The following is a 141,795-nucleotide window of genomic DNA, read 5'->3' as shown; positions in this document are numbered from 1 at the left end:
CGAGCTGAACGAGGACGACACCACCTTGCTGCTGGTGACGGAGCTGCTCAGCGAGGAGGAGGACAGCAACGATGACGCCAGTGCACCGCCGTCCGAAACCGACTCGGTAACGCTGCGCTCCGACGCGAAGGCCGATTCGGACTTTTCGTGCTTCTTGGTGATCGAGTTGGCCGACTCCTCCACCATGGACTTTTCGCTCGCCGAACCGTAGCTCTTCGACTGGGTGATGTTCTTCTCCGACAGGCCGTCGGCCGTCGTCCGCTCGGTGATCACCTCCTTCGAGATGACGGGCGTAGATGTTTCCGTCAGCGTCATTTCCGTCTTGGTGGTGTTCTCGGCAAGGGCCATCGTTGCGTATACTGTGGAGGGGAAACAAAACCAAAGCAGACGTGTGAGGTTTGAGGTTAAGGAAGACGAAGATGTCTCTAGACCTAATTCTGTCAAAACACTCGAAATCGATTGAGGTTAGAAGTTAGGGTGAGCTCGATTGGGTTTGCAGTTTTAGCCACACAACACTCCTGTTCTATTCTTCCAACAAACAGACACTTCGAGCAAACGGGTGACTAAGTGTGTGCTAGCGAGCGAGCACGAGTTTGAGCTGGGAAAATCCGGGAAAATGCGTGTGAACCGTGTTGGCCGTCTACCACGAGGGCGTTATTTTTAAACCATCTTCTTCTGCTTGGGGCACTTCATTTTCACGTCTTTCGTGAGTAGAGACCCCTCGTTTGTTGAAGCCGGGTCGCTCCGTTGCCCTTTTTGTGTCGTCTTCGAGACCTGATCAGGTATCGGTCCATTTTTCAACAAGAAAGGGGTTTGATTACCGTCGAATCTTCCCCATCGTGTGTGTGTCCCAATCGAACCGTACCGAACCCCTGATGAAGATGATGAGAAATGATGTTTTCCTCCTTTTCGTTTTGCTTTCGATTTCCCCCAACTATGCTCGTTTGGGTGTGAGTGTGTGTTTTACCGATACATTGTTTATTTACTTTCCTCTCAAATGATCGGCTTTGGGGCGTTCTTTAACGCAAGAATCGGATCAGCGGGGAGAACGATCGCGCCCAAGGACTTGACCAAAGAGTGATGCTGTTTTAAGGGGTTTGTTTTTGCTGCTTTGCTTTTAAGAGCCTGCCCGGTATTAGTCATACCATCACACTAGGGATGTTTGTGTTTAATTTGAATTAATTGGGTCCAATTACGTGCCCAAATGGGGGCGCATTAATTACAAGCGGTTGTTTGTTGTTTCGGGACAGAAGCTAAAGAATGGTACAAGTTTGCAACAACAGCAGAAAAGCATCAAATGGGGATGAGATAATGAAAAAAATACATCAAGCAGGATTTTTTGTTAAAGCAAAGTCAACCACTGCACTTCTTCTGAGCCGTTGGGCAAAGCGCATTTCTTTTTTCAATAGGAAGCGATAAGCGATGGAATGCAAAAAAAGGAGATGATTTATGCATGGAGATACCGAAGGCAAAGAAAAGGCTGATAAGCGTGTTGAAAACGACTGTACCAACGCATCGTAGCCCTTAACTGGTGTGCCTACACACACACACACACACACTCACAAAAAATAACTTACTTCCACCTCGAGGGCAAAAGGGACCACGATAGACAAGAAAAGGTCAGCCAGAATTGCATTTCCCTGATGATGGAAGGCATGCAGTAGATGGGAGAGTAGATGGGAATTAAATTAAACTGAATGCATCCGGTGCTTGAGCAAATCAGAGGTCTGGCAAAAAGCTGTAACGGCTCTACTGTACCTGTTGCTAAGAGCCCGAAAGGGATGGTAATTAGTAGATCGTTAAGGTGCAGAGTGTAAAAGACAAACTTTTGAGAGACTTTTTTTATTAAATTTTAAGGTATTTCTTATACTAAATTTTACCCTCGTTCAGGGAGAATTAAGGATCATTTGAAGTCTACATAAAGCTTAAATTTCAACAATCAATCTTTTCATCCTAACCCTAATACAACATTCCACTTTGTTAACGTTAAGCCGACAACAACAACAGTCGCATTCCTCCGTAATAATTAGAGCTAATTCGGCTGCTTTTCCACACTCCCTAACCAAATGCTTATTCTTCAAACCATATTCAAAGGAAAAATAAACGCCCAACCACTCGACACAGGTAGGACGAACGAGGCATAATTGTGTGGACAAGAACATTCCTGCCGATCTTGCACTGCAGCCGGACGGGACGGCCCGCGAAACATGTGTCGTTCGTTTAGCATTCCTTCTCGGGTAGTTGCTTGACCACACAGCACCACGGCACCACTACTCTTAACGCCGCAACACCACAAGAATAATATGCGTGGTTTTTCACGCTCCTACTCCTGACACACGGGTCCCATTATAAATTGTACACGGCCTGTGTGTAGGTTTCCTCTGTGCTGCCATGTGTGTGAGTTGCGAGCGGAAAGATGGAGCACAATCCGTGACACCGGTGTCCGAGCAGACATTAAAATTGTTGGGTGAATATGAATTTAGAACAAAACGTGCCCCCGCCCCCCCCCCCCCCTCCCTCTATGGCCATGGTTTGTGAGGCGGAGAATGGTGTAAAAATCGCACACACATTAGCCAAAAAGCAACATATTTCTTTCGCGCGCGCTCGCGTATTTAATGAACTCTTTCGCCGAGAAGCTTTTGCTTTATGAAATCCTTGGCTGTGGTCACATTTGTGCGACAAATGTCACCAATTACAATCAAAATTCTGGGACTATTTGAAAAAAAAAACAAGAACAACATGTGTATAAGATGATGCAAGAGCGACAAAAGTTATGAAAAATTGTGAAATATAAAAGCATTGATCACACATCCTTTTGTGCCACTCGCTTTGCTTTGTGTATTAAAATTCGTTCACTGAGAGGTGTAGACAATATGAGAAATTGCCTCTCCGTTTTTCATGGCCATCGTAAAAAAAGGAAAACCCCCGTATGTTATATGATTTATTTACCAGAAGAGATAGCACATCGTGATGAAATAAAAGAAAAACTCTCCTTTCAACTTTGTGCGCATAGAAATGGCAAAAATCCAGCGGAAAAAGCGTGATGAAAACAGGGAGGCAATAAAACACGTAAAAGCTGAACTCTAATTGTTGAATGTGAAAACCGTGGAAAAGGGATTAAAAAGAGGGAATGATTTTTAGTGCAGTCGTTGCGCGTTGTTTCATTTGTTTGACAAAAGAGGATTTGATTTTTTCCTTTTTTCGGATGGAGTTTAGTTAGAGAAGGGCTGGAACACGTATCATGAATTTAATGTGAGATTATTCAACAGTTTTATATCCAACGGCAATTGAAGTAATTTAAGCGATATGCGAAAAGACAAATATTGTATCTGTCATTACCAAGCTCCATTCAAGGTCGCGAAATTGCAATTTAATGTCCCTATTTACATCCCATAAGCAATTAGCATCAAAACTTTACCAAACACCTAATAATAATTATCGTAGAAGTAACAACAGCAACAGCTGGCAGGTCCTAGGTTCCATTAACACTGACCACCTGGCGCCATAAATTCGATTCCATCTGTTTCGCATTCGGACGCTTTTCTTCCTACGCACTGACACGCACAATCTCCTGCTGCGGGGGATTACGAAAAAGGTGCAGAAATGATAAATCCCAATGAATCAGCAACAACCGTCAGCAATGCAACCAACTGCCGCTGATACCCGAGGGGAAGGGAATACACTTCGCCAACATAATACTGCTGCCGTTGGCGTACTAGCACCAAACTAGCGTAGGTATTTAATGCAATAAAACAGTCACACATTCACACATTTGTTTCGATTGCCCGGCCAAGGTTGGTTCGTGCTGGCACACCCCGTATCTGTTTCGCGGAAGCTGTACGAGCACCACCGGTCTCCATGGCAATGGGCGATGGGATTTTGAGCAGCAGTCACGCGCGTTGATCGTATCGTTACGATGTCGCTGCATCGGCGGGAACCATTGGTAACATGAATCATCTTGTTTTATTTGAAACAGACTCATAAACTGCCCTCCTTCCTCAAGAGGACCAGCATGCATGCACCGGAAACGGACGAGACGTGATTCAGCTGGCGCGACACACCGAAAAACCCACCCAAGAGTCTCGCGAAGGCATTCCGCGAAGGCCCTTCACTGTCGGCCCACGATGCAGACGATATTTGAGCCGCAGCATCCACGCAGCAAAAGGCTGCAAATGCTCTCGTTCGTTGTGCTCTGCGAACCATCATCAGCTGCTTAATGTACGCTTAATTAATATGTAATTCAGAGTGATCGTTGCGGGATGGTTTCGGTGTGGAGGGTTGTACAGCAGCAGCAGCAAGTTGTTTTTTTATTATTTTTAACTCCACACGCTTCGCAAGCGCAAGTGCAATTTGCATTCGGTGGGTGTTGTTATAATTTATTGTCCTCTACCAACCCCCCCCCCCCACCATACCCCCACATGTGCACGAGAGTACATTAATTTTGATCACCAGACATTAGCCAGACGCGTACGAAGGGAGTATGGAAATGGCTCATGCTTCGTTGTGTGGTTTCAATGTTTGCCAATTTCTTGTTCATTCATTGAGTTGCGGGGTTTACGGTTGCAACACTTCAAAATCGCATTCATTGTGTATCGGTAATCTTTTTCATGCACTTAATCGCAAAGAAGTGTTGATAAGATTCGATGTCTTTGAATTGAGTTTTTTTCTGCTGGTGTCCAATCAGAATTCAAGGTGACTCACTGTTCCGATAAGGCTTGTTGCAAATACAGGTCACTTATCATTATTGGTTTGAGGCACGGTGCATTTATTGTAGCTGAGATTTCATTTTTGGTATGAAAAACAGTAACGTTGCTTTAACAAAATGCACCGAGTGCTCATATAAAAATATATTAACTAAAGGCAGCATACAATAAGCCTTATTAAATGGCTTAAAGTTGCACTCTAAAATAGCCTTCAAATACAGGCTTGAAAATAAAATTCCTTTTTTCCAGTTTTTGGTCTTCAAGATCACACAAAAACTGATCAAAACATGATCGTTTGCCACATTAAAACACACAGTAAAAGCAAGGTTAAGAGCCCCATTAGTGTCAAAAAGCATTTAAAATTTCTAGAAACTACGACTATTACTGCGATATGAATCACATTGCTTATTCAATTTTATGTCCAAAGAGGTTAATCGTTTGCACGCCGTTTTTATCTCTCGCTTCCTTCTTCTGCGTCACTTTGCATTCAAATTGAATAAAAATACCAAACGCTAATTGCTTTCACCTTCACCGAGCTCATCACTAAATCCGCCTCATAAAGTCCAACACAATCACTTCACAATTGGCTTCAATTTACCCCAAATCCTTGAATCAACTTACCTTCAGGCTAGGCTTCACAAAAAATAACCCACGAATCACACTTTAAAGTTGCTGCTTTTGCTGCTGCTGCTGCAGAGTTGTTCCTTTCCCGTGCACGGCTTCACTCGGACTGGTTCGCGACCGGCAGTTGACTAGCACGTTTAGCACGTCGTTGTTCGCTTGCCGGCGTTAAATTGTCTTCGAAACCCGCGTGTGCGTCTCACAATACAATCGCAACGCACAAAAATAGCCTTCGCGGTGCTTCTATGTCCCTCTCACTCTCTCACACACTTTGATAACTTCGCTCTAACGGTAGCTGTGTAGCGTTTGTTTAAGCCGGACACGATCGTAACGATCTTTTAAAGGCAGATCGCTCCCTACGAACCGGCAACAGACTGTCGATCGATGCTCTCACACCAATACAAAAGCCGGTTTGGAATGCGCGTTGTTGTTGTTGTTGATGATGATGATTAAGACGATGCTGATGTGACAACCCTGCCCCTATATCAGCGAAATCAAAATGTTGCTTGTTTTGGGGTTTCGCTGCCGAGGCGAATAACCGTGCACTGACTCATCGTGGTTATGTTTAGGAGCTTCGTGTGTCATCTCGGTTCATTGACAAGCTGAACAAAACATAGCTTCGAGAAGAAAACCTCGAACCTGAACCTCAATTAGCGGGTGCAAAAAGGCAAGGATGTGTTCGGTCGTCCGTGTTGCTTAATGTTTATGTAGGGAGATTATACGTTTCAGCGTGCTTTACTGCTTTTGTGCAAAAGCAGCGCAAATAAATGGTTTTGCAGTGCAGTCAGCGCAGAGTTGCAGAGGTTTGTTTGTGCAGTGCGCGTGGTGAACCGTCAACCCGATACCGGGAGCAGTAAATCAAAACGGTGGATTCATTCCACACGCGGGAAAATCATTTGTCACGCTGCCGGTGTCGGTGTGATGTGTTGTGCTGGGTGGGCCGAAGCGATGACTGTGTTGGATTGATGTTTTGTGTATCGGTTTTTGTGAGATTGTGTCGAGTTGAGTCAGTACTTTTTAATAGCGCTTCATTTTTGTGATGAAAGCAACGAGCAATTAGTCAAAGAATGGGGTTATTTTGTAATCGATTTTCGCCCCCAATTAAACATTTTGTTGCAATCAACATGGGACCAGGGGATCTTTGTTTAAATGCAGCTTCAAAGATCAAATTAAGCACATTTTCTTGTTGTGTGATGGTTGTTTGTCTGTTGAACAGAACAGGAGAGCATGTTGCTCGTGTTCACTGGGAAGCACTTTGCTAACTGGAGTGGCACTGCTTCACCTGGTGTGAGATAGCCAAACTACGACGTATGATATATTTATTAGAAAGTTTAAGCATTTTAAAATGTCATCATTAAGTATGATCATCGAATTCACATAATAAGAAATATTAAAAATTGCTACAACTCAAGATTTGTCTTAGTTTCAAACTCAATGGAGACGCCAAGTTATTTATATTTCTTTCGCTCAAAATTAACTCGACCAACAATTGCCTTTCAATCAGTTTTATTTAAACACAATGATGGTATTTATGTTTCTCTTTCTCTTCTAACATGCAGCGCTTTCAGTGGTGTAGTTTTGTTAAGTAATCATCATACCATTACTCTTTAAAAAACAACAATAAATGCCATAATTGCTTTCGAATCGTTTCCAGCATACTTGCACAACTTTTATCGTTACTTTCTGAAAACAACGAACAGAGCGAGAGGTGATGAAACTTTTTCCACATTGCTGGATTGAACCAATTGCTCTATTCAAGCGCTCGAGGGCACCATTTAAACTTCTCGTGCAAAAGTTTCACCCAGACGGAAGTGGGAAAGTGTTTTCTTATCATTTAATTACATTTGTTACGGGGTGCGCTTTACTTACCATCTAAGGAGTAACGAACGATCATTATAGAGTGCCGTGCGATGGTTTGCTTTATAGGATGTAGACAAAGCCAACATTTCGACGCACGATGCACCGATGCACGTTAGGGCCGATGTATCAAAACGGGTAACAATTCATCATAAATCATGCAGAACCGGAATGTACACGTTACGCATGGCCGTGAGTGCGAAGGTCATACATGGCGCCTGGAGGGGGGGAAACATATTTTCGCCTAGATAAGACTTCTCGACCAGTGACACATAGCTGGTTTAGCTTAATGGTCACTCTACCCGCCAGTCCAGAACAGTGAAGCCAAAGCCGAGCAAAGATCAAATACAAGTCAACCGGGAAACGCGATACCTCATCTTCATTGTGTCTTGTATCCTGGCTCCGAGGACAAAAGGGGAACAGCTGACAATGGGTGAAGTGATGACGGCGTCCGCCCGTAAGGACACTTACTCACCGCTCACACTTCACTGACCGTGTAAGAGGAAACATCCGTTCTGAAGAGCGACGTACAAAGAGCGTTAGCAAAAGCACAATGAGCCAGAAGCATGTGGCTGTGTGTAGCATGCGATCATAAGGTCTAAGGAGTTTCGGCAGAACCTTTTGCATAAGATTTATTGCCAGTGAAAAGACAAGAAGCTTCAAGTGCCCTAACACACTCAAAAACGCTCACTCCCGCAAAACGTACTTCCTGAAGCTGAAGTGAACTACTTCCAATCGACAGGCGACGAGCTTTTCGGATGAATACAGAAACATAACGCTCGGTGGCGGTATTATGTTAAGGAATTGATAAATTGTTACGATGACGATGACTTTATTTTAGCACAGACACAATACACGCACACACTGTAAGTTGTTTGGCTTTTTTTTTGGTTTGTTTTGGATAGTAAAATAGACATATTGCGTTTCTAAACAGGGAAGGAGCGGGAAATTATAGCCTGTAGCTTCTAGCGATGCTCTTTGCTGGTCTCTGTTTTCTGTTTTTCTTGTTATTTTTTCTGCTGTTTTTCGTGTTTCTGTCTAACAATGAGTGTGTGTGTGTGTGTTGTTGTTGTTTTGATGGCGAGATTTAATATTAAAGAGTTCAGTGTTCGTTTAGCTTATTAGCCTAGTTTAGACTTCTACCAAGAGTTTAGCTTTAGTTCCAACATGAAGTGAAGATATCGTTAGATGCTTTTTTTCGTACAATTGTAGTATTAAACTTGTTAGACTTTTTGCCTGCTTTCTTTTCATGCTCAATCGCTCTTTTTTTCTATTTCAAAGCCAATTAGTCATTTATAACCATCTTATCGAAAAATGTCCTTCGTAATACTGCCATTAGGATCGTTCACAACGCGTCATCTTGCTTTCGTTTACTGGTTTCCTTTATTTATTGTCTTACTTTCTGCCGTTATTTTTGTTCTAGTCTACTGTTTTCAAATGTTTTTAACGTCTTTTTTGTTTCTGTTTATTTTGTTGAAAAGTAAACAATTAACCATTTGCCAATGTGTTTTTTCTTCTCTTATTCACTTACGCTTTACCTACTCGATATAAAACTAGTAACACGTCGATTAAATATAGTTTTGTGGCTGTTTTGTGTATTGTTTATGTTTATTCCTGTTTTTTTCTACACTAAATGTTAAACATTATTATAATTATACTTTCATTTTGGCACCTAGCACAACGCAATCGTCCCCGCAATTAGCGCTTGTCTTTGGATTTGGATAATGGTTGCTTACCGGCTTTACAATCCATAACCATCCGGTACAAAATACTTTCGGAACGTCAATAGGGAGGGAACGACCCATCCAGCGCCATTTGACGTTCTCAGTTTGCCGCCTTTTACTGTCACGTTTTGCTTTTTTCATTCCATAACAAGTGCAAGTTTTGTCTTAAAAACACACGTATAAATACTCTTACTAAATATGCTATCATGCTTGTCTTGTTTTTGTTTTTTTTTTGTCATTTTGTGTTTGTGGCATTTTATTATCTTGTTCGCTCGAATAGTCTCTCTAGCGGCTAAACATTGTTTTTTGTAAGCATTCAACAACTCGTTTCTATTTAGCTAAATATTTTCGTCCCGCTGTTCTCTGCACAAATACGCTACGCTAGTTTAAAATCTGTGGGTGTCTTGCACGTTTAGGTATTTGGTGTGTATTGTCATTGGGTATGGTTTGGGTTGGGTTTGTGCGTGTGTATGTTTGTATATAGTGCAGTTTTCTTGTTGTGTGTTATTGTTTCTGTAGTTGGTTTCGTGGAATTATCTTCTCTAAGGGGGGTTGAATTCCATCGACACACTGAACATTAAAGTGTTACGGGATGCGGAGGAATGCAGCTAGTGAACAGTCAGACTACACACTCTTTAATTGCTAAACATTTCCATCCCATTGTTGGTTTATTATCATGCAATTCTAGTCTTTCTGGTTTGTTGTGTTGTTTTTTCCTCTCCAAAGCTTTTAAATCTAATCTACTGTAAATATAACATGCATACATTACGGCGCTTCCCTTTTACCTCATTCACTCTCTCTCTCTCTCTCTATACACGGGAACCAATTGAGCGGAAAAAACGATTGTAAATCGCTTCCACCGTCAAACATACCGCCACTCCTGTAATAAATTTATTGTCCACAGTTCTACTGGTAATGTCTTTTGTGTTTACTATCCTCCAACTCTACTGCTAAGTCTCGTTTTTTATATGCTTTTTTGTTTTGTTTTTTGTTTTTTTTTCGGCCATCAACATTCAGCTCAACAGGTTGTAGCTATTTTAATATTATATGTTTGTGGGTGTTTGTAGTTTTTTTTTTGTTGTTGTTGGTTATCACAGCTAATACTACCGTTTTACATCGCGCGAGTATAAATACGCATCTGTGGATGGGTTACTTTTCCTCTACGGTTCATGGTTTTGTGCTTGTTAGCTATTGATTTGTTACCTTTTTCCATATAATTGCCTCCAACAAATGGCAGCAATTAATTTAGAAATTTACCATCATTTGATCACTAAGCTAAGATACATTTCCTCATTTTTTTCTAAATCAACAACACGCCCTTCCGAACGACAATGCTATTGTAGGCTGCAGGTCTCTACACACTCATCGCTAGTTTGTGCTGTTATACGAAATACACTCTACCGATGGGGTTCTCATAATGTGTGCGGACTGCAGCTAGTATTTGGCTTAACAATACCCCGTGCGAAATGAAGTCCAATATGAAATTCTTCCTTTTATAACGCAACATGCTTCTTTGCGCTTGGTTGAATGGGCTATACTTCTAAAATCACTTCGCTTCAATTCTGTTGCTACAGAACAACATCGTCTTCGGGTGCATTCAAACAAACCCCATCGCACTGAGCTCCACTTGAACTAAAGAGCACGAAAGCAAATGGTAAGGAAAATTAATTACACTCCACACTTTCCCAATCACTTGACACTTTGCTATGGTCGACTGTATTGCGTTTTGATTGCACCTAGTTCTGGATAAAACAGAAACTTGTAGCAATGTGTCCATTCGAATTCGAAGCCATCGTGTGGGAGAGAGAGCGAGTGTGTTCGAATTGACTTGTTAATTATAGTTTTCCTAGATGTGTGTCACTGAGCTAAGGATAAGCCTAGCTCCATGTAGCAGGGCCAAAAGGGTTACATGGCTGTACGCAACGAACCGGGCAGGCCTGTAGGCCGTGGTTGGAAGCAATTCAATTTGTGTCACACTTACCGCCCGCTGTGGCAGTGGCTATCGAACGGGAGGTTCTGCTTTCATGCACCCTGATGATATTAAATCCTATTGCCATAGGGTGGGATTTTCGTACAGACCGAAGATCAGGAGAGAGAAAGGCATTCATCGATTTCTGGGTGTGCGTTGATGTAGTTGAGCTGGCGTTGGGTATGAAATGCTACAGAAACTCACAGCAAGGATTGAAGAAAGAAGTCTTGTATGTGCCTATTCTTAAAACGAATGAAAATGGAATCGAAGTTCAACGTTGGGGTAATGAAGGAAACTATGTTGCATTCCAATCCGATTTCTAGGAAACAAATGAATGTTTCCATTTGTGCAAGTGCCTAATTGTTCCTTTTGATTCAGTGTAGGTTAGCAAACAAATTGAAATTGAAACGTAAACTGTTTCTCTTAAACTAAACTTGCTCCGAGTAAAATGGAACACGAGGAGTTATTAAATGGGAAAATTTCAGAATGAATATAAAGCTCATTAATCAAACATTCCGTATTGTCCATTACCAAAGGTTGATAGATAAAGCACGTAGAGCTTAATTACTCTTTTTTGTGTGAAAGAGAATGGAGTGATAAAATGAATGGCAAGGATATCCTTTCTCCCGAGCCCAATATTGTGATAAAATGATTAATTGACTGAATGTTTAGAAAAATGGTTCTATTCAGTGCCCGAAACAAAATCATGTGACTTTAAATTTAAATTCTTCTCAATTTGTTATCTTTGCCAATGTCAACAACACTGGAGTTTCAGCTTTCTGTTTTCTCAGATAAAACTCCCTAAAACTCATGTATCACCAGCCAAGTGAAGCCGATTGCTATGAAATGATTTCCCATTTTGCAAAGGATTTTCTTTTCCGTCTTGCTCTCTAGTCTATTTCGAGACAACAAATCGAACGATCCTGTAAAAATAAAATAAACAGGAGCAGAAGGGAGGAATGTTGTTAGAACCCTAATGTTCCCAATGAATCCTCAATCTCGTTAATAAAACACCCAAAAAAAGCGTAAAGCACAGCGGAAAATAAAACCAAACAGCTGCTGGTGGTTACACGAGCGCGAAGGACACACTTAAATCTTGGTCACCCTCCCCGAAAAGTGCGCCCCAAAATATCGCACAACAGTGAAAAGGCAGAGAGAGAAAAAAGTAGAGATCTGCCATCCCATCCGTAAAGGAAAAAGCCCATTACAAACCCTTCAGAAAAGGGGTAAAACTGTAATGACCGGGAACGTCCGTTTTATGTGTAGTGCGAGCAAAAATAAGCAGAAATGCTTGCGAAGAGTTTGTGGTATTTCTCGGGGTCAATGCCGGATTCCCAACGTTTCCCGGAAGAGTATCGGAACAAAAAAAAAACGCAGGAAATGAAACGATCCAAATTCAACAGCGAAATGTGGAGAGCCAAAATATTAAAAATCGAAAGCAAAAAAAAACACACACACCCACACTGACCTTCCAATTTACGCTTGGCACAATAGAGGAGAAGAGAATGCTTCAAGTTGTTCGGAAAATTAGCCACACTTTGCTACCAAGCAAGCGCGTCAATGAGTAGCTTTTCTTTCACGTTCCTTGTGTTGCTTGGTTCGCTTTGTCTTGCGCTTGTACCTTTAGAAAATAGGATAGAATCACTTGCCGGCAGAGGGTGGGATTGATTTCCATCATCGAAATAATCTGGATCGGTTTTTAACGACCAGAAAATGGAGAGGCAACTTAAAGCGAAGCCGAAACTTTTTCTTATCGCGATGGATTAGCGAACGAAGAATGGTTCCCTTTTATGGTTGCTGATGTGGCTTTTACTTTTGGAAAGTTTTCCAACTCCAGTTGTTCGACAAATGTTACTTTTCCGGTTAAGCTTTTCCTTTGTTTTAGATAAACTCACAGCTTTGCTGGCTGAGTTTCTAGACAAATGAAATGTTTTAAATATAATAGAGAAATATTGCACGCATTCTTGTTCCGTTAAATGTTAAATAAAAACAGTTTCGCTTGAAATGTTCCTAAATAAATGAAATTATCTAAAAACAAATATAAAAATGCCAACATTTTACGCCCCAGGCGAGACACAAACCAGAAAAAGAAGACATCATCACGATCGTCTTCTTCCTTCCATCCCCTCGAAAAACCTTAAACCACTAAAATGCTAAAACATTTCACTTATCTTAACCGTTGGGTTGCGGGAGGCAGGTCGCCTTACGGGTTTGGGTTCTGGGCGGCCTGGCGCCTCAGATCGGACCGTATGACGGCGGTTACGACGGAACCGACCAGCAGCATCACAGCCATCGTTACGTTCGCCACGATGTCACCGTTCGTGTTGAGCAGCTCCGAGTAGAGCATGGTGAAGGTGATACCGAACACCTGGGCCGCCGCGTTCAGCAGCCCGGTCGAGGTGCCTTCCGGTTCCGGGTACGTCAGCTCGGCTGCAAACTCGAACCCAACCGGTAGGTAACCGGTCATGAAGAAGCTAGTTTTTGTAGAGAAAGAGGGAACATACGAACATAGCGGATAGTTGAGTTAAAGCCACACCTTGCTGCTTGTCATATGCAGTGACAAGGAGGGGGGAGAAGAGTTGCTTACCCCAACAGGGCGGAGGTGACGTACACCACAGCAATGTGACCGACCGAAAGGGTGAAGGTGTAGATCCACATACCGATCATGGTGAAAATGTACACGGCAAGTGTAGTTTCTCTGTTGAAAGAGACGAACCCGGGGGAGAAAAACAACAAACGTGTTAAATGTTTTTACTGTTTTGCTACACTTTCGAAATGGCACTCACTTAAATCGATGCGTCTTATCGAGCACGATACCGCAGGCGACCGATCCGAGCATGCCGGCGAACACGATACACACGCCAATGCGGCCCGCATCCACCTCATGACCGGGATAGTGCGTCAGGACGATCTGTTGAGACACAAGAACGAGAGGAAAAGAGGGCTTAATAACGGTCACGCTACAAGTGCCTTGAGGGGATATATGATGAAAAGGACCTCCGGGAGTTAAGTGAATGTCATCAGTGACAAGCGTTGAGAGAGTTCATTCCCTTTAAATAAACCTAACCGTCTATCATTAAAGAGGGATCAGGGTGTGTGCGAGACACTGGCTATCGGTGACAGAAAAAGTTATTTAATTAATGATGGTAAAAGCTCATTTCTGTCGTCCCGAAAATGATGATGAAAAGTCGGATGGGACATTAATCCTGTACGTGGGTGGTTTCCTGAAGAGCAGGACTTCGGGATGAAAAGCTGTCAAGTGCGCCTGGTGTATAGGCTACCCGCAAAGCATGAGGCTGAATGTAGCAGCGCCATCTGTTGCTTGGTAAAGTGTACTACACGGAGCGAGGTAAAACCATTGGAGAACATTTTGGAAAAGTGAAACTTTGATGTTACTATTTCATATGGTAGATCTGTTCGTGATAATATAAATTTGGACATCTCCGACATATTGCCCACTATTTTCGTTGTCAGTTTCTGGTATAATCTATTATGCTTTCCCCTTCACCTCGCACCCACACATACCTGATTCAGCAGCGTGGAGATGGCATAGAACACTCCCACGTTCATGCCGTACGAGATGAGCAGCAGCACGTAGTTCCGGTTGAGCATGAGGCGCTTGATCGAGTGCAGGAACGGTGACGACTGCAGCGGATTGGGCGTTTTCGTCGCCTCCTGTGCAGCGGACGGTGGTGTCGGCGGTGCCGCCTTGAAGACTGCGGAAGAGAGGGCGGGGGAAGCAAGCGAACAAAACAGGAAGAAGTTTTTAATTAACCGCGTACACAGTCCGTTCCGGTGCGGCAGATTGGGATGACGAATCACACGGTCGCACTACTGTAGTGCCTATTTTTCCGAGTGCTGCTTTTAATTACACCTCTAGCGCTCCACCATCAACGCCCACCGCGCCACCGTGGGACCAAACTGTAGGACGACCAAGGATTACTTACAGAACAGCACCAGCACGACCAGCACGGACGTGAAGCCAGCCACAATGTAAAACATCAGCCGTAGGTCATCACCGATGAGGTTGATGTCGTCATGGTTTTCCACCAGCATCGGTGGCACAAGAAACCCGACCGCTATGCCAAGCTGAAAAGGAAAGCAAAAAGCAAGATGTAAAAAGTGGAAAAGGATAGTTTTTCATCTGCGCTCCCGGTGCGGAGTCCCAAACCAGGCCCAACCAGGCTACCAAAAAGGAGGCGACGGACTTTTTGGTGGCGCGTTGAATGCTTTAAATTAAATCGAATAAATTTCCTGTGCCATACCACGGCTTTTGGGTTGGTGAACCTTTTTCTCCATGGTTTTGGAGGTTTTCCACAAGAAAGCTTTTTCTCGAATTTTCACAAAATGCCTGCTCTATCGGTTAAATATATCTGATAGTCCAGGGAGGATTTTTACTAAAGCGCTTCTTGAAGTTTTCATTTTGGCTTTTTCCTTAAAACTTAGGGATGTGAGCAAAACTATATCAAATTCACAATTTTCCAGCGTGCACGCGTGTATTCAAGGCTGTAGAACGTGACGTGTGTTCGTGTTTACGTAGCGGGCGGTTATGTGTAAAATGAGATTGATTTACAGCTAGGACCGTGACACAGCCATGCTAGCATGTTGCTCCAGAGAACAGGATGAGTACCCGAACACCCTGGGATGGTGCTACGATGTGCCTGGGTGTGCAGTGGATCATGATTCGCAAGTTAATAAATTATTTGCAGCAGCCCTTTCTCTCTCTCCCCCCATTGCCCACACAAATTTCCCATTAGATCGCAGACTCCCATTAGTAAGTGCAAAGTAACGATCGTTTATGGGCGATGTGATAAGAGGCTTTCGGTGTGCCGAGCGGATTGGAGGGAGCGAGAATGTTAAAGGGCGGCGTTTAATTAAACATATTTTAAATTATTCATACATTGTGGCGGGCGTGTAAAGAAGGCGGTAAACTGTTTGATGAATGTGTGTATCGTGACAGCTTTGAGGCACACAGGCACATACACAATCCCGTTCACATCCGTTACGTAAGGTTGGTCATTTGTGTGACCCCGTTGGTAGCTTAATGACGGCCAAAACGGATGCAATCGATTTTAAGCATCTGTGTTGATGTGTGATATTGTACGTGCTTGATGTAGGGATTGTTTTTTTTTATTGTTATAAACGACATTGCTTGTTTTCGATGTGTAATCAATCTTATCGGCTTTGTAATTTGTAATAATTAATATGAGGTAATGGACAACTTCAGGTCTAATTGATAAAAGAATAGAAATATTTTCTTTTTGCATTACCATTCTTATAAGTATTCATCTAGGAATTGTTTAAAAAGTTAACATTCATTTGCCAAGCTCATTGAATTGTACATGGTTTCTCATTGAAAGCAATTGTTTAACTCCCGAACGAGTCTATCCGACTGTTATGAGTATTGAGTTAAATAATTAATGATCAAATTCATCAGCACCATTCCATTCCATCATTATGCATGTTAATTACTCTCATTTTAATATTAAAAAAACACAACAGAATTAAAATCCTGTATGTATCCTCCACATTATAGTAAAAACTTCTGCCACCTTCTATCTGATTCCTCTCTCCCTTAAAAATGACATGCTGGGAGTTCAAATCTGCACAAACCTTGCTACGTGATGCATACTTAATTTTGCACCATTTTCCGCCCAGTAATCACACAATTTAATGCTTTCGCACTAACAAAAAACACAGAAGAAGAAATGCACATTATCCAACATTGCAAAGCAAAACAAACAAGCAACGAACCGCCCATATTGAGAATTTATGAATTCACACGTTTATGTGAAAGCTCGCGTTGACATAAATCTGCCCAACCAAACAATCCAACTGCTGCTGCTGCCGTTGCTGCAGCACCCAAAACGCACCCACTGGGTATTTCGTTTTGTTTTGAGGTTTTGTTAAATTGGGGAAAAGTTTCAGTGCCACCACCGAATGGCAGAGTGCCGCCACGTACAAGCATCTGATTGCACTATCCCGGACTGCACCGTTTTCTCCCGAACACCCTGATCCTCACCAGGCTGTGATCTTGAAAAGTGAATTCACAACAGTTCATGAATATTTATTGAGATAAGTTTCGGCTGCTTGCAGCAGAAACAATTGCAGCACGTGACTGTGGTGCGGAAAAACAATCTTTGTTGTGTGTTTTTTTCTTCTTCTTCTTCTGGAGAATGAGTTCAGTTTTCTGCTGGAAAATGGAATAAATTGAAGTAGGTCTTTGGAAGAGGAGAGAAAAAGAGATGGAGGAAAAATAAATATCAACCAAAGAGTGAACAAGTTTTTGCAAACGATACATCGCTACAAGCTGCGTTACATTGGCGTCTGTGTACGTTTGACAGACAATAAATCAAATCGATTTTCGAACCGTGAGCTGGGAACAGGAGACAAGGAGCATAGAATACGAAGTCAGTTACCGGTCAGCAACGATATCACGTTTTTACGAGGCGAGCTGCTTCTGACTTCTTTTTTTGCTGTTTGTTTCCAGTCCAGACACAATAAGGACAGCTCAGCGCCGTTACGAAGGAATTGAAAAACGATTTTCGCCTCCTCCAACCACGTGCCCGACGTTACTTTACATCATAACCCATTTGGAATTCGGGCTGTTTTTCAACACATGATCAATAAATAATACTATTAACGATCGACGCGAGTTGAAACGCTTTCATCGCAACAGACTTGTGCCTTTACTGTTCAACAAATTTCGATCCCAACCGGACGTTCTAAGAACCCTTGCTCTCCTAAGGTACAAAACATGCGTAGGTTTCTGTTACACTGGAAGGCATCACTTAAATCTTGCTTCTCATGGTCACGGTCGAGGGAGAAAAGGAAACGAACGTCAAAAAACATTTGCAAGAAATCCCCCAAAAGGTCGATACTTTCAATTTCCTTCCACTTACCGGTCGAGGTGGTTTCCGGTTTCCAACCTATTGCCTCCCCCCACCACGCAAAACCATCCTCAGTTCCGGTCGGTTTAGGAAAAAGATTCTACAGTAACATGAATCAAGTGTTACGTCGACAGTGAAGGTCCCTCAATTACTGGGCGCCTTTTAGGCCTTTTTTGCCTTTAGGCTTCCAACCACTGGTACAGTGTGAAGAGAGACAGAGTGAGAATTACTTCGCTTGCATCTTGTTTCCTGTTTCCAGCGGGTCTTTCCGCAAGGTCCGTCCCGTTGGCTGATGGCTGTTCCGGTTGTGATAAAGCGCAGACCCATTGCTCAAACCGAGCTGGAGCGTTCGTTTCTATTTGAGTGAAAAACAAGTCTGCTCTGCACTGGGGAAATCCTTTTATCGCACCGCCGGTGACGGTTCTAGTGCGTGAGACTGTTTGGACGGGTGAAACGAGCGTCATAAGTTCATTTTTTAACTCACCGCCACTGTCAGCGTCAGGATGGGAACGGTGTTTTATGAGAGTGTGAAGAGTGAACAGAACATCGCCACAGATCGTCTTTGTTGCAGGGTACAATACCGAGCAGAGCAATTGCAGACAGTAACACTAAACAATTGTCCGGTATTGTCCAGTTTCCGGTGATGGGGAATTGTGCGATAAGCAGTAAAGCGTCTACCTTTTTGTTCGAACTAGTATATATAGTTCGTAGTATATGGTTAAAGCGGTGAAAGGGAATTGTGACCTTAAAAGAGATGATTTATGGTCGGTAAGTTTTTAATTCCGATGAAAATCTATGCGTATCGAGGAATATCGGACTTTAAGGTCTGAATTTCTTTCTAGGAAGTTATGGTAACTTCATTTTCTTCCAAATCAGATTGAAAATTCATAAAAAAAAGAGTAAAACTCTACTGAAGATCTTTGTAAAGAGAACGATTGCTGTGCCAAACAACATAAACGCTTTAATGTGGCACTCACTTTCGTTGCGACTCCCTACAAAGAACAAAGTTCCGATAACTTCATGTGCGAGCGACATAGAGAGCTAGACAAAAACGGCAAACGTTTGCCAAAAAGTTTCCCCACAGCTTACACATTAATCGTTTCGATTACGTTGAGGTTTGTTAGTAAAAGCAAAAAGGATCCGTGCTCTACTTCACCGTGCTTGTCTGCTTAGGGGAGTGTTTTTTTTGGGTAAAGCTTTGTCCAGCTTCGTGCTCATATTTGTCCCAGTTGGGTAATTTGGTCTAGAGTAGTAAAAAAAACTGCAATGTCCCCCATAATGACTAACTTTTCCCCCGACTGCTTCGTTGCAGACGGATGAAACCTTTTGCTGCGAGCATCTGCACACAAACATGTCCGGAGAGAAAATGAAACTAAATTTACTGTCCATGCAGGATCCATTTTGTTGCAAATGTGCGTTCGCTGGAGATGCACGAAACGACGGCGAGAAGCGGTACCATTGCATTAGCTAAATGGCTTTCCTTCGGTTGGTCAATTTGATGAATAATGTGCTTTCATGCAGAATCTCTTTACAGGTGAAGGTGAAAGGATCGGTTTTCTGAAAGAGAAACCTGACAGCCAGAGCGCTTCAACGTGTGTGGTTGTGGTTTTATTTAGGAGGTTGGAGTCTTCTGTAGATCCAGAAGGTAGGATGGAGCTCTTTCTTTTGTACGTTTTTTTTTTGTTACGAAGAAAACAAGACATAACGTACTCCATAGAAGACCTGTCTGTCTACACTTAATCGGCTTTCGGTGGAAGTCAACCGTTTGGATTGAAAGTGCAATTCCAAATACCTTTGTCTGTCACTCCGTTGCTGAGAACGTAACCCAAAGGATGGACCATTTTCTTGGAGCGCCAAAATGAAAGAAGAATACGCCTTTTCCATCAAACGAATTAAACTCAATTTCCACCAGCTCAATAGAACAGCGCAACCCCATTCATCATTCGATTGAAAAGCTTGCCGGTAAAACTGTTGCGCACGTGCCGCAAGTGACAATGATTCGCAAAGAGTGGTTGTACGACGCGCAATCTGCGAGATAACTATCGCCAAAAACACCTTCGGACGGTCTACTGCTCCATAGAACACAGGTGAGTGCACAGTGCACAGAATGCGTCAATTGAAAGTGGATTGAAGCAACGGGGAGTAAAAAATGTGCTCCATTTAATGTCATTTCTTCTCGGGGAGAATCCTTTTGATGCGTTCGAACGTAACGAAAGTAGTTTCAATTGCGATGAATTGAATTTTGCCCCCGCTTGGATCGAGGGATGGATGGTATGGGCGTGTATTTACGATGTGTAATAAAATTGAATTTTCGGACCAACATCGTCCTCCCCGAAGCATCAGTTTGGTGCGTTTGAATTGGCTTCTTTTTTTTGCTTTTTTTGTGAGCAAATTTTGCTGCGTTAGAAGGTTTAGTGATTTTTTGTTTGCTGTTTTCCCAATCATGTGCCTGCACTGACCAGATTTAACGCACACTCCAAAAAAAGATCCTCCCTCAATAGCGTAGAACCCATCAATGCAATGAAGCGATTTTCGTTTGACGAAACGAAAGCTCTCTGATAGCATGGGGATTGAAAATGGCAGTGAAATGAAAACAGTCCCCCATGGGAAAATGCGAAAGAGGTTGCGAACGATAAATGGTCACATAAAAATTTAACCATGTCAGCCAATTCATGGTGAATGACAGGCGGGAGGGACAGTAACTCAATTGGATTAAAGCTTAAATGATTTAAATGAAAAGTGATCGATCAGCATCAGGTTTGTTGGTGAGCTGAATGAATTTGTTATGAATTCTTTGCCATGAAGTTTTATTTATTTCACCGTCAACAATATTAAACATAATGCTTGCATTATAATACAACGTGACTATAGCAATATAAAAAAGGACAAGTTTAGCTTTTTTATTTACTTTTTCAAGCTGACATAACACACCGTTTATAGACGGTGCACGATAGAGACAAAATTGACCAAACAAAAGGTCACGCTGAACGTTTACACAAACACAAACAGTCAGCCCCAGTCGGATGTTTATATTGGAGACGAACCGATGCTGATCCATTTGTTGACAAATGTCCTACTATCAACAAACGCTTGTAGCTAAACGTATGGTGGTGTAACTAATGGTATTCTTCTCTAGTTCATCATTGTCATCACCATTAGCATCATCATCATCATCATCATCATCATCATCGCTGTAGATGGCAAGCAATTGCACGCAGCCATATCTCTGAATGGTCGATGTCAACGTTTTCCGCCTCTTTGCTGCACCACAGTACCCATGATCCGAATGGGAGAGCTCTCGCCCACTTATATCGATAATCTGCTTAAGTGGGTTTCCATTTTCCGACAGCACGTTTACCTACGCACAAGGACGAGCAGCACTTATGATCGCCCAGGGGCACGGAACCCAAACGCAACCGACCCAGCACCGATCCAGCATTTGTAAGCATGTAGGCAATTTTTACGCTCGACAGGTTTCTGACGCTACTACTACTGCCGTTGTACTGTACAATGATTAGCCACGTGGAAAGCCACGCAGCCTTCAACGATCGTTGGGATGGGTGCTGCACACGAAGAAAAAGGAAAATAATCTCCCATTATTGGAGTATCGCAAAGTCGCACCGTGCTGGATGGAAAGTCCTTTCTGGCTAGCGAGCAGTACGCGATGAGAGTGGCTCTAGGCTGTTCAACACACGCAACCCAGTACCGGTGGAAATGGTTTTCTTTCGGATTGTTTGATTCCGCTACATTTATCAAAAACAAACGAAGGTAACGGTAGTTACAGGAATGGGAGAGCAAAAAAAACGAGGATTATTTATGGTTCGGCCTTATCGGAAAGCGTTTCTGGTTGAGCAAAGCGACGATGCGTCACTGCTAAGGACGATGATATATTTGCATGTTTTTTTGTTGTTGTGCAATGACATGGTGATGGATGTTCAAATTACACTCAAAAATCTGATATCCATCTAGCATTGTGGAAGAATTGTCAAATAAATTGTATTCTTTTACGCAGGACAACACTTCAAACCTGCAATATAAATCAAATGCATAGTAATTGTGATAGTGGTTCTCCAAATGTAATTGCTTAAATTTCCGGTAGATGGCATCAGTTGGAAGTCTGCTTGCAACACCTTATTCAACTAATACTAAATAGCTTAAGCTTATTGTTCTACACTTTATCACTGTTTTTAAGAGGATTTTAGAAATTTCACATCCTCAATATGGCACCCAACGTCTGCTCCGCCTTTCTTTTCTTAAATCCACATGTTGAACAACCGTTTCAACTGTGATCAAAAGTGATAAATTTCTCATCACTTCTCAAGCTTTCATCCTTTTACAGCCTCATATCTATTGATACGGCCGTGATTGGCAATCCGTGGTCTAAAAATGGATCCTATAAGCTGACTCTGGCCCTCCTTACGCTCCCTCGATGAGCTATTTGTTGCACACGCACAAGCCCCAACGCTTTCCAGCAATTCGCCAGCAATGCCATCGGCACGCATAATCATCCACCATCCGTAGCAACGCGGTACAATCACGCGTACGCAGCGATAAATCAGCTTTCGCCTCATCCGCTCACATTATCCCGCTCATAATATCCTTATTGAATCGGAACCGATGGTGCTTCAAAGCCGGCAAGCTACCAGACAGGCCTGCTCTTGTGCTTATTATGCTGCAGCGTACACACAGACACATATGGCGGCTGGTTTGGTGATATGAATGGCGTGAACAAGCATCACGATTTCGACTCATCCGCCGGGTGTGCCTGAAGATGACGCTGATTGGTTTCGGGCGGGCGAAAGAACAAAAAACGGGGCCAACACCGACCGTGGTGCCGTTGCTGTGGTGTAATCCGGTGGCTTGGCGTATCTTGGGCGGTGTCAAGCCCCGAAAAAGCAGAATTCACTCGTCAGGGGAGCATAATTAGTGTGATGCGCATGGGATGAGAGTGAGTGATTTGCTGGAAGATGGTGCTTTGTGCTTTATTATGCGCACAGTTTATGGTGTGTATGACTAAGGGGGGAGTAAATTAAAGGTTGGTTCATAATGGAACACATCGAATAATTCTTATGAGTAAAAGACTCTTATTCTTATGAATAAAGAACGACGAATTATAAAAAAAAAATATTCTTAACTTAAATACAGCCTTTTTAATTACTCCATAGGAATAATGAGGCAATTTATAATCAACTCCATCAAACGCAAGACATCGGTAAATATTTCTTCAACGGCAATTTCACGATCAAAGAAAACCATTTAAAACATGATTCTATTCCGAAGGACACAGCGTAAATCTGCGCCTCTTCTGTGTCTTCAGATTTATTCAGCTTTATTTTCGTACCGAACGCTTAAAACACATGCCACCGCAAGCAGGGCAGAAAATCAATTTTCTATCGCCTCTGGCACGTGCAAATGAAATTCAATTTTCCGCTGCAAATCGATTACCGTGCTTGGGGCTTTCGCCCTGAAAAACCCGCCACTTTCTCGGGAAAACATGTGCGAAACCCGTGCGGATTTGGTGTGAATCTTCGCGGGCTCATTTTTTTGTCCTTCTTCGAGAAGCATTTCTCCGAATCTAGCTCACCGCGAACCAGCCCCACCAAGGCGGAAGGCCCCTTGAATGGATGGACGAGAATTGTAGGATCATCAAATTAGCATAAAAGCCGCTTCCGCAGCATGATTATACGTTCTTCGCTGTTACGTGCAATCACACCACGTACGCGCTCTGGTTTCGGTGCTGCTCACCGTTAGTGACAGTCATAATTTTGCCACTGGGTCACCAGCACGAGTGTTCGCGAAAATGCGGGTAAAATGATGTTTGCACCCATCTCTTCAGTGTGTCTCTTAAGGATTCCGTAGCCCGTTTTCTCACGCTCAGTGAAAGTAACGCCCTCACTATCGTGATCGAAGAAGATTACGACCAAGTGGATGTGTATGTGTGTGTTTGTGTGTTGTGGCGCTAACAGTTCGGCGAATTGGTGGCTTTAATGAAGTTTTCTGTGGTTTTGTCTTGATAGAAGAGGAGGCGTGGGCGTTTTATTAGCGAGCAGGATATTGCCTTTTAGCTGACTTAATCACACGCCGACACACATCCGGTAGAGTGCTTCGGGGGTTTCAAGTTTTGGTAAAGTGACAGACGGAAAGCGAAAAACACACTCCGAGGTGGATTAATCCGACAAAGAGTAGGTAACGCAAGATAGTGGCTTTATGCTTTTGGTTAAGACTACAACCACATGGTAAAGTTGCGTAAAATAGCTCAATAAATCTTTCATTAATAAAATAGGACGATCTGGTTCAAAGTTTATTTGCTGAAGGAGCCAAAATAAACACATTAATTTATCTTCTGAAAAGCTTAAGCAATTCTTATATTTATTCATAAATTCATAATAATCTACTATTCATAATATACTACTAGTTGATAGTATAAAGGTAGTTTTTTCCATAAAAGCGCATAGATTTCTGCAATATGATGTGTTAAAATGCTTTTTTATGTTAAACAGGCAGCTTGCATACTTTTAGGCTCTTAATAAGCATAAATGGGTTCAATCCCCAAATAGACCGCGCCACCATACGTAGGACTGACTATCCTCCTATTGGGGGGAAACAATTAGTCACTGAAAGTCAAGCCCACAAGTGGGTACAGGCAGGCCTTGACCGACATCGGTTGTTGAGCCAAAGAAGAAGAAGAAAAAGAATAAGCAGAAAATGTAGCATAAATATACACAAAATCGTTTCAAACGATATCCAAAACAAGCTTTCAATGAATGGTCTTATTTTAAAATAAACCATCTTCCATTTATATACTCATCAACAACATCAACTTTCGACCCGCGCCGAAATCAAACAAAAAGCAGCCCGATAATCATCACGCCTCCACGCCGCCTAATGATGGTTGATTTACATCTTTTCCGTGTTGTCATGAGCCAAAGGGAAAAACAAGCATCAATTCTTGAGCTATGAAGAGCTACCATAGACCCAGTTTTCTGATGTGCTCTCATTATACGTCCAATTTGTCGAATTATGCTCACCGTTCAACGTTGGGCGGGAACGAATCCCACTGCATATGAACGCCGTTCTGTTTTTTCTAGCTCTCTTTTTATTCATTCACACTTCTCAACTCGTTCTTTCGCTGAGAGGTTGAAGGAAAAGTTGAACGATTAAAGGGATCCCTTCATTATTGCACGCAAACATTAGCTGTTGTAGTGCTTCTGGGAACAGTACTTGTGTACATCGCTCCTCAGATCGGAAACTAAATCAGAGCTTCTCCATCGCATAGTATGCGACTTTCCGCCCTTTTTTTGTTCTAGCTCTAGTAAAGCAGTAGATAATGAAAATGAAGCATCACTTCTGTTCAAACTTCTTCTACGATCAACAACTTTCCCTTGGCTGCTGGGGGTGCCTCACTTTTTGTGTGTTATATTTTTATCTCTACCATCCACCAGCAACAGCAATCACCCATCGTGGTCGAGGGTTGGGTCAGAGGGCGGCCAGAATGCCTTCCCATTTTCTGCACCCATCTCATCCCGTGAGACTGATTGGCTTTGGCAGACGAAACTGATGACTGCTCGCTTCCGAGCCGAGCCGGATCGAGTGAAGGAACCTCGCACACAAGCCATCGATGATAGACTACGTAAAGAATGGAAGTTTATGCTCGGACGGAATGCTGTCGGACGGAACACAAGGACAAGGAGAAAGAAAAGGAATTTTCCTGCAGCGTAATTTTCCTTTCAATCCCCGTTCGGGCCGACCTCAGCGAGATAGCATTTTCACTCGATTGAACAACCGATTTTTCATCGTTTACTAGCACATCGAAGGAAATGGGATTTTCTAGGATGTGAGGAAATGGGATAGGAAGGGCGTATTTGTGGAAACGAAAATGATGACGATCATAATGACGATTGGGGACAGGAGTGGTGGTTGAAAAATTGTAGAAAAAATCAGCAAAATGAGGGCAAAAGAAATCAGGACAGTGAATAAAAAATAATTAGTAGCAAAGCAAATTGATCTCATTCGTCCGGCGTGACTTGCACCATCTGGATAGGGCGAACGGGACGAACGGATAATTTATTTATTGCGTCAATAATAATATAATGCATCGTTTTCTGTTGCTGTACGCAATGTATCTTACCGAAACGAAACAAAGCACAATGGATACGCGAATGGTTAAGGGAACAAAAAAAAAAGCGATTCAGTTTTGAATATCTAATGAAACGGGTCCATCACGGAAACGGGTCCATGGCACAATCGATGCAAAAGTATGGAGAAAGCCAGTGGAGTGCATTAAAATCAATGCTAATTACGTTACAATATCGTTTTACACAGGCCTGCATTGTTATAATGAACAGAGCAGCTAAAAGAAAAGGAAACTTTGGCCAAAGAGTGCACTAAAAGCTTTTTAATTGCCACAATGCTTGGCTGTTCCCAAAGCTGTTTTGTTCGTTTTCATTGGCGTTTCAATGAAATCCAATTAAAAGTGCAATTTGAGTGCATTTTGGGGGAAATATAATACACTTGTAGTTGCTTTCATTGTTGTGTTCGCTTCATTATTTTGTTGCATAAGCTTGAAGCGCAGCAAAAACTGACTGTCAGCGGAATATTTGGTTTCCAATTGGTTTCATAGTGTTAAATATTGCATACTTTTAGGGGTTTATTACGAGTAGGCCTAACGAAACATATAATTATTCCAATTTTTTAGTGACAAGAAAAGCCAACCAAACCCCTCACACCATCTTTTAAAAGACACTCAGTGCTGCACACCACAAAACAACGCGCCACAGCTGCATTTAATTGTCTTTCAAATATATATATATATTGTCTGTGTCACCATTTGCTACCCTCGTTCGCCAATTTTCACATATGCTCTGTGTTCGTTTTTTCCCCTTCTTTTCACAGTGCTTTCCGTTTCTATTGTGCTGTGTTATTTTTATTTTCATTTAAAATTGCGTTCCACAAAACTTTTTTTCTTATTATTATTTATCCTTTGCTAAAAAAAACTCTCCCATTTCTATCCGTACGTTTCGGTTGGAACAGCGCTCGTCTAAGGCTCACCCAACGATACAAGAAGTTTATGCAAGCTTTTCACAAAACGTGCATATATCTGTGCTGGATCGGCTTTTGTGTTGCGCGTCCTTACCATCTCCCTTTTTTGCACGCCGCACTCCTAACGATAGGATCTAAGAGGCGGATAATTGCTTTTCACACCCACCAAACAGGACTCGGGGTAAGATCGTACGCGCCCGTACGAGACGCCTTCGACAGCTTCATCGAAACCACCGAACGACACCACTGAAAATGCGGCACCACCGGAAGCGAACTGAAAAGAGGTCCATTTTCCAGAAGTGGAGACACTTTGCAGCGCTCTTGAACACAACGCGGCTAAGCCGTGCGTTTTGGAGCTGGAAAGTTTCGAAACGTCCCTTTTCCCACGTCCACCACGGGTCGGTTCGGCGCGGGTCCCAAAGTGCCAAAGACTATGCCTTCAGTCTTTTGGAAATGATTTATCTTACGTGCTCTCCGCGTGTCGGTTGTGGTTTGGGCTTTCGCGCGCAACACAGATTATCGTTTTATCAACTTTGTGTGCCCCAAAGTTAAGCGCTTCGGAGTAGCGTGATGTGGCTTATTTCCACTATGCAAGACACATTTTAATGGTTGATGGTTTCTAATAAAATAAGAAGCTTGAGGATTCGTGCTCAGGCGAGCAATAACGAAAAAAAAGAAAAAAAAAAGGATACGATACGCGTGCAGTCAGTTGCATCGGTGTGTGACCAAATGGAGAAAGTTTTTCGACAAATTTTCGGGGAAAACTGGGAAGGAAGGATTTAGCTGAAAGCTTACGAGGAAAAAGCTTGCTTGTAAATATGGGTGCCTCCGAGGCAGTTGGACGCTACCAAAAGTTCATTAGCTTGGGCAGACTGTTGTGGTTTAGACTGTTGCAATAATCCTCCTTGAAAGCACTGCTGAATGCCCACCACTTACCTGATTACCAAACACGCCGATGCTGCAGGCCGACGACACCTGATCCGGTCCGAACCAGACGGCCGCTACCTTGGCCGGCAGCGACAGGATAAACACCTGCGAGGCAGCCACTATCGACTGGCCGACGAAGCCCACCCAGAACAGGTCCGGGCTGACGGAGAAACACTTGACCCAGGCACCGATACACGTACCGAGCACACCGCTGATGGCAGCAATTCGTAGTCCCTGGAAAAGAAAGGAAAAACTCCGGTGAAATGAAATGCTTCAACTGAACTAGCAGCAGCAACAGCAATTGGTGCCGACGTGGACGTTTGTCTTTTCGATTCGGTAGGCAAATTTTCCTTACTCCTATTAGTTAGAACTGCGGAAATGGAAAGGATTTACATAGTTACAGCTGTAATAATTCCCGTTACGTCGGCACAATTGTGGCACTGCGGTATGTTGCGTTACGAAAAAGACAGATGTGAATAATTATCATTTTAATAAGAATTCGTTGTAAAAGTACATTGAATGTAACCTTCTGTTGAATTGAAAAAGCTTGTACAATCTCGTCTAATGCTGCGTATAGGAAATAATTAAGAAAAACTTGTCGAGGACATTCTTTGGAATCTATAATTTATGTATAATTCTACACAAAAAGGACCTTATATATTTTCATTTCACAATAATTCACCCACTGTGCACACAAATTCATATTCCGACCACAGCTGCAATGAAAAATGCTTGCCGGCGTGGATTTTTTCCTTCTCCGGCATACAACAGCTCTGCGGTAAGCAGAACATTGTACCCTGCAAAAACGTCGCTTTCCCTCATGTGGCCTCGTGGAGCTCGAGTACGTAGAATAAAAAGTCCAACCTGTTCCGCTCGGTCCATTCAGCATGATTTCAATAGTAACCGCACTTGTCTGAAACTTCTGGGGCTTGCACTGAAATGTAAAAACTACACAAAACCGGCACGGGCAAGCGAGGTTTAAACAAATAACTCTACCATCGAACAGAGGAAGAATGGCCCACGCAGACACACTGTCCTGCTCACTCACTGGGAGACAGATGTTATCTCATTAAAATAAATGAGGAAACAGTTCCTCCAGGACAGTGCAAGTGGCGGCTGTCAGCCAGTCGCAACGCAAACGGGTGTAAGTGTGAGTGTCTAGGTTTAGTTTCTAGATATGCTAGGTAGCTTTGGGTGGGGTGGTGTTACTGGTTGTAAAGCAAAGTGTTTGCAGCACACGGTATGCATTTATTTGCATTCGACATTTCGACCGGCAGATAAGCAGCGTGAGGGACACTGTGCGGAAAGCATTCAGTGCTGCCGAATGGTAGTGATATTGATACGAGATACAGGAAGGACCGCGTTGTCCGACAATGTAGGCAGAAGATAAGTTTCCTTTCGACAATTCCGGCGGAAATGGGAACATTGCGTGGAATGCGGACTACAGACATATTTTAGCTGATGCTGTTTGACTGTTTTGGATTGCAATTTGGAACTCTGTTAGCTTTAAAATTTGAGAAATATTATAATCTAGTATTTTGATTTAACTCTACGTACTGATTATCTATAATAAAGCCTTTTGAAGGGTTTGAATGTTAATATAAAATCATTGAAATGAAGCTTTTGAATGTTTTTGTCCAAAACAAAACACAATTTTCCATTTAAATAATCTCATAAAAAGCATCCTAACCGCTCCGATTGCTCGAATTTAATTAACGCGCCAACCTCAACGCAACCTCATCCATACGGTTTCGTAAAAGTTCTAATTGAAAATGCATGTTATGGTGCTTTCAACCCCGAAAAATTCAAACCTCATCAGCTACCATCATCAGCATCATCGCTGCAGCGGTAACGTGTAACAGGAAAACAAATTTTCTCCTTCATTGGTTGGTGCATGCAGCATGTTCACGAGAATGCTGCTCCATAATTGATTTCGCGGAATTGTAACGCACAGGCGTAGGGAGCAGTGGGAACGATGGAACGGTTTCAATATAAAACTATTCCACCCAATACCCGAATAACGAAGCGGAGCCGCATTACCCCGGCTCTCCATTAAGCTATTTGCATGCCTAATAAAAGTGTAATAAAATTTAAACCACTCTCGGCTGTTTGGGCACATCAAATGTACCGTGCCGCCAGTGCAGAATGGTGGATGATTTGATGCTGGAGTGGGTGCAACAACAACTTACCAATTTATCCAGAATCCAGCTGGCCGGAAAGATGAGCGGAATGTACAGGATCATGAATATCATCGACGTCCAGTCGACCCAGGTGCTGGTGATGTTGTAGTATCTGTTTCGGAGGGCGTTCCATTGCATTTCCAGGTTTTGCAAGGTGCAGGTGACAAATGTGTCCAAAGTTTCGTGTCCAAGATTTGCGTGCGGTGGTCCACATTCCGTTGCGGTTACACGTCAGCCATCAGGTGGGCGCAAATGAAACGGACAAAGCCGACATTAGTAATTACATTTGCATGGTTTGCTGTGGGTATATATGTGGATGTTATGGTTTTTCGTTCACCGTTCACCGGCAGGATTATAGAGTTTTAATTAAAAACCGCACGTCTGTGGCTGGAATGCGTGCAAAGGTCATCTAGAGGAGAATGCCATTATTTCCCGTTTACCATTAGCTCCAGTAATACATCGTGCTCTGCGGGAAGTCAACTCTCCACCGTCCCTTAATCTGATTTATAAAGCGGGTCACAGGGAATGACAATCCAGTTAACTGAAGTAGTCATGGCAATGTTAAATGGGCATCGATTGAGAGGGGCCGGTTCGATTGGTACTGATCCGGTGGAAAATTGCTTCATAAATCGAGTTTCATCGAACCAACCGTCGTGCTGTCCGGGGTGGAATGCTACGCAACCCGGTAAACAAAAACCCAAGCTCATATATTTATTATTATTATTTATTAATCTTATTTACCCCGTATCCCGTCGACGACTCCCGTTCCGATGATAACCCCGGCTTCCGTTTAAAACGACCGGTAGGGTCGTTTGATGTGTGCGATAGTGACCTTAAAATTGGTTTTGCCTGTGCGTGTCCAACCAACTGAAGGGAAGGGACTGAACCGAACGCCATGCAATCAGTGTTTGCGCGAAAGTTATTGCCCGACCAGCCCGATGACCTTTCCGGTATCCGGCTAACGGAAATAGAACCGTCTAAACCCGTTTTCTACTATCGTGTGCAGCTGTGGGAGGGCTTAGAGTCGATGGGCTAATTAGAGAGCTGCTCATAAAGACGATTAAATTTGCTCTATCGGTGAATTACATGAATTGATTAAATGGCATAATCGTTTTTATTAAGTTTTCATTCGAAACTGGGTTTCACGCAATTTAAAGACCATCTTAATCGAAATCGGGAGCCGATGCAATAATCATTTAATAGATTTAAATTGATTAACCAATAACTTATCTTTTATTACTGGATTATTTTGATCATTATACTAAAAAAACCCTTTAATCGATTAACACTTTGACCGCCAGCCTGACGTCACAGTTTTTGAGTGAGCACGTAGCGCATGGCAAGAGAGCGATGAGAGCGACAGTTTCTCGGGCCATTGTTATCACTCTTTTGTTTCATTGCGATAAGCGGCGTAGCACATGTCGTTCTCGTTCTCTCTTTCCTACCTCATTCGTTCTCAAGAGAATCACTGAGCGTCAGATACAAAGCTGAGTGGTGTGCAAAGCCGTCATACGAAATCATATGACGCGGCGCTTAAAGTGTTAACAAAGTCCCAAAAGGATAAACACAATGTATACCACTCTTGCTTTCATTACATCCTTGCATACATTTAGGCGCATGCAAATAGACGCAAATTGTTTGAAATTCCGTCTCTGCGATTTGAATAAACATATTTTCAGCAAACTTTAACATCAAATAGGATCATCGTTAAACAGTTAACCTTAAACAGAAATGGCAAACAATTCTGTACCGGCAAAACGGTATGATAAACGACGCTCATCCCTTTTCTCATCCTTTGCCTTTGTGCCTTATGGTGTTTGTCGTTTCAAAGCAAATCTATTAAACTGGAATGTGAATTATTCTCACCGTTTGCTTGTGTGTTCGCAAACCATGACCCTCCTCATACCTAGAACCAACCCGATTGTTGTTGTTCCCTTTTCCAATCCGCTTCCGGCAACACGTGCAAGCTATTTGCGCTCCACCCACCAATTCTTCGGCTGCTCCATTCCTAATTCGTGTGTAAATGTTATTCTGCTTGGCACGATCCGATAGATCGAAGCATAAAAAACACATTTTTCCTTTCGAAAATTTTGAAATAAAAAAAAGAAAAGAGAACCGATTGTGACCCTACACCCTACGTGAGCAGGGATAGTTCAGTGCGGAGATACAACAAGGGTCCAATACCAAGACCGGTCGGCTGAAGCTGAAAGGTGAATTTTCACAGCACACTTTTCACCTCGGAAAAGAAACGCCAATTTCGTTGGTGTCGCACACCGGTGTGAAGCTTTTATTTAAAATTCCTTCTCACGTTCGAAAGCTTATCTTTTAACGCGACCAAACACCCTGTTCTGTATACGTTTTTTATTCTTTTTCTTGCTTATTTTTCATCCTCTTTTGGAAGTGCGAAACCACTCACCCAAGCGCGTCTTAAGATAGCACCGGCAGATGTGTCGCTTGATCATTGCAATCGAAACCCATCATGGGTGACGGTCCCGTTCCCGGAGGACACCTTTGCCATTTCCCATAGATACTATCAAGGTTTGAAGTAGCTTTTTCTATTTGGTTTGGATGTTTGCTGTGTTTGTTGTTTGCCTTTTTCCCCAAAACCAGTTTTCCTATTCCACGCGGAACAGAACGCGATCGAGGTGCTTTTCCGTCAGCTTCAACTTGGGAAAAGCATCCCAAAGGGGAGTATGTGTTGGTATTTGGAAAAGGGCAATCTTGAGGTTTTTTTTGTAAAGCGAAAAGGTAAACATTATATGGTTTCCGACTCCTCGTTCACTCGTTGACATAGTAAGACGATGCTCAAGCAAACTTCCACGCGAGGGTCAACCATTCACCGATGGGAACGCCTGGTACTTTGTACTTGTTCTGCTCGATGGCTGGGAAGAATATCTTCGCTCCTCCGGTGGATGAGGTGGATAAATCTCAAGCGTCTTCAGGCGCGCTGGAATTGCGAGTGAATAACCCACACAAACGAACCAACAAAACTAAAAGAACTATCTGCTTCTTTACACAGGAGTCCACATTGTCGAAAAGGGAAGTGGCTCCCCGAACAAGGCTAACGAAGCTGAGGCAGGGAAATATCTTTTTAAAGGTCAGCTTCGAAACGGGAACGGTCGATATTGCTTGCTTTGCTTCACTTACCGCTGCACGATATTTGCGATGATACTGTACTGGATCCACTGCAGCGCATTCGAGGCGGAATACATCACGAAGATGGCCAGCACCAGCCAGCGCCGGCTGTACATCCGGAACTCACCTGCGAAGGGGCAGTTAAACGGGGGAAGTGGAAGCATTACTTTAACGACCTTCTGACATCTGGCGTTGACTTTGGTTTGTAGTATGTGTGCATGGGCATGTGTGTGACTTATGGAATGAACGTGATAATGCTGCAAACGATGAATGGTCCGCCAATGTTAGTTTATATTCGTTCGGTTTGTTATCCTTTTTGATCGCGTATTTCCACAAACTCACTTACGGATGTGTTTGGATGCTGCAATGTGCAAGAACAATAAAATATTCTCATATCCACCACGAGGGACCTGTAGTGTCTTTCGGGAGTATTGAATTCAAATTGATGGTAGCAATAAGCAATGAAAACACTTCGCGTGATTCCCCAAATGGAACTGATTGAAGGTATGAAAATAACAATGATTTGGCGACAAATAAGTAAAAGCATACAGCTATTTATGTGGATTGATTTGCTTGCTTTACCATATTCAATTTAGACCTTTTACACTGACTGATTTTACAACCACTCCCAAGACGAGCTCACCGTGTAACATCTCTACTTTCAGAAACTGCATCAAATAAATCGTAAAATATCAGAGCTAAGAGAAAACCAAAACATACCCGCTGGTAGGGCCGGTTTGTCGAGTGTCGCATTCGATCCATTAGTTGCCGGCGGTTTGATCAGATCCGACGACTTGCTGCCCGGCATGTACGCGTCAGCGACGACCGTCACTTCCGGCACGTTGGAATGCTTCAGATCCATTGCGAAATGCGGCGAAAAGGGAAGGCTTCCCGACGATGATGATGATGACTTCTTACTTATCAAAACTTTTGCCCCCGATTTGTCTCTTACTCTCTCTTTCTCTCTCTTGATCTCTTAACACTATGGCTTTTTATTTTATTTTTTTTCGGTGGATAAGTTTAGCCTTACGCCATACGTTGTTCTGTTCGTTGAGCTTCAGTTTTATAAACTGCCAACTCGTGACCTCTCTCTTTTGTATCGATATCCGTTCGTAGCGGCTCTGGTGTGCGGTAGACAGGTTTTGCAAGAGCAATATTAAAAGTAGTAGTAAGGTACTGGATTTATTGTCATGTTACATTTCGTTATAAAAACGTTTTCTTCGCGCCTTTCTTCACCACTCCTCTTACACACTCCCAGTTTGAGCACCAGTTTCCGCAACGGAATGTGTCTTTTATTGTGCGATGCTTAATACATCTTTTTCGTGCGAATTAAATCGAACCACGTTTCCGCATTTGCTGCTCTTCGTACTCATTGGCACACGTATCCGTTTTCCGCAATCAATATCTTCTTCAGCCTTATCGATCCATCCCACGGCTGGGCGTTGGGAATAATATTCACGCCTCGCCGCGCTATATGGGCCGCGCAATTTACACCGTTGCAACCCCGGAGCCGGCTTATTAATAATGAAACAAATCTATTGATTTGTATCCCTCGTTGCGCCGGTTCTGCAGGCACCTCGTTAGGTGGGCTGTTTGTACGTCGAGCGTCTCGAAGTACGGTAGAGCATGCTCGCGTGCAAGAGTTTGCCGGTGCTAATCCTCGTAATGCGCCGGTACCACGGGTAGAGCCGGGATTCTATTTTTGGAAGCTGCAGTCTGAGTGACGAGGTGATGTTTTCAATTCGGTGGAAAGTGCTCGCTGCATTTAGCCTGCAAAATGAACTCCCTGAGGGTGGGATTTGGAAGAGGAGTGCTGCAGGTCTGCTAATGGATTTGCCTCTCGGTGGTGCAAAGAGGTGATGCTGGTTTACAGGATGCAAAGTAGATTACTCAACGTCTGTAAAGGAAGAGAGTACACAAAGCAATTGCTTGTTAGAGACTGATTTTGGGACAACAGGATGTGAGGTTGAGTTGGGAAGATCAGGGCAAAAATGATGAAAAAAATGTTTATTTTTATAAATTACACAATACCCTCTAAAGTTTTCCAAATAAAAATTCATGATTATCTTTTTGTAATAATTGTCATAAATTTTATATCCTGGTCACGGCACCAAATGTGTAAAACATCTGAAGCATATTTTAGTAAACAAATAGGTATATTTTTCACAAATTGTTATAATGTTAATAAAACCGTTTCATACAAAGACAAGAATACACAGCATCACTGTTTCATTCGGAAGCTTATCACAAAATCAGTTTTCAAGCGCCATGATCACGATTAAGCCTTGGACTGCCATTTCTTCACCCAAAGTACGAAGTAATAAATCCTTTTCGCTTGCTTAAACTGCAGCCAACAATTGCGAACATCGTAACATAATCCTTACGAAACAGCGCGGAAAAACTGCAATACCCAAAGTAACTAAACCCCGGAAAACTTCATGCTATCCTACGTTCGAGCAACGGTCGCGATATTCCCCCGGTGAAGACTACTTCCGTTATCACCGATGCCCGGTCTCACGTAAACAGATATTTTATACTTTTCTAGATTGTCCCTTTACAATGACTGTTGAGCAATTTGTGTTCTTCCTTCCTGTCAGGGAAAAAACACCTTTCGTAATAAGGCTCCTTTTTCGACACATATAAAAAAGAACAGCCCAAAAAGTGTAATGTTGCACGCTTCACAACGCCGCTGCCGTTGCTGCTACCCGACCATTAGTGTCGCTGTAATTTGAGCAATCGCGTGGCACGTGTCCCACCATTCGCAAGTGCAATTGCTTTCACGTGATCCGTTTGCGAAAGAAGCCCAATGGTAAACGTTTTAAGGGTTTGTGCTTGCCTTGTGCACCGTAACTCGATTACACACACACAAGCAGTACGCGAGCCAATTTCCCGTGCAGCACCGTGCCATAATTACAACGAACGATAGTGCATTTTTTAACGATGATAAGTATTTTTGGGGGCACCCCAAATTCTAGCTGTACGCGCGACGTGCGGGCTACTTTTTTTGTGATAAACTCTCTCCCACCATGGTGCAACCGCTCTGCATGGTGTGAAGGAAAAATCTAATGAAATTGTCATCACGTCTTGGCTGTTTTAGTGCCGTGCGCTGTCAACAGCTGTGTCGTTGAAGGATATTTGTCTTCGGTTGAGCATCTAGAGCGCAACTTCTTACACAAGACCACGACTCGTTGCAACTATTAGTAGAAGACATTGCTGCCCTGGCCCTTCCCGGTGTGACCAGAGAAGTGAAAGTTTTTCAATTTTAAATCAAATAAGAACTTTGGCTTTTCTTTGTACAAAAAAAAAAACCGTAGCTACTGTTAGTCTGTCGAAAAATGTCTAGAGGGTGCCCTCCTATTTTTGGGTGCAACTTTTGGATGAGGAGCAAACAAACCGCGCCTTCACGACTTGCTAGCGTGATTCCAGTCGGTCACTTGGTATGGTTTAGAGTCAACAATGCTCAACAATGCTTAGATTTAGCTTCTTGGCAAAGAACAAGAGCAAACAGAAGTAAAGAACGTTAAAGTATGAATCAGCTTTTTGGGAAACGAAAGTTATTGTCCCACTTAGCACTTTGTAACTTTAGCGATAGACACCGATCATCTGGCTCCTATGAATGCAAAGATATAAGTGCGATAAGAGTAACAAATATTAAATCTCCCCTTTAAGATAAAAGTAAAATATGGTACGATACAGAGCGTACTACGTGCCAGTGTCGCTTTCAAGTCTCCCGATAGCGGTATATAATATCAATTAAACGTTTATGGGAGACCAGCGCTTCAATCCGCCACAAGGTAACGAAAGTGATAAGGGGAATCGCGCGTTTCTATCTCCAAAGTGAAACACAGCAATTGTAGGAGTGAGAATGTAACATTACGTTGGAATTTTTAGAATCAAATGGTTGAAGATCAGCACAAACGATGTACTATAGATGCAAGTTTATGTTTGCTATGAAATTCCACACCAAAGGGCTCCCAGTTTCTATTGCTACACCGTGACAAAATCATTGTGTGCGTGGCTTAGCGGGGTTGAAGTGATAAGATGTGAAGGTTTATGATGTGCAACGGTTGCACTAGCGTTAAAATATGCTTCACGAAGGGTTTGTAAAAATGAATTTTGGAGAAGGTTTTGGGGAGTAAAAAATTGTTATAAAATGCAAAATAAATGAATTTTACTTCAGATATCCCTCGCTCACTGACATTTCAAGTGAGCGTAAAAATGAATAGGGAAATTTTGCTTTTTTGACAACAAATATTCAACTTTTGAAACTCAATTAGCACAAGTGGTCTCTAATCCAACGCATAATTTAAACAGTCTAGCTATTATGCTAAAGAAATCGTTGAACATGTTGTCAAAGCGACAGCAAACATTCTTAACCCACACAGCATCTCTGGTCTCTCACCGAAAATTCACGAAAATCCTCAAAAACATCACTTTCAGGCCCGGCAAAATAATGTTATTTTCAAATTAGCTCACCATTCTCCCTGCTACACTCAGCCATCGGCTTTCCTCGCCCATACTTTCTTGAGAAACTTTGTTTTCTTCCTCGCTAGAGTGCCTTTTTGCACTATTTATCACCGCACCGGTAACGACGACGATCGTTGGTATCAAGCACCGCATTTAAATTGCAATCGCCACAGCACACAACAAGTAAGAAAACGCATGAATTTGTTTTCGACTCATTCCTGTTAAATATTCCACCCGATGAAGATGATTCCCAAGACACAACTATCCATCACACAGGAAATAATACTTCCCAAAGAGTACGACGCTTTCTAAATCAAACCAATTCTATTCAAAGTATCACAAACATTGGGAAGATTAATCGTGGATGGTTTGTGGGAGTGATTTGTGTTTCTGTTATTGTTCACTTCCGCATCGAAATCGTATTCATCCACACACACACACACTCACACACACAAAGTCCTTCTTGCCTTAGTTAGCAAGCGCTTCTTGACGCGCCCCTGCGGCGTCCCCACTGTTCAGGAGCACATTTTCGGCTGCAGCTGGCAACTTTAAGGCAACGGAGCAAGTGTGCTTCAACGATGCGAGTGAGCTTCGCCACCACATTTCCTTGGCATAGTTTATTGGAAAGTTGAAACGCGAGCAGGACGTTCTAACCGCAAGAGCCCGCTCTTCTTCTTTGTGGTTGGATAAAGAGGAGAAAAAAAACACAAACCGCCAACCAAACGTCCTCGTCCCCCACTTGGCAGGCACTGTTGAATAGCTACTTTTCATTCTGTTTTTTTTTCTATCTCTCCTACCACTTTTCACAAATAAGGCTTGTTTGTGGGTATACTTTTGCGTGGCAAAAATCCTTCACGAAGATTGCTTTTGATCTTGCGTTGCTTCGTCCAGCTTTTCTTCAGACGCTATCCAAGCGTCTCCACTGAGGATGATCGAAGGATGGTTTCGGCCATGGTTGGCAGCTTCCCGCAGCTAGCAGCGTATCATCTTTTGTGTGGAGATAATCTTCACACTAACTATGCTGTTTAAAAATGCAAAAATGATTTTTTTTAGAACGGATGCTACCCTGTTTTGCTTAAACATTCTTTCCTGGGACGAAACGAGATTGTACATTCTATTTGATACGAGCGTATTCTAGACAAGTTCTGCCAGGAATGCAAATTTTCTTTCTTTTTTCGAGCAAAAGAAAAAGTAAACTGATTCGTCTATTTCCTAGCAAAACCAAATTAACACCATTGTTCACGCTCCATTCTTAATTATGATCCGTTTTAAATCAAATCGCCTCCATGGTATAATATTTATTTCCCAATGGATAGCTGCCTTGCTCTCGTACTCTTCGTCGGCCCAACCGACCAACACACACACAGAGCGCATGAGAAATGATCGACAAATACGGCAGAAAGCAAGTGGAAAGCTCTTGCACAAAGCAATCAGCTCGCACAGAAACAAGTTTTCCACTTGTGTCCCACAGGAAAGACAGAACGAATTACATTTCATTTTTCATCCCGCAAGATCTCAGCTCCGCACGGGCTACGGTTAACGTTTCCGCTTGGTTCACTGTGCTCCAACGATCGATGGCAGTGGCACGGGAGGCCTTTCCGTAGCAAGATTTATTTACTGTTCGTAACCTTTCCCTTGTGCGAGGAAGATAGGAAAAAGTTTTGTGTTTTGTCCTTGAGACTTCTACCATTCGTTGCTCCTTGTCGTTGTACTAAATATAGCGTTGAAAAATTGTTCTTTGTAATGTAATTTTAATGATGATTAAATAAACGACGGCTGAAATGGCTGAGCTGCTCTGAACTATCTTCAGATGTTGACTGATTTTCCATGTAACTTGATTGAGTTTGATTGATTCATGCTCACCGAGTAACAATGTCACAAACTCATAAAATTTGTTTTCCTTTCAACCATTCATGCCGGTTTTCTCTTTCTCTCCTTTGTACTACTCTTTTGCGAAGAAGCTCTCCTTTTATCGCTTGATTTATTCACGGTCATGCTTTTGAACGCTGTGCAACGTGGAACCCGAAAAATAATGGTCACAGTTTCGCGGTATTTATGCGAAGTAGGGGCACCAAACTTGTGCGATGGTTTCAAAATATTAGCATAACAAGCTGTAACCAGACCACTTCAAACGTTTGCTGACGTCAATGAGAGCAGTTCGAACACTCTCTGCTTCTTTTCACTCATCCCCTGAGTGTATTGTTCTGAATAAACACAGGAAAAGCGATTTAATGTTGTAAACTCGCTGTCCCTGTAGGCACGGCGCCGATGCAAAACGGCCGGAAGAGTATTACAGAAAAGCCAAATTGCTATCCATGCTGTCTGTAAAAAAAAAACAAACAAACATTCTCTCGCTTTTCATTATTGCATTGCAGACTGTACAATCCCGGCCTTTGACATGCCTTTGTATGCAATCGTTTTAATTAAGTTGATTTACGTAGAATTACGCTGTAGTGAAAGGATTTCAACACATTTCAAAGGATTTTAAGATAAATAAGGGGACATAATACACAAACAGAGCTTTATCTCCAATTCTTGGAAGCTGCCATTAAGCTTGTGATGATAATGACATTCGCTTAATTCGCCAATGCAGCCTGCTTTATTGAAAGATAAATAGTAGAATCGCATTTAAATTAAAATCCTTAAAATTCAATTTATACGCCTGAAGTTATGCAATTAATTATACAGCTTGAGTTCAATTCCAGGACTTTAATTGGATATTAAGCAAATCAGACACATCAGGCACATCAGATTGAAAAAAATGTGTGAAAGAACATTATGAGTGATGAAAATTATGATAAATTTAAATTTCCACCTACCAGCTGTAGCTGTATTCAGAAATAATTAAAAATATTAGAAGAGCTCTAGCGAAACTCAATTATGTTCACAGCCCCTACCTACCAAACAGACCTACCTCAACCTAAATTCAATTTATTATGATTCTTCTGCAAAAGCATACCTTCGCACGGGTCTACATAAAGTTTCACGATTTGAATGACAGTGATTATGGTTGTGTCAAACTTGCAAACTCTATCGTCTCTAAACGGGCAAACGATATTGCTACAACATTTAAACAACAAACGCAAATCGGTGTCATTTCCCTTTCGATTAAAATTCCTAAAGAGACGGACAGACAGGAGTATAGCTTATTGTACCGTACCGATCCACCTTAAGGCTCACTGTTGTCATTGTGCACTGTCTTCCCCAGTGTGAGGGTTTGTTTTGGGGCGAAACTTCTGAAACTGACAGTCCCAACAGTCGCACACGGTCTCGCGGCAAATGATGATGCCAATGGCAAAGCGGGTCTGTCATAAAAATGCCAACACTGAAGCGATCGTTTCGCGAACCGTTTCCGCTGTGCAGTGGAAATGGAGCGAAAATTAATAATACTCTTGCCCTTGCTGGTTCACGGCTGGCTGCGGGATTTGTGAACGTCCCGGGCTAGTTGATGCCCAGCCTAGCAGCCTCTGCTTACATTTTATGCCTCTCAGCACGAACGACTGGTGATCGATGGTGAAGCCCGGTTTGTGTGTTTGACTCTCAGTTGTTTTACTGCTTTTTTGCCAATTTGTTTTGTCAAAAATTTAGATCAACCTTCCGCTGACGCGGTGCAAATATCCTGTCAAAGCACCAATATCCTGAAAACGACCACCCTGGGGTCCGTGGCTTTCTTCTTGGTGACAACAATCACTTGGCGATGGCGGTGTAAATATAATCCAAAAAATAATGGCCCCATCCACGAGCCAACGGAGAAAACCGCTGGACGAAGAACAATTTGCAATTTGTAATTTATCACCGTTTTACGTTCTGCAAACACCTTCCACGGGAAAATACGTCCTTACCTTGATGGACCCAGGCAGCGCACGCCAAAGCTGGCTAAATTATTGATTTAGGCTATTTTTCATTACATTCCCGTTGCGATAGCGCGGAAGAAAAATTCATTTTATCGGATTGTTATTCTTGAGTGATAAATGAATGTTTTGTGCTGTAGGTGATCGGCCTCCGGCGAGGTTGCAGGTTGGTGGAAAAGTTCATGCGGAATTTTGTTTGTTTTCTTTTCCTTTAAAATTTAACGTCCCGTTGTCGTGTTAACGTCCCGCTTGGTGAGTAATTACTTTTCCGCCTGTTTGCTATCCCATATAATCACGTGCGTGTGTGTGTGTATGTGCCTGTAACGAGCCTTGCAAAAAGATAAATTGTGCCAAATTTTGTTGTAATCGTAAATTAAACAGTCGGGCAATAAAGCCAACGAGCGCACTTTATAGGATGATTTAAAGTTTTTTTTTGCTCTGTCTTGCCCTCCCCACAGCATCACAATTGTGGCTATAAAATGCCATTGCTATGCTTCCTGTGTAATGGAAATTGTACCGAAAGTTTGCGGAAGGTGTTGGCGATTGACATTCCTGGACTGGAAATGGAAGCAAGTGCAGAGTGGAGGGCGTAAGTTTCGAAATTATTTCACCTAGACCTTGAATGGTTCTGTATGTATGTCTGAGTGTGTGTGCGAGGGGTGCTATGCTGCCCTTGTGATTTGTTCTCTTCCCTCCCCCTTCCCCTTGGGAAAGTCGTAATCGGAGAGCGCACCATAAAATGGTCTGATTACGGTACGCCCGATTATCTGTGCGGGGTAATCCAACGAATTGAAACCAATTGGTCGTGGTCGTGTTTGTTGGTACAGTCTACCGTACGGTAAGGGGTGAGAGTAAAGCGTACTGATATGAACGTGAACAAAGGGGTGAATCGAGGGAAGCCGGTATGATTCAAGCACTGTGGGAAGTGGAAGCAATGCCAGAGATTATACACCAAGCAGCAGCAGAAATCGGCTAGGATTTGCCCGTTTTATATATCCTACAGCTCTTAAACAATGGTTTTATCTCAATTCTCGTTTCAATGTTTTCCCTGTGCTGGTGGATTAGGGCTTAGAAGCTAAAGCAGTCTCGTATTAAATTAATGTCACCCGTTTAAGGTGAATAACGCTGGCAAACAGAGGCAACGAGCTTTCAAACGACTCAATTGCAATTCATTTGCTACTATTTCTTTATATAATGCTGTCGCAGCTGATATCAATATGCATAAGCTAACCAGCAGCTGTCATCAATGATTGACACTGCACGCGAATGCACATTTGCATGCAACAAAGTGGCAATGATGGTCTCTCTAATTGAAAAGCGAATGCTGATGACAATGTCATGTGCTCAGTTGCTTTTAATGTGCCAATAATGACAAACATTACATATAATTTCGCCTAAAAGCTTCCAGCATACTTGCGTGTTTGAATTGATGTATGCCGCTAGTCATAGAGAATCGTTTTTTATGCCTTAAAACCAACAGAGAATGCTGTCAGAAAAACAGCAGAGTGAAATTGAGATTTATTTTTAGCCTTTCCCAAAACAAATCGATTCCACCCGGCTCGGAGGACATGCTGCTGCTGTTGCTGCTGCTGCTGCTGCTCGGCCGCCGATCAAGACCGCAATGTCACGTACATTGTCACGGTTAAAGATCGATTACGGCTAGCGAACACCCCAATACCAAATGGATGATTGGTAAATGCATCTTGTGTTGAAGCTTTTTCTCATTGCTCTGTAACCACAATGTACAGCGTGGGGATTGATGGGGATAACTGGGTGGTTGGGATAAAATCAGATACAAAACAGTCACGCGCGTGCACTTGTGCCGACGGGTGCATTGGTATTAATTAAACCGACCAGGACGATCTGTTTATGGTATAATTGAAAACATGTGTTTGAAAATAACGCTGTTGGTTGAATTTTACAGCAGAAGACTTATCTTTCTGCTTGTGCAAATCTTCTTACGCTAGCAAGCGACATCACTTTAGCTTGTAAAATACCGGTGCTTTAATCTTTTCCTCAAACAGAGCAACCTGCCTTACCCATAATTTGAAAATTGTTCCTAATGCGATACACAAACGGTCGCAAGATGGCCTCGGCTAGCCATCCCATTACTTATTAAATCATTGCTGTTACGGTCACAGCTTCTTGTGCCTCCTACGTCTCCTACGCAGTGTCCATCAGTGGAAGTGATTCATGACCCGTTCATGATCAGCATGATTTGACTAGAAGAAGCCGACGATGAAAACAAAACGCACACACAGGGGAAGCTTTGTCTGTGACACAGAGCTCGTGATAGCTGCTGCAAATGGTATTCACACCGCAACGGTCTAGTGGTGCTGTTAGATTGTGAATCTAAATTGTTTTCATGCCGTGATTGCATTTCGCTAGGGGCAATTTGAAGGTATCCGGTAGTTGTGCAGCGGGTTTGTGAGAGTTTAAGTGAATCTTGTTAGTACTATTTTCCAATTGGAAGTTTGGAAATAAATCGTAATTTTCTAGTTCCATTAAAAAGCGAAGACTTTGGCAATGAAATAACAATAAATCATCATCATCAATAACACGTTAAGCTTTCTCATCCACTAGTAAACTGCCTATATCTGTGAAAGTACTAGAATAAGTGAAACATACGAGGAGTTCCCAGCATGTGTCCGTTAGAATATAAACAACACGGCTTTTGTGATTTACACAATACACCATTACGTTGCGGAAAATCCCCTTTCCTTTATTCAATAACGAATGCCTACAGTGAGGAACACCAATTACACTAACAAAACGCTTTCAAAGACACACAGATTACATGAATTTTATGTAATACCATACTTTAGGTTATTAAATTCGAAACTTTGCTAATAATCTTTCAAAATTCTTGACAGAAATATTTATCTTTTTTGTAGTTCAAGAGTTTAGACAATTTAGACATAACTTGGCTTATTTTTAGTATCCAAATTGGATTTTCAGTAATCCAATGTTTTAATAAAATATATTCCTTTGTGTAAAGTATCTTTAGTAATTATTTATAAATTACTATTTTCGTTTCTATTCCGCCATGAGAAGATTTAGGAAATTATGTACTCGATATACAAATACAAAATACAATTAATAAACTTGTACATTGCTAAGCTCATAGTGTGATCTAACGATTCTGTGTAAGCTTACAAATACAAATACAACCCTCTTCTACAAACAACACCAGCCATAAACCTGTACAAACTCCCATTACCAACAATCCCCTTGTCTAATGGCTTGCTAGAACTACTTTTGTTTTCATTACTCAAAACTTACATCGAAACGGTACGCCGTCACACACATACGCCTTGCACGAAAGCCAAAACCCAAAAACCGCAAAGCTCTTCCACGGCGGCAGACAGGTGAGAGATGCAGGGACCACACTACACGTTCGGGTGGGATTCACCCAGGTGAACCGGTTCACCCTGTTCCAACGGCAGTCCGACCGGCTAGCTTCTGTGTGCGCGGGTTTGTTTTTGTTTTGTGTTTTTCGGTGCGTGCCTTTAGCCCGCTCGTAGCACGCAACTGAACCGCGTGGCTGAACCGCACACACACACACACACGCACGCTTAAACACAGCTACTCAATATCAAACAAATACACTATTGCACAGCCAGGGTTATTCACTTCCGCACGCTTTTGTTGCACGATCACGCGTACTTGAAGGGCCGACAGCACACTTTAACCCTCCGCGGAGCGGCACTAGAGCAATAGCCCTAATCAGTATCAGCAGCGCCGACTTGGCGAGGGATAGAGCCGGGGGAAGATAGGAGGGAGCGGTCTACTCCACAGCTGATGGTAATTGTTGCGGAATCATTCGATTCCGATATTGCGCTTATCAGCGTTACCACAGCCCGACGGCCCGCTGATGTGCGGCTGTCGCGATGGGCTTAGTTGATGAGTGCGTAAATGAAGTAATCGGTGGCGATTGGCCCCGTATTAAACGCCGTCGCACATCCACCAAGCACTGTTAACGCCGACGGGAAAGGTCACGTCAAAGTTTCGCTAAGCTGAATGAGCAACTTATTCAAATTCAAACACACAAACACCGTGCTTAGAAATCACTGTAAAGAATTGTAGAACAGATCACAATGCACTTGGCACCTCTGCGGTTCTGTTGTGGAACTGAAACGACAAAACACTTCACTATCTGTCACATCGAGTACTGGAGTGTGTGCTTTCGCTTTTCAAAGCTTAACCGTTTACATTACCTGCCTCGATTGTGTGTGTGTTTGTGTTACAAGGTGCTTTAGCCCGTCCTACACACAACAACCACACGCAGCAGGTGCAATTTTATTGCAACAAATTTTCAATCGTCAAACCGCTGACACACACGCAATTAGAAGAAGAAGACAAAAAAAAAACACTTTTAATAGCGCACAAACAGACTGATACACCCGGCCCGGTGGACACGTTTTGCTTGTAGCAGAGTAGGGGAAGATATAAAACACCGCGCGGACCAATACAAATGCTCAAGCACGTGCGCACCGGTTGACCGTTCGAAGGCGACTGAGTCGTTCGCCGCTGGATTTCCAATTTCCAAACACGCTGATGGCACAACAACCGGTGGTAACCCTTTTTCGGAACGGACGGACGGAAATCCCTCAACCGAGCCGGGGAAGTACACTGGCTACACACCCTCCGGTATTCGAACGGCCTTGCTGCTTTGGCTGCTAAACCGAACTGAACGAAGGCAAACAGTCGAATGCTGGGCCCGTTCGGTGTACGGTTCGTTCTTATCACACGCCGAGAGTCGATACCCGAGAGTTGTTCTAAAACCGGGGGTACGGCACACCGTGGATTCACTTGCTCATCTCACGCCTCACTCCCCATCTGTTGAAGGCTGAGCGACCGCTTTGTGAGTGTAATCAACAGGACTCGAGGAAATCTCTCTTAAATAAATATACAAAAAATATAGACACAAGCGGAAGAAAGGCTTCTCCTCTTTAGGAGCTTTGTTTCGTCACAGCATCACTTGAAACACTCATTTTCTACTCACTACAGTGAGCAAGCCGTGCAGACGGACTGCCGTCTGCTAACCGGTTCACAACAAAACCGCCCGCAGGGTATGCAATCTGCGTAACAGCACGCTCACGTTTCACTTTGGGTGCGTAGGAAAAATCAAATTAAAACCCGTTTTTCACCAAATTAAAGCCACTCTAAAACGTGCATCTTGATGCACACTGCACCGAACACGGAAGCTGGTATCAAAAGTGACTGAGATTATGTGTACGAAACCGCTTCATGCTGCGTACGGACCATGCGCAGCTCTCGATGCAGCGCTCTCGTCGGGCCATCGACCATGGTGGCGAATTTGTGGCGTATCTTTGTCGTCTGACTCACCGTTCGAGCCGCTCGACCTGTCACGTGTTTATTCGGGAACAGCAAATTCTCTCTTTCTCTCCACTTCAACAAAAATACAGACACACACGCACACACGCGGAAGTTCTGCGCCAAGGGAAAGCATGTACAGAAAACTCTTCCTTTTTTTCTTTTGAATCTGCTCTATTTCATTCATCCAGCTAGTCGACAAACGCTTCCTGAAACATAAAACACACACGCTCCTACCTACACATTAAAACGTGACCGAAAGCGAAAGCTGTGTGCTCTCTATTTTATGCTAGCAGGCAATGTGTGTGCGTGTGTGGGCTAAAAATAAAGCGAATAAAAATATCCCGCCACTGTCGATGGCTTACCACACCACACCGGGAGCTACAGTGCTGCGTGTGCTCCTGCGGGCCTGGCCGCTGGTGTCGAGCGGTTGGTAAAAATTTTCCCACACAAATCGAACAACATAACCGGCTGGCTGGCTCGGGAGGGGAGACTGGTCTCTGACGCCGAAGATGGTTGGCACTTTGCGCAGCGACGTCAACGCAGGGGGATGCGATCAGGCGGGGTTGTTTGTTTGGGCCAAGGGGAAGAAGCCAAAGGACTACCTAGCCCAAGGACTATGATAATTTATTTTTATTTCCAAGGACATAATATCCTGCTGGGTGGCCGCCTGGTGGGGAGCCATTGCTTCGTGTACGGTTAGAACCAGCAAGGGGTTGCTTACGTCATGAAATCGGCAAACTTCTTAATGAGTTTCGCGTGATTTCGGCACCGGGAGTGTAGGAATTTGCAGAGCGGTGTGTTTGTGTGGTCGCAGTCAGATGTGTGGTTCCTTTCAATTAAATTATTCTTTTGATTATTCAATGAATTGTTTTACATATTCCTGGAAAATTATTTAAATTGATTTGATTAATTAAAATTTTAGTTGATTCTATTTTTGTAATGAATTGTTAGTAGCTTGATTTTAATAATATTTTATATATCTGTAAGGAACTCTTTATCATAAGATATCTTTTTTAAACTATATTACACGCTGCGTTTTCATGCTGATCACACTCCCAAAGCTCGTGTTCAAATCCACCCCAGCACCCCTTTCTCAGTAGCTTCTAAATGAATGCTCTACAACACAATTAGTACCTACCACTTGACTTCGACAAACAACCAATCGCTTTATTTTATTACTCTTCGCTTCCATATGGCGCCAACTTCAGTTCGTTACACACATTCCGCCAAAGCCCCTCGACAAATATCTACCAGGCCCCTTAACGATATAACCCATTATGCTACGAAAATACAACCTCTCGCGAGCAAAGCGTATCATAAAACAACACGCTTGTACGTACGAATGGAACGTGTGCGCGAAAAACAACCGCCTCGAGTTGCAGCGCCAATGTTAAAGTCTACGGTACCCATACCAACGCCATGGCTTAAGCTGTTGAACATCCTCGTCTATTTATGAGTCTCATAAATCTCGCCATCGGATGGTTACATCCCCCTTGCCATCGGTTGGGAAATGAACGGTTTGCTCGTCTTTGGAGCTTTCCTTCTTTTTTTTGCCCGGTTTAGGTCGCATTTCAGGGTTACGAGTGACATGTTTTTGCTCATTTTTTTTCGGTGGGCAAAACAAATCCGTGCGATTTGAAATTCAATCAAAAATATCTCCCTTTGGCAGTGTACGTGTTTGCGTACCGGTAGGTAGATTGAAAGTTTTACAGCTTTGAAGGGCAAAAACGATCAATACTGTTCCGTTGAGTTCCGTTTACCAAATGCCACAAAAGTCTGGCTAGAAGTATTTATATAACATTAACCGTAACATTAAACCACGGAAGCTTTTAAGTTTTCAATCTACTATCAGCAAAACAACAAACAGCTCGAGCCTTTTTTCTATTTTTAGATCAACGTACTCCACACCCATTTGCAGCCCTTGACTCCCTTCTCGCCCTTTTTGTTATTACACGTTTCTCAGTTTGTGTTGAATTTGTAGCCCGTTGTCAGCCGCCCTCATCATCCGCTACAAGCGAAAGCTTTGTTCTCTCCCTCATATGAAACTGTTTACAACACGTGCATGAGGCAGACCCCTAACAAACACACACGCACACACTCGGAGCTGCTAATCAAGGTCTTACAGCGCTATATAGTGTATTTTCTCTCGTTCAACATCGCTACCAGGAGCGCATGGCGCGCGTAATCACAACGGCGGCGTGCGATAAGCGCAGAGCAACGCCACGAAACAACCACGTGACACTGCGAATTACGCGCGCCTGAACGGACTTCTGAGCGGAGCGCAGTGAGATGAGATGAGCTGAGCCAGACGCTCCGTACTCACTCGTGCCAATCGGAACAGCTGCGGAGCAGCGAAAGAGAGTGAAACTTTGCGCCACGGTTACCATGGTGATGGCGGCGCCATCCAGCGGGGTTTGTGTTTGTCACACAGCTGAATGATGGACGAATTACAAGACGTAAACATTACTTCACACCTTCTGCTTAATTTATTCGAAAATGAAAAGGTAGGTGGGTATGTTTTAAATCGAGTTTTAAAGAAGCGATCGGTTACTGTTTGACGCCTAGTTTTAGGCAATATTTATGACCCTTTTCGGTATTTTAAAAGTCTAAAGGAAAGCGATCGGAATAAATTATAAATTTTAAACCATGCGGCACACATGAAATAAATTCCTAGTGTGTCTTACGTGAGATTGAATTCCGTGTTCGGGGAAGTCCATCACGGTCGGTTGAGTGTGAATGTGTGTGCCAGCTTTGCGTAAGCGTGATGTGTCCCATCACTGTTTAAAATCACCTTCGCACAGTGAGTGACTTTGAGTGGAATTTGTGAAAACGCGCCAAAAACAAAAGTATGATTTTTCCTTCTCTCTCTCTCTCTCTATTAGCTTAAAAGAAAAGCGACCCGCTAAACGGGGTGGTAAGATGAAAGAAAAATCGCCACTACACCGCTACTTCACCACACACACAGGCAATTAGGGTACGTTTCATTGCACGATGCCATAACCCTGCCACCCACTTTAGGTGCTTCAGTTTCAGCGGGCATTGCACATCAATGGTGGAATTGAAATTGGATGCTAAGCTCAGTTAAGGGAGAGCTTTTTATGCCCAACAACACCCCACACGGTGGCAAAGCGAGAGCGAAACGGATACGAAAAACTAACGCTCCATTTTGCCTCATAATCAACGGCACCGATTGATTAGTAGCGCGAGATTAAACCCTACGAACGGACGCACAACCTTTTTTCTAGGTAAAGGGCTACAACGCACACAAAAACTCGCCGACACCCGACGGGCAATTGCTATCGTGTGCTCTTATCAGAATCTTTGCGCTTCTCCCTGCTGCGTCAACTCAGTCAACACACGCATCGCGTAAGTCTAATTTGCGTTCGACCGTCGTTCCGTTCGTGCTGTTTTTTTGTTGTGTTTGTTCCACCCATTGTAATTGATTCTCCCACCTTCCTTGGGGGTGCCTTGGGCAATTTACTTTCCCACGTCTCATCTACGGACGCTCTCCGAGGGAGACACAATACACAATCTGTCGCCCGGTGTGCTTGGAGCAGTCGTTAAGCTTACAAGCCAGCTTGAATCCGTCCTCGCCCGACACTAACCCTGAAAAGCTGCGCGCAAAGGGAAAGGGTCGCCGTCATGCTGATAATGATGATGTATCCCGCTTTTGATTTAATTTTTCCGCGCCGGCCTTTAATGTGCCGGCTGTAAACTTAATAGTTTATGATGTAGGAATTCATCATTGCGTGCTTTTGTGTGGGTGTGTGAGTGTGTTTGTGGTGATTTTCTTGTTGTTGCTCGTTGTACCCAGTTATGGGTTATGTTTAATTGTTTTGGAATTTTTAATTGAAGCTCAAGAATCGACCTTTCGCTCGACGGGGAGGTTTCAAGGAATTGAGTAAGCTATTCTTCTTAATCGCTGTTACGGCACAGTTATTGAGGAAGCATTTAGGCCGATTGTTACTGCTCACCTCTGTTTCTTACCTGTTTTAAGTGACATAGTTTTCAGGGTAGTTTATAGCGTAGTTTATTTTTATCATTTAACAGATGTTGAGTGATTTCAATTTCAATTAAATGGCAATACATAATGGGCTATTGCTTAATTTATCAGACACCAAATCAATTAAGTTACTTACATTACGAAAGGCTTCTTACTTAGCACGTTTATATATCATAGTTCAATGCTCACAGGAATTATCTATATTTTTTTAATTTTCCCAAGGCTTTTAACTATTTTTCAAATATATTTAAACCGGTTGAATAGATTCAATCCAAGCAAGTAATTAAATTTCCTAATGTATTGTTGTAGATAGTTGCTTTTTGATTAATTTTAACTACTTTAAACTCAAATATAAGTATCAATTCCTTCTTTTATACTTTATTCCTTTATGAAAGGCAATACATAGCATCAATCAAACTATGGTACACTAAAGAGTATCTATTTACCAACAACTTGGAAATTTGTGATTAAAGCTCGTCTAGTTGTAGTCGTAAAACCTCTAACAAAAATCATTATCAAACCCCGAAAAGTAAGAGCTATCGGCATTCATTTACACCCAATATTGTCATCCATCCAAAGGGCACAGCTTCAAACCATCGAAAGCCACCTGATGTAACGTAAAAATCAAACCAAACCACCTTCTCCCCAGCCACCCAAGTGATTTACAATTCACTTTCACGGATCGTTTCGTGTAGCTTTTGCACGCTTCTCTTCCCCATAACAACAAAAACACGATCACGTCATCGTTAGAGCTTGGAAAAGTCGGTTAAGTGTCAGTGGTGCACATGAGCGAAGGATAGGCGCAAAGGGATGGAGAGTGTGGAAGTGTTGTGTACAGCTAATCCAATAACACGCAGATACTATTAACCTACTACTACCTCACACACACCCGCTCACAGGTATTTAACTACATCTTCACGCTGAGAAGATGAAAAGCATCATCTTATTTGCACAGCATGCGGAGAGGGAGAGAGAATGTGCGCGTGTGTGGAAGGGCTGCGATACACAGCGGTACATGATTAACTACATGCTGTACACAGGCCGTCGAGTGGCCGTGACCATGTTGAAACAATGCGGTTGACGGGGGAAAGGGGGCGAAGCAAGCAAGCAAGAGAGAGAGAGAGAGATAGGAGACCTAGCAATCGGGCCAAATGCCTTTACCTTTGCCTAATTGCTCGGGAATGTACTAATGGTTGTTACTGCCCTGGCCGTGCCTGTGGTAGATTTCTCATTTCTCCCATTCTATCAGGTGCCGCTTAACGGACCAACGGCGTCACCTCCAGGCAAAGCGGAACGGTTCATTTCTCTTGTTTGCATTCGCACTCTTAGAGCGAGGCACATGTAGAACAAAACGCTTCGTCGCCCGCTGCGAAGGAAGGTTGTGCTGCTGCTGTGTTATCTTCCCCCAAAAAAATTTGTACCCTTCACCAATACAGCGCTATCTGCTCTACATACGGCAAACACACGCAGTACTGACAGTGCCATATCATCTTTTTCGCATCCAGGCTTGCTAATAAACCGTCTTGCCCTGCCCAAAAACACTGACACCAGACCAGCAGCAGCAAGCTCACATCCCTACCCTATCGCCATTCGTACCGCGCGATCGTACCGCGGCGCGAGCGAGCGAGGGAAAAACGGCAACCCGGTCCTCGGGTTGGAAGGTTTTTGGAAAAGTGCGCGCGCCCCAGAAGCTGCTCGGTTGTTCGCCGGCACTGACGCGTGTTTCGAGTGTGCGGGCGGTGTTAGTTTATCTTACTTTTTTTTTGTACGTCTCTTTTCGTCACAAGTGTTTCGGCAACACGTGAAACACGAACTAAGGTACGAAAAGCTCGAGCCTTTTTTTTGTTTGTTGATAACAGTTCGCCCGAGCGTGAAAGTGTTGAAGGAAAAGGTAAACAAACCAAGCAGGGAAGATTTAGTGTGGCGTTATGAGTGCGGTACTGGTGGCTCTGCCGAAAGGGATCAAGTGGATCAAGTGAGGATCGCAGTTGCGAAAGTGTGCGTCAAGTGACGTCAAGCTTAACGAGTGAGTGTCAAGTGTGTGCAAAACCAAACGTCATTTCTAATGTTTTTAGTGCGAATTTGGCCAAACCAGTGTAGAAATATTTCAGCTAACTTAGAGTACATAAAAACTGCTTATCTTAACTTCAGCATTGAATGATCGCCGCATTATCGATCAATTAGCAATGCCCCGTGTTGATCAGTGTTGATGTGTGATCAATCTAACTCGCACACCGTAACCTTCAACTTGGATCGTGTGACAGGGAGACTTCGTTGTGTATGTGAGCATTCTGCTACATGATAAGGTTCGAGAACATGACAACCCCGTTGCATTCCCAGGGACTGGCGAGTGTATGCGATCGCGACAACCGCTAGATAAAGACGGACGTGCAGACAGCTTGTCAAAGATAAACGTGTCACGCAAAAGCGAAGCTTCTCACGGGGCGGTTGTTGTTGTTGCGTGAAGCATCTTCCGTGTACTGTATTCTATGCGTTTGTGTTCGCTTGTTAACCTTTCTGTTTGGAAAACATCTTACAGCGGTAGCGATCAAACACATGCACACGTGAACCAGTGAAATAGTGCGGAAGTTAATCTCTCGTTAAGAAATAGCTTTTTGGGGTTGATGAAGCTCTTCGTCTTCCTGTGATGTGATGATGCGACGCTGACAGTGCAATTGGCTGATACGATCGTACCGCGGCGTTACTCCAGTTCCCAAGTGAACTCTCCCGGCCTACGGCCTTACCGGCCTTAACGGTAACGTTCGATGCCAGCGGGGAGGCACCGTGGCCGAAATGTTGGACACCGGGCGCGTCTCGAAAACGAAACGAAGCTGTGAAGGTTGTGACCCTCCCCGAGTGATCTCGATCATTTACACCGCACCGTTCTGGTTTTTGGAGTGATGAATGAAGGCACGAAAAGGTCCCTTGCGGGCTTGGAAAATCCATCTCCCAGGCCTCTCTCTTTCTTTTGTGCCGCCCATTCTTCTGCTTCCTTCGCTCAAAAGGCCACCGCCTTGGGTGCAATTTGTCCGCCGCGTCGCGGTGGCGGTCACCTCTTTTACTACGGCTCATTATTGCAATTTAGAGGTGGTTTCTTTGCCCGGCCGCTTTGGCCCCATCGTTGCACCACTCAGTGTCGTGTGCGAGGGAGCCGAATGCGAGGAAAAAAAGCGAGTGAAATAAAATCAGATAGATTTTTCATTGCGATTTCTTTTATAGTTTTGTTAGAGCCAGGGGTTTTACTTCGCAACTACTGCTGCATGATAGCGTCTGCATTTAGTCTCTTCTTGTCTCAAAGTGGCTTAAGCCCCTCGGTGAATGAAGGCGGCAATGAGTGTGTGTGTGTGTGTGTTGGGTGGTAAGCAGCTCCCATTTTTTTATTCACTTGCTCGTGACGAAAACGTGAGAAAATTGCTAATCGTCGTCCCTGGGTGCGCGATTTGTGCGATTCGCAAATGAAAGGCGACGCTCGAGAATAATAAGGGTTGAAAAATCGTATCGCTCACAAAGTGGCACACAAGGCTGTCCCACTCAAAGGGGTGGGTGACGGTGATGGACAGTGAAATGTACGTGAAATTGAGGATGAGAGCTGCCATGTACCAGCGCGTCTACGTGCGCTACCTCCCACGCACAGTAATTCGGTGCTAATAGCCAACGGGTGCCCGGGTGGGTATGATCGGCGCGGTTCTTTAATTTCGGCACAGTAAGGTTCATGTACACCCGCGTTTTCGAAGTGTACGTTCCACCCCGGGCGGGTGGTTGCTGGTGGTTATTGCACCTACATTATGCGGTCATTTACATGCCCCGGGTGCCCTGCGTGGAGGAATGTACTGCAGTGGTGACAGCAGGGGGTGTCGCTTCCTTGGTAGATAGTGGTGTAAGCAGTGGTTAAATAGAACGTACTGTATTGTGTGGGCTACTTCCAGCGCATGTGTTACGTTTCGATAGCAATAGGTGAAACAATGTATCGAAGGTGTGCGAGTGTTTAACGGCACGTGCCGTGCGATTGTGTGGAAAATGTAATATGGTGCAATGGTGACAAAAAGTGAAGAGTGCATAAGAAGGCAACGGTATTGAACGGAATTTAATAAAAGTAAAATAAAATAACTATATTGAAAAGTGATACACAAATGGAGACAAATAATTATTCTGTGTGACTCTACGTGGTTTGTGTCCCGGGTGAATAACGCCTAAAGTTATGCAGTGTTATGTATCCAGCGATTCTTACATTGGAATGCGAAATCGAACTAATCAGTAAAACACATTTATTCATTAACGCAAATGAATTACTTTACGTAAAACTCATTTGTTACATTTTAGCTTTATGCAGTACAAAATTGTGTATATAAGAAAAATTTGAAGGTTAAAATATGACCGGGTTTGTTCTTAGATTCTTATTAGATGATTCAATCTACGAAGGGAATATTTCTTCAATGGTACTTGCTTGAGAAGAATATAATATAATTATTAAAAACATTTAAATGACACGGTATTCGTCAAAAAAATGATCACATTCAACATGACTACCCCTGTAACATGCAGATAGCATAACTTTAGGCGCTGTACTACGAAACTGCATTCTAGAAAAAGTGGCGCACGTGAAATTAAAATGATTCTGTTTTTCTTCACCTAATAAGTCGTGTGAATCTGTTTCACTCACACACATATGCATGTTCCACTTCTTTCAGTTAGCAAACGAAAAATGAGTTTCCCGTGCAAGCGCGTAGTGAAAAGTGAAGTCGCACGTTCGCAATCCACAGTTCACAGTTCTGACACCGGTTTTTGTGCTTTAAGCAACGCAACGGACCGCATCATCTCGTAGGCCCGTTGGGGGAGCGGTTTGACCCGTATCATTCGCACCCAAACCACCCAAAGCAAAGCAGCAACGACAACGACAAAAAAATGCTAATCGAACTGTCCAACTTTAGTGATAAACTGCGCCAGTACCGGCTGATACTGGAGAAGCTGACCGCCAACCAGCCGGACTATGAGCGGCGCCGGGAAAAGCTAAGGTAGGTAAAAGCAAGCAAAACATTTATTTCCCCTTTTATGAAGCTGGAGGTTAAAGATGCGCACACACACACACACAAAAGATCCATCGTTTCCAAACTTTGCACACCACCGGGGTCGTTTGAACATTCACACGGTCGTCTACGGGCTGGCTCGGTTTTCGATCACCATCATCATCCAGGGCTTTTTTTGCAGGCTTGTACGTCAGTGCCACCATTCTTCGTTAAACCCGTGAACATTCAGAGCCCACCCAGCCTCTCGTTTGCATATCGCCAGTTGCACTTATCGATTTATGCGATGCGAAGTCAAGTGACAGCGCAGTCGGTAGAGGAAGATTTATGAGCTTCTGGTCAAATCGTGACTTCCGTCGCAACGGTTGATGGAGTTCCGGTGCAGAAGATGATGCCAAAGCACTCGGGATCGCGTAATGCATCACCACGGTTGCGAGTGCGTTGCAATATCTCGATGGAAGTGGCTAGTTTGGTGGTTGGATTTTTTTTTTTTTTTTGCGAAAACGGTGGCGATGAGATTGGTTTATTTAATAGCGCTATTAAATTGATTGCGAAAAGATAGAAGGATTTGTGTGCAGAGCACTTGCTTTAAGAGGCTTGCTATTAAGCTTGGCTTGAAAAAAACAGCTATTATTAAAGTGATTTATTGAGTGATCTTGAATACATTTTGTTTTTTTTTCATTTCAATATTTGTTCATTTTAATGGCACATTTTGAAGCCACAAGAGACCACAACCTATTGAGCTCGAGATTAAAATTATAATTTCAATGGACAACGAAACTAGCACTATCTAACCTAACTATAATTAGAGTTAAAATCAAGTGGATTAAAAACATAATTCATAAAGATACAGCAGGGAATCCTACAAGATGTCTCATCAAAAAATCAATCTATTAATGAAAGTCATTGATTGCCCATTAAAGTGGTTCGAAATTTACAATATCCCCTCATGAAGCTGATGAATTGAAAACTAAACCTGTACAAACGTTGTTGTAACATTTCCAAACATATCTTCATTATCACGACTCATCCTAAAACCTTCATCACTTTATCGACCATCCGCATGATGTTTTCTCCACCAAATCAATCAACACCCCAAGGTAGGGCTTTTAATTACACCCTGGCACGTTGTATCAACCCCAATATCTCAATGATACAAACTAAACGTATCATGGGCCAAGCCTAAAACCTCCCCCCACCCCGACAATCGTAGCATAACGCTTACAAGCAAAAACAATCGAATCGTTTCCCTCTGCCTCTGGACACACACACACACACACACACGATACCTAACGTTTGTGCCAAACCAAATGGAACCCATTTCTCTGCCCGTGGTGCGTTATGTAGCGAACGAGATCAAAAGTTATGTTTGCTGTTACCTTTTACACCGCTCATCCGCTCCTTTCTCTCGCACGTACTGCTCCTCCACGGGACCAGTTATCAATTGTTCGGACAAGCTCCATTTACTCTTCGGTTGGTGTGTTGGATCCTTTTTTCGTTTCGGAATGGCCCAACTGCACGCAAAACTGTTGCCATTCCTCCGTCCATGCCGGGACATGCTACACACTTTCGCTCATTTCCAAACCCAATTAAAAGCGAAAATTGGAACTGTTGCGTGTATGTCCGTATGTGTCTGTGTGTGTCGGTGTTTCTTTTCGGAAGCATTCACTTGTCGCAGTTAGATGCGATTTTTGGTGCTTTAAAAAAAAGGAAAAGGGGTACCTTGAGATCAACTGAATGGGGTCCATTTATGTGCCGGCAGTGGACACTTATGACAGCACATAAACAGTTCAATCAACAACGCCCAAAAACCAGTCCCCACCAAGTGGGGGCAGGTTGTGAGTTGGGAGGAAGCATTAATGCAAAAGAAATGGTCAAAGCCACAATCGAAAACGAACACCTTTGTTGCGAGAGGTTGCGTTGTGTTTGTTTTTCTTTTTGTTTTAGGGAGAGCGCGATTACGTCTGTTCGATCCGAATGCATATAAATCGTAGTACGTGAGAAAGAGCCGGTGTCAACTGAGGGAAGAAAAAGCCACCCCGAAGCCACATATCATGCTCGATCTGCTCTGCGATCCGGCTTGACCATCGGCCTTTCTCCCTGGCCAGCCCAAAACGCGCTCCCGCCCCGGGTGGCTTAAATCATGCCACTCGCTCGGTATTTGGCAGCTCCGGTCAACCTCAGTCTGCGTGGTTCGATCGACGGGGCAAGGTTGTTGTTGTTACGCCCGTCTGTACAAACAAAACGTTGCAAAAATAAATCTTTAAAATCGGGAAGATACGGCTTCTATCCACTCTGGACAACCTACTTCTGCTGCTGCTGCTGCTGCAGTGACGTACCGTGCTCGAAGTGATAATTTGTATGCGAAGCCAATTAGTAACGGTGCGCTTCAATGACAACGTACCCTGCGTTGGGCTGTGCGTTTGTGTTGACTGTTGCGACGGTTGAGAGCATGTGTGTGTATGTTTGGTTGGAGGGATAGGTTGTTGGTGATAATGTGCAATCACGTACGGGGTGGAAATAGATAAGCGCAGGTACGAGTGCGAGATACTTTGGGCCGTTTGGGCTGGAGACTAGTGCCGACCGTTCCATACGAGGACACTGAACGACTTCCGATGCACGGTGCTGGGGCGGGTGCCTTAGAAAACAGTCCCCAATCGTGTGCGTACCGTAAGCAACAGGGCTTGCATTGTTGGTGGTGAAACGTTCTGAAATGTTTTAAAGGTGATCTGTGAGAAAAGTGTGAGAGTGACTTGAAGTCTTAAGAATGCATCGCTAAATGTGTCCTAATCTTTTGGTGATAACATAAGAAATTGCTGTACTTCTTACACTGCTTAACTTTGTCAAGTGATCTACATATTAGCAAGACGTCATCAACCATGTGATCTTCCGATTGTGTGAAGTAACATCAGGTGTAGTTTGGGGGAACAGAGCCCAAGTTATCGTCCAAGGTTTGCGTTGGCGTTTGCGACTGCCATAGTAGGCTGCGCTAAAGTGGACAAATATCACGTGTTGTGCTGTCTGAGTGTGTAACTGGATTGGTGTTATCAGCACAATATGAGAGCACAAGATGAAACTGAAACGCGGATGCGTGAAGAGGGTTGATAAAGTCTAGTGTCATACATGAACGACCTGACACATGCTGGAAGAATTTATTAGCTGAAGGAGTTTAGTGTGCAAGTGACATTGAAGTCTCGTTGTTTAAACAAAGTATCTTCACAATTATTCAACCCAAAACTAGAAAAAAAAAGAAAAAATGCTTTGTTTTTATTGAAATCTGTGACTTAAGTTCATTAAAAATTACACTGGAATATTCTACACTTAGGAAGATAAACACAACCCGGCTTTTTTTTGTTCGCCTTGCATTGATACAACATGAAATCATTCCAAAGATAACAATTCTTTTTTTGTTTGTCGAATGCATTATTTATGGAGTAAGCGCAATTATGACATCATGAGCGCGCGATTGGCTTCTAAACCTTATCAGCTTGATAAAAGGATTTGTATATTTCTAATCGAGTATAATCGTTGGGCTAATCAGTTTTCTTTCTTTTACTAGCACTTGAGTTGCACTTAAATTGAGCTACAATTTGAAATGGGACTGGAAAATCCACCTTAATGCTCATATAAAACAATATGTTAAAATTTTGATGAAAAATTTATCCAATTAACTGTATCAATGTGGTGAACTGACTTTGCATAAATCTTTTTCTCTGAATTATGATGGGAATGCTTCGCAACACGCGGCTTGACAAGATATCTTGATCAGCAAGCTCAAAACTTAATAGAATAAAGCAACTAAACTGAAACAAACACACCCAAAAACAACACCCTTTAACGAAATCCATTGTAGTTTGTCGAGGTACGAAATCGTCTTTTAATTAAAGCGTGTGAGCGTTAACGTTTTCGTTCATGAAACCCCATGTTCGATGGCAATCATTCGACTCCCCAAAAAAAAAGATGCAAGTCAGTGTGAAATGTAATTTATCCAAGCTCCCGCGCACAGTGACAACTTCTATTTGGCAACTCACTTTTCCTTTCAACAGCTTCCCCTGCTCGGTTGTGTCGGTTCTTGTAGTGTGGTGAAACAGTGCCCCCCAACGTAAATCAAACCGACTAAACGCGATCGCACAATCCGATCTGATGGTGCGGAAAATGGACAATTAATGTGAAAGTGATGATACGTCCTGTGCTGGTTGGGAATCTTCCCATACCCCATCTAAGGAACGCCTGAGGAGAATGTGGTGTAGTTGCGGTTGTGCGATACAGCATAACAGCATAAGCGTTCCGGTGAGATTGTCTCCTGCAAATAAAAAAAAGAAACCCCAAGACGACAAAGTGTAGACAAAACTAAGCCCAACCTGTCGCAGTCATCGAAAGAGCGCAGGAGGGAGAAGCGAACACTTCAACGAACGCTTCACACAAAACACCGGTTGGAATGTTGCCGACGGATCGGTTTCTCAGCAGTCCGTGGCTGCCAGGGTCAACGATGAAGTTGACACCGGGCGCGGGCATCACGTTGCTGATCGGCATCGCCGGTAGCATCTTTCTCGTCGCCCAAAGCCATCGACTGTTGCGCAGGTGAGACACGGTGGGGGACGGAGATCATCGCATTGTATGGGATCGGTGCACTCTGTGCAATGTTATGAATGGGCGTTCGGATGCAGCCGGGTTGCAGTAGTTATGAAATGGTCCGCTGCAAATTGTAATGGCTTGAACGGGGCTGGGCCGCGAGTGACTGTTTTTCTTTCATTATCATTATTATTGCGCCATTCCAATTGTGCAGCTTTTGAGGCTGTGCTGATTATTGGTATTATTACTTTTTGTTTTTCATTGTTTGGGATATGAAATATAGGTTAGTGGTTGAGAATGGCTCAAGACATAATGTACAAAAATAAAGATAATGAAATAATTGTTAAATAATAGTTGTTTTTATTGTCGAACGTTTCGTTTTGGCTCTTCTTTGGCTTGTCTTTGGCTTTGATTGCTAATTACAGTGACTAGCAAAATGTTGTTGAAAGAGTAACATGCATACACATTCACAGATTACTTAGCCAGTCTAGTGCAAAACAAGCTTAGTAAAAGTAACGTATCGTAACGCGTAACGTTATGATTTCGAACACAAGTCTCGAAAACAGTGTAAAGAAGAATAAATTATTTTACTTTGGTGATGTATCTTTTTACATGCAAATGCAACAATTTAGCCTTAAAAGGCATAACATTTCACAGCTTCTTTCATATTAGCTTTCCCCTTAAACAATTCTACATCACGTGCCATCACGTTGTTTGCTTATGGCACAGCTTCCTACCAAACATTACACAAAGGGGCATTCTCTGTTCCGCAATGTAGCAGCATATAAGTCAGCACTCACCAAAATAAAAACACTACCAACCATGACCTTCACCGACTGCCAGCGCAATGCCTTCTTTCTATCGCTGTTTGCATGATTGTTTCTGTTCTGTTCAGCTTTTGAATGGTAAAAAAAAAATTACGCATAAAAAATCAAACAAAAAAGCCATAAAGCACACTTGACCCTCTCGACATCGACCCAGCGCCATGTAGTGGTGAGCGCCATAATTTGAGCAAAACAATCACCAACACCAAATGTTCCAAAAAAAACGGAAGTAAATGTAACGGCCGTACACAGTTTGCAGTCATAGCGTTGGGTGTGTATGTCGCTGTATGGGTCTCTGTAAAAAAAAACACAGCGTATTAAGGTGTGTAAGTGTGTGCGTATTCGTCACACTTGAAAGAAGCTGACCGTTTTGTGTGAAGTGGAGGGTTGTGAACTGTATTTTCACCCCCTTTCTCTTTGTTTTCTGGCTTCAGCCATCGTTCAGCTCTCTTCCTGCGGCCTCAAATGATCAAACGTTTATTAACGATCACTCGCTCGCTCACTCGCTCGCTCAAGGGAAAGGGTGTACGTGGAAAGTATTGTAACACGATACGCTTCGCATTCTTCGCCCGCCCGACGTGCACTTTTTTGTGCAATTATGACCTATTTTTCCATTTTTGTATGTTTAATATTTGCATCCACGTTACTCAAATTCTATTCGAAACATATTGTGACATACAGTTTAAGCTGATCGCGAAACAAATAACAAACAACAAACTAGAGCGAATGATCGTTGCTACTACGCTTTCCGCTTTGTGGTCGTTCTGTTCCGGCTGCGCAAGATAGACAACCACATGTGAAACCGGCACATAGGAAGCACAGGCACCGATCGTACGCGTCCGAACGTGGATCGAGCTGCACACCGCACCAGACGAACGATGCATGTTAACAAAAGCAAGAAGCAACCCTCGCACCCTCACCAGCCCTCCCGACCCTTTGTTCTAACAGCACCAAAAAGGGATGGAATCAACACGCATGACGCCGCGTTGTGCATGTGCGTCGTGTTGGTGGTTCCCTGCTTCCGATCCACCGGAACCACAACCTACACACAACCATAGCGTACGATGTGCGGGTGACGAAAAGAGAAAATGTGAAGGAAAAGCCGAACGAACGAATTGAGGGAACGAGAAGCACCACCTGGCGTGGCAGGGGAAAAGCCCGGCCGAACAAACGGGAAAGGTAGCATACGGGATGGGCGAGATGCAGGTTCGTCGCTTATACTTCCGAGCACCGGCGGCAGTCTCTGGTTAGTGGTCGTTAAGCGACGTAACTATCGCCGTTGCGTGTGGTGTAGGGAGCAGTTACCAAACTTGCATCGGCGCGATCCCTTCCGGTATGGGTCGAGTTGTGTGAGAGAATATGTGTGTGTGTGTGTTCTGTCACATGGTTCAATGTTATGTTCGTGTAATTAAAGTCCAATCTATCGAATGAGGAGAAATACAAGTGTGCGAATTGTTGTGTTAAATTTGTGCTAATTGTGATTGTGGGAGATTTTAGTGTCTATAATATACAAGAGCTCCAGTGAATGCAATAATGCATTAAGCAATGTGCTCCAAAGGTGTTCTCAACTTTGGCTTGCTGATGTAAGAGCAGTCTGATGACAAGCTTGTTGTTTGATAGTCTATAGTAGCCAGTGGAAAAATGTATTTGTAATCAAGTGTTACGGTTACTGCTGGTTGATAAAGTGTTTTTTTTTTTGTTTAATGCCGGTGAAGTAGCATTGCTTTTGTGTTGTTGACGTCAATCTGAAATTATTCGCTTGTAGCGTGTGTTAGTTGGCGTATCGATTTGTAGGCTTCACCGCTGTAGATCATTGATCGCCTTTTTTTGTGGTAGCGTACAAATACAATGTAGGTAGTGTTTGAAATAGTAATGAAATAGCTAAATTCAAGTAACCATATCCACACTAACTCTTGTTAGATCCTATGAACCTAACTCAGGTGTATCTCAGGTATAACAAATTACAATTAAATACATTTCAAGATACAGTGTTTTTAGTGGTTCTGATACTTTTAGCACACTTTCTGGATAGCTTGAATTGTTGTAACAGTGGTATTCATGAATCACTTAATGTCACATCGAAGCCAGGAAGTGTGTTACCGTAATCAGATCACATGAAAACTCTGTAATGTATTAATAGTCAAGTCATTATTACATTTAGTTTAAGTTTATTATCTCTCTAATATTCACCGAAGTGATGTCTAATATTCACCGAGTGTTTTTGAACGTTTTTACTTTTTTTACTGTTTTCTATGTTTAAAAAATACGGAACTTTATAGCTCTGATAGTTTCTCAAACATGTCGAAAAAACGAAACTTTGCTCACAACAATAAACCGTTACAGAACTTTCCTTCACACCCAATACCCCGGCTAATGTACGATCTTATTCCTCCCTCGCCGCCTAGCCTAGTGAAACGGAAGCATCTATCAATTACTCCACTTCATTAGCATTTTCACGCCGAGACGGCTACATCCGTCCCGAACGGTGTACGCCACAGTACAGTCAATGCCATCGGTGTATCTATTTAACGCGTACCATAAGGCACCAGCTTTGAACCAGGCTGTGTTTGACGGGCAGACCTCCCCTCATTGCACGGTTGCGTCGGAAAGGGGTTTGGAGGGTTTGAAGATGGAATATTGCAGCAGGAAATGGACTTTTACCAATTTCGATTTGTCCAGTTGATTGACCCGAGTTGACGTGTGTACATGGTTCCCGTTTGGAGTGGGGATCATTTGTGCAAATACGAAGGGGAAAGCGAAGAAAACGGTCAGAATATGGTGATGGTTCTTTACCAAACAACCATTTCGAGTAGAAAGCGTTACAAATTAAGAACTATTATCCACCGAGCCGAGGGGAAATAGAGAGCCGAATGATCAAGCGATTCCACATAGAACTATACATAACGGAAAGCACTTCACTGTACATGGAAATGGGCAATTTGTCACCAATTTCTTTTTTGCAATACCAGCGATCCATATCAATTCGTTTCCACTTCAGCGTATGATGCATTGGATGGACTAACATTACTTACCTTCCCAAGCAATCATTCTTTTCCTTACACCAATAACCAACTACAGAAATGGCTGTTTTTATTAACCTTTATTTGCAATTAAACAACACATACTTAAAAGCAAAACTCTCGCTAACCACGTATCACCATTGCACAAAAGCTTCAATGTTTCGTTACCGTGAGCCCGACAACTGTTGAAATCGATTTTTTCCTTCTGTCAGTAGCTCGTTTGCCCTTTTCCATTTTTTAATAGCCTGAAAGCCTTAACACTACTGGTACGATTTAGTTTCCATGGTATTCCAATACACTACCAATTTCGTATACGCTCACAGCACATTTTGCTTCAGCAATCAAAACCCCCTGTTCTTATCGCGCCACTTTTCCAAACGTCCAATTAATGTATGATTTATATCACTACAACATTGTAACGTCCATCCATCCAGTTTTACTACTGCTTCTCTCTTCGCAACAAGTAGAAACTTCATGCGAGAATATTTGCATAATGTTTTAATGCGAATTTGCGTATCCGTTTCATTGCATAACTTGCTTTGTACATGGCATTACGCTGGCAATGGACGCGCTGCATCAAACCGATCCATTGTAACGAAGATGATGATGATGACGATGATGACGATGATGATGATGGTGGTGGTGGTAGTGATGTGGAGGGCAGACAATATTCTTAAACGGGACTACTACAACAGTGACGCTGCGAATTGATGCTTTCTCCAACGCAGCTTGGACGTGCAACAGCAGTCGCTTGCTGTCTAGTATGATAACATACTCACAGTGTGTGCAATAAGAATAAGACGTTTTATTCGTTTTCCTCGTATTTTTTTTAAATACTCAAATTTTTGCATTTCACATCATGTTAAACTACGCCCAGACACTTCTGAGACAAGCTCTGATTTGTCCATTTTTATAAACTATCACGAGTGTTTACTTTATTGAAGAATTGGCAAATAAATATCCTAAATAATCATCACACAATTTTCGTTTTTTTCGAAACAACTTTTTCCCCCCCGAATAATTGTTTCATAACACGTCCTTCGCTTCATCACATTTCGCTATGCTTCGTCAGACGACTCACAGCACCACTGTCAGTATAACAGCGTAAAAGTTGAAACCGCTGCATCCAATTTCACCCCCCAAAACACGCTGACACGTGTCAAGGATGGCTACACCTCAAGGTGATCACTGCACTTTTGGCAAGCGCTTGGACCTTGGAGGACTCTTCACTCTACAGCAGCCTCATCTGATCTATCGGTTGGAGATGAAGATCCCGCCATGTCCGTTGGATGCTCACCGACACTACTACTACTACTACTGCTACTGCTACTACTACTCGTCTGAGTGGCGGCAGTGCTGGTGCTGCCGGTGGCAGTGCCGAATATATCACCACTTCCGAACGATGTCAGCGCGAGCAGCTTGATAAACACAACCTCCGCCGCGCACAGCATAAACAGAAACATAAACACCGCTATGTTGGCCTGCGGCTGATGCGGCTGCCCGGGCGACGACAGGCCCTTGGTGCCGCCGATCGCAGGTGGCGGCTCTAGCAGCGTTGTCAGCGTCTGTACCATCAGCATCGAGAGTACCATGTTGCTTCGCTGTGAGCTTTCACCTAGCTGCGCACGCTTGCTGGATAGAACCGGGTGTGTTGATCGTGGCCGGGGTTTGATCGTTGCCGACGGTTGTCGGGGCCTTCTTCTTGATTGGGGAACGTCAATTGCACGCTTCCGCTAGACGTCACTGTATGCTCGCTGCTCCACTTCGAATACACTTGGTTGGGGATGTGCGCCCGACAACGACTTATCACTCGCACGTACCGAACCGAATGAACGAAATCACAAACGTCCCCGGGGGAAAATAAGACAGTCCAAACGGCATTTGCATACGAAATTATACGAACACGCGCACGAACGATTGTCTTTCAAGAAGGTCTAAAGTAGGTGTCCCCTTAACACAGACACTGCGGTTGACTTTCTTTTATTCTTCACAACGTTGGGATCCAAGACATTTTGTTTAAAAATAATCTTTTCCAGTTTTTGTTTTCTTCGCTCTTTTCGGTTGTGCTCGCACGATCGATGAGGTAAGGTTGAAGACTTGTTGCTTCTGCTGCGTCTCCTCCTATGGCTATGATCACCGCCAGTAACGGTAACGTCAACGTCAGCGATGTTTCGTGGCGCTGAAGCAACTGAAACTGGTCAACGCGATCGCCGCGATCGGTCGCTCCGTCTGTCTGTCTGTCTGTCTGGCTGCCCACCCGCCCCACGGCATCGGGTCTCTGAACCACCTCGCACGGTGTGGCGATACCGTTCGAGCGGTGACTTTTGGAGTCTGTAGCTGTAACTGTAACCTAAAGGCGTTCAGACAGCGAACGTCTCGTCCCCTTCTTTCTCCGAATCTCTTTCTCTTCGCAGCTTCGCTGCTTCGGGGTTGCGCGAGACGAGCAGCGATCGAAAGTAAAAGCAACTTATCAGCTGGGCCAAAATGGCAACCCAGTGCCGGTGCCAGTGCATGTGGAAGGCATTGGGAATAGGGTCTTTTAAATTGTCCCTGCCTCTCTTTTGCGCGCTCGCTCTAGCTCTCCCTCTCCCTCCTATCTCTGTGCAATGCGGCTACGTAATCGTGACGGCGTGTGTAGCATAAGAGTTGGAAGAATTATGCTGCAGATTGCACCATTATCCTGCCGTGCCGTGGTTTTGCCCGGTTGCTGCACTTTTCTGCACCAATGGATGGAATTACCTGAAGTGGCTTGCTTTACTCGTTAGGTTCATATAAAGACTGAGGCCTTTGTGCAGGGTTGCATGGCGTGGCACAACTTCAATACGAATTAAATTTATATGAAGTTAAGCATATTGTATCAAAACAGATGTAATAGGTTTGATTTATCCTAATTAATCAATGGTCTTATTTTAATCTTCAATTTCCCTATCTTGTACATTCTCCAGTGTATAGTCAATCATCACTCACTTGAAAATGCGAAAATTAATTGCATTTTAACACGACGCACTCGGCTGTGATGCGTTCAGTGCAAATGGGTCGTCACTTATCATGGGATGCGGGCTGTAGCTGATAATCCATGCTCATCAACCATCCAGTCATGGGAGGGGAGAGCCACTTGTTGCGGCGTTCAATTAATCTTTCACGCAAGAAATCGGTCAGGAAGAGCGCATCTACTGACCACTGGGAGAGAGTGTTTCTTTTGCATTGTTTCGGTAGTACTTCCAATTACATGCTGGATTTGATTGCAGAGGAAGTAAAGCGTACGCAGCCATTTGAATTATTTTACTGTAAATAAGAAATATTAAAAGTGCCTTTTGAAGCAGTTTGCAATATTCTTCAAGAGAAATTGGTTGGAAGAATGTTAACCTGCTGATTTATTGTATTCAGTGACTGAACTATCATGTATATTATTTTTTGTGAAATATAAACCAAGATTCCTTACATTAACTACTAGTTGTATTAATGATTTTATGATGATTCGATGATTAATGATTCGTTAAATTTAAAATAACATTTAGAGCTTAAGATTTAATAAAACATTGCCATAAGAAATTGTTCAAAAAATGAAACGATATACATGAAATGAAAAAATCATCTCTCAAACCCTGCATTCCACTTTGGCACAAACTAATTTTCGACACCTTCGATCGGCTTTATCGGAGTGAAAATTCGAAACCTTTTTGGTTTGTTTGTGTCCCTCTCCATACATTAGTCCACACGCCTTCAAGCGCGACTTGCGCCAATTCGTCGGATCTCTAATGCGCGGCCACTGCCGCAACCCGTGCCATACGCCGATTGCCACATCGGTTCCGACCGCGTTAACCATACGGCGGTGGACACTTACCAACTCGATGATATAACCCCACACCCGCCCCACGTGTGCGCTCGTCTTAATGGCATTCGTGATTCTTACTGCCGTGTTGCATGCCGTTTGTTGCCATTTTGCCACCACGCTCAACAGTGGAAAGGTTTTCCAATGCCTACCCACGCATCACGAGGAGGCAGCGTGACGCACTTTCCGATTGCCCATCGAACGCTCGCGCTGGCAGTGAATTAATGCATCCAGGAATTAATGAACCGGTCGGTGGCGCGCTGCAAACACTGCCCCAGTGATGCATGGCTAATTAATTGACCCGGGTGCTGGCGTGTCCGCGTGGTTGATAAAAGTGAAATATCACCACTTTCTTGGAAGGCGAAGGGGGGGAGAGGGGTATTGGTGGCGTTGATGGAGAGCGAAATGCAGCAGCGGGAACGGAGTTGTTGTAGCTAAGGCAGAAATGTTGTTCTATAAATTAAAGTGGATTGAAGGGGAATGGAATCATGACATTTGAATATTTCGTATCGATCTCATTTCCTTGTGCTTGCTTATTGCGTTTTCTATTGCACTTGTTCAAATACTGATAGGCTTTTTTGCTTTATCTTCTCAATCTCCTAGTAAACTCAGCCAACGACGGCGCTCTTCCCGGAAGCCCGATGCGGCAGAGTGTTACATGTGTAACGCAAACATCGAGCTCGAAACTCCAGACAGGTATGTTTTCTCTCTTCCCTTTCCACAAAAAATCAAATCCCATTCTAATAACTTGCCTCGATTTTTTGCCTCCACCCTTCATCCTGCTAGCTTCGCAACATGCCGCGGTTGCGAAAAACTGGTCTGCCGCGGGGAAAACTGCTGCCAGTGGGTGGAATCGATCGGCATCTGGGAATGTACCGGCTGCCAGTCGAATCGCGTAATCCAGCAGAAGGCGGGCGAATGGCTGCTGAATCAGTTGACCGTCCGGCTGAAGCACCCGGGCCCGGTAGAGCTGAAGGACGGCAATCTACTCGGTCTCGGTTTGGGTAAGCCTGCCAAAGTCCCTTTTGTTTTTTTGTGGTGTAACTCATTCTTCTTCTCCATTCCGTCCCAGACACGGACGATGCTCGCAGCACCACTTCCAGCACAGCGACGACCGTTTCGGCCAACCAGCGTGTGAAGGTGCGAGAATTCATCGAGGAGCTGCTGTCCGCTATGCTGCACGGTCCGCTGGACGATGTATCCGTTGGGCAGCTAATGAAACATGAAAGCTGTAAGTAGACACCTGTACGCACACACACACACACGCACAAATGTCTCCCCCACCCGGTCAACTGTTTGGTCACTTCACCATTCACACAAACACATCACACTGCTCGGGCTGCTCGAATCAAACGCGCGCGCGAGAGAGCTGCTCGAGCAGTGTGATGCGGATTGCATACCCACCAGGCGCATACATTCAAAAAATCCACAGCAGCAACGGAAAAAAAAGTCGGCGACACGACAGTGAGCGCGACTGTTCCCGCGCACACTTGGCAAGGACACTCATGATTTTCTTACCCTCACCCTTCTACAGATTTAAGACTTTTTCGCAAGTTCCACACACGTTTGAGCAGGTGTCTGTACAATCTAGAACGCTCGATCCATCACTCACTAATGTCGGGTAAGAAAGAAGAACCGAATCGGCGTCAAGTTCGAGCGCCGCTCGGGACACCACATTTCTGCACCGTGTGAGCACTTTTCCCTCTTTAGTGCACCAGTATCTGTGTGTTTGTGATAAACAAAGTATAGCAATCTATCCTTTGATTAAATTGCATGTAGCGTTGGATGCAATTGTAGTAGGTTCACCTTTGTGTTTCCTCGTTTCCCTTCAATTCGCACACAAGCTCGTCGTTCTAGTCTGTTCTGTTACATCTTTAATCTTTTACCACAGCACGTACAATTTAAATGCATACTCTTCTCCCTCTCTATCTCTCTATCTCTCCGTATCTTCCAACACTTACTTCCGTTTGCCTGCTGATTGAACCACCAAGCCTTGAGCTTTTTTTATTCGATCCTTATCGCGGTGCTATTATAACTCCCAGCCAGGCCCGCTCATGATACTCATCAGTTTGCTCCACGCGTAAACACGATCTCGCGCAAACGGTGCGTACGTCTCGACCACAATGTGCATGTGCCTGAACTTGAGTGCAACGAGTTTACGACGGTCCGGAAGCACGGCCGGTCTGTTATAATTGATTACTTTACTGCGCCCTACAACTAGCGCCTGTTGGCTAGTACTAGCACTTCCACCACTACTACTTCTGCTCTCCTTGGCCGAAAGTGAGGCCAGCCATTCAACGTAACCCTGCGAGAGGAGAGGTACTTTTCCCATCACCCAGTGACCTTCGACATCGCCTCAGTGCTGTGTGCACGCGACCGGCTCGCGATGGAAAGCGAATCCAAGCAAGCGGGCGGCTTTTTTCTCTCCTTCTCATACTTTTTTTTCTGTACTACACTGTTCACTTCCGCCCGTCGAACCGGGTGATCATAAATTACGGTTTTGCAAAAATGTGTCACACCTTCTCTGACATGCGAAAAAAAAAACAACAAGTGGAAGCAAGCACCGAAAAAGCTCGAACGGAGTCGCAAGGACGGTCAGTAAGCTTGCGGTAGACAGTCGACAGTGCGTGACAAAAATGTGCTATCATTTTTGTATCATATTTTTTGTATTTACTTTTCCATCTAATGATTGTTTTTTCGAATGTCGATGAGTCTGTACTTTCATATGTAAAAACACACGCGAGATATTAAATATTTTAAAAAAAAATCATAATTTTTAATTTTATATTTTTTGTATTTTCTATGAAAATAATTAACGTGAATCAAAGATTTTACAGTTTTATTAATGTAAGCGGAATATAACACGGAACTCCTAAGAATGATATTGCACTTGTTTGGAAATAGCTCATAGGTAATCAATAACTGCCATTTCAATTATCTGGAATCCTATTTATCTCCCTGACATAGACCATATCTGCGTTAAAACATATTGTAGCATGAATATCAAAATTATACACTTAAATTGTCGCCACACACTGTACCACTGTCAGAAGAATGCTTCGAAAAAGGTCCATCTAAAAATATCACTGTTAGAAAACAAAACCTCCCCTGGAGCAACAAATTGGAGCACACGGCCTGTACGAACCACAGCGTCGTCTTTGGGCATAGTGCTGGCCACGACCTACGGTATAACTACAATGTTTTGACGCCCGGGTGAGCGCGAAAGATGAAAACAATCCATCATTACGGTCCAAGCATGTGTCACATCGTGTCACGTTAGCACGTACCGAGGCACTGGTGTACGGTTCGCGCCAGCATCCGCCCTAAAACAGCAGTCTCATTTTATCAACGTCGACTGCTGACTTCACACCGTTGAACACTATAACCAAAAAAACTGTTATACACTACGTCTAGTGGTAGATGAACTGCTGGAGAACGTTAAGCTTTCGCCAGACGAAAACCTGAATCATCCATGCTTACCGGTTTTTCAGATTGGTTCAAATTTAAACCATCCCGGGCCAACAGAAACGGAACCAGGATTCGCATTGAATTCGTGCGCACGTCTCATGACGAGAATGACTCATGTCGGCATTATTCATATGACTTCAGCAAACACACTGTGGCGATGTCCGTGACTTGGATCGTCTTCCCAATACCAATCAAGTTCTACATTGTTTGTTTGAATGAAGACGTTTAGCATCGAAACCTGTTTCGTTAAGCAAATGTACTGCCAACTCCCGTCGTGGTCGTGGTTCCAATTTCTGTTGATGTTTTTTCGACCTGCCAATTGTTAGCCACAAACAAAGAAAAGGAAATCGATTCCACTATCTTCTCCGCTCAGTATAATGAGGGGGAACTTTACCGATGGGATTTGTCATCGAAATTCCAATCTCACCCTGCTGGAATAACTCAACTAGCGCACCGCAGGCCAACCCTTTGCGCCAGCCAACCCAATGTTGACAGAAGCATGCAAGCATCGGGCCCCACGGCACGAAAGCCAGTTTATCAATCGATTGATAAACGCAAACGGGACGGCTTGATAGGGAGCCTCTTCCTAGCGGAATGCCATGAAATAGTATTACGCGCTGTCATTACCTTCCCAAACACACTTTGTTTGTGGTGGGTGAGCTCTCACAAGGGCTGTGATTGATAAATGTCACACACTGGACTCACTGGTGGCGCTGATAGAAACAAATAATGATGATAACGATGATAGGCACAATTCAGCTGCGATTCGATAGCAAAGTTATAGGCCTTTTGCTATATTTCTGTTGTTGAAGCGAATGTTCTGTCATCACGTGGAAGTTTAAAGTACCAAAACACCGGTGTTTGGAAAGCTAATTATGAGCTTTGAGGGACTCCTTTGTTCGAAAAAACAAAACAAACAAAACCAAATCGATAAGATAAAAACAATTCATTGACATTTAACAAGCCTGTTTACGTTGTTCAGCATCCCAAAATCCTCAAAACAATCGTAACTTTAATACCCTCCCCCTTAACAAACACCTTAGGGCATAACTCACCCCTGGCCCCAGTGCCAACCAATCTCCTTTAATTGCATAATTCCCGTTCACTCGTTCCTGCTTCCGTTCGCGCACCGCGTCGTGTCGATCAAACCAACTCCGATAAGTGTCAAACGATCTCCGGGAGAGCTTCTTTCACCTTGCTTTGCGGAGATTGTTTACTTACCTATGCCCGGGCGCGCACGCTTTGCATAATCAAAAACCCCTCGCACGACTGCGAAGACCGGCCAGCTAGTCGGACAGCCGGTTGAAATGTGTTAACACAATCGGGCCCCTTCGCAGGCTCTTCCCTTGGCTCTTCCCTTTGAGAAACGGCACCGAACATCAGTTGGCCTTCTTAAGGTCGTGGAAGTTTGGAAGCAAAAAAACAAACCGAAAGCCTCACCGAAGAGAAATGACAACGTGTTGGCTATAAATGGACATGCATGTTTGCAAGTAAGTAAATGTGTGGCACGTGAGGCTGCAGCCTAGCGCTCCCTCACACTCACTCACACACAATCACTTAAAGTCGAGGGGGTCGTCCTATAGCTGTACCTTTAATAAAACCGCGCAAAGTAAGCGCTTAAAATTGCGCCTGCTTCCACCACCAAGGACTAATCCATTTGAGCTTCTACACACTCACACATACAAACAAACGCTATCTCTCTCTCTCTCTGTCTCCCTTTCACTCACTCCGTGTCTGTGTTTTGGTGGGAAACAAACCCTTCCGATGCACGCAGTGACAGGTGCTTGCGGTGCTGCGGTGCGGTTCCGATACAGCAACCCTCTTCTGCGAATGGGGTGAGAAGCGAACGTTACGCAGCATTTAGGACCCACTGACAAAGTGGGAGTGAGTGAGAAAGAGATGTTCCATTTGCACTGTGGAGCTTCTGGTGGACAAATTATGGAAGGAATATTATTTTTTACTTTAAAAAAAAGACTTCCCATATTACTTCTACCTTCAAGTTCATTGTATTGCATATTTAGAGTTTTAAACAAAAAATTCAATATTTTAATTTTTAATTGGCGGCGGCACACAGAAGCATTTTGCCAAGCAATTTGGAGCCGCCTCAGAAAATATGTTATTTTTTCCCTATTTTCAATTGAACTGAACTGGAAAATCTTTGTAATTTATAGATAAATATGTTGTGGAAGTATTTCTGCCATTTTTGCATTAAAAAAATTGTGAAAAAACTACTTAAATTTGAGTTCCAGCATGACCATTCCCTCGATTACCAAAAAAGCTTCCACCAGCCGCCGCCAGCTGCGCTAGTAAAAATCTAAAATACACTAGCGAGTACGGACAATGTACCCCGACCTTAACAAGCATTATAAAAAAAGCTTTTAATCATTGCTTAAATGTCTTAAAATATTATATTTATAATAAATTATTAAAACAAAAATATTAAATAATTATCAAACATAATCTCGAATCTTATGAAGATGAGATTAAAATTTAATTGAAAAAGCCTAATTATTGTAAAATATTGTATCGGATTTGTATGTACGATTATTACATTATTAAAAAATCAACTTGATGTTACTGATCTTTGAAACATATTAACTGTGAGCAATTTAATAAAAAGCTCCCCACTCACGGCACCATTTTCATTCCACCACTTGCACCACCGTGCAGGCGGGTGCGGTACCTGTTGCTGCGGGTTCACCGCTGGACGGCTGCCGTGTGTCGGTTCAGTTTTTGAACGGGGCGCGCACGATAACGAGTGTGTGGCGGTGCCGACGCGGACTCGCGACTCGCAACGAAACGGCCGTAACGAAAGGCAAACAGTGCAAGGTAGTGGCCGCGCGAGGGTTTTGGCGCGATAATAAACCGCTAGAACGAGTGGTGTGTGTGTTTTGTCTTATTTTTTTGTCATCTCCCAGTGCTGGAATTACATCCCGCGAAATAGTGCCCATTAATCGCCAGACCAGAGTAGTGGTGCGAGCCAAAGTGTTTAGCAATCTGTGACGCAGGGGGGATTCTGATAAGCAAGTGGAGCACCTGTGACCGGCTAAAGCCAGTGAGTGGGTGCCAGGAAATGCCGTGCCGGAACACAGACGAAGCACCTCGAAGTCGCGGACGCGCTTTACAGTGATTGGTGCAGAGTGATAAGAGACCTGTGTATGCCGAGTGAGCAGCACCTGTAACGATCTCGTTCAAAGCGTTGGTTCCGATTGCTACACCACTTAGCTCCCAGCGCGTGTCCTGTTACGGAAATGTCCTACCCATCGTCCTGCTAATCCCTTCACTTCCCAAATTCATTTCCCAAAGTGCACGCGTTCTAATCAGCTGTCGCTGGTATTGCTTGCGCGCGTACGTGCTTCATTCTCCATTGCGAAGGATTTATGTCCACCCGCATGAGCGACAAGCTGCGAAATCGAATTTGCCACCGAATATGCATCTCCTAAACGAGCCGCTCCGTTACACACCGCTTGTGATGGATCTGTACTCGCCATTGCACAGCAGTCACCTGCACCAGCCGTTGCGTACTGCGCTGCGAGATTGCACCCGGGCGACCATAAATCCTTCCCCATTTCGCGATTCGCTTTGCCACCTGTTTTCGCCCGTATCGATAGCGACGAAACATCGACGAGGAACGTACGCCGGTGGCAAATCACAAAATTGCATCCAAATACACGGGGGTTGGTGAGGGTGGTAATTGTGGTGGCCGTAAATTGAAATGATTGCCGTGTTTTGATTGATTGTGCGGTGCGCGGCGGTGGTATCGCGTTGATATAACGCCGAGTATCAGGGAGGGGGCGCCTAACCCACTAGACGTGGGTTTTAGTTTTGGGAAGTGTGTAGCGGTCGGAACATTGCAATGATTTTGCTGATTTTGTGAGGCGCAACTGCAACTTTTGGATAACTGTTTCCTTGGTGTGATGCACTTTTGATGTTGAAATGTGCCTTGACCAGTGACGCAAGAAAACGGTAACTCAGTTTTTGGGATTGATATGAAGGATAATAGGTGTTGTTTTTAGGTAATTTACACGTTTCTTCAAGATTGTTTGGTTGATGAGTATTATGCAGATTTGGGGACATGTTAGAGACGAAGAAACATTTGACATGATTCTCACTGGACGGTTTAATGGAGAAATGAGTCGATCTTTTGAGCACATTGATTTGATAAGAACGCTCTAATAAGGGTTCTGGTTTGTATTCTGAGCATTTCTCTTCAAGCTGATTCATTAAGAATGATGCATTTTATCAAACATGTTTATTTTTGGGGCGATTTTAGAGGAAATTATTTCCAAAAATTTTTTTTATATTTTATTTTATACAATTCTACAATATTTACTATTATTATTTACTACAAAAAATTCTGTCTAAAAGACTCAATGTCTCTAAAGTTAAAAATAAACAACAAACTGTTGAAAATGCGTTTTCGAAGCATTTTCTTTATAATGTTTGTTAGTAAAATTATTTTTTTATACTTTTTGAACATTGTTTACACAAAATGTTACCAAACTTCCTTATTTCTAAAAGTGCTCCTTCATTGCACAAAAATAGCCTGTACATCGCCACCCATCGTCTGTGTCAATCGTAACACATTATCAATCGACTGTTGAATCATTGCAACCCTCCGAAAAGCTCCGGCAAACGACGAAAGCCCAGCCTCCACCACCACCGCCTACTACTACTACTACTACTACTACTAGCCCAGCTAGACGTGGTGTCTTTTATTATTCCCACCCCCCCGGCAATTAGTGACCGGTCAGTGGGCTTTCCAACCATGTGGAAAGTCTGTGCGGTGAAAAGTTACAACCGACTGCAACCGAAATCGAAGACCCGGCCCGGAAAAATCGAAGAACCGCAGACACCCACAATGAATAAGTCATAACACGGATCATGCGTTGGCAAGGGGGGGGGGGGGTGTAGTAAGCAAGAGAGAATCATCATCGGGTATTCCGCCTTGCGCTACACGCTTATCAGTCAGTCAGTTCACATTTCGCGGCATTTATTTACCTTTTTTGTTGTTGGTTGAGTGAAACACTACCATTAACCTTATCAAGCTTAAACAACTTATCAAACACACACACGCGGCATTGGGGTGGAGTGATTCTCGGGCATATGTGCTCCATTAATATTGGTATTAGCGTTCACCTTTCCCTTTTTGGGAGGGAGGCAGAGTGTTGTGCGTGCTTTTCCCAACCTTGTTGTTGCAGTGTTGTTTCCCCCCCTGTGATGGAAAACTGACCCATTCACTTCCATGAATTTTCCGCTTATCCGCGTTTTGGGCAGGTGTTTCAGGTGTGCGATGTTTGAGTTTTCGCACAAAGCCAACGCCACCGTTGGAGTTGCCCAGGAAGGAAGTACACTGTGTGCCAGTGTGTTTGCAGGCGATTCGTACGAAACCGTACGTTACGTTGTGCGTTCGGTGCTGTTGTTGGTGGTTGGTGTATGTGTTCTTCCTCTTTGTGCAAAATTAAGGCACTTTAAGCGCAAGAACAGAAAATCATGAAATATGCTCATACAAAGAGGAATGTATGAGGAGGCATAAAGAGTCAACTCAATACATACAGTTTGTCTGCTGTCAGGTGTGAGAGAGTTGATGGGAAAGTTTGATTTATTGCAGGCTGCAAATTAAGCGGCCGGTTTTATGAATGGATTAACTGGAACCATTTTTCCAACTGTTGGTTTTGAAATTCTGATCATTGGATTAATATGTATTTCGGCGAGTATTGCTTCTAAAAGTTTTGGTACTTTTTTCTTCATTTATTTTAACAATTTCTTTAATTCATCTGCTGCTTTGAAGCAACATTAAAGAGAAGCATCTAGTAGCCCCTGACAACCCAGCTTTGCTGCTGACCCGATGTAAAGCAGCAACAATCTTTTAATCCATTTCTAATACTTGGGAAGCGGCTTAATCTGGTTGCGGCTTTTTTTATCGTTCTTTATCGACTTTACGGAACCCGTCGCCGCCACGGCCGCCATCGAAACAAAAAACGTCATAGAAACGAGTGTAAATAAGCGAAATTTTATCTTATCAGCCCTCCGGTGCGTGTCGTACCGTTTCTTGACAAAAATCGGCGCTTATCTTGCTTCACACGGGCGGGCGATCAAGGGCAACCTTTGGAAGGGAGAAACGGTGTACGTAATCGCCTCCACCAAAGCTTACAGTGTGAGCGCTTTTTTGTCACCCACAAACGGGGAAATGGATTTCTTAGCCTGCTTCGATTCGAACTCGCAATCGAAGTCGCACGCCCCAGGCCTTCATTGCCGTGCTGATGAGAGCATTCCCAAGCAATGTTAAATGACAACGAAACTTTTCCAATAATCTCGCGCTCATACTGCCTCGCTCACCGCCACACTCATCTCCTCCAAAAACACAAAAGCCGAACTAAAAAAAAAAGGCCGGAGAAAACTATTCTAAACCACGGGCAAGAGCGGCTCGGTACGTGCATTGCGCCACCGAGACCAGAAAGGTGACAACAGTGGGTAGAAAATTTAATTAAGTTGTGCTCCGTCTCCCGACCTCCTCCCCAGAAAGGGAAAACAATTTTCACGCCTAACGCACCAATCACAGCAGCAAAACAGTGGCAAAAATCGAGCGGGCAAAAGTTTTGCATCAGCCTCCACATAGTGATAGTAGTATGGGGGGAAGCAGCTTCAAGCTGGCGAAAGAAAATTGGAACCGACACGTTTTTGGATGGAGATTGATACAGATACAGCTTGATTTACGCGAACGCACCGCGTGAATGTGTGGGAAAAGTTGTGGATGGAATATGAATAATGTTTGGTGACGTTAGTGCACGTGTTTAATAAATTTTGGAATGGTTCTTTTGAATTTTCCACCCAATGTTAGAAGCGTCAGCAACTCGGTCAAAGCTTGGCGTCTTGTGATACAGTGTACAAGTGTTGGTGTATTTTATTTCGATTAAGTGAAACACATTGAAAGTGAAATCGCCTCAAAATGGTGTTCTGCAGCTGTTCGTTCCTTGCCTATTATCTGCTGACCGCCGTCGTGTCGTACGTTGCCGTTTACGTCCTCCAAGTTGTGCTAGGTAAGCTTCATCGAGTAGGAGAAGAAATGCTTAGTTTCTAAATCCAATTGGAAGAAAAGATGTCTCAATGCTAAACATTTTAAATCAATCCGAATGAAGAAATGGCCCCATGAATGTCATCACATGGCATGCTTCACTGCTCCGTTGCGACATGGAATTCTTCATGTTTCACCGCGTCAATAAGCGTCCTCTGCGTTTGAAATTAATGCAATAATGCAAATAATACACACCTAGCAAAGCGAAACTGGAACCACCTAATTGGAAGCCGTGAAAGGTGTGGTTTCATTTGCTATCTTTCTGACATTGGAAGCAACCCAAAACGGGGAATTATGCTGATAAAGTGTGAAGGACGGTTATGGTGTTTGTGCTTTGCGGTTCGTTGCACACACTCATTTTGGTGGAAAGTGACATTGATACATCTTACTTTAATAAGTTATTTTAATTAATTAATCTTTCATTTGTTAAACTGCGAGCCACAAGTGCCGATAAGTGTTGAGCAACGAAGCTTCCGCCACTTTGCGTTGGCATCGGTTTGGCGAGCCATCCTTTCGCTGAAATTAGCAATGAATGTACTGCATTCGTCGCAGACCTTTCTCCGTGTGAGCACACGTAGGAAACACACGAAAAAGGAAAGTAACACACTCTGCCAAAGTGCTTTGCTTAAGAAACCGTATCAAACTGTATTGGACGCATCTTTGCGCCGTTCGCTTCCCGATATCCTTATCGAATTGTGGATTGCACAGCGTTTGAGCGCTCATGGTGAGGCGTTCGTACAATTGATTCCTTTTGCTGTTTGCTATTGTAAAAAAGCAAAACTATTTAATTAAAATAAATCAATTATGTGCAGTTATTAGGCACACCTACCTGTCTCATGAGCAGTGTCATAATCATTCTGTTTCCGGGTGAACGATGCTTTAACCGCGTGACACATTATGTAACAAATGTGAAAGTTCTTCTTCTTCTTCTTTTTCTTTCTTTTCTTCTTCTTCTTCTTTTTCTTCTTGTTCTTCTTTTTCTTCTTCTTCTTCTTCTTCTTCTTAGTTTTCTTTTTCTTCTTATTCACCTTCTTTTTCTTCTTTTTAGTCTTTTTCTCCTTTTTATTCCCTTTTAACTCCTCTCTTCTTCTTCTTCTCCGTATCTACTTATTTTGCTACTTCTTTCTATCATTCTTCTTCTTCTTTCATGGATTCATTCTCTTATCCTTCTTTTACTTCTTCAACCACTTTTTCCCCTTCTTCTGTCTTCTTCTCATTGTTTATATTGATCTGTTTCCTCTTTTTACTCTTCGTCTTCGTATGCTTTTTCTTCTTCTGATTAATTTAACGATCGATCTAGTTATTAAAAACTCCTACATACTTACAAAGTTTCATTTATCTCTCAATTGTTATCATATGAAGGCACAAAATGTCTAGATTAACATTTACAGTACAGGTGTTTCATTACATTAATGTCAATTTAAATGAAATTTGTTACTTAACTTAGAAAACCCTTGTATTGCACGGTAAGAGATACAGCAAAGCCGTGCTAAAGATAAACAATTCTAAGGAAAAATATCATACAATAAGGAAAGCATAAGCTTCAAGCCAAACCCCGCCGTAAACATTCCTATCTTTTGTCAAGGAAATTACGATAAAACCTTGATCTTTCCACTAAACTTTGCCGCATCGAAAAACTTTTCCATTGGAAATACAGATAAAACAAAACAATTATGACACTGCTTTGAAGACACTTAATCCATAAAACTATCGTAAACTTACAACACTTGATATGGAAGTCGCAAGGAATGCAGTGTTCTTAACATTAACACCACACAGCGAACTTACTCCGTGTACTTTGTTATCAATATTTATCCACCCCCTGATAACCTTTCGCTAATCGCACCACATCGAGCATCCCGGTCAAAATACAGCCCTGCGTAAGATTAACCCCGCCAAGCGCCGGTCTTACTAGCGAAAATTAAATCCCAATCGTCTCCCAAACAAACCCCTCCAGAGACTGCGCTATGCTTTATCGCCTTGCGAACCATCGGCACCAAATGGTATGTAAGCCACACCAGAGATTACACACACGTTGCGCCAGATTTTGCGTTGCAGCTTGAACTTGACACCGCGATTACGCGCACCTTCGCCGCGACCTTCGCGCCCTTCACGCGCCACCTGCCACCTACCGGGCGGAGAGAAGGGGATTTGCATCTCGATGTCAGGCTGCAGTTTTGCGCTCGGCGATGAAAAACAGACGCCCCTTGAAGACATTTGCTCTTTCGGAGTGAAATAATAATTTTTCAACACGCATTCACAGAAACCGGTTCCGAAGGACGAATGCCGCCGAAGGCCACCGTGCCCTGGCTGGCTGCATTGCATAAAAGCCAGCATAATCGATTCTCTCATTACGTGCCAGTAATGGAGTAATGGAGGAGACAAAAAAATGAGATTATTTACCTGTTTCCCTCTTTCCCCACTGGGGGAGGAAATAGAAGGGGCAAACCAAACCGCAAGCTCAATTGGAAAAGATTAAAACGCGATCAGTTAAGGGAGGATCTCACCTTTCCTTCGGTGCTTGCTCGATCGACCGACAGTGCGTAAATCATGCATGAAACCGACTGTGTGGTATGCGATTGATTTCCTCTATGCAAATAGAGCTTCTCTGTAGTAGCAACGGATCGGGACAAAAAAGATCACCGCCGATTCGTCAGTCAGGTGGAAAACACGCGAATGGAACTTGCCGGCAAATTGCCACCGAAACGGTAATTTGCGTGATCAATCGAAGCTCGACGTTCGATAGCCCCTTGTACTCTGTGTACGTAGAGTGCAGCAAGTGACCACAATGACGATGGCAAAACAAAAATAGAAGACGGTATGTGTGTGTTATGTGTGTTTTGGTACAAAGTTTCACGACCCACGGCCAGAGTCGCTGGCTTGTGCCGGAACGTGCCCCTTAAGGTTGTTGTTTTCTTATTGCGTGTTGCTTCTGTTTTCATTTTTTGTTCTGCTGTTTTTGTGCATTTGCTCAATTCAAATTCAGCCTTTTTTGTGGCATTTGTTTACGATGAGCTTTTTTGTTGTGGATCCAAGCCTTAAAGATGGGTTACGCTCCTACAACTTTGCGCGTTTCAAAACATAAGCTTAGAGACAAGTTAGACGTTGCAATTTGCTATCAAACACGACAAAGAAGTCAATGTCAGCCCCGAAAACAAAGCAAATGAAAACAAACTCATCGCAACGAGCACTCCCGAAAAAGCTTCCACACAAACAGTACGTGACAGAATGGATGCTTTCTTTGCTAAGGGAAGACCTTTTTAATGAAAGTAGGCGCGTGGTTAAACAATAATATACTGTCTTTCTTTTCCAAAATTTGAAACTTAAACAGAGCTCAAATAAACCGTTTTTTGTGAGCGAGTTTTTTGTATGTGAACTCCCTTTGCCCTAATGATGCGTCACGTTGCGCTGTTGATTTTGGCATTGACGTAATTGGATGGCAATAGGTAATGATCGCAATGTGTTGCATCGCAAAAGATGTACCTTGTCCGGTGAACAATAATACTCAGTGGCGGATCAAGGGTATCGGGGGCCCTAGGCGGAACGACGAGTTGAGGCCCTCTGTAAATGATAAATGTTGTTGGGGGGGGGAGGGGGGGGGTGGGGGGGTAACGTCACTAAACTTGCTGTTGGGAGATTGAACAATAAACTTGAAATGCCGTCGGGGCCCCTTCGATCATCAGTCGCAAACTCTAAAATTTTTGCTGGTGGGGGGGGGGGGGGTGCAAATGATTCGCCAGCCTCGGGGCCCCATTGGCCATCCTTCCGGGGGCCCTTGTCGCTAGTACTCTGTCCATACGGCATACTATAGAATGGCGATCTACGGGGCCCCTAAATCGGCGGGGCCCTAGGCAACCGCCTAGTCCGCCTACCGTTAGATCCGCCGCTGATAATACTTGTTTGTTACTACACACTGCTCACAAGAAGAAGTAAAAGAAGAAGAAGAGAGAAAAAACGCGACTCAAACACATCCAGACTAAAGAACTTAATCGAATCGTGCAGTGTAGAATGTTAATTAAAAAGGAATGGGGGTGAACCCTCATTACGCGGCATCATACGCGAGATGTGTGCCAGCGTAGACTTCAGACTTTTTTTGTAAGGGAGGGGAATAGGACCTAAGGATTGCCCTCAATGATAATTATCTCACTCGCGCGCTCGCTCACTCGCTCGCAAGTAAACGAGCTTAAAATAACCTTTAAGCCATTTGTGCCCTGCATGTCACTTGGGCTGACCTCTTCGGCGTTAGCCGCAAACTAGCATTAACATTACATTAGTGTTAGGGAGGTGAAGAGTGCATAAAAAAAAGAAGAAGTGGAGCTTACGAGCAGAGTGGATCAGTGATCTTGACTGTGGCGGTCTATTGGCCGCGGGTTAAGTGTGAAATTATTAATAGCATCCTTCATGTTTTTATGATTGCAAACGGCACGTGTTCTTTTGACAACTACTCGTACACGAAAACACGCACACACACATACTTTATCACAACACTTTGACGCACTTGTTTCGGTTTTCTTTTCGAACTGTTTTGTGTTTCTTTTTGCATCTCTTTTTTGCATGGTATTTGAGTGTATTTTTTCCTTTCAAGTATGTTCTTTTTTATAAATGTTATTCATTATCTTATAACTTCTAAGCTATTTCTATGTTTTTACTAAAACTCTTCTTTTGTTTTTTTATTTATGTTCCTCTCTTTTCCCCATTCCTCCCCGAACAAAAACAGATCTACCACTATGGGAAGGTCAACAGCAGCATCACAGCCCGAGCGATCAGCACTTCGAGCTGAAGCGACTGATACAGAAGATACTGGAAGAGATCGCCAAGCTGCCGGAGCTGCTGAACCACAGTGGCCTGCCGCTACGGCCGGAAGAGCATCTGCCGTACTTCGATCCGAAGAAGTACGAGCAGCTGTTGGCCACTGCGGTGCTGAACAAGGTAAGTGCGGGGCTGGTTCTCCGTTCTCCGTTCGCACCGTCAAGCGCCAGCTATTCCCAACCCGCGCGTGTTACGCGAGTCAAGTGTTACCTCCGATAGATTATCCCCTGCGTATGTGTACCGATTAAGGACAGGGACAGGCGGCGATGGACTTTAATTCTGCTCGATCGATCAATCCATCGAGGAGTAGCAACTACTTAAGAAAGTTCCTGCTTTTTTTGCTCTAGAAAGAGGTTATTTTTCACCATGTTCTATCGAATTGCTGCCTAGCGTTTGAGACAAAACACACACAGCAGGTACTCGATTTAGCATGTGTCATGGTTGCAAGAGACAGGGAAAGGAGGCACCGAATGACGGCTACACTTGTAAGGATTCCAACGCAACCCACCCGCCTATTGTGCTCTCTCTTTTTCTCGGTACGAGGGCGAAAGTAAACGTACATGGCAGTTGACTTTCTTGGCCAATTTTCTGTACAATCAGTACGTGTCTGACCAGAAGAAACAACGCATCCGTCGCTTGGTGTACCGGTCTTGTCAATAAAGTGTGTATCTTTAGTGTCTTTTTGATACAAACGTGCGGGGCATGGAGAGGTTGATTGGTTGTACAAAAGTGACCTCAAGCAGTTGTGTTTCGGGCCGGAGATAGTATCATCTTCATTAGTTCCCAAAAGTGTGTGTCTTTGTTTGGACCAAATCATACCGATCGATTGTGCGTTATCTTTTGCGAGTCGGAACTTGGAAGTGTATTCCCATTCCGACGTGCTTACGTTGTCAGGTTTCTAAGAACATTTCACCGTGACAGTGAAGTGATTCGGCTGTCCTATTATTCCCCTTTTTATGTGACTTAGAACGTATCAAAAGTGCTACTAGAACGGAGTGTATCGGAGTGGCGCGTGAATAAAAAAGCAAAAAGAACACACGGTGTGGGAAAAGCGTGATGCTGAGCGTGTTGACGATCATCCTCGGTGCCATTTATCTGTACTTTGTGATCGAATACTTTCTTCTCGCCCCAGGTGGTGGACGACTATCGGAATCCGAAAAACTTCACCGACGGCGGTGACGTGGCAGGCAAGGGGCAGACCAGCGCTGGTGCCACCCCGTACACCGGTACCACGGTGGACATAAACCACAATCAGCTGTCCGAGACGGGTAAGTTTATTAGACGTATTAGTGATTTAGAGAGGTTTAGAGCAGCAAACGTGTGTCCCTTTCTGGTGAAATGTGATGTCGTGTGTCCGTAGTGTATTTCCAAAAAGATGTTCGCAAGTTCAATTCAAGACTTCTATCTCTTTCCGAGAATATGTGGAAGCCAACGTTGTCGTGTTGAAAATTCATTCCTTATCTTTGACGAACTCAGAAATTGATAACTTTTCAAATGGAAAATGTTGAAACACAAGGCTATATCCAGAGTAAAACGTCCAAGGCCTCAATGTAAAGTACTGTGAACCGTGTCTAAATCTGAAGTATCTTCAATATTTTAGAATATGATTATAATACCCATCTCGTCATAGTTGGTCTCCTAAATTCTCCAAACTTCTTGAAACCAATTTTTGAAGATCAGTTCACACAATTTTGATATTCTTCTCTCAAAGAAAGCCTTATACAAATACCTAGTTCCCTGGGCACTTCTACAGCTGTAGGTCCCCTACGAGGTTCACCTTCGCTTCGACTTCATTGTAATATGATTTTAAATGCAGCCTTTTGAGGTCGAACCAAGAACGTGTGAAGCGTTTTCAAAATATGATCCAATTATGCAACTTTCCGTTTCACTTTCAACAAACCTCCACTGCGGCACTCCTTACCCTCCGTGATGCCTTCAAAAGAGTAATCGATGGAGTTTAAACTTTGTAAAGATAGCCCTAGAGCCATCCTTCCGTAACGCGCTTCAGCAAGGATTAGCGTTGCTCGAGGTAGACATAGTCATAACAACAAACCCAGAATTGGTCCCGGATGGCGCCAATCGCACAATCCACACAAACGTTCGTTTTAAAATGTGTTGCGTTTTAAAACAAAACCTCACCCACTCACATTGGGCGGGTGCCGCCCCTCGAAGAAGCGCAAAAATAATTGCATTAATGTGACTTCTCCGTTTTCTTCGCATCGATATTTTGTGTTGCGAAATGTTGCCGCCCGCATCCTGTAAGAAAGTGTCGTTTGGCTTTTGAGAGGGTAATGCAATTAGGTCCATTGTTAGTGTCTGTGCGTAGTGCAGTCGGGCAAGTCCGCAAGTGTTCTGTGGTTTTGTTGTGATTTACGCCGTCTCGAGAAACTGAGAAGGCAGGCTAGTGTGTGTCTGCACGTGATTGGTAGAGCTACCCCTATCTATCCGAATATAGAAACCGAGTCTGTTCTGGCCTTGAACTTTGATTGACCAGGAAGTAAAACTTCCTAGGAAGGACGACCTGAAAGGTCATACTTGTAGTAAAATTCCAGGAAAAGTGTTTGATATTCTGCCTCCCAACCTTGGTCGTTAAACCCTTTTACTGCTTTATGTCTGTTCCTGTAGCCTTTGCAAGCCCGCTTTCTGCCATTGTTTGTCCGTTTGGTTAGTGCTTTAGTGGGTCCCTTACTGAAAGCTCCCGTGTTATATTACCTGTTTTGTTTCTATTCTTCCAATTCTTTTCACCTACATCCCCACCATTAGGTAGCAGCCGAAGTTTGCTGAGTAAAGAAAGCCTCAGACAGATGTCCGTAACGGTAAGTAGCGCGCGTCGTTCTATGCGTTCGCATCGGAGTTTCACACTTCTCCTTTCAACTCATCCTCTACCCCTAGGCTGACGATCAAGCACCACAACCACACGAAGGCATCAGCTACAGTGCGATCGGCACCGAAAGGCGACTCTCCGACACGGACGAATCCTACCTGAGCGACTACATCCAGCGGCATAAAGTCCCGCTGCCCGATCTGTCCGACACGACCGGATCCGGGTCCGGTGCCGAGGACGACGATCTGCAATCGCTCAAGTCGAACGCGACCGATGGTACGTGGGAGGAAAATTGGCTGTTCCGCAAGCGGCAACTGAAGACGACCGAATCCTCGATCGCCATGCTCGTACCATCGCCCACGGAAGAGGTGAAGGCACTGATCGGGGACAAGAATGCGGACGAAATTAGTGATCTGTCCGAGGCAGGATCGGACTGTGAAGGGTACGAGTCGGATGGCAATGTGAACGGTGGCACTGTACCATCGGTAGCGCCTGTGGTTGTGGCGTCAAGCAGCAAAGACACTACGAGTGAGGGAATTTCGTCCTCCTCCAAGACACAATCGCTGGACGAGATCCTGCCGCCCGACAGTCTCGTGTCGATCAACTCGTTGCCGGTCAATGAGGAGGCATTGTCCGAAGCTACCAACAGTCAGCTGCTGGCCGATCAGGTTGCACAGAACGGAGCTAGTGAACGTCTGCAGGTGGACGATCTGATCAGTATCGAACCGGTGGCGGACAGGGTGGAAACGACCAATCCGACCCTGACCAACCCGTTCCTGGACGATGTGTTTGAGGCAAACAACAATGTTATAACGGACGACGTGAAGATGCTGCAGCGTACCGAGACAGGGGACAATCGGTAAGTGGGAACAGGGTAATGGGGAAACACTAAACCTGCTGGGTTGTTGTGATCGACGATCTGATGATCTTTGCTTTCGTTTGCTGATTGCTTCTACTGCATTGTTGTGTTATTCGTCTTTTTAGAATGTATTTCCCTAATTGTGTTAGGTCTCTTCACTCTTCTTTCTTCGTATAATTGTGGAGTAACTTCAAGTCTTTGCTATTTTCTTTGCCTTCCTTTCCAGCAGTTCCGCCACCGAATCCAACGGTTACGGTGACCGAAAAGAAATCCCAATAGATCGAGGTAAGTCAGCCCGACCGTCCCAGGTCCTACAGTTTACCATAACCCTGCGCTCAAATAACAACCCCAGTGCCCGTAACAGACCAACTTCCGTGTAGTAGAGAAGCCTCAACCAAATCTCCCCTTCCTTCTAATAAGCGGTGCTTCTCAACCCCCAATTCTGTGTACAGTAACTCTTGCACGTCTGTCCAAAAAGTAGCACCAAAAACAAAACCTCCCCAAATTCGGCACACAAACGGTACGGACATGCACACGCACACTAACAATGCTCTCACCAAACCAATTCACCTTAACCATCTCTCTCGTGCAGCACACCCTTCTCCATCAAATCCCGTAGCAGTAGACAGTGTAGTAGTGGTAGCGGTAACGCCCCTAGCGGACAGTAGCACAACTAATGGTAATGGTAGTAGCGTGGATAGTAGTGTAGAAACTGATAGTAGCGTCGATAGTAGTAGCGTGAAGACTAACAAACTGGAGTTCTTAAAACAACCGGAAGTGCTGCTCGATTCCCGTTCACCACCGGACTCGCCAGTGCAGCAGGTACTGTCGCCCCATCCGATCATGATGACGATCACGGACGTGTTTGATCGGTTGGCGAACAGTTCCCCACTGACAGCCATCTCGGAGGAGCAACCACCGGCAGTGCTGGATGAAATGGTTGACAGTGAACCGCCAACGCTGGAAGCGATCACGGAGGAATGTTCCGGGGTGGTGGAAGAGAAACACCCCGTCCTATCCCCATCAGACAGCGTACAGGTGGAGCAGGATGATAGCGAGTATCGAACGATCTCCGAAGCGACTAACAACAGTCTCCTGCTGGCGGATTCGTTCGATGGGCTCGAATCGTTCGATACGTACGAGCCGGGGAACGATGAGTTTTGCTCGCTTATGGAACCGAATGACTCCGATCGGACGCCGGAACCCGGACCATCGCCTGATTTGCTACAAATACGGGAAACACCACCAGCTGCACTGTATGTGTGCAATCAAGATCAGCTTGAGTTTGCAGAGCAATTGCAATCACTGGAAGAGGATACTACCAAGCAGCACGACCCTTTCGAACGGACGCCATACGATCAACCGACCCAGGTAACGCTTCAGCCCGATCTGGTAATGTTCGACAACAATGCACCGAGTCCGGATTCGGGTCCACCAGGGATAGTGGCCGTCACGGAGCAGATGCGTGCTTACTGTGAAGAATTAAAAGCGATTCTAAATCTTCCTGAAGATGAAGAAACCTCTCAGGAACTGTCCGTCCCCTTAAAGCCGGAACCGGAACAGTGGGAAATTGTGGACACACCGGAAGCTCTGGAAGCGCTAGAACAGTTCCAAAATGAGCTGCTAATTGCTGTCAGTGATCCAACGCAAACCGATGTTCGACCATGCAGTAATCATGCGATTCGGGAGGAACCACTGCTGGAGCTTGAGGACCGGTTCCCTAGCCCGATAGAGGTGGCTGGGCTGCAGATGGCACAGTACAGTGACAGTTTGAAAAGCCTGGAGTACGTCGAGGAAGGAACTGTGATGGATGAGGAAACGTTACCCCTTCCAGACGCTTACATCGAACGCGGGGAGTCGCCGCAAGCGTTGCTTGTATCTTCAGAAGATTCTTCACAGCCCATAGTAACGGTCAGCCACACATCTTCTACCGAGCCGGAACCATCCATCACGACAGTGAGCCTGCCAGGGGAGGAACACCCTGCACCGATCAGCACGGAGGAAACGATGCTCACGTCGATGGAGTCCCGGGACGAGTCAAAGATCGAGGACACGAGCATGCCCGCGTTCAGTGATACCGAGCTTCCCTCCCTCTCATCGCCATTCACTTCCTTCTCACTTACCAATTCTACCATTAACAACAACAACAACAACAATTGCATGCCAACTAACATCAGCCTCACGGAACAGGGTCCTAACCATCTTGTCACTAACCACACCTCGAATAACACGAATCCAAGTATTGAAGTAGGCGAGTCTGCGCTGGAAGTTGATCCAGAGCAACCGCACGTAGTGGAATCGGTCGCTGACGTATGTACGCTCGTTCCAGCACAAATAGCAACCAATGAAGGCGATGTACCGGATGTACAGGGTGATTCTGGAGAGCAAGACGCGTCCTTGGATGCACCGGACACGCTCATACCAGGTAAGTGCTCTTCTAGATCTACTCTCCCTTAAGATCTTGCGGTAGTAATGTGTCTATGTGCCCCTTCCGAAGGATCCATTGCCGAACGGGAGCATCTGAAGTGGCGTAATGCCAAACCGATCGCCAACAACCCGTACTCGCCCGATGTGCTCCAGCGTCGGCTGTCGGAAAAGACACGCCCGTCCAGCATGATCGAGATTGATCGGTTGGTGCGAAAGGAGGCGGCCCCAGCCACCGGAGGAGCTGCCGGCGGTGTGCTGATCGACGATGAGGAACCACCCAAAGAGCCGACGGATTCGGGGACGGAGAACGATCGCTCGTTACAGTCGGTGACGGGTGGCGTACTGACAGAAACGAAGAAGTAAGTGACAAATTGGAGCTAAAACTCGATCTTTTCAGAATTAATGTTTATTTTGATTCATTTCTGTAGGATCGGTCGCGAGTACTACATCAACGATCCAGAGCGTCTGCGTGCGGGCGGTGCCCCCTTAAAGTCCACCCTAGGTCCCCAGACCCAAACCCAGCAGCCATCGCACAGTACCGACGACGAGAAAGTGAGTCACCAAACCTATTACACGCTACCGGCCGATTCCTACCTAATGGATCGGTTCCTGAACAATGCGACCGCACCGGCTACGGTCGGTCGGTCCGCCTCGATACGTTCGATACGCAGCCTGCCCCAGCACGAGCTGGCCAACGGGTCCGGGTCCGTGCATCGGGCGGCGTCGGTTGATTTGGGCTACCAAACGAAAACACCGTCGGCGGCCGGTAGTGATACCGCGCCGGCCGTTGACATTCCCGCCCACATACTGGCCCAGTTTGAGCAGGAAACGCTGCACAGTGACTACAAGCGGGACAGCTTTCGGGCCCGGCACGCTACCACGCGCCAGTTCGTGCTGAATCCGATCTTCGACGAGCAGTCTTCGCCCGGTCAGGATCAGGCGGACGGGGTCGAAAGGGCTGCGCATACGTTGCCACGAAAGGCGCGGGTGGCGGCAGCGGCGGGTGGTCGTGGAATTGTGCCCGAACCGGTTAAGGCTGGTCGCGGACAGGTGGTAGAGACGGTTTTTACCGATTTGGGCACGTTGCGCCGTAGCGCGAGTGTGAAAAGCCGGATAGAACAGTTTTCCAACTTTCCGGTCGTCCGGCGGACGGATAGTTACCGATCGACGTTAAGCAAATGATCGAGTGATTTTTGGAAACAAGGGAAATCTGGGGGATGTGCCAACGCAATCATTATTTTTATCCAAAAAAAAACCAACACAGTCGATTGGTTGGTTCATGCTGTCGTGATACGGGATGGCATTTATGTATTTAATGAACGTTACTATGTTACTATTTTAAAAGCTAGATAAAAGTATGATAATTTAAGTAAAGAGAACAGGGTTCAACAGAGAATACACCCATTTTAAGCAAATTGTTACGTAGAGGAAGGCAGACACTATTTGGTTTTAGAGATTAGAAAACCACCAAAAACGAACTTAGATCTTTAGATAAGCTCACATCGGTACAAGCAATCACAAACAAATACACGAAAACCATTGATCGATCGTTACGAGAAAGCTGAATATCCCTGAGGTCCCAACCATCCGGGTTTTGTATGTGTGTATGTGTGTGTCTGTATGTCATGTCCTTTGTCGCCTTGTCTGTTCCATTTTGTCCTTCATTGTCCTGTATGTTTTCGTGTCGCTCTTGTCGGTTGGATTGTTGAAGCTGGAATGACGGGACTGTCTTGCCCTCCGGGGACATCGTCTCTGTCTTGTCATGTGTGTTTTGTGTTGTGTTGAAGCATTTTCTAATTTCAGTACCCAGTCCAAAAACAAGGTACAGAAACCCTCTTCCCCATGTAGCAGAAGCAAGACACTTACAGGCAAACACTCACACAGCCATATCAAGAGAGATCAGGAAGCGTGAGGAGATCAGGAGCTGATCGATCAGAAGTTTTCAGAACCCCCTCCCCCCTACCACACGCTCCCATATTTAGTTGAATGTCCCACGTGGGGTAAGTGAAGTCCTCCAAACACTTCCTTGACGTTGCCAAGTAAGCTCAATGTTGGGTTGAAGGGTTTGGTGTAAGATCGAAAGAGCGCTTGTACGCTTATAAAACCATCATTATCAATAACAGAGCAGGTTGGGTTTAGATAGAGCAATGGGATCATAACATCCGGATCGTAGCAACAGTAGCAACTTCATCCACAAAAAACCTTCATTCTCATCGGTAAAAAGTACATGTACAGACACTAATGTTTCTTTTTGGAGCGGACAGACAGAGTTCATTCCTGTATCCTTCATCCAGCAACCCATTAAAATGGGGCAAATCCATCGGTATCCATCCTCGGGACAGGGAAACAGTGGCATTGGCGATAATTGGTCTCTCATACAAACACACACACACGCATACATACCCCGATTCATCCTCAGTAAGGTTTTAGAAAAGCGCTTCTATCGGATGGCGCATTGTGGCTTACTACAGTGACTAACAAAATGTTGTACCCAGGTGAAGTCGGATCGAGGAATCAATGTGGATTGAAATTTTGTAGAAACTGTTTGGTGGTGATTCCTCGATACTGCCTCTAACGATCGTATCTGGATGCTTCGTCCTAAACAGCGCCGTAACAAACCCTAACCAGTTAACCCCAACGATCATTGAAACTCTTATAAGACTTTTAAGGTGGAACTCGTGCCAAAACAGACAACAACAAAAACTAATCAATTCTAATCAAAAGCGTATTTAGAGCCTAAAAAAATTTTCCCGTTTTGTACTACAATAAACTAATCCCTTCTTTTTCTCTAATCCCCCCTTCAAACTCAGTCCCTTCTGCTTGGCCGTGCTGTGGATGAGAATGAAGCTGCAGCCCCACAAAAACTCACCCCCGAACCGGTCAGCTCGCTGTACCGCTCGAGCAGCGTCAGTAAGCAGCGAGATCCCAGGGCGGAAGACATCTTCGCTGCCCGCCCGGTACAGGTGACGGCCGACGATCCGATCCTGCAGCAGGGCACGAAGGTGAGCTACCTCAGTACGGCGGCTCGCGAGATCTATCTCGTACCTGTGGAGTCAGAACCGAACGGAGGCTCACTGATGAGCTCTTCCTCTGAGCTGAGCTCCGTTCACTCACCGACGAACGCTCATCAGCGCCCGGAGCTGGATAGCCTCACGTACAGCGAAGACTCGGATGTGACGCGTATCTACGACCTAACGACCGGGGAGGCAAAGGTCGTACGCACGTATCACTCGGAAACGGAGCCACCGCACGATACGATCCTGCAAATACTACCTCAACCCTCACCGACCAAACAGCAGCCAGCGATGATGGCGACTGCCCCTAGTCATGAACAGTCGTCGTCGTCCAATGTTTCGGCCCTTAAAAGTCAACTTTCTACCGGCGAACGGGTGGATGCTGGCAGCTATCATCGCCGTTCGCCATTTCCCGTTAAACCACTCTCGCCCGAAACGATCAAATTCTTTGCGCCGAAGAGAAAGCTTAGCTTTACCGGTAGTACGAACAGTTTGGTGGGAGAGTCGGGGGGCAAGGGAGCTGGTAGTGAGCAGGGTACTACGCACGTGCTGCCCTCGATGCACTCCTCGCTGCACATTGACTACCCTGCGAGCCGGAACGTGACGGGCAGCGAGTTTGCGATCATCGAGAAGGATGTGATCGATGTGCTGCCATCGGTGAAGGAGCTGGCCAAGTGTTACAGTGGTAGCACGAGTGATGTGTCCACGTTGCCACCGAAACCACTGTACAAACCGAGGGTAAGTAGTTGGGTTGAAGGAAGAAGGGAAGCTTAAAGGAGAAAAAATGGGATTATTATGGGTCTTTTTTATAAGGGGATGAAATGGTGCTTTAGTGTGTGATGGTTACTTCGGTAGAGAAAGCACATGCCTTCAGTATATGATTTGAGGCCTCTATTCCTTCTTCTTTTGGGATCTTGTTTTATGCTTTACCTTATTTATGGTTTTTATTTTATTTATGGTAATGATGACCATGATGATGATGATGGTGGAATAAAAGGTCAAGCTTAGAAAGGTAATGTACAGTACAGAGTGTGACGATCACTAGTCTGATCCTTCACCATGTTCCTTTTGTGCATGTTTGTGTGTGTTTGTGTGTGTGCGATCGTATAACACAAAACTGGATCATTTGATACACAAACACAAGATCATTTGTATCTCACGCATGTATACCCAATACTGATCCTTACCCTTCAACGAGCATTCTACACAAGATCACACAATACACACACGCAACAGTTACTTGATCGTATAAACGTACAGGACACGGAATTAAACACACACACTACATTGTAGCGATCACGTTCTAATTCACAGAGACTCATTTAGTACGTTTTCCATCCTTTTTACCTACTTACTGAATTCCAAAATCAAAACACATCGGTGTGCTGTTGTACATTTTTGTTCACTTAATCGGAAGCTCATTTGTACTCCTAACCTCACAAAAAAAAACTCTCTTAGTAGATCACACCAATTAATATGCCTTTGCTCCTTGCAGGACTTTATCCGCCAGTCGTCCGATGTGCTGAACGAGGAAGGCATGCCCAACACGAAGGGTCAGCGGCAGTACAGTAGCACGAGCAGCATAGCGGTGCGGGACGAGATACGCGAGATCCGGAAGCTCAACCTGGAAGCGTACCGACAGTCGACGTACTACCCGATGGCTCCCGGGCACAGCATAACGGCGCGCAGTCTGTCGAAGCAAATTCGTGAGCATAAGTACGTGGTCGATCGGATGGGCTGCTCCGGTGGGGCATACTTTCGACAGTAGTGGGTAGACTTAGTTGTTAGTAGTAGGCTGTAGTACACTTAGTAGTCAGTATGTTTCAGTGATAGTATGTCGTTGCGGTACTTTAGTGCTTATAGTGGTAGTTTAGTAGTCCAATACGTTACGAGCGATCGATGATGTACTGATCTGGAGACGAATTATTCTTTTCTTACACGCACACACGAACACACACTCAAACACACACACACACGCAAACTACAGGAGCAACGTTACAGACGACCATAAGGTGGGCCACCACCAGCAGGAGGAGCAAGCGGCACCAGCACCGTTGGTTCCAGGTGGTGCCGATGGTGAGCTCAACGGAACCGATGCAGACGACGAACCCGGCCATGCATCTCCGGAGCGTCCCGCCAGCCCCGTACTACTGCCCGGCCATCTGAAGAGTAGCATACAGTTTTTCGAAAGCCTCAAGAACAAAGCGTAATAGCCAACCGGACACGAGAGCAGCAAAACACTCGTCTGGATGGGGATCACACTGCAAACTCACGTTGAAAGTGTACGACCTTTTTTTGTGCCATTTGTGTAGTCGCCCCAGCTGGAAGCGTCATTTAGTCATCCTTCACACACACACACACATACATACACACTTACATACTCACCTGTCGCATCATTGTCCTTCGTCATCGCTCACTCATACTTGGTAGGATTTCCGTTACGCCCCTTCGTGTTAAGTGCTTTGTTTTAGGTTCGCGCGCGCGTGTGTGGGTTTTTGTTTCTGTGTGGTAGGCCATCTTGTTTCCTCTCGCACCAGTGGCGACAATTTTCAAGAGTCCCAGTCATTCTTCTCTCCATCGTACATTGTGCAAGCATGGATAGCCCCGTTTTTTTTTTGTTTTTAAATGGTAACAGAACTGGTATTACACCCGAAAGGGAAAACGGATTAATTTATTATATTGGCAATCGCTTTCAAATGCTCTCCCAGTACACGTTCGTCCAGTTCACCCAGTATCATTGTTTTTTTTTTGTTATTACGACGCATATTTTAATCAATTTTGTTTTAATTTTCACCTTTTTCCTAAATTCTTGTTGAGTTTTGAAACATTTTTATGCATTCATTCTTGTTTTTTTTGTCTTTTCCTCATTTTTCTCACCTGCATTTACCTATGAGCTTTCTGTTTCACAAGTAGTAGTTCATTCTCATCTTACCCGAATAAAGATGAACTTATGGATTTGATGGAAAAAATAAAGCATTGAAAAATACAGCTTTTGAAGGTTTATGTAGAGAGAAAAAATCCGAAAAGCAGGTTTTATGACACTATTTATTACCAAAAATTGATTGATTCATGTTAGGTCCGCTTTCGACGGAAGGAATTGGTAAGTAAAGACGCTGAAAAGTGTCCCACTACTAGATTGGCTACTACTACAACTACTAACAAATACTGAACAGTGATCAGGCCGAGAGTGTCGATCGAATACTATGCTTTCCAAATGACCACAAATGCGATTTGCTTGATTTTTAGCCACGGTTGCGATTGAGTCGTTGCATAAAACAGGCACGGAATGAGTTCAGTCGTACATCGATTTCGCCTTCCTCGAGCTAAAAATACGCTCCCAAAGAATAACAAATTAATATGCTTTTTCGTTCGGCTTACAAAATGCTGCTTACGTACCTCATCGAACTTGTATATCTCCTGGTAGCAGGACGGTGAGATGCATTCCCGCACGCACCGTGTCCTTTCGATGCCATCAAACTCCGCACATCGATTGCTTTGGTCGCAGGCTGATTCGTACTCCCGGAATGTGAGCTCCTATAAGAAGAAAAAGAAGCAGAAGAAAAGCTATAATCACTCCTACCGGCCTTTGTTTCCCACAATCGATCGGATACTTACATTTTTGCTCGTCTCCTTAAAATCATACTCGGGAAACTGAAACACTACTTTGTCGGCATCGGCTGCCCATACTGTGGTGGCGATTGTGACGGTTAGCAGGAGGCAAATTTGCACCCAGGCAGAGCGTGGCATTTTGATTGAGGTGCTTTCGTTTGCGTGAGGTGCAGTGTCTACAAAAAAACTGACAATCTCTGCGGGTCAATAACTTCTGCTCGGGGTGGAAATTTGTTTACCAATTTGCCGTCTGCAGCCAGCAACAAATAACACGATTTGCTGCACATGCGCACGACGGTCCGTGGGTTGCTTCAATGTGTCACCAAATAGGACCGTTATTTATTCTATTGGTTTAATTAGCAATCATATAATAAAGGAAATTATTAAAGAAACATGAAAAATGGTGGAGGCGCCAAGCATTTCTTTCCCTCAGAATAATGAGCAATTTAGATGTTAAGCTTTAGAAGCAGCCCTGACCAACTGCCCTGAACAATAATGAGTACTGATTGTTGGTTCTAGGATGTGCTTCTGCATGTTCTTCAATTATAGACAAACGAAAAAATAAAACACACTACAAAAGTGTACTATTTATCGACAAAATGTGTGTTTTTTTTATTATTATTTTCTCTATAAAACAATGCGATTACGTTCCAATTTTCTCTGCTCAGCACACATTCAGCAGTTCAGCAAACGTGCGTCTGTGCTGACAGTTTGACAGTTGCCGGTGTAAAATCAAAACATTGTATAATCGTGTGTGCTTTTCGCAGCGGAGGGATTTGTTGATGGTCGCTAAAAAATGTTCCACCACAGGCATTTAAATGGTAAATACGACTTTCTTTGAGTCTTTTCTTGTTAATTGTTTAAATTTCCTCCGTACTTTGTATCTTCCCGTAGGAGTTGCGTCACTGGCGCGCAGTTTCAGCCGCATCGCACTCAGAGAACCGGCATCAGCCGCGGTGTTTCCGGCGCTCGCACTGAAAACTCCAGCCCTAAGCACGCAGCAAATACCCCTCAAAGGTCACGAATCCACGATACTGCTTCCGATACGTCCACTAGAGCTTCGCTCCTCGGTTGGAAATGTGGAGATTGGCAATAGCATCCGGAGGAATCCATTGATCCCGCTGAAAGAAATCATCGACATTCCGGCCGTGTCACGCATTATCGAAAATCCGGTACAACCGCCCACCGGGCCGATCGGTGATAACCTCACACTGATACCGTCGCTCGACCTTCCGACCGATACCGGGTCGAAGGATGAGCACGGTAAACAGGCGGCCCGGCTCATCGTCATCCGGAGGCGCAAAATGCGCAAGCACAAGCTGAAGAAGCTTCGCAAGCGCATGAAGTTTGAGTGGTTAAAGGTAGGATGGGTAATGGGAAAATTTTAATGTAACAAAACGTAAACCTTTTCCCCCGTTCTTCCACCCATTGTAGGTCCGACAAAGGCGCGAGCTGAAGAAGGAAAAGCTCTTCCAGGCGGAACTGTTGGGACAGATCAAGGAGGCGGAAAAGTTTTCCGCGGAAGCGTACGTGGCGAGCAAGCTGCGACAGGCCACCGACGTGCCGCTGCCACGCTTCTGGAAGGGCAAACGGTTGCCCGAGTTTATTATTAAGCAAAAGCTAGGCATGGAGTAGTAATTCGCTGGTGTGTGTGTGTGTGTGCCCGCCGTTCAGTGAATAAAGTATTTGATTTGTGGCTAAATCGTGCGTGAAGATTTAAAATTAATGAGAGAAATATTTCGACGAAGAAGCAGTTATCTTAAGCTTATTTTATCTATATAATATCTCTTTTTATCTACACAGCATATCCAAATCCGATCTAATATCTCCGAAAACGAAAATCTAATTATCCGAAACGATCTAATATCTAATGTCAAACATCGATTTTCGGGGTTTGGAAAACATAAACAATCTCTGGATGCTGCGCAGCGCGCGCTTTTTACTCTCAGTCACCCGGCAACTCGTACCTCGTGCGGTAGTACACCAGTCCCTCGCACGTGCACACTACAGTGGCGTGAAACTACCCGCTTCAAACTACTATTCGAAATCCAGCATGGCCCCTCAACTCCTGCCGGCCGCATCCGGCGAGCTGATCGTGAAAAACGCTCGCCATCTCACCGTCCACGAGGAGGCGATCGAAAAGCTAGCGGACCGTGTCATCCGCGGCATCAAGGAGAAGGAAATTAACATTGAAAACTTCTCCCAGCACGAGCACCACCCGACGGCGAAGGATGCACACGCGCCCAACTGGATCTTTCTGATCGATACGCTTAACTTTTGCTTCTGGACGCCGGGAAGCGATGCCACCAAGTGGAAGGTGGACGGCCAAACCGGATACTTTGCGCTGTGTGCCGCCATCAATCGGGCCATGCGCGAAGGCATCGACATCACCAACCCGGCGTACTATGCAAAGATAACGCTCGAGCAGCTCGAAGGGATTCTACGATCGGACACGGAAGGCACGAAGGCACCGCTGCTGGAAGAGCGGGTGCAATGTCTGCACGAAGTGGGCCGCGTACTGCTCGACCGGTACGAGGGACGGTTCGAAAACTGTGTCCGCGCGTGTGAAGGTTCTGCGGTGAAGCTACTCCAGCGCGTTGTGGAAGATTTCCCCTGCTTCCGGGACGAGGCCATCCTAGAGCATGAAGCCGATGGTGCAACGATCGAGACACGTGTTTCGTTCTACAAGCGTGCGCAGATCTTGGTGGGAGATCTGTGGTCCTGCTACCGGGGGGAGGGATTGGGCCGGTTCGAGGACATCGATGCGATTACAATGTTTGCCGACTACCGGGTGCCGCAGGTGTTGGTCCACTTCGGCACGCTCGCGTACGGGGACGAGTTAATGGCAGTGCTGAAGGAGGACAAACTGCTCGCGAATGGATGCCGCGAGGAGATGGAAATTCGTGGCGCATCCATCTACGTGGTGGAGCGGTTGAAGGTGCTGGTGCGGGCGAAGCTGCTCACCGACCATCCGGACGTTAAGCCGAGCTGCGTCAATGCGATCCTGCTCGACCACTTCCTGTGGGACTATCGGCGGAAGCACGCGGCCGAGCTGGAGTACATTCCGTTCCACAAGACGATCAGCGTTTACTATTGAGCGAGTCACGATCAAGTGATCGAGTGCGGAATTTGGCAAAGATCTGCATCTACATTTGTGTGTGTAAGGGAGTTTTGAAGATCAATAAAATTGGCTGCAAGCTCATATCTTAATTTGAATTTATGATAAATATGTATAAGGACATTATTCGCTTACCTTGTCAATCCAGTCGATTTCCAACTTCCAAGTTTTCAAGAACCAATTTTCTCATTTTCTTCAATGCTTTTCTGGGTGTTTTTGATACACTTTAATAAACTATAATCCGTTTCGCTTCGCTTGGAATGTTCCTATTATCATCATCATCATCATCATCGTTATTATTGGTTTGTAACTGTTCCATTACTATGCGCGTTTTTTTTATCTTTTACCATCGGACTTTTTGTGTGTTTATGTTGTGTTCCGGGGTTCGGTTTTTACAGTCTACACATTTGCCAAACCCGGGAACTACGGTTTATTTACACGAAATATATAATATACGATAACAAAGGACTACTACCTTGGGGCGGCGGCGCTGTACCTCTTTTCTGCAATGCTTTTTGCCTTTACTGCATGCCAGATAAAGCCGCTCAAAAGGTTAAAAGGTAGTTTAACGTATCAACTACTTATGCAAGCATGCACACTCGGCCTGTTTTTCAATAATGGATACTACGCTCTTGTATGGAATAAGGGGGATGTTCGGGTGCCGAGCTGCTTCACCTTATGGAATACAGTTATTAGAATTTTGCACATACAAGTATAACAGAGACGGGATACTTCTTTTTTGATTAGCAATGGCTTTTTCATTTTCCGCCTTCCGATAACTTCTATTCGATCAGCATCGAACGACAGAAAAGGGAGGGCGGCTTTTAGGGATGTTTCTTTTGTTTTCTGCCGAATGTTCTTACACTACACGATCGATTGTAATTATTGTTTTACCACCACGGCAACACACGTAAGAATTGTTTCTACGCAAGCATCATGAGGGTGTTCAATATGTGTTCTTTCGATGCACAAACCACAAGCAGCACCAAATGCGCTCGCTTCTGTACACATTCACAGCAGGGGCCATTAACAACAGCAATATACGTTCAAAAAGAGAAACGATTTGATAGAGTTTTTGCATGTAACAACAACGGTACGATCATATTGTTCGGTTTGGTTTTGCTCGATGACGGTTTTGCCAAAACCCGACAGTGACACGAGATAATACTTTGATCCTAACACACGTATGCAAAAGGGATGATGTTTGCCGAGTCGCTCGAGGAAGCTTACGCTCGATTTTATCCTCGTATCTTGGGCAGCAGGGGACTCGGAAACTCGGAGGGAAGGGAAAACGGGGGGAGACGGAAAGTTGTTGTTTTTCCTTTTTCCCCTCCCCGTTGCAACGCCAAACCAGCCAACGTTTGGGATTATGTTTGTGTGTCTGTGTTTTTTTTCTCCTTTTTCTCTCTGTTTCATTTGTCGCTTATTATGTTGTTAAGCCCAAGCCGCGCGATTTGCTTCAACTTCAAGTCGAAGCACCTAAATACGAAAAGTGCTTTCGTAAAGGGATCTTATTAAAAGTCTAGACGTGTGACATCCCACAAAACTGTACTAAATACGGATACCGGAAAAACGAGTGAAAAAAAGAAAGAAAGCTAAGTATCGGATCGAAACAAAACAGGGTTCATTAACCTTAACACGTATGCTCTCTGCCCACATATTACGCAATAATCAATAAAACTCATCAATAAAATAATCAACATAATAACATCGGGATCGATTTTGAATTACACAATTAGCCGAGTGAGGAGGCGGCGATGTTATTGGATAGGGGGAGAGGGAAACATTGTTTTTTGCTTGTTTTGCATCTTCTCGGGAATTGCAACAGGAAATTGATTTGTGCGAGAGAAAAAATAGGAAATAGAAAGGGATGTCTAAAATAGATTGCTTCACGCTTGAACTAACCATCGTACAAATCAACGAGACCAACGAGCCCGCTGGGAAAATGGAAAAGGAAAACAGAACGAAACACAATGGAACGACGATTAAAGATGCACTGGTTCCGTTCGGCATTGAACCACGAAAAAGGGCAAAAAGAAGTGAGGGAAAGGGTAAGAAAATGAATGAAAGCCCTTTCCACCATGGTTGGAGCACGTTTGACGCGGCGTCGCCTGGATGCGTTCTGAATGCTGCTCTGTCCCGCGTGTCTATTTAAACTTTCGTTTCGACCATGTCGATGTTTAGCTTATAGTACACGTACGGGAAGTATTCCGACTGTCCGAAGCCGAGCCCAGGAATATCGACGTTCTGTAAAAAAAAGGAAAAAAGGATTGTAGAAAGCTGTTTGGAACACTTCGCACCGCATTGCAAGACACTCACGTCCGCATTACCACCGGACGAGGCTGCCGAGCCGTCCAGATGGCCGTACAGCTGCTGCAGCACGTCACGCAGACGCTTTGTGCTCTTCTTGTTCGGGTGGATGAGGATGGCTTGGAAATTGACTGGCAGTCCGTATCTGGAATGAAACCACACATTTTAATACAATGCCCGAGGAGAATCAGAAGATACGAGTATGAAGGTGACATACCTCAGTACCGATTCGACAAACACGCGCAGTGCCTTCACGTGCACCCAGGCGCAGAAGCACTCGCTAAAGTTCACCTTCAACCATCTGACCAGCGGTCCCTAATGTACAGGAGGAATTGCCATCGGTTAGCGACACTTCCCTTCCATGCATCACACCGTCACTACTTACAAACTGCTTCTTCTTGTCCGTCACCAGCTTCGTGATTTCGTTCTTGCCCGCGGCCAGCTCCTCCTCATTGTACACGAACTCGCGCACGACAAACTTGCGCTCGCGGGCGTGCAGCTTGAACTCGTCCACCACCTTCTTGAACAGCGTCACCGTGCACAGCACGTAGTCCTGGTCCTGTGTGATCGTCTGCGACGAGCGGGGCACGATCATGTCCGTGATCTTTTCGTAGTGTGCGTTCCAGTCGCCCATGTTGGCCCTACGGGTACGGAGATTCACGTGTAAATGATCGTGTTTGTAAGGAATTGCTCTATACCACTATACTGTACGTACTTCGGCACAATCACAAGCAGCGTGGTCAAGTACTCCGAGTCGAGAATGAAATGTTCCTTCTTGACAAGATCGGCCAAATTACGGGTCAGCAAACTGCCACTGTAAGTTTTACAAACAAACCATTTAAACCATCATTTCGTACAAAACAAACATATCGCATTTGGGTCACACTTACGATTGCTTCTTCTCCAGGTTCTGCAGGTTGCCCTTCAGATTGTTGTACGCGGCCGATTTCGTCTTCAGATCCGCGTCGATCTGTCCGACTTGTTTGGAAATGATGTCGGCAATGTTGCGCAGCGACTGCTTCGTCGGATACTTGGCCAAATCCCACTGGAAGCGGGTGATGTACGAGGTCAGGTCATCTAGAGTTTTGAAGTTGCAAAAGAAGACAAAATATTAGAAAATGTGGTTAAAAAGCTTCCAAACTGCACAAAAATATTCCAAAATAATAAAAAAATAAACAGAAAAACAAAACGGTGTTCAAGTGCGTCAGAAAAATCGATCGATGATGAACAAAACAGTCCTGCAATAATAAGAATAAAACGGAAAATACACAAGGACTAAACTCGTCACATGTACACACAGTTGTAAGCAAACAATGGGGAGGGTACAGTACATAAGATACATATGACACGCGTGTCCGGTAAAAATACTATATGCACCATACAGATTCTTTATTTATAGATATTTTTTTAAATATTTGTTTTAATACTCTACGAAACTGTGTACACAGTAATAAACAAAGCGGCAAATTTTGAAACGGGAATAAAACACATTATCAAAGCAAGGGACAACAGAGTGGCTCATACACGGTCGAGTTTCTGGTTGCGTTGTTTAGTAAATTATAATACTTTTTTGTTTGTTAATTGTATACACTGCTAGTTCTGCATTTCAAACACAACAGACTACACTGTACCGTGCTGGCGCAAACGGGAAGGATGAAGCTTACGGCACAGATCAAATTTAATCCAAAAAACCTTCAATTGTGTTCAATTTGCTACGCTAGAAAATTAAAAACGGGACGCTTGTTTTGGCAATTCCAAATTTTTAAAAATCACTAACTAAAGGCGGAGGGGAAATAGTATACACAGGAACGGTAAAAGCGAAGATCATAATGATCGTTACTTCCACAAAAGGGGGAAAAGTGTGGCTCAACGTTACACGAGGGAGAGGAGAAAGCAAATGCAAAAGAGCAAGAGAGAGGGAGAGAGAGAGCGTGCTGAAATTAAACGCAACAAAAGTTGGCAATTGTAACTAAAAGAAAGGTACAGAAACGTACGCCAAGGTGTGCAAATTCAAACAATACAAGGTGGGCTTTAGCTCTGTAAAGATCATTTGTTAAACACATTCCAGAACAATGGTATAAAACGAGACAACAGTTCAAGGAATTATGTTTGAAGGGATGATAAGGACGAAAGGATGATAAGGATAGTGTACGGGGCGGGAAGTAGTGTATGTGTATGTGTGTGTGTGTTTGGACCCGTATTATGGACACATACAAAGAGGCAATAATAACACAGCTTGCAGCAAACATGTGGCGACGAGATCCTGAAACGAGCAATTGGACTGGAGAGAAAGATGGATTAAATAACAAAGCAATAGAAAGTGAATACAGATACAGCCAGAAGGTAGAAGGCAACAAACGAGAAAAACATTGCTACATTTCAAGAAACAGACATAGAGAAGGAATAAAACAGAAGGAGGACACACATCGCCAAGAAGAGACAGCAATATAGCAGCATTCGGAATCGCGACTGGGGCAGACGAGCACGCAGGCACGAAGAGCAAGTGCTGAAGAAGAGTGCAGGTGAGTGTGGAAATTACACAGTTCAGCTCCGATGGAGGCGTGCCAGCAATGTGGGCCGCAAAGCCCAACAAACAAACTAAACACACTAACGACTATTTGAAAACAACCCTCACGGGGGGGGGACACAGAAATAAACTTCCTCAATTATGCAGGTCTGCAACAGAAAGTCAATGCGCGCGTGTGTATGTATGAATGCGTGTAACGGAAGAGCAGCTAGTAGTAGAAAGATAGAAGTAGAAAGAGATCATAGAGTGTATTGTTTGTGTGTTTTAGAGCTTCGAAAATAAAACATAGAAACAAGAAACCAAAAAAGTAAAATTAAAAACAATACCAAATGATTGCAAAAATATATAAAAAAAAGAAAAGGAAGACCAGGTGAGCCTGACCTGGATTGATGACCGCCGACACCGTCGTTGGTAGCGGTGGCGGGCACTTTCTAGCGGCCGGTTGCTTCCTCCCCACGAACAACCCATTCCGTGCCAAAGGGCGCCAGGTTGTCCCGGACGGTGCGTCACCCGATGCCGGTGACGATGGTGGTGCGGGGTCCAGCGCCCCACCGTACACGGCCGAGTCAGCGTCCTCCTGCTCGGGCGGACTGGTGGCGGACCCATGGTTGCCGGTGGTCGCCACCCTTCTACTACCACCGCAACAACTGCTGACCGGCGAGAGGCGCAAACCCGCTATCCCAACCGGTCGGCCGGGGCTGTGGCCACCGAACAGATGGCTAGACGAGCGACTCCTGCGGTCCCGGTGGTCCCGGTGGGAGAGCCGAGAGAACGGAATTGTTTTGGAAGAGGAAATTGTACACACACAGACCAACCACTCACACGTAAACTTTATACAGAGCATGGGCTTAATTCCGATAATACAATCATCATCAGCATCAAAAACTATCCTTCTCACGTCAAACAGGACACCGAACAATTACTACCATGTGTGTGTTCCATATGGATGACGTGTATGAGACGACCCTACGATGGAAGAATGGTGGTGATGGAGCGCAACATCAAACGACGGGAACATTCAATGGAGAAGGTAGTATGCTCGATGTAACATTTACATAGGAAAAAACGAAACATACACAAAACACAGCACACATCCATCAAAGGGTATCGGCCAATTCGATTGATGATCAACTTTTGACTTGGTTCGGGACAACATACAATAAATGAGTGACGCGACAGGACATTAATTATGAAACATTGCTCGAACTATGCCGAGAGCGAGACAAAACGATTCACCTTGGACTAATGATGATACATCAAGATGATCGAGTGATAGCAGCGTGAAAGATGAAATTGCCTTTTGAGAACAATTGCCGAATATTGCCGATCAAATGTATCTCTCTGTCCGGGGAGGACAGAGAGCAATCGAATGATTGCCAACACGTGTGACACCAATGGACAGAACAAAACACACGTGGTTGCATGATATGCGTGATGAGTGTTTAAAATACATAACGATCCTCCTTCTTCTTCTGCCCTCCCATGATCAACAACATCCATACACATACACACACCCACACGGGCAGCAGTGTGGCGAATGAATGTGGCGAATCAAGCGCGCCAGCTGTACCTGGACTTGGCCTCGGAGTGCTTGCGGCGCCGATGAAACCAGCGCCACTCGAACCCGTGCTCCTCCTCCGCCTGCTCCTCTTCCCGTTCCGTTTCCGGTGCACTGTGGCCCCCCTCGTCCGGCGGTCTGCCCCCGGCATCCGCCACCGTTAGATGATCGTGGCTGCCGCCGCAGCTACCGCTACTACCCTTACGACTTTTGTCACTCGCTTTCTTCGGGCTCTTCGGTGAGCGCGGTGGCTTCCGGTGCCCTATTCGGTGGCCAAGTTTGTCCCGCCAGCTGCTGCTACCGCCACTGTCGCAGGCCGGTTCCGCACAGTCGCCCACGCGATCCGCACCGTAATCGTACACCTGGCAGACAACCGTTGGCGGTGTGGTCGGTGTGGTCGGTGTGGACGGTAGCGGACAGGTACAGACGAGCCGGCCGCCGCCACCACCACCACCACCACCGGAGCCCGGTGCCGTCCGTCGCTCCATCGACGAGCAGGCCGACGAGGAAGAATTCGTAACGCTGCCATGGCGCGAGGAACTGGTGGTTGTCGTTTTGCCACCCTCGCTGTGGCTGTGGCTGTAGGAACGGTTTCGTTGCCGATCATCGGCAACCTCCTCACCGCGATCGTCACCATTATTTTCATGATCGCTTGGTTGCTCATGCGCTATTACATCGCCCGACAGGGACAGAGCTTTGTCCGGCTCCAGTGTCGGTGTGGCCGGACCGGATTCATCATCCGATGAGTCGGGGCCTTGGTTTAGGAGGTTTCCAGCACAATTGAAATACAAGTGTTTAATTGTGTGTGCGGGAAGGGAGAGTGTTGATAATTTGTTTAGATAAAGGTTTGTATAAGGAAAGGGGCTTAGAGGCGAGGTCTATAGGAGCTAGAGGGACATGGGTGCAAGGGGGGCAAAACAATCGATGAAAAAAATAAACCAAAACCAAACCAAAAGTATGCCAACGATCGATTGATCGGATCATTTTCCCAAATGGATCTTAATGAACGCAAAGATAGGCTCTAGACTTCATCAATTATTGGGACCGGAAAGGAAGTCCCGGAATGTAGATTAAAAAGGACAGTTAGCTCACACAAAACAAACCGAAAAAATGCACGCAAAACTAAACACTTCCGGAATACAGAGAGAGAGAGAGCGAGAAAAACTAGCATCTAGCAGCGCCATTACCGCGCCACGGTAGCATCGAACGACAATTGATTGTGTTTTTGGTTAAGTTTTGATGGCTGCCGTTCGCATTCGCCCCTTAAAACGCGCTTTAGTCTAATTTTTCTACCATCGTCACCGTTTTGATAGGGCGGGATAATGGTAAACCATGGGCATACCGAACTCGTTCCCAGCAAAAGATGTAAAAAATGTACACAACAAATCATAATCACGCACACACACACAGCCTTTGCAGCAGGCTGCTCGCTACTCACTGTTGTTGGCCTGCAAGTTCTCGTACAGCTTGTCGCGCTGGTCCTCCAGCACGTCGCCCAGATAGGCGGCGATCTTGCGCGTCGTCTGCTCGACGTACCCGTCCAGCTTGCCCAAATCATCGGACAGTCCGACCAGCTGATCGAGCGTACCGACCTAAAACGGTGGTATAAAAAGAAACGGGAAATGTTATCCTCTCGTTAGACATGGTGGATGGCTACTAGCAGGCTATTCAACCCGCCTCACTGCACGCCTACCTTCAGGTCCGGGATGTGAAACTTGAAGTTTTCACACAGATTGTTCTGCTTGCTGGTAACGTTGTTCATCGTTTCCCAGGTCTGCTGGCATGTCTTGTCGCCCGGTGCGGATATTAACCAGTATTCGGTCATTGTGGACGCTTATCGGTGGATGGGGATCCTAAAATGAGGCAATCGAACGCGGTGGAAGATCGATTAGTGGAGCTGGAGTGACCTTGGATGGTCGTTCTTTTTTTTTTTTAACGGCCAGTTAATATTTAATGTTCGTAGAGCCAGCCGTCGATGCCTTGAATCCCTTGACATTCGCATGCCTTTGCCCAGCCAGGATTGATTTGTTTTGAAGCGACGGCACTAAAATCGATAGCTGTGCGAGCAGTGCTGATGATCATCGTTTCAAAAGGCTCTTCCTACGACTCCCAAGGAATTTTGCCGCCACTTATGCAACGATGGTCGGTGGAAGTTGTTCTGCGCCTTCCTTTTCAATTCATCAGCCACTAGATCACTAGAACTAGTAGTAACGGGGTGGGAGACCTATGCAACTGCGAGCCCCACCAGAGAGCGAGACCGCACCATACCGTCCCATCGGGTGGGAAAGCGAGAGCGCGCGAGTACGGAGCGAAAAAATGGTCAGCTGTTTTGAACTGATAAGTCACATGACATCTACCTTTTACCCTGTCCGCTCAATGGACACGGAATTTTCAACAAACGCTCTGGTGGTGCTTCCTGTCGGGATCAACTGTTCCTGTTGTTTATTTAGTCCTGCTACCGTCTCTCACCTCCGGCTCCGTTTTCCACCACCATCTCCATAAGGACTATCCCCGTGATTGACACGGGGAAGCAAGCATTATCGATTTTCATTGCACCCCCTTTCGGGGTTCGCTCTTCCTTGCGCCCGTCGTCGGGATTCGTCGTCCTAAAACACTTTTGCAATTGTTTCGTTACACACTGTCCCATGGGGACATTCGGGGGGGAAACGGATCGTTCCACTCTTGCGGTCACCCTCCAACCAGACCCACCACCAGCCGCGGATTCGCAGTAGACTCACCCTCTTTTCCAATGGCCAACCAAGAACAGCGACGACGGATGTGTACGCGCTCGCGAGAGACGGTCCCGGAGATTGCAGCCGAACCAAAATCCGTCTGGTCGAACGTGTAGCGTTGCAGCAAATCCGCGAAACACACACGGCACAGCGGGGAAAATCCTAGATCGAACGGGCACAAGGCACGGGAGCTCTCAGGCAAGAACACCAACAACGGCAGCGGATCTTCTCTTCTCCACCATTACAACGTATTCACGTGATTGCTTTCGGTGCGGTGCGGCTGTGTGGGAGAGTTTTTGCGACGTTTCGCTACACGGTGCCAGGGGTGCGCTTGGTGGTGTGCGTGCTGGCGTGAATCGTTTGCGAGCTGTCAGTAGTGCTTTGTCTCGCTCGTGCACGCGGTACCAAAGCGGGGTTTGCCGTTTCATTCGGTTGTGTTTTGAATTGGACGGTTGTCAAACGGATTTGCTTGAGAATGTCTTGAGCTGTCAAATTTTCTTGATCAGTGTTTACATTTCAATTTAACCGCTTCACAGGGTGATTGCGAACATTTTCGTAAACTTTTTGTGGTAGTTTAGCTTGCATAAATTTTGTGCTTTTTGCACAAATGAGAAAATAATTAAAGTTTCAATGCTGTTTTCGTTATTAAGGTAAGGACATAAAGGCATAATTTGAGTCAAACATTCACTTACAAGATCAGGAAATGTTTTCCGCAACTGTTTTTCTTCAATAAAACATAATGATGGAGCACTTTGGCTCGATTTGTGATGCCATTTTGGCCTGAAATGATAAATGTTAAATTAATTATGATCCCTTAACGCCTCATCAGCGCCTCATTCGATAAAACGGTCTGCTAGTACCCAAAACGCCGAAGTAATTAACAACACGACAACCTCATGATGGCGCTTTGCGATAATCATCTGCGGTATACGCTGTACAGCACACCTCCAGCTTAATGTCGACCCACGCGGCCTTGAAACGCTCATCAACCGTCAATGCACAGCACACAAAAACGTGCCACCAGAAGAAGTTCAAAATGTAGCACGCAACCATCATCAGAAGATATCGGGGTCTGCACAAAACTAAGCTAATCTTGATCTTTCAGTATATGACACCGCCCGGCGGCTGTATCGGGCTGCTTATCAATGGACCCACCGGGCGCAATGTACAATAAATCTTCAATTTGTTAGGAAACTCGGCTGCGCTAAAATGCCGGACTTGTTGATCAACTAATGCAGCACTATCGATAGGGGGAGGCGCATGCACCTGCGATTGACAAAATTTGGGTCATCTAAATACTACTTCACACCGCACACCGGGGGTCGACGCTCCCGCTGGGCCAGTTTATGGTCTCTCGAGTACCCGCCGGAACACCGTCAACAAACGGATTGATAAAACCGACCAACCGACTATCTTAATGGGTCAGATTAAAGGGTAGGTCAGCGGGTTGTTCTTGGTATAAAATGTGACCACGCCAGAACTGGGAATGCTAGTCGCTGGCTAGGAAAGCATTGGAAAAGCATTGCCTTTTTGGTAGAGCAATAATGGTGAACCGCAAAGTCGATATCGTTCTACTAGGAACGCTCTTCGTCTGTACCGCGCTGGTAGTTCACGCACTGGACAATGGTCTAGCGCACCGACCACCGATGGGTTGGATGAGCTGGGAGCGATACCGGTGCATAACGGACTGCAGCAAGTATCCGGATGAGTGCATCAGCGAGGCACTGTTCAAACGCATGGCTGACTTGATGGTTTCCGAGGGCTACCGGGACGCTGGCTACGAGTACGTGAACATCGACGACTGCTGGATGGCGGACGAGCGCGATGAGGATGGTGTGCTGCAACCGAACAAGGAACGGTTCCCCAACGGAATCAAACATTTGGCTGACTATGTAAGTAAGATCGTTTCTAATGGTAGTACGCATTCTCTATAAACTCCTTCTTCTCCTGCTAGATCCACGAGCGTGGCCTTAAGTTTGGCATCTATCAGGACATTGGCACGAAAACGTGCGCCGGCTACCCAGGGATGGTGGGCTACTTCAAGCTGGATGCTGAGACGTTCGCCGATTGGGGTGTGGACTTTATCAAAATCGATGGATGCTACGCGGACGTCGAGCTGATGGTGAATGGTAAGAGAGCGACACCTGCGTGGGCAAAGTGTAGCACTTTCACCTTACAATTGCACCTAACCGTGCTCATCACTTTCCCCCCCAAAACCCACAGATTACATCAAGTTTGGTGAGTACATGAACCGGACGGGTCGCCCGATACTGTACTCTTGCTCGTGGCCCGCCTACCAGGAGTATGATGGAATCATCGTAAGTGAAGCGATTGATTTTAAAATGATGCCGCCAGTGTTAACGGGTGCAATAAATTGTTCGGTTTTTGGACGCTCTCTCCGCTTTAGCCCGATTACGATCAGCTGAAGGAAACCTGCAACATGTGGCGTAACTGGGGTGACATCGAGGATTCGCACCAGTCGGTGGTGGAGATTACGAAATACTTTTCCGATCATCAAAACAGAATCGTGCCGCACCACGGACCGGGGCACTGGAACGATCCCGATACGGTAGGAAGTTTAATGTTTGCCCTTTTCCCTACAAGAATCTGTAGCGATGTTTCTTCTATTTCTTCGTCACTCCCTCGATTAGCTTATCCTGGGCAATTATGGGCTGAGCTACGATCAGAGCAAATCGCAGCTGGCCGTTTGGACCGTCATGGGCGCACCGCTGCTCATATCGAACGATCTGGCGAAGGTACGGCCGGAGATAAAGGAGCTGCTGCTGAACAAAGCCATCATAAGGGTGAACCAAGATCCGCTCGGCATTCAGGGAAGGCTGGTGAAGACGGTCAACAAGATAGAGGTGAGGATCTTGAAATACTACAAACACACATAGAGTTTCTGACGCAATTTTGTCACCCTTTTTGAGCAGATCTGGAAACGGCCCATCACGCCCCGGGTGGGTCACGAGCTGACGCAAGCGATCGCGTTCGTTTCACGCCGGGCCGACGGTGCACCGTACCCGCTGCGCGTGAAGCTGCAGGAAGACGTCGGCCTTAGCAATAGCACCAACATCAAGGGCTACAAAGTTTACGTAAGTTCACCACAAAAAACTGCATAATTTTTCGGTGACATACAATAGATAACGACGCCGTGTGTTGCGTTTTTTGTAGGATCTGTTCGATTCAAAGGCGGCTCCATTGCTGGTGCGCGCCGGCAGCACGTTCGAGACAAGAATCAACCCAACCGGGGCCAATCTGTACCGCTTTGTGCCGCAGTTTGGGACGAATTTTATCAGCTTCTAAGGGGTTGGAGACGCATTAGATATGTATTACCCTAACTGTAGATCGTAAGACTGATAATGAAGGAAAGAGAGAGAGTGGATGTTTGTGCCTGAAAGTAAGATGAGCGGCAAGAATCCATTGCAAAGAACGAAAGCGAAGCGTTATTAGGGTAGCAACAGAAGCAGCATGCTAGAAGCGCCCTCCCATCCGGTTTCTTTGTTCTACACGAGGGATGTACACACGGTAAGGTCTTCCAGCAAGTGTCAAGGTCAGTATGCGCGCACTGTTGCATCGATGTATCCCGTATGGACGAACGAAACGAAACGAAATGCTTCCCTTGGTTTACCACACAAAACGATTCCCACGCAACGATACTGCGCCCGCGGACAGGGCAGTACTGCTTACTTGCGTTTTCCTCTCCTCCCTGTTTTTTTCTCGTTCTGTTCTGTCTTCCGCGCTCTGGATGGGAGAGCTGGAAGTTGGTCTTGGTTTCTATCATCATCTTCCACGGGCTGCAACGTACCGGCAAACGTTGTTTGTGTGAATTAGACTGCATAAATTAAGCCATTCGCGCAAACACACAGCACTACCAACTCTCTATCTTTCTCGCGCAAATGCTTGACGCGCACCGGTAGGACGTTCGCGTGCAACCTTTCCCCAGCGTTTCGAACTAGCACCGATTGCTTCCGCTGCTGAGCACACGTTGAGTGATTCCAATTAAATCGCTTTATAAACACACAGCCCCTTACCGAGAGAGAGAGAGAGAGAGAGAAAGAGAGGGATGGAAAGAAGAAAATGGCCAAACGCTCGCGCGCCACGTGGCACTTGCCCGTTTGATTGCGTTTCCCTTTTGTTTTACACCCGTGTGGCGCAGAGAGTGCGGCGAGGAAAGAAATGGACAAACTGTGGTTCATCAGAAGATCGAAACAAACTGGTTGCTGGTACGATTAAAAGTAAAACTCGTAAACTACACGCATTCTTCATACTCATTCATACCACGTGGCCCCGGGAAGCATTTGAATGATCGAGCATGCTGCGTGCGCGGTCAACTCCCATCCAAATGAAGCAAAAAAAAGGGTGTGTATGTGTGTGGCGTGTTGATCGCACGCTCGGGGTGACACACTTTTTCTCACCTCACAACCTTATTCGACGGTGTGTGGAGAAGCGGGGAGTTAAATTTCACTGCCTCACTAGAAGTCACACACGCACACGACGGGGAGGCAGTTTGGGCTTCATCAAACCGTAAGGCGCACACAAAAAGGCACCTTTTTGATAATGTTTAACCGTTTTTCGAGGGGTTCCTGTACAATGATAAACAAATTTTCCGTGCTCAAGGTTATTACTTTTTTGGGAGGTGAGTTGCATGCACTCATCCCCCTAAAAGTACGCCTGGCGGTCTGGCAAACACACGCGCGTGCAATACCACTTGAGATAAAAATAAGTTACTTCCGTGCCGTGGGCTGGCTGGTTGTGGTGCATATATGGTGATGGTGCACTACACAACAAGAGAATAATGTACAAATTGTTGTTTTTTTTTAAAGTAATTTTGTTGCGTACAAAAAACAATTCCAATTGGAATTGAGTTGGTAAAAAAGGCGCGCACGACCTCTAGGTGTGACATTCGATCTTCGGACACGTCTTCAGCCTCGCGCAGGGAGATCGTGTGGTGGCGGTGGATGGGAGGAGGAAGATGGCGGTTTGAAATCTTATATAACCGATGGCTAAACAGTCTGCGGGGACAAATGGTTGCTTTCTGAAGAGGATCTGGCAGTGTAAACTTGGCACCGTGGCGGGGAAGGGGAACTTGGAATGATCGTTATCGACCTACTCTCCATCAAGGTTCGGCAAATACCGAGGGGGAAGATCGTTTAAATCAACAGTGGCAAACATCGAAAAAAGGGTTGTCAAGCGATGGACAAAGCAACGAAAGCACACACACGCACACTTCTTGGTGGGTCGGATTGACGCATCTCGCAGATGAAGACGACCGTGAGTGTGATGGATGTGCCTCTATATTAGACTTTTATAGGATAATCGTACCGTGCATTTGGTCGCTCGAGTACATGCTACCGTTGGTGATAAAAGTCACATGTGCGCTGTTCGTTTGCTCGTACGGCAAGCCACCGAGCACTTCACATACCATTAACGCTGCACCACCACTATCTCTTGTCTAAGGCGCGCGCAGACTCTATCCAGTGCACCTCGGATGACACATTCCATTCCGCGCGGCCCTCGGGTTCAAAGTCCGGCTCCGGCGTAACCCCTTGGAAATGTTTTATCGCACTCGCACTCTTCACGTGGTTGCGTGTTTTATTATTGCTTTTATGAATCGTTAACGCAGGCAGAAGCGAACTCTCTCCCCACTCCCCCCCCCCCCATGGTAACTCGTGCTCTCGTTAAAGAGAAGATTTTCTTTCAAGGTCAACCCGTGGCGGAGAGAGAGAGAGATAGGGAATGATATCCGGCAAGCGGGATTAACACTACTTCCAGCGCGGTAAGGTGTGGCAGCTCGCAAAGTGAGCATGATACTAAAGCGTAAAGTCACTTGGCAGATGTCTTTCCCGTTTCGGACTGGGAAAACGTTTGAATACCAAACAAAACCGTTTTTGAAACATTCCAAAAAACATCCCACCAACCGATGAGCCACGTAATACGTTTTCGGTTATTATGTCTGCTAGGAGGTAAACCTGTTTTGCCCCGCACGCTCGGCACTGCTAAGAGATGCGTCCAACCGTTCCTGGGTCCGCCCAACCCAACTATCAACGCGCTAGGCGCGATCGATCACGCACTGATTGCGTGGCATTGCGTGCGAACGATCGTAGTACGAGCAGACAGGTGGATTTTGATGGACAATCTTTTCTTCCCGATTTTCTTTCAACGTGCCAAACAACAAATGAATCGCAAATCCACAGGGTTATTGTCTTACAGTTCACCATACATTTTAGTCTTGATACTTTGCATTGCGTAAAAAAAAAAAACGGAACAATCATAAACGCTATAATAGGGAACGGGACGCTACAGAGTACAGAGGACACCCTGAGAGATGAGCCGTCGCCACAGTGTGTTGCGTTCTTTGCTTTTGCCTACCTATAGATCCGATTAAAACAAAACGAAAGAAAAAGACCTCTCCGCGCGTACAAAACTGTGGTGGTGGTACTGGCCCAACTGGTTCAAATTCGAATTAACAAAGCTTTAACCTAATATTGTCTAATATTGTGGATCGCTCGGCGATCGTCCCCCGGGGGAAGAAACAAAATAGACTTAAATAGAACAATGAAATAAAGTACACTCTTTGAAGCAGCAGCAGCAGCAGCAGTCTTCGTATTGCGAATGAAAACGACGAGTGTGGACCGCACGCGCACACACACACACACATATATATACGTGTGATATCCCGTTCCCAGCATTCCAATCGGGAGGGGGTAAGTCATGGGGTGGTGGTAATGGTTTGACCGCACCCGGATGGTTCGCGCTCACGAGGATGGCTGCTCCGGCGGGACACGCTCGTACGTTCGCCGGTGCATCGAGTCGACCGCCTTCAGGTAGTAGGTGCCCGGGAACAGGACCTCCACCGAGCCGGACGGTTCGTACGGCGCCGCGTGGTTGTTCTTTTCCCGCACCTCCATCAGGCGGGTAAACTCGGCCGGCTCCACCTTGGTGCGGCGGTCCAGCAGCGGCTGCACGTAGTTGAGGTGGCGCTTAAACTCCGCCAACCGTTCCCGATCGGTCGTGACGGCGATCGAGTACATCGACGAGGCCAACCCGGACCCGTACGAAAACACGCCCACCCGCTTGCCGAGCAGCTCGTCCACGTCCGACCCGACGAGCAGCGACACGAGGCAGCTGTACACGGACGGCGTGTACATGTTGCCCACCTGGCTGGCCAGGTGCAGCGAGCGCTTCGTCTTGGCCGCAAACACCGGCGCGTACTGCGCCATGAACGCTTTCTCCACGTCCCGATCGAAGTACGTATCCTCCAGCCGCACGTTCGCGAACTGCTCGAAGCCCGGGAACAGCGCCGGGCGCTGGTCGGCCGGCGTCAGCACGAAATCGTTCAGCCCGATGCGGGCCAGCGACTTCTGCACCAGCTTGCAGTACGGGCTGTGGAAGATGACCGCGTCGAACGTGTCGAGCGTGACGGGCGCCACCAGGTCCGGGTGGCGCTGGGCGAACTTCTTCCGGTACAGCTGGTAGCACGCGTCAAGGGCACTTAGGTAGCACTGGATCGAAAGCTTCCCGTCCACCACGGGATACTCCGAGCTGAGGTCGGGTTTGTAGAAATCGTACGCGTGCTTCATGTACGTGGCGCGCAGGCCCCGCTCGAACCGGAGCGGCGCGTTCGGCCCAATCAGCATGGCCACCGCACCGGCCCCACCGGTGGGCCGGGCAGAGCCCTGCGCGTACACGGCAATGTCACCGCACACGACCAGCGCCAGCCGGCCGTCCCAGCTGGACGACTCGATCCAGTTGATTGCGTTCAGCAGCGCCGCCGTCCCACCGTAGCAGGCGTTGGTCGTATCGATGCCCTCCAGATCGGTCACCCCTTCCGGCTCGAACAGCTGCATCAGCACCGACTTGACGCTCTTCGACTTGTCCACGATCGTTTCCGTGCCAACCTCGAGACGGCCGATGCGGTCCAACGGTATGGAGTGCCGTTCGAGCAGGTTGCGTGCGGCGGTAAGGCACAGCGAGTTTATGTCCTCCCGGTCGGAGCAGAAGCCCATGCGCTGCTGGCCCAGCCCGATCGTGTACTTGCCCGCCGACACACCATCGAACGCTTCCAGCTCCGTCTGGTCGACGAACTGTGACGGGAAGACGATCTCCAGCCCAAGAATGCCAACATCCTCCGGCCACTGGCCACTGGTGGTGCTGTTGCTGCTACTCATCTTTGCCCCGCACACTGATCGATTCGGTAACTTTCTCTTCAAAGACAACGGGCGCACAAGAAGCGGGACACGCAGCGTCCGAGCTTTCTTTTTCTTCTACACGACCGATTCGATTTCACGTCTTCAAACTCCTCGCGGCGGCGGTTGTGGACTTTCTTCTTCTTGCTCGTTCGCCTCGGTGCTTTCCTTTTCTCGAAAACCTTAATCGATCGCCGCCTGCTGTGGCTTTAAACTGTGTTTCTCGGCTGCTTGCTTGGCACACACTGGTCCGTGGTCTTCAAACCTTGGTCCCAACACCTGTGGCTCTTTCTCTCTGCCTCTCTCTCTTTCTTTCTCTTTCTCTTGCTCCTGTTCCGTCGCTCTCTTTGCGTTGTGTTTTACGAAACAAAAGGAAAACCAGAGACTCCACACACGGGCACACACTACTAACGCTGGTGCTGGCTGGTGTTCCGCACGAAGAAGCCCCGTTATACTGCTCCGCTGTTTTGTAGGTCACTGTCGGAAACCGGAATACGGCCGCAATTTTTCGATGCGCGCCTCGTCTCACCTTTACGCCTTTCCCGAGGGGGGGGGGGATAATTTCTTTACCACGAGGAGCTAGCCACGTTATATAATCCACCGCTAAAGGAATCTCGCAGTGTGACCGAAACGGGATTTAAACACGGATTGAAGGTGCCAAAAACACACAAACACACCGGTATTTCCGGATGCTAAACCCCTTTCAGGATGAATCACGGAGAGTTACAGTTTTGGGGGAGGTCCGGCCGGGGAGCTTTCCAATGATAAATACACACGCGCTGCGGGGGTTATGTCATCCGAACGGGGCGGAAATTCACGACGTTGTAAACTATCGGACCAGCAGCACGATCGAACACTGTTTCTATGGTAACTTCTTAGACGATCCGGCAGTCCGGCTCTCGACAGAACGAACACTAATGGGACACGTATGTAGTTAGCTGCACCGGGAGAAGGCCCTCCAGTTCTGCGTCCGTCCGTGACGGCGTTCCTCTCAAGACTGAACGATCCGATCTCTTCTTGAGCGGCCAAAGCGTATACCACCCCTTCTTCCGGCAAAGAGGCCAAAAGAGGAACAAGTTTTCACGTTCGCTTCTCTCGCGCGATGATCACGGGCAGCAGAGGGATGATGACAATGATGATGATGCGTTCGTTTGGGAGGAGGTTCTATTGTGTCTCTCAGGCCGCTGCTCCACCTTGACTCCACACCAATCCACCCCACTCCTGCTGCCCTGTTTCACCTGACTCCCGCTGCCCTCTCGCTCTCTCTCACGCACACACACTCAGCCACTGCCGGTGTGCGATTCGTCTTTGGCCGCGACGTGTTTTTATGTTGTTGGTGGTGTGTTGAAATTGCACATTCGCTGTCAAAAGAATGCCCTCTGCGCCCTTTCCGCACCCGTCCTGTTTATGCTGTTTTATGCAACCGTCGTGCCATCCTTTTCTGTCTCGCGCGACCGTGCGCTCTGGCGAATGAGACGAGGGGCGGATGAATCAGCATTCTGGCGGGGAGCAGTTTTACGTTCCCTTCCGCAGCTGAGTACGGCAAATAGATGTGCAAGTAGGTGAAGAAGGGTAAATTACATTTTATCTAACATTTTTAACACAATTGGAAAACGTTTTTGGTTGTAAACTTTGCACCAAAAAGATTTGTTTACGTTTGCCGGTCTCCCGGGCCGAGAACTGTCAAAAACCGTTGAAGCGCCATCTAGTAGAAAATCATGGTACTATCGCTTCATGGAATTGCACAGTGGGATGGCCCCAGGCAGAATTTAAATGTTTAAAAGATCGGTTACATATTGATTATTATTTTGGGGATTGTACTGTATTCAACAAAGTACCGTAAAAGGAGTTTTTGTTTTAATAAATTGTTTAGCGCTTTCAGTTTCAGGGTTAAATGAGTTAATGTAACATAAAATCCTTGGAAAAAAGATCCAATTTCAACGTTTTCATTCAACATTTAGCCTTTAATAACAGCGTGTGTCTAAAAACTAAAAAAAAACACTTTTTTCTCATTATTTTAAAATTTGATGATTTTTTTAATCTCATTTTATCGATCGCACCATCGAGACAAGCAACAAAGATTAAGTATCTCTCGCACACACACCAGCAACGATACACCTTAAGCTCGTTCGATAATTTTAACGATGTCACATAAATTTTCCACCACATGGTGTCAAGTGTTTCCTTAGAACCGAAACCCATAGCGCATCGGATCCCACCTCCACTTCCTCTCAACATGCTAATTCGCACGGAACAGCTTTCCGTGCGGCATTGGGTTGCCGCACGTGGTTCCCCCAACCCACCAAACCCTCATCAAATTACGATAAAAAATGACAAAATAGCCCATTTAGGCCATATGATAAGGTGCGTACGTGTCATAAAAGTAAATCACATTACTTCCGGTGCGAAGCTGTCAGAGAGATACGACGGGGCGACCGCTTTTATCGCGCCACCATGCTGGATGTTCAACATAACCCATAATCTTTGCCCATAACGGGCTTTGAGATGGGCTCTGGATGCTTTTCGTTACCTTTTTTGTTGTTGTTGTTGGTTGGGGAGAGAGGGGGACACTGTAGGGTCAAAGATAACGAAGCACACCAAGGAACAAAGCTTCAGACATTCGATTGTGGCGTCTCCATATGTGTGTGCGAGTGTGTATGTGTATTCCAGAGTTCAGGTTCAAAGGACCAGTCAAAACATAAACACGCGCACGCGCTCGACCGTTTCTCCTGCGCCGGCAATACAGCTTTGCATGCACGTGCTTTCCGGTGGCGAGATCAGCCACCACTTGTAGGAAGCGCTACGCAAATTGATGAGCTCTATTAAACGTGGAGTTCATCCGAACGCTGCTACGAACGCCACGAGAACCGGAACCAGGAGCGAGAGAGTGATCAAGGCCCCACTCTCTGCTCTGGCGGCCGGTTGGGTTCATTCAAAGTTCACCGGAAAACTTCCACCGCCATCGGCCATCATGTTTCGCAACATCCGCCATCACACAGCAGAGCGCACGGACGGACACGAACCGCCGTATGGATCCGCGCGACGGTGTCACGCTGTGTGACGCAACCATTCGAGTTTGAGAAATAGCCCAGAACGGATGAGAGACGTTTGCTGCTGTGCTGGGATTGGCGTGCTGTTTTTTTGTTTGTTTGTTTGCCTCGCAGCACCAAAATTTTAACCTACACCCCGCGCCCGAACGGAACAGACGTGCCTGCCTGTTGGGTGGTTAAAGTGTGTGTGCGTGTGTGTGTGTGATAAACGTGACCTTTAAAAACCAAGTGCTTCAACATGTGAAGGACATCAACTCCGGTGCGGAGTGTGGAACGATCATGCCGTAGTCAATTCTTACGTTGAAGTGTCCTTCCAGAAGTTGGGTCAAAGTTCAGGACACACAAAAGTTCTTTCTCCCCGTTGGGAGGGCAAACCATCAACGTGATAAGAAGTGTGTGTGTGTGTGTGTGTGAGGGAGAGAAAAATTAAACACAGTGTCAAATTATCCATCAGACCCGGTTTTGCCTGCGTTTGCTTAAGCGGTGTTTGTTCACCCACCCTTCTTGACTCCACTCCCCCCTTGGCTGGAAGGTAAACGGGACAATGTTTATCTTTCTACTGTTTGCCTCGGACGGTTGCCGAAATGTGTGCCAAATATTCTCCCAACGGTTGGTGGCCCGGCTCCGCAAGCATCGACGCAAACGGGAGGATGGCAGCCCTTCCCCAACGTCAGTCCCTCCTTCGTCAGCATCATCACCACCACCACCATCACCACGCTGGACTGCCTGCCTAAGGACGTGGATCAAGTGTGTCTGTGCCGGGTCGTGTAGTGTCGCCGCCACCGCAACGACCACCTCGGAAGAGCATACGCGCGCAGGCGGCTGGGGCACGGTGGCCAAGCTGCTGTTCCACAAGCTCCTACACCAGGCGTGATAGCAGCGGCGCACAAAACATCCCGACTGGCCCAACCGCACCCTGCAAATGGAGGCAACTTTTCATAAAAGGCAGTAAGTTGACAATAACGTACCGCAAAAACCCCCCCGTCTCATCGGGGGTTGGGGGAAATAATTAAACCAAGAAGATTGGTTCTCGTGCCTCTTACCGAGTGCGCTTCTCTTCGCAGCGTGTTGTGTTTTTCTTGTGTATGCAAAAAAGCACACTCTGTATGTCTTCAAGTTGGTTCTTCGGGTGGGTTATCGACGCTAAAGTTCGCTTGAATTCAACTCTGATTGGAACGAAAAGCCACACACATCCTTCCATCCGCACGCCAGCCAGACACATGTGTTGTGACGGTTGTGTTCTCGCTCCGTTCTTCCTCGCGTTTGACGTTTCGGTTCGATGGCATGGTACGCGTGGGTTGCTTCGATTCCTTTTCAGTTGATTTTGAAGGTTATTGGCGATGGAGCCCGGGAGGATCAGCGGACCCGCTTCAATGATACTTCGAACTCACGTTAGATCTTTTCGTACGAAATGCTCAATAAGAATTCCAAGCGTACGTGTGTGTGTGTGTGTGTGTGTGTGTGTGTGTGTGTATGTTTGAATGTCTGATAGCACTGTCTGGGTAGTGTGTGTACGTTATTCAAATTGGATACTACCAAACAGATCCATACCCTCTGCTCTTCTTTACTCGTCGTTTGACGAGCGTTTCCTCCCTTTGAGTAGCGTGTCGTAAATAAATGAAGGCAGCAGAAGCACCTCTTATTTCTTTCTTCGACTCATTCGTTCGACAACGCGTGACACGTACATATACGTGCGACTCGGCGCTTTCGACTTCGTTCTGGTCCAATTTGTACAGAATGGGACGGTGAAGTACCGGTTAAGTTTAGAAATAATATTACTCTTGTGCATACAGCACAAACTCCCACAGACGCCGGTGTAGACACAGGACAGGGTCTGGGGTCTGCGAACATGCAAGATAAACTTTCTGATGACATTTTCCTACAAAGTAAAACACATCCACTCCACGCTCTTTTAGACTATGTATCCTCTGGTCGTATTCCAAACGCCGGACGGCGTTGTCGGTGTGGAAGAGATCCTAACGACATCCATTATCCCGTCAATATTTCACCTTGCTACAACACCTTGAGGGCCACAGTTTGAGCCTTTGCCCGGAGATTTTAATCACCAAAACGGCATCATTTTTCTGATTACTGTTATCTAAAATCATTTCCTGCCTTAGCCTTTTCGGCAGCAGCACTAGCAGCAGCAGCAGCAGCACAAACGGGCTAGTTGCCAAACACTGCTGGGCCAACTTTTCTCGCAGCGCTCGGAATGAAGTGCTGCAGCAATAACAATTTGCATAAAATCAATTTCGTTCTTCCAGGCCCGTGTCCCCCTTCCACTGGCAGGGATGCAAGTGCTAACGAAGAGCGTCTTATTGGGAAAGGAATGGAACGTCTCGTCGTTGGCTTCTTAGTGCCGTCGATCTGCTGCAGCACTGCACGATCGATCTGCAGCGTGGCGCGATGCGTTTTCTCTCACCTTTGCGTGTGTCATAGGGGGAAGGGGTCCCTATGCAGATGTTCGAGGAGAAGAACCGTTTTTTTTTGTTTAAATATGCAAACATGCTCAAGAACAACGACTTTGTATTACGGAGCGAGGAGAGAGAGAAAGAAAGGGATATGGAACAAAAAAGAAATGTGATTTATTAGATTTGAATGTAGAGTGAACGTAACGTCTCGAGTATAACGATGATGATGTGGAGGATGATCAGCAATACGCAATCGTGTTTGGAGTGTGCTCGCACGTGTACGCCTTGTCGTTCGTTGTCGGGTGCGACAGCAGATTGGCCTCATTTGCGAAAGTGCTTCCTCTGAGAGTACTTGTGATCCACACACACGCAAATACACACACACTACGGGTAAATAAGTTTAGAGATAACTTAATTTTTAGATTTTGAAAGGGGCACGGCGCCACTAAGTCGAAGGTTGGGAAGGCCTTCTAGCCCTAAAGCGGCATCCATTTGCTTCGATTAAGATTTAATAAGGTTGCTCTCAGCTGCTTACGGGTTGAAGCCAACGGGGCAATTCAGGGATTTTCAGGTAAAGTGGGAGGTTGACCTTTTTATTATAATGCATAAGCCCCTTTTGAGTGTCTTTGAAGAAAAATGTACATAAATGTAGTACATTAATTTTTAATGTTAGATATTATTAGATTTTATACTTAAATAAATCAATCGCCGTATCCCTGATTTAATTGTTCGGAAGTATGAACATGACATTACCAGGCTCAACACGTTATCGCTTCTCGTGGTGGCTCCCTCTATATGCTCTGACGCTTACTAACTATTCCTTCAACTCAAGGGGATTTTTGACATTCCTAAAAATCAAGCCAACAATCCAGACCATTGCTTTCGTTCTCATTAAACTCCTGTGCGTCCAAAACCATCCAGCACTAAATCAACGGTGCTACAAAAACGACGCTACAGCAAACAGTCGCTCCAATGGCCATCCATTCCCATTCACCAACCTCCAGCAGCTTCATTCGTTATGCACCGCAAGTGATCATTAATGGATTTAATTTCTTACTTCCCTGTCGGACTGCGAGCAACGGAGCCCCGGGGCCAAAGCGTGGCGTGAATGACACCCGAGAGAAACCATAGGGTGGCACAGAAAATAACTCCCTAACAACGACAAAATACGAAAAGAAAAACTGCCAACCGTGTCATTTACCTCCCTCCTGCTGTACCTTTGTGTTTGTGTGGCGTCCTGGTTTTTTTTTGTTTGCTGGCTTTCCCACCATTACGAATAATTAAACCGTCGGCATTGGGAGATGTGTTTGTGTGTGTCCGGTAAGATGGCACTTGGGAATAATTTTTCCTTCACGGTTCTCGCTTTCGCACTCGGCACATTCCCGTTGCGCCTGGGTCTGGTCCGCACCGGACCGTTTCGCAATCGTTACTTTCAATTGACATTTTTCTCATCTCATGCTGGTAATGTTGTTTTATTTTGTTTGCCTTTTTTCCTGTGCCTCCGGTTGGTACGGTTTGGAAGCGGACGAAAGCAAGCGGCACACAAAGTCGCTTCGTGCCATGTTTCTTTCACATCAAAAGGTTTGTGTTTTTGCTGGTCCTTTATTTTCTTGCACAAGCATCTGGTTGATTTGTTCTCACTTTTTGTCGTTGATGTTGAGGAAAAAATCTACCTTCGAGCTTGCCTTTTTAAATACTCAAGCTCAGACGGCTAACATTCCGATTCGTTGGGTGTTTTTTCCTCTGTTTTAGTAATTATTTGCTGCCCGCATAAAACCATTTCATTCCGTTATGACAAATTTGCACACAACAATCCTGTAGGAGAAATTATGTTCTGTGGAAAGCAAAACTTTTATTAATATTTTTTTCGGTTTGATTGAATTTCATTCCCATGTGGAGGTTGAAATAACGCACACGAAAACACATAAAAACACGTATGATTCTTCCAACACTCTCATCCATCATCATAAAGCAGCGAACGTATAAATCTCGCATCGACTTTCCCGACATGCAAAAAGGGAAGCAAAAAAGGGGTTTGAAAAAAAGAGGGAAGAAATCTAATTTTGAACTCCGTTGTTTTCACCTCCAACGGTGGAACCACCATCTACTCGGTACGATCCAGCAGACGAGGAACGCAAGCAATTACTAGCACTCCTGCAGTGGATCCGTCTTCGAGCTAACCCGCACTAACCGGCACCGGGCACCAGATGATGCAACAGTGATGTGATTTTCTTCATGCAGCGTTCACACACAACTTGCGGTTAGGTTCAGGCACCCCGCGATGGCGCAACAAAATCGAAAGATAACAAAGCGTTTCGCCCGACGTGGAGTTTTATTTGGTGAAGCCCGACCAACCCCGCTTGAATGGGTTTTATTTTTCCACCTTCTTCAAAACGAGCATATTTTCTCGTCAGTGCCACTACCCCACTACAAACGGGGAAAGGGGCGAAAAACGAACAACCATACTCTGCTGCGTGCATTTTCTTGAGAGCATCGTGGAAGACTTTGGCGCGCGCGCGCGTACGCAAAAACAAAAGCACACACGTCGCCTTCGCTCAGCTGTCAGGCGGGAAGAGACCAACCCGGAGACTCGTCGTCATCGTCCTGTGGCAGTCCGGGACGGGCGATGTTGTTTTGCTACGCCGCGACCAGCGCAGAGTAGGCGAATAGAGCCCGTAATTGAATTTCGCTACGCGACCGACCACGCAGCCAGCAGCCAGCACAGCGTACAACACCACACGCTGCCGTTCGTTTGGTCTGCCGCCGGTTGCCTCTTTCGCTTAGCTCTCGGCAGCCGCCGTGCCGTGGAGGTGTAATTATATTATCGATTCATAATTTTAATTTAAAGAAAATAAGAAGCTGTGGCTTATTTTTACAACCATCCCCACTCTAGTGGTGGTGTTGGGTGGTGTTTCTGTGAGTGGTTTCTGGTTGTTATTAACTGGTGTTCTGAGGTTGCTGCCCGATGCCCAGATGATGCTCGTTTAAGTTGAGTCTCTGCAAGTCACGATGGTGTTTAAAGAACGCCATTTCTTACATTAAAGTAAGCCAATTTGTACGTTTTTTTGAGAATATTTTGTGTAACAATGAAACATATTTTGTCTCAATAGGTTCCATTTGGAAGTGCAATTGAGGGCAAATATTTACAGGTTTGAAGTCGGATTTTTGGGGTCCAGTTCGATAGAAATGGACTTTTGAGGTAGAAATTATTACGTTTTGAATTAAAATTATTATTTTTTGGGTGGTATTTTACAACACATTAAAAAAATCCTGTGATTGCATACTTTCAGGCGCCTTAATTTCCTTAACTCAACTAACTGCTGTAATATCGATAACTTACCTTTTCTTATTAGAATATTGTATGCCAGCACGTTCAACATAATAAGTAAATATTACTGAACATTTTACTACAAAAATCGGCTATAAAATTGTACCATAACCTCAACAGTTGGTGACTTTACCGCCACTAACAGCTTGTGCCACTTAGCGAATGTCGCCTACAGGCACATTTTACTTCGAGTGATCACTTGGCTACTAATGAAGTGGCTTTCTGCTCAATTCCATTTCACCATGGCTACAAAATTGCCATTGAATGGTGGTCGTTCGGCACACCATCAACATCGTTCGGTAGCACCATTCTCTCTCTCTCTCATCTCTCTCATCTCTCTTTTTCTGTAGCAAATGAAGCTGAACGTTTGGCCAGCTCGAACGATCGATCGATCGATGGTGTTGGTCGGTTATTAATTTCACTATTTATCAGCTAATTGGTTCCAGAATGTTACGGGAACAGAAGCAGCTATGTGCATATGCGATAGAAAGGTGCAATTTAATAGAAATGTTATTATGTGAGCATTTCCTTTCACTGCTTATACACAGTGGCTCGGCAACCACTCACAACAATCCTTTAGTCATACGCCACTCATCCCTTATCAATGGATGACACACAAAATGTAATATGTGTGACACATGCCCCGCTTTATTAATATGACAAACTTCGAAGAAATCACTATCTTCCACCAGCGGGCATGATTGTCCCAACGCAATACGACGTTCCACTTTGGGGCTGGCTTTCTCACTCTTTCCGGAAAGAAAGTGGGCCGGAACATTACGTGCCGTGAAGGCGGATGCCATCACTAGGCACGCGGGAGGCGCGGGGAGAGGGTAATTAATTCCTGCACGAATGGATGGAAGCATCGTTTAATGGGCTAATTATATACCACTCATCGGAATGACTTGCAGCCGAATGGTTGATGGAGTTGGAGGAAGCAGCAGCAGCAAAAAAGGCCTTAATAGCGAAATCATTTATTTAATGCTCGTGGTGGATTAATGCAATGGCACTGAAGAAGGGGGTAGGGTTGGTTGGGGCGGACTTTCATTCGAGAAAGATGCGTAAGGAAACTGTGTACTTAAGGTTGCTATTATTGCTTGTTTTTTCATGGCAAATGAACATCCTAATTTGTTTTTAATTCACGATCATGTTGGTTTAGTACGTTCAGTTGATTGATGCAGGAACAAAGGCATGATCACCTTTTCTAACAAGCTTTTTTGCTCTGATTTGAATTTGAACAAACTACATCTAGAGGTCAATTCCAATAGTAAATCAATAACGTAGCAATAACAATGGTTGAACAAGGTTTACAAATAATCAGAAAAAAACATTAGTTTACTACATCATTAGTGTATTTTGAACCCATTCGAACAAAGCTCAATGTCATGTCGATATCAATATCCATACATTTCACACATACTTTACCACATTTCAGAATATCCACCCAAGCTTGAATGTCATACCGCCCAACCACGCTCGCCCAAAATGCCACGGCACGGGCCCGGGCGCACATGTGCAAATGAAAGGCAAACAAAATGAACCCAACAATTGTAATTTTCCTCGAACCAAAGCAAATTTAGGATGCCTATTTGCACATCCTCTCCCCTTTTGCGAGGGGATGATGATACGCCAGGGCAGAATAAAATGATGCATGCACGTTGGGCGATGTAACATGTAAAACAATCTACCCACAGCACGGCTCAGTCGAGGATGCTACTGCTGCTGCTACTGCAAAGTGGGTAGGCGAGGCCTTATTGTTCTCCGGTTACATTGTGCTCGGTAGCTCGTGCTCGTCTCAACCTGTACAGACAGCAAGAGCACCTCGGTTTTGATATGCTCGTGCTCGTGGTGTAGAATAAAAGATCCACAAAACCCCGCTCCCCGCTCAACTTCACCAAAGACGCTCTCCCAGTCCTCTCCCATTGTTGTTGTGAGATTGTTGTGTTTTAATACCCTATACTTACATCCGCGCATAGCCGACGGGCTTATCCGGCATGACAGCGGGCCAAACCCGGGGCCGTTTCGGGTGTGTGTAAGCTCCGGTAAAGATTAAAGATGTTATGTTTTATTATCCTGGCGTCGTCGTTCCTTATTATTATCCGCAAAAGGAAAAGGTGCACAAGGTGGCAACTGCTCGACCCGCTCGCTGGGTGGTGGTGTCTTATGCAGGGGATCACATATCCTTAAGAAAACTAGCCAAAGGCTATGAAGCTGTGGAAAGTTTCGGTTTTCCGGTCGTTTTCGCACCAGGCGCTCCTAGTTTCTCCGAAGCAGCCCAGGTATTCGAGTGGGTCGTGTTGTGCTGTGCACACCATAAGGCTATAAATTTAACACCAACCATATGTGTAGTCGGTATGGAATAAAATACAAGCATACAGGCACACACACAAACACACACATGAAAGCTAAACGGAGAACGTTCTTGGCTGGCACACGTGTAGAGCAAAACCCGGTTGAAGCACCCCCATTTTCCGGGTAGAAAAAGCACCTGATGTTGTTATTTATGCCTAAAAGATAGAGGCAGAGGAGAAAATAAATTGTAAAAAAACACACACACACACACACACCAGTTGCGAGTTGGCAAATTTTAACGAAACTCTCTAAGAATGGTGAGTGTGAGTTTGTGTGTACGGTAGGGCATGAGGTCTACATAATTTAACATTTCCCCCCCAATCATTTCACATGCGAGTGGCGCTATGATAGGCACTGCAAATAATGGCCAACCAATAGCGGCATATTTCTTTGGAAAAAATATCGAATTTCATACGCACGCACGCAAGTAAGCACGCTCGAACGTAGACGCACCAGGCGTCTCCATTGGGAGGAAATGCTAAACCAAGCGAGCTTTCTCCCAGGGTCACAAACGCACAAACGCATTTCACATCGAAACAAACAACCGTCAAAGAGAGAGAGAAAGAGGACAAATAATAATTTTCCTCTACATTAGCATATACATATCTCGACCGACACATACACACATTCGCTCATGCATTTGCGCGTTGAAAAAGCTCAATTTGCTCAGCCCATGGAAGGATGCTAAAATAGAAGGCGGTATTGAAATTTTATACCAAACCAAAGTAGGCTTGCTAGAGCAACGAAGTTTGCGCTGTCTTCAGCGCTGCGCTAAAAATACTTTAACTAGGCAACAACGCAAATGGTACCGAAAATAATCCCGCACCCTGGCCTAGACGGGCCACACGGGCTAACACAACCCCGTGAGAGTCTTCGGGTGCGGAAATCGGGTCAACTTTTCTGTCCTCTTTTTTGGTTTTAAAGGAAAGAAGTAACAACATTTCGGGGCCTTGTGATGATGGGATCAATATGGAAATGAAATGATGAGAGGATTCGCAGTAGGGAATATATAGGGGCAGGCACCCCGCGAGGAGGAGAAATGGGTCGGATGGGCAACAAATTTCTTACTTCAGTTGTCTTCCCTTCGGGGTGCGGAGTTTTTTGCTTTTCGTTTGGGTGTAAGTAAGTGGGTCTGGGATGTAGAATGGAAGAAAATGGTGGAGAGCAAAATTTAAACAACAAAATACAAATTGCACTCCCACTGCCCCAGCTTGGAAAACACCCGGGAAAGCGTGGGGAAAGAAACATTTGCTTTAATCCATTCACATCCACTTTGTTTCTTTCCGGTGGTGTTTTTTGTCCCAGTTCGTACAGGGTGCAGAGAAAGTTAGATTTTATTTTGTTTGGATTTTTTTTATTTTTTTAAAATTCCTTTAGTAAATGTGTATCAAACTGAAAATAGACTAATAATCTACAGGGTTCAATTTTTTAAAATAAAATTTTGAGTAAATTAGAAAAACAGTCCCAAAACAGATGAAAAATACCACAACAGGATTTTAGTTTAATTATCAGAATCTCCATTAAGATTCTTGTTAGACTATATACATTGATCAACACCGTTTTCCAATGTATCACCCTGTCGCTCTCGGTCTCTGCTCAAACGACGAACGAATGCTCTTAAAGCAACGGTCCTAAAAATGCTCTCAGGATGCTGATAAACGCTACGGACCAGGAAGAAAAACTTTATCCCTTTTTCCCACAGCCTATCCTTTGCCGGTAAAACTTTGCAATTAGGTTACGTCCTCGAGAAACGTCCAAGCCGCGCGCTGCTCTGACGCTTGTGACGGACTGGTTAAACGAGAACGTGCATATTAACGCACCAGTAACGCACCGGTACAGCAGAAGATTCCGCAGAACCCAATAAGAATAGGCGTAAGGTGCCTTTTGTGTCCTCAATCTCGATCTCGCCGTGCAAGGTAGGAGAAGCGAAGTGGAGACATGTTTGAGAGCGCTGCAGAAAGCGGAAAGTTTATCGGTTTCGATCGAGATAGTGGTGGTTTTGTACTACGATAGGATGTACCCACAACAACCGGGGGTAGTTGTAAAGTTTGACGATGGTGAAACTTTCTCGCCAACTGTCGCTGTTTCGCCGCTTAAATGCGGCCCGGTCTCATTGAAGCAGTGCGGCTCGGCCTACGGGAAATTAGTCATCTTGCTTGGGCCCGAGTCAAGTTTTGCCAATCTCCCATCAATGATTACACCGCACCGCCTAATGCTCGCAGGCGGAGGCGGCCGAAGTCGGAAAAGTCGACCCAAAAGTCGGCCGGATGGAACGGATCTGCACAGCAACAGGCGGTTCGGGCCAGAATGAAGTGTAAAGTGATGTTTAGCAGGCCACCACGATGTTACGCGATGATGATGGTTTTATTTGCCCATTTTCGGGCCACGAGTTTCGGCGTACTGGCCGCGCTGTTTGCTGGAGGGTTTTGCTAATGAACGACCGGGCGCCTCCATGGGTGGACGAAAATCGTTCTTCTTACACGAGCCGCTTTATTGAATGGTTGTGTTAATGCGTTGGTTTGGCAGCGTTTCGCTCGAAAGTTGGCTGATTGATGAGGCTTGTAGTTGTGCTGGTAGCTTATTTTATTAGCTATTTAATGCATCGGTTTCGAATGAACTGTGCTTGGAAGCTTCCTAGATTATTATGTGTGAAGGATGTGGATTATGCTGGCGTCAAACGCACCAATGAAGAAGTTATTGCTTTTAGATTGAATTAGAAGATTAAAATTCCGATGCTATAAAGCAATCGCGTCGAGACAGACTATTCGGAGAATGAATGTAATATGTTCATAGCAAGAGCTCTACCGATCTCGCTTTCATCACATTCCGTGTGACGATCCAAAGAAAGAGATTTTTCAAGCAATGGAATTTCTTTTCGAATACACAGCCCCAAAACAACCATCAATAAACATTGAAAAAGTGTTGCTTACATTGCCCACAAAATGCATAAAAGAAATGGGAAGGTTTTTTTTTTCTGTACAAACACTTTTGAACCATTTTGCAACAAAACACTTTCCAAATGCAATCGTAAAGTACGGTGGTCCAGAAGACCATTTCTTCCTGCACCGAGCGCCGAGAACGACACCCGAAGCCGCGCCATTTGCGCCCCGTTTAACCACTCGGCTGCACCGCTCGGCTGTGCTTGGTTGCTCCGGACGAGTTTTCAGGCTCGGTTAACCAAGCTTCGTTCGTTACTGCTATTGGCAGTGCTGCCACCGCCGCTGCTGCTGGTCGTTTGGCCATAAAATTTCGGTATTTTTCCACCATCCACCCGCTTCCCCGCACAATTGCAGGAATAATCAAAATGGTTATTTTATGCTATCAAGCAAAAGTTGAATATTTCAGCTGCAAACGGTTACGGCGGAATTTTCTCGCTACTTGCACTCGCTGCAAACACAGACACACACACCATCAACACCAAATTGCAACTGCAGCTGGGTCGCGTGAACCGAGAGAGGGAGAGGTGAAGTGAAGAGTGTTTTTCCAAATCGGGCATCGTACCGGCAGCCACCCAATGGTCACCACTTTCCATTTTGGCCATTCAACGAACAAACTCTGCAAGACAGTTTCATACTTGGGGGGAAAAAGCAGGGCAAAATATAGCACAAAACAATCGACACAATCGGGGGCGAGCTTTATGGAAAAATAAGCGGTAGGGTGGAAATGATTTGAAAATGGGCCCTTTCGCTCCGCCGAACGATTTAATCAAACTTTTGTACAAACAAGTGTGACTGGTTTTAATTAAAAATACATTTTCAATTACTTTCGTGTACAGGAGCTTTGCGAAGCATTTGCCATTTGCTACATACACACAATACTTGTCAGCACACATAGCTGATGATTGGATGAGCGAGTGATAGGAATAGATGAAAACAAGGGGAGGACAGGGCAGAGATTGTGTTGATTTTGTTGATTAAGCAAAGTGCTGCTGATGCTGATTATTGATTCATTAAATGGGTTAGTTTTCAATATAAGAGAACAATATCATAGATCATATAAGAAATCAATGAGAATTGCTATTAGTAATTAATTGATGTAGGTATTAGTTCATATGAACTTTTTGAGCCCATACCGGGTGTTTTGTGAAGTCGTTTGCTGGGTAACTGCATAACATGGAAAACATGAAATACATGTTTTTGCATATATGTCAATTTACTCATTGACAACAACATGTAACGGCAACATTTTCCAAAGATACTTCATGGTACAGTTTCCGGGAGCGAAGGACAAGGACCTAAAAAAAACACACACACACAAATCATTTCATGGTCTGGCCAACCAAATAAATAAAAACATCATAATGACATCTGCAACGATTCTTTGAAATATTGCTTTTCTTAACTTTCTCGTGCTTCATTTAATTTCCAACGAAAGGCGGCACCCAACCAGAAACAGCGAGGGAAATGAGGAGCAAAATATTATCGAAAACGATGATGAAGACGATGATGATGAGCGTCATCCATCTTGCGCAAACTACCGCCACAGTACCTTGTGGCCGGAGCGCACGGTTGGCGGTTTGGTGGCGGTGGGTTTAACTTTTGTATTGATTTATACTATTTATTAAAGCTATCGCATACAGTGCGCGGGGCACGCCCAACACGATGTGTCGTACTTGATTGAGGTGCACAACCACAGCGTCCAAACTTTGGTGAGCTGTAGGGAATGATTTATTTGACTTGCCAGACGACCCATTGTGTTGTTGGGAGCGCGCGGGAGCGGAAGTTTCGGAGCGATGGGAGTTAAAACGGTGCCTCCCGGTCCTTCCGAAATCACAAATATCTCGGACGGCAGATAATCAGATAATACGAAACACTCGTCAATCAATGGAACATGACTCGACTTCTTTACCCATCGCGGGTTTGATAAATCGGTACCAATTTTCGGGCGGCATTGTTTCGAATTCGAGCGCGGGAGACTCAATTACTGTCGATCAATGGGCCGCGCGGCTCACATTTCGTGCTCCGGCAAGTAAAATAAGCAATGATTGAGTGGCCATATAGTGTGTCTATGTGTGTGTATATAGAGAGAGAGAGGAAATACCTCCAAAAATTGAGCATCAATCAAAGAAATGGAATAATGATGATTGAAATTCTCCGTCGGCAATTGGAATGCTATTTAATCAATTTTTTGTCACAAAATGAAGTAAAAAATGTTAAGTTTGCAATGGAAAAGCGTTATTATAGGAAAAAGAACCCGGGCCACTTTATTTCATTGCACGCGAGTAACATTATACGATCCCACTGCGACACGTGCAGGTCGTTTGCTACGGTCACCTTGCACCACGGCTTTGATAACGTCTTACCTTTCCCATAAGCTAGCATAATATGTTCTTCTGTTATTTAATTCCTTTTCATTTTGTCCCTTTTTATCGTTTCTTTGAAAGCAAAAAAAGGAAACCCCTCCAACGCGCACCTCAAAGCATTGAAAGTTTGAATATTCATTTGCAACAAAAATTGGTTACCTTTTTTCGCGTGCACTTCGTTGTGTTTCGTTTCATCGTAAGAGTATAGAGGGTAGCAAAATGTATCAGCAAAAAAAACAAGAATACAGAAAGGGAACGATGTTAATGGAAAAGAATCGCCAAACAACGCTAAGATGGGATGCCCGTCTTATCAAACGTGCTCAAGAAGAAGTCCATGCAGCACAAACTTACGGGCATCGTTCGCTCACGCTGGGTGGTGAATATTTTACGCTTTGCTCCCGTATTTCATACTTTCTTTTTGCCCCCAGTTCCAGCCATCCAGATCAGTGCAGGACGCGCTGCAGGACGCACAAAGTCCGGCACAAACGAAGTTCCGTTCGACGTTTATGAGTTGTTAGACAATTCAGTGGGAGGGAGGGAAAGGAGCAAGTGTGATGAGTGAATTGGAAAGTAGCCGGTGTGATGGAATTTGCTGCAAGTGTTTTTCCATCTGTTAATCCATCACGGCAAAGTTTCGTTTGCCAGCCAGACCAATGGGTAATGGGAAAGGATCTTTCTCCCGGCGTGTTGGTGCTTTTAAAGTTGAAAAGTTTTCGTTTTGCCGAGCTGTAGTTCGTTGGAAGACGGTGGTAATCAATGTAGATGGTGATGAAAGTATTCATTCACGTGTCCACGTTCGCTCAGTTGAAAGGTAAAAATATGTCCTGTTGAAAGATGGTATGAATTGGAATCGTATAGCTGGACAATCTTAAGGTTTTCCAATTGAGAAACAACACTAATGTACATTCAACCTTTATTTGTTTTATACTAGGAATGTAATGGTTGCAAGGTTAAGAACATTCAAAGCGTTTAATACATTTTACTAACTATCATCTAATTATACCTATAAAACAGCAAATAAAATACAGCTTAAAACACATTGGTACGTTCTAAAACGGGTTCTTCTATTTCAAATAAAACTTGAAATTGACGAGATGCTCGTCAAACAGCAAACAAAATTAAACGTCCAAACACGCGACGCACTATCGCGTTCAATAAATCACTCCAACGCGTACATCTTCTGCACCGAGCCCAAGTCGTACTTTCACCCAAAGCGCACCATAACCGTGTAGATTATTAGAGGATTTAATTTTCATTAGAAGCCGTCCGCGGACGTACGGCAGCGGTCGGGTAAATGTTTACAGTACGTGACGCCGCTACCCGGCGTCATCCAGCCGTTTGATTTTGCCCAAAATGCAACGCCCAAAAGAATAAATACTCGAAATACCGGGAATGCATCCACGGTTCAAAATGCCAACCCCGTTCGTCTACTCGAGCCGATAGGAATGTGTGCTGCACGAGCAATTCGAAGCGACGAGGCACATCAAACGACAAAAAAGGTATGGCTAATGTGTGTGTGTGTGTGTGTGTGTGTGTGTGTGTGTGTTGCCACATGCTCATAACCGGACGGGCACCGATGGCACTGATGGTACACGTTGCATTTCGATCACGATGCGACGCAATCCATCCGCAGGCTTGCGGAAAACTGTCCTTGTTACGCGTTCCCGTCCGACAGGGCCTTTCCCTCTGCGTAGTGTGAGCGGCAAATTTGGAAAACCCGAGGTCGGCAAATTAGGTCCCGGGCATGATTGATGGTGACCGTTTGCGGTACAGTGTCCAGCCCAGCGGCACCTTGCGCACGGGCCATCGCTTGCTGTGCCTGTCTGCAAGCATCGACTGATGAAGATTGATTACTTCAGTCTACCATTCGGACGAGCGGATGAGTTTTGATGTTGCAACATTAGCACTCGGCCCCGGGGGATGGGCAGTTATTGCGCACACACACACACTTTTTGATGGAATGACTTTGATATTTTGTAGCGTTTTGGTAACAACAGTGTCTTGGTTGGGTAAGGCTAGACACATCCTTAATGGAAACACTCCGTCTATCAATCGTGCTGTATTTCCCTTCCAAACATCAGCTTCATTCAATCAACTCAAAACAACTTTAACATTATCAACTTACCTCTTTTCTACTGTAATGCCACACCTTCTTGCCCTGTCGAAGGTAATTGTATTGACGCAACGTCGTCGCAACCGCAAGTAGAGTGCGCTTCTTTTATTTGCCTGTTTTTTCCCATGTTTCCTTTCGACACGATGACGAAAACCGGCAGACGATGACTGCAAGGCAGCGTCAAATTTGGAAAATGCAATTGAATTTGAGCGGTAAAGTGAATGGGTATGTGTTTGCGTTTGTTGCTTCTTAAGGACGCAGCAGGAGGGGGGGGGGGGGTAAGGGGGTGTGCTAGGTAACAGATAGATCGATCTGAACCGCATATTGACGGGGTTAGGGTAAAGGGCCCGGCGTGATACAGGGACGGAAGGAAATTGGCAAATTGATTGAAGAAGGTGAATCGCTAACGTGATTGAGAAAGGTGAGCTTGTGTGAGTGATTTTTTTATTGTTATTTTGGGAAAGATGTTGATGTATTTATAGGAATTCTATTCTTTATTTATTGTTTTAAAATGAAGTTATTTTCACTATTTTACTTGTTCACTCTTGTTTTGAGTATTATATTATTTTTTTAAACATTTATTTAAATCGTTCAAAGATTGTCTTGTTGTTATATTTTTTCCTCTTTTCTCTTTTCATGTTTAACATATTAATCCGTACTTATAAACTTTTTTGTTTATTTTCTATTTTATACTTACTTGCAATCTTTTTTCTCCTTTTTTGTTCGTTGTTTGTGACTGTTGTACCTTAACCAAGACAAATTATCGACCCAATATTTTAATTAATGTGTGTGTGTGTGTGAAACACTACTAAGGCATCATCTTTGTTGAATATTTCCTAAAAAAAGCCTTACAATTCGGTTTTGCGATCCATGAAATGCACACCAAAGCCTTCCAACCACAGCAAAAAATAAACTTTCACAGCAAAATACGCCACATGACGCTGGTTGCAAAACGCATATCCCACATAGCACTTGATCACACAAAAAGAAACCATCCCACACACCTTCCCAAAAGAAAGCAGACAAACAACGAAATCTCCCCCCAGTAAGGGTATGAAAACTTTTGCTTTCTTTATTTCCGTGTACGGCTCCACCACCACCGAAACGGATTTAAGTTTCGAAGGCGTGCGCTTTATTGGATGAAAAAACTTTTCCACTCTGGGCCTCCGTCCACCTTGGCCACGAGTGTCGGTGGTACCGAGGTGATTAATTTTTGTTTGTTTGATTTCCTATCCAACAGGCTACCGACCAGGCTAGAGCTTTACGCAACGCTTGGAATGAGCGTTCCTCTGGTTGCTAGTTTGTTGTTGGGTTTTCGTCTCACACGAAGAAAATAAACAGCATACTGTACGATCATCTACCACGAAATGGTGAAATGGGCGATGGCGCAAAGCCTTAAAATGCCTTCTTGGAAGGTGTATCGAGCAGGTTCCTTTGCTCCGCACCAGAAATGAGATAAATTCGCAGGACAGACACACACACATAAATGCGCCCAAAGTAAGGTTTGATTATCCGTAACGAACGAAGCTGACGTGCGAAGGCCAAACAATATTCCAAGACAATAAAAAAGGGCATCCAAAGTGTGCTACAACAATTCGCCGTCAGAGACAGCGAGCAAAACAAGCAAGCGAAAAAATGGTTCTACTCTGCCCCTAAGAGATAGTGACACAGACCCTTATTAGCTGCCATAAAATCGTTTTATATATGTATTTGGAGAAAAAAAAAAACATACGCAAAGCTTCGGTTACTGTCTGTTGCGATACTGTTCCATGCCAAGCGTTGCATGGCGTCGTGGTTCTTGTTTGTTTACGATGCTGTAATGCTCCGGTCCGGGTGTTTTGTTTCTTTCGTTTTTTTTTTGCTGTCCCACCTGGGGGCGTTATTACGCTGATAAAGAGATCCTGCCTAATTGATATGTTGACAGTGAAATAAGCCCAGCCTGCACTCGGGGGCCCGCCTTTGATGATATGCAATTAAGGGCGTTCGACGAAGTAGGTGAGTGTTTCATTAATAAATTGCTACGTTGCGATAGCGTTCGTGCGGTGTAACTCTTGCATTACACCACCATTAATTGGCAGTGGTGTAGGTTCGTTGAAACAATCCTGTTCATTTTGTAGATACTATCTTTAAGAGTAAAATGCTGATTTGCTATTAAAATTAATTTGCGTTTACAGGGTTTCCGCAGGATTTACTGGTCAGTTCCCATGATTTTTTGATCGTATCCAATAGATTTTTGGTTCGTTCCCATAATTTATTGGTATTTTCCCATTGGATATCAATACAATTGGACTAACAAAATCGTTCCCATAATGTAATGGTATTTTCCCATTGGATATGAATACAATTGGACTAGAAAAATCTGGGAAACGGCCAAAAAATCGTGGGAACACACCAAAAAAATATGGGAACCCACCAAAAATTGATGGGAACCAACCAATCGTGGGAAACCCTGTATAACAGAGCTTGGCACATCGGATTGTACAATTATTAAATCACAAAAGCTTTCCTCCCGCTCATGTATCCTAATTGAACAGCAATTAAATACTGCAGAGGGCTACACAATGAAGGGTTGAGGCTGTATTAGAGTATGATGGGGAAGAATGAAAACAAATATTCCTCTATCGTAACTTTCGCATCGATCAAAGGCACGAAAACATGAAATTCAATGTAAAGCAATACACACAACCAACAAAAAACATTTAAATATATGAATCTGGCAACAACAATTGATTGAAATTCAATCTTTTTGAGTTATAGACATCCATAACAAAAGCAACACATAAATTATTGCCGCATTTGTTTGCTATTTTAATCTACGGGAACGTGAAAAGATATCTTTATTTGCACCCGATACCAACAGAATCATCCAACGTTGACGTAATTCTCGGAAAATCAATCTGGAAATATTGTTAACATTAAAAAAATTTCATGAAATTATACCCCCATCCAACTCGCAATAAAAACTTTTTGTGCTAGTATTTACAATTACCGCGAAAACCCAACGGCCTGCATTCGGTCTCGCGTATTATATTACATTGTTCCATCATAAATCGTAGCGCATTTTTATACTCCTCCTGGTAATTTCATTCCTTTTGCACATCTCACCCATTCGTATTATTTCCGATTCTGCGCTGGGGTGAAATTTACACTGAATTATACCATCCATTCTCCAACCGCTTTCGGGATATGCTGCAAATAAAGCTGTTCATTATGGTCGCGCGGGTGCGCGCTTAAAAACGTGGTGCCTACGTTCTGTGGTTATGTTGCGAAACAGTTCCACGCACCACTCGTACAATTTTGCGCTACCACTAGTTGGCTTCATTTGGCGATGTTAAAATCAGATACGATGCCCCCCTTTTTTGGTGGCATACAGGATCCGGTACGTTAAGCGTTAAGCCACTTGCCCCAACCAACCCGTGCGGCATTCCCAAAAACCCAGGCTTTCCACTTCAAGTAACGCACCGCACCAAGTTGTCGGACGTTGTCGATTTTGCTGCGGGCATTTGGAAAAGCCTACCCACGGGAATGGGGCCAGCGAGAGAAAGGGTTGTTAAAAAGTAGATACAATTATCGTGGCAGATTATTATGGAACCTTTCGCTTCACGGCGCACCGGATTTCATGGGGTTTATCCGAATGGAAGCTCTTTGCTCTTTGTGTGTGTCTCTCTTTCTCTTGCTCAGGGGAAATGAATTTCAATGATGATGGTGATCTGCTGGCACAGGTAAGCTGGCAAAGAGTGGCTCACCAAGCTGAAGTGAAAAACAAAAACCTCCTCCATAGCGCCATCAACCGTTTCCCCCCATCAGTGGCATCCAATTGTAGCACGCTCGGTTAATATGCACACACTGGTTGCGAGTTTTCCTGCTGCGGCCTGGAATTACCCAGGACAGACGTTTCGTTTCCCTACTTTCCTACTCCAGCTCCAGCTCATTTCTTCCTACTGGGAGGGGAAATAAATGCTAATGGCAATGAAAATAGCCAACAGGCAGCCAAAAGTCTATAGGGAATGGGATCATTCCCCCTTGGAAAGCCTAGGCCCGCGCGGACTGAACGAATGTATGGAACGTACCTGCTAATGAACGGTATTCGAAAAACATCACCCGGAAAGCCTTGAACGGGGACGTTTTGATGGTCTGACTAAAACCGAGGCTAACACGATATGGAACATTAAGCAATGTCTGCGTCAAACGAAAATATCCGTTGGGCGTTGTGATTTACTGGGATGCGATTTGTTGTTGAAATGTTGTCGTTTTGAAGTAGACAGGTTTTGATTAACGATGCTTTCCCTCTCTCTCTCTCTCTCTCTCTCTCTCTCTCTCTCTCTCTCTCTCTCTCTCTCTTTCTACAGGTGATGAGGCTATGTACGATGGGGAATGTTACCCCCACAGGAGGAGTAAATTTGATGCAGTATGGCGCCCACAGCATTATAGGTATGTTTAAAATGACGGTTTTAATTCGTTTATTATTTTCTTTCCCCTTAATACTACGAGCTTTCCAATATGACTTCTTTTCTTTCACATTATTTCTTCTCGTCATGCGGCTGCACGTTTTGGATAGTGGAAAGGTGGACAATTTGAAACTAGACACAACTCGTTACGCTACTTTTCCGCTTTTCTTTCCATCATCGTAGTATGTACTACTGTGCTCAACTTCTTTGACTACTTCTATGGCCAAACAAGCGAGGTGGATTTAACAAAAAAACCCTGTGGTTGAAGTTTTAAAGTGTTGTAAGAACGCATAAACGTTTTGTTCTTCGCTAGTAGCAAAAAAAAACACACAAGTTTAATAGAATGTATAAAATGTATGGCAGAGGGAAAGTGATGAATAAAGCGATGAAAATAATAATGTTTCCATTAGCATAGTTAAAGGTGAGGGATGGATTTACTGAACTTAGAGAATATCCGAAAAGCAGTATGCTGATATCTAATTGGTATAAATATTTTTATATGAAATGTGTTCAAAGTCGTTAAAGTCATACAATCAATCTGTTCTAAACCGAAAGAAAAATGCCCTCTACTCAGTAGAATTGTTATGCTTTAAATCAACCACATTCTTTGATTGAAAGAACCAAGAAAAGAAACAGTGAAAAACATATCGCAACAGCATCCATGCATCCGTCACAGCTGTTACAACGGAGCACAAGTAGAACAAGGCTGTTTGTACCAAGTACTCTTTTAGCTCCATGCAATGTGTATGACCGGCAGCAATGAAGAGCTCCTACTCTCCCATCAATCCATGCTCGCTTCTTTTCAACTACAACTTGGGCCCTCGCTTCTCTCATCAAGCGTGATAATGTTTTTCCGTGGTATAAGCGTTTTCTAACAAAAAAAAAAACAACAACTCTGCCACTCTGCAGTACAACCACTCGTGCCCTCTCGTGCCACCGGGGCAGCTAAGCCACGTTGCGGAAGCAACCGCGTGGCAAACATTCTTTTGATGTTTGCATGAGGAAAGAGAACAAAAAATGTCGGTGCGGTCTCGGCGTGCGGCTTTGGAAGAGGGCGGGAGATTAAAGCTTTCACCGGGGCGCGGCTGAGCTGTGTGTGTGAGGTTGTACGTTGGTTTGGGAGTAAATGTAGTACGCGTTTACACCACACAGGAATCAACAGGTAAGCAGGGCACTGTCGGGTGGATTTTGCACTTTCAATTATGCTACCATTTAGGGGGGAGGAGGCGAGGATGCGCATGGACCATGGGAAGAGAGCCGAAGGTGGAAGGTGAATGCTTCCAGAAGCATTTTACGCAAACATGGGCATAAGGATTTTAAACTTTGCCCCATTGTTGTTGGTAAGTGGTTTTGGTAAGTGTTTTGGGGTAGGCGTTACAAGGTGTAGGTTTGTTTATTTAAGACGTTTTAAGTAGTTATGTCCGTTATGTAGGGAACGATCGTTTCCAGGAAGTGATCCACAGATTCATTACTAGTTTTTTGGGATTTTGAAGGTCATAAAATACAAATAAGTAAGTTAATAGAAGTACATCAAAATCAAGCTCGTAGACAACGGCAATGTCCGGCCTGTGTAGAGCGGTAATAATTACTACTAACCATTAGTAATTGTGACTCATGATGTACGTAATTTGTAGCGACATTTTCCAAGTCAACCCATCATTCAAGCCATTTTACCCAAAGTACAGACTACAGCTACAACCTATTTCCCACACAGCCTTGTTGCTTGTCTTGTCTTTTACCGCCATTGCTCATGCTAGCCGTCAAATATGCTAGACCATTTTTTCCAACTTCTTTGTTCCATTCCGTAGAACAAAGACCAAAACCCGCCGCTAGCCGGAAGCAATCGTTAGGGGTCCCCCGACGCAAAACCGTAGCGAAACAGATCCAATATCTCAGCTAGGACTGGCCCGTCCGCCTTTTGCAGGCCACCGTTCACCGCCCGTAGCTCCATCACCATTTAGGCCTTGAAGCAGCACCATTTGCACTTCGTAACCATCAGCATTGGACCATATTCATCTTGCTTATCGTACGGTGGCGGACGGCGGCTTTCTAGCAGCAACTGGCGTCGTGCAGCGATGGTGGGGTGTCACAACCGACGTTTTGGCGTCTCGCAGCCATTTATATAAGCTGTCAGAAAGAGCCTTAACTGGGACTAATCATGGCGCGCCACCCGACGACGACGACGACGACGACGACGGTTGATCCTGACCATGAAAAGATTTCGCCTGTCCGTTCGTTTCGCTGCGTTTCGTTCGCTTTGCCGTTTACCGGGCGGAACAGTGTGCTGTCGGTCGCTC

General features: G+C 44.9%; 10 protein-coding genes and 1 long non-coding RNA gene across 35 annotated transcripts in view; 5 read left to right on the top strand and 6 right to left on the bottom strand.

Annotated features, from left to right (window-relative positions):
* The window catches only part of LOC120897029 (uncharacterized serine-rich protein C215.13-like), a 6,035-nt gene extending 401 nt beyond the window's left edge, over positions 1-5,634 (bottom strand). Inside the window, exons 1-2 of the mRNA XM_040301636.1 lie at positions 5,325-5,634; positions 1-359 (exon numbers count right to left, since the gene is read on the bottom strand). The exon at positions 1-359 is cut by the window's left edge and continues 401 nt beyond it. Of these exons, the coding sequence (XP_040157570.1) occupies positions 1-348 (348 nt within the window). The 5' untranslated portion in view covers positions 349-359; positions 5,325-5,634. The remainder of the gene's footprint in view (positions 360-5,324) is intronic.
* Positions 5,635-7,972: 2,338 nt separating this feature from the next.
* On the bottom strand, positions 7,973-46,081 carry LOC120897022 (feline leukemia virus subgroup C receptor-related protein 2). Of its 6 annotated transcripts, none has more exons than XM_040301624.1 (11): positions 45,581-46,081; positions 44,646-45,510; positions 33,766-34,942; positions 33,058-33,172; positions 29,920-30,022; positions 27,740-27,964; positions 14,822-14,963; positions 14,400-14,590; positions 13,661-13,785; positions 13,462-13,572; positions 7,973-13,348 (listed from the first exon to the last, which is right to left on the bottom strand). In XM_040301624.1, exons 3-11 carry the CDS (start codon positions 33,905-33,907, stop codon positions 13,078-13,080), a joined length of 1,425 nt encoding a protein of 474 aa, XP_040157558.1. In that variant the 5' UTR covers positions 33,908-34,942; positions 44,646-45,510; positions 45,581-46,081; the 3' UTR covers positions 7,973-13,077. The 6 variants fall into 6 exon arrangements, with proteins under 6 accessions (XP_040157558.1, XP_040157559.1, XP_040157561.1 ...); XM_040301625.1 differs by having other exon boundaries at positions 44,646-45,494; XM_040301627.1 differs by having other exon boundaries at positions 44,646-45,494; positions 46,008-46,077.
* A 5,916-nt stretch (positions 46,082-51,997) lies between these two features.
* LOC120897021 lies at positions 51,998-95,437 on the top strand. 20 transcript variants are annotated; one of them, XM_040301613.1, is made up of 18 exons: positions 51,998-52,084; positions 55,395-55,718; positions 68,579-68,671; positions 68,762-68,979; positions 69,048-69,206; positions 69,510-69,596; positions 83,236-83,447; positions 84,460-84,595; positions 86,091-86,143; positions 86,220-87,010; positions 87,237-87,295; positions 87,789-89,435; positions 89,508-89,796; positions 89,866-89,989; positions 92,248-93,189; positions 93,449-93,463; positions 93,947-94,167; positions 94,439-95,437. In XM_040301613.1, exons 2-18 carry the CDS (start codon positions 55,609-55,611, stop codon positions 94,659-94,661), a joined length of 5,379 nt encoding a protein of 1,792 aa, XP_040157547.1. In that variant the 5' UTR covers positions 51,998-52,084; positions 55,395-55,608; the 3' UTR covers positions 94,662-95,437. The 20 variants fall into 20 exon arrangements, with proteins under 20 accessions (XP_040157547.1, XP_040157545.1, XP_040157543.1 ...); XM_040301611.1 differs by lacking the exon at positions 51,998-52,084 and adding an exon at positions 52,307-52,524; XM_040301609.1 differs by lacking the exon at positions 51,998-52,084 and adding an exon at positions 52,307-52,597.
* On the bottom strand, positions 95,279-96,350 carry LOC120897030. Its single transcript, XM_040301637.1, has 3 exons — positions 96,067-96,350; positions 95,848-95,985; positions 95,279-95,774 (listed from the first exon to the last, which is right to left on the bottom strand). Exons 1-3 carry the CDS (start codon positions 96,196-96,198, stop codon positions 95,694-95,696), a joined length of 351 nt encoding a protein of 116 aa, XP_040157571.1. The 5' UTR covers positions 96,199-96,350; the 3' UTR covers positions 95,279-95,693.
* A 418-nt stretch (positions 96,351-96,768) lies between these two features.
* Positions 96,769-97,762, top strand: LOC120897028. The gene is made up of 3 exons (XM_040301635.1): positions 96,769-96,881; positions 96,955-97,421; positions 97,495-97,762. The coding sequence occupies exons 1-3, from the start codon at positions 96,857-96,859 to the stop codon at positions 97,693-97,695; spliced, it is 693 nt and encodes a 230-aa protein (XP_040157569.1). The 5' UTR covers positions 96,769-96,856; the 3' UTR covers positions 97,696-97,762.
* A 183-nt stretch (positions 97,763-97,945) lies between these two features.
* Positions 97,946-99,276, top strand: LOC120897025 (queuosine salvage protein). The gene has a single exon (XM_040301631.1). It carries the CDS (start codon positions 97,979-97,981, stop codon positions 99,155-99,157), a length of 1,179 nt encoding a protein of 392 aa, XP_040157565.1. The 5' UTR covers positions 97,946-97,978; the 3' UTR covers positions 99,158-99,276.
* Positions 99,277-99,389: 113 nt separating this feature from the next.
* On the bottom strand, positions 99,390-108,605 carry LOC120897026 (V-type proton ATPase subunit C). The gene is made up of 9 exons (XM_040301633.1): positions 108,312-108,605; positions 107,267-107,426; positions 107,012-107,165; positions 102,379-102,565; positions 102,204-102,302; positions 101,874-102,129; positions 101,706-101,803; positions 101,498-101,633; positions 99,390-101,425 (listed from the first exon to the last, which is right to left on the bottom strand). Exons 2-9 carry the CDS (start codon positions 107,396-107,398, stop codon positions 101,330-101,332), a joined length of 1,158 nt encoding a protein of 385 aa, XP_040157567.1. The 5' UTR covers positions 107,399-107,426; positions 108,312-108,605; the 3' UTR covers positions 99,390-101,329.
* On the bottom strand, positions 102,574-107,005 carry LOC120897027. Its single transcript, XM_040301634.1, has 2 exons — positions 105,586-107,005; positions 102,574-104,749 (listed from the first exon to the last, which is right to left on the bottom strand). The coding sequence occupies exons 1-2, from the start codon at positions 106,059-106,061 to the stop codon at positions 104,329-104,331; spliced, it is 897 nt and encodes a 298-aa protein (XP_040157568.1). The 5' UTR covers positions 106,062-107,005; the 3' UTR covers positions 102,574-104,328.
* A 1,180-nt stretch (positions 108,606-109,785) lies between the features above and the next one.
* On the top strand, positions 109,786-112,562 carry LOC120897024 (alpha-N-acetylgalactosaminidase). Its single transcript, XM_040301630.1, has 7 exons — positions 109,786-110,197; positions 110,260-110,434; positions 110,529-110,623; positions 110,713-110,874; positions 110,957-111,169; positions 111,239-111,400; positions 111,480-112,562. Exons 1-7 carry the CDS (start codon positions 109,850-109,852, stop codon positions 111,609-111,611), a joined length of 1,287 nt encoding a protein of 428 aa, XP_040157564.1. The 5' UTR covers positions 109,786-109,849; the 3' UTR covers positions 111,612-112,562.
* A 1,942-nt stretch (positions 112,563-114,504) lies between these two features.
* On the bottom strand, positions 114,505-118,162 carry LOC120897023 (hydroxymethylglutaryl-CoA synthase 1). Its single transcript, XM_040301629.1, has one exon. The coding sequence runs from the start codon at positions 116,474-116,476 to the stop codon at positions 115,064-115,066; it is 1,413 nt and encodes a 470-aa protein (XP_040157563.1). The 5' UTR covers positions 116,477-118,162; the 3' UTR covers positions 114,505-115,063.
* A 1,334-nt stretch (positions 118,163-119,496) lies between these two features.
* Positions 119,497-139,918, top strand: LOC120897166. Its single transcript, XR_005738503.1, has 3 exons — positions 119,497-120,492; positions 139,400-139,481; positions 139,609-139,918. It is a non-coding gene; the product is annotated as an uncharacterized LOC120897166 (long non-coding RNA).
* Positions 139,919-141,795: the final 1,877 nt, after the last annotated feature.

The sequence above is a fragment of the Anopheles arabiensis genome, chromosome 2 (assembly GCF_016920715.1).
Source record: "Anopheles arabiensis isolate DONGOLA chromosome 2, AaraD3, whole genome shotgun sequence".
Lineage (NCBI taxonomy): Eukaryota > Metazoa > Arthropoda > Insecta > Diptera > Culicidae > Anopheles > Anopheles arabiensis.
The sequence above is the reverse complement of the archived record's forward strand: the minus strand, read 5'-3'. Positions and strand labels throughout refer to the sequence as shown.

What these genes read in the sequence shown, in the direction of transcription:
- LOC120897027 (XM_040301634.1), bottom strand. Translation starts at nt 106,061, where the DNA reads ATGGAGCGACGGACGGCACCGGGCTCCGGTGGTGGTGGTGGTGGTGGC. An exon ending in CACTCCGAGGCCAAGTCCAG is followed by an intron (nt 104,750 to 105,585) that starts GTACAGCTGGCG and finishes CCGGGACCGCAG; the next exon opens with GAGTCGCTCGTCTAGCCATC.
- LOC120897030 (XM_040301637.1), bottom strand. Translation starts at nt 96,198, where the DNA reads ATGCCACGCTCTGCCTGGGTGCAAATTTGCCTCCTGCTAACCGTCACA. An exon ending in TTAAGGAGACGAGCAAAAAT is followed by an intron (nt 95,986 to 96,066) that starts GTAAGTATCCGA and finishes TTCTTCTTATAG; the next exon opens with GAGCTCACATTCCGGGAGTA. An exon ending in AGATATACAAGTTCGATGAG is followed by an intron (nt 95,775 to 95,847) that starts GTACGTAAGCAG and finishes GCGTATTTTTAG; the next exon opens with CTCGAGGAAGGCGAAATCGA.
- LOC120897028 (XM_040301635.1), top strand. Translation starts at nt 96,857, where the DNA reads ATGTTCCACCACAGGCATTTAAATG. An exon ending in CCACCACAGGCATTTAAATG is followed by an intron (nt 96,882 to 96,954) that starts GTAAATACGACT and finishes ATCTTCCCGTAG; the next exon opens with GAGTTGCGTCACTGGCGCGC. An exon ending in TGAAGTTTGAGTGGTTAAAG is followed by an intron (nt 97,422 to 97,494) that starts GTAGGATGGGTA and finishes CACCCATTGTAG; the next exon opens with GTCCGACAAAGGCGCGAGCT.
- LOC120897022 (XM_040301624.1), bottom strand. Translation starts at nt 33,907, where the DNA reads ATGGATCTGAAGCATTCCAACGTGCCGGAAGTGACGGTCGTCGCTGAC. An exon ending in TCGGCGTGTTTGGTAATCAG is followed by an intron (nt 14,964 to 27,739) that starts GTAAGTGGTGGG and finishes TTTCCTTTTCAG; the next exon opens with CTTGGCATAGCGGTCGGGTT. An exon ending in TCTCCACGCTGCTGAATCAG is followed by an intron (nt 13,786 to 14,399) that starts GTATGTGTGGGT and finishes GTGTCTCAACAG; the next exon opens with ATCGTCCTGACGCACTATCC.
- LOC120897021 (XM_040301605.1), top strand. Translation starts at nt 60,166, where the DNA reads ATGTTGCCGACGGATCGGTTTCTCAGCAGTCCGTGGCTGCCAGGGTCA. An exon ending in CAATCAGCTGTCCGAGACGG is followed by an intron (nt 84,596 to 86,090) that starts GTAAGTTTATTA and finishes CCCCACCATTAG; the next exon opens with GTAGCAGCCGAAGTTTGCTG. An exon ending in AGAAATCCCAATAGATCGAG is followed by an intron (nt 87,296 to 87,788) that starts GTAAGTCAGCCC and finishes AACAACCGGAAG; the next exon opens with TGCTGCTCGATTCCCGTTCA.
- LOC120897023 (XM_040301629.1), bottom strand. Translation starts at nt 116,476, where the DNA reads ATGAGTAGCAGCAACAGCACCACCAGTGGCCAGTGGCCGGAGGATGTT.
- LOC120897025 (XM_040301631.1), top strand. Translation starts at nt 97,979, where the DNA reads ATGCTGCGCAGCGCGCGCTTTTTACTCTCAGTCACCCGGCAACTCGTA.
- LOC120897026 (XM_040301633.1), bottom strand. Translation starts at nt 107,398, where the DNA reads ATGACCGAATACTGGTTAATATCCGCACCGGGCGACAAGACATGCCAG. An exon ending in CTGCTTGTGATTGTGCCGAA is followed by an intron (nt 102,130 to 102,203) that starts GTACGTACAGTA and finishes CCGTACCCGTAG; the next exon opens with GGCCAACATGGGCGACTGGA. An exon ending in CGTCCGGTGGTAATGCGGAC is followed by an intron (nt 101,426 to 101,497) that starts GTGAGTGTCTTG and finishes TTTTTTTTACAG; the next exon opens with AACGTCGATATTCCTGGGCT.
- LOC120897024 (XM_040301630.1), top strand. Translation starts at nt 109,850, where the DNA reads ATGGTGAACCGCAAAGTCGATATCGTTCTACTAGGAACGCTCTTCGTC. An exon ending in CGTCGAGCTGATGGTGAATG is followed by an intron (nt 110,435 to 110,528) that starts GTAAGAGAGCGA and finishes CAAAACCCACAG; the next exon opens with ATTACATCAAGTTTGGTGAG. An exon ending in TCAAGGGCTACAAAGTTTAC is followed by an intron (nt 111,401 to 111,479) that starts GTAAGTTCACCA and finishes CGTTTTTTGTAG; the next exon opens with GATCTGTTCGATTCAAAGGC.